Here is a 135,838-nt window from a genome sequence, read left to right as displayed (position 1 = left end):
CACAGCTGGTTCCTGCCCTCCCTCTCACACCCACATGTATGCAGCCCTGTAATGCAGCAGGGCAGGGAACTGGTTTGGTTGAAATATATATGAACTTTCTTCTTGTTGCCTGCAGGCTATTCTCAGTCGCAGTCTGCTTGCCACAGGGCTGTATGGATGTCTGGTGGTATGGTGCTGAGCCCAGCACGGCGAGGAGGAAGCTGGAAGTGTTCTAGGTGGGATGTTGTTGCAGCAGAGTCCCCTTTCAGGGATCAAACTGCCACCAAAGCCTTTTGCTGAGGGATGCTTTTCCAGTCCTTAAATTAAAATAAAAGCAAAAGGCTGCTGTGTTTGCCCAGTGGGTAACACAACCAGCCTTGTCTGCAGTGCTACATAAAGAGTAACAAAACAGTTATCAATAATAATGAAGCAATTAAGTTTTCTCAAGTGTACGAGAGTGAAAAATGCCTTCCTTGCCTGACAAGAAAATGGTTTTGCTTCCTTGCCTTTGAAGAGCCACAGCTGCTCACTCTGAGGGCAGAAATATAGGAAGAGCAAACACATACCGCAAATGTACACCCTGTAACTCTTGAAGGGATTGGCTGATAGGGAGAGGGAACATGCACAAACTTTTTGAGATAAATATTTCTGCCAGGATCAACCCAACTGAGGCAAAGATGAATTAACTTACAGAAACTCGGTTAAATTAAAGCATATATGAGCTGGAGCTATTGGTGTGAAAACGCAGAAGGACCTTTATTTCTACACATGCACACACACTTATTTCAGCCAAAACACTCTGGGATAGCAAAAAAAAAATTATTTAATGAGCCAGGAAAAGCTATTTTGATGGGACCAGGTGAAGCTGCACTTAGAGTACTAGGATGGGAGAGCTGAAGCAGTGGCAGCCTTTAGCAGAGGGCAGCGAGCAATGAACTGTCTTGCACAGCTGTGGCTGATAGGGAGCATGGATGAAACTAATTGATTTAATTGATTAGAGTCTTGTCTTGACAAGTTAAACTCTTCCCTTAGAAGGAACTAAAGGGAATTTCTTTGGCCCAGATGAGGGAAGTGTAAGAATACCTTCTAAATTATAACCATTTCTTATATTTTTGTGGCCCGTTTAATGAAGCTGTAAATGTTTAATGCTTTGTATGACTCAACTCTACCATTTCACAGTTTTAATATAGGAAATGCTTTCTAGATGAGTTCATGATATAGCATGCTTTGTATATTAAAAAACACATTCAATTTCTTGAAGGCTATTACATGAAAAGAAAGGTATTAGAATCATAGAGGCTCTTTACTTTTCTATAAACAAGATCATTAAAATGTTACTTACAAGTTAATTATAAACTGGGGCTGACACACAATATAAAGTTAAAGGCATAGCTGAGCTCCAAACCATTTCATTATCAGAGATGATATTCAGATAATCAAACTCAGCTAGCCTGTTGCAAATACTAACTTTCTACCTAGAAATTGAGTTTCTAAGGATTAAAATGTCAATAGAGCTTTTAGAAGGTCACTCAGATTTCCCAAGGATTACTTTGGAACTGCACCAGTTTGTCTTAGCTCAGGGTTTGACCTGGGGATCAGTGCAGACTGTTTATGTAGATGCCAGAGTCAACAGTTCATCATTAAGTGGCAGATAAGCTACTGAGGAAGATACCTATGGGGGTCCCAGGGTGGCTCTCCAGTGTAACTCTGAAATCAGAATGAGGTTTGGTTGCAAGTAGGATGCTGTAGTGGAGGGAGCCCATTTTAGTAATGCTCAGTGATGAAAATGAGAAGTAGAGCTTGGGGACACACACCAATTATCTCTCTTCTTTAGCCAAACTGGGAATACTGAATGTAGGAATTGAACAGTAAAGAAAAGCAGGCAAGGAATAATCCAATAACTGATTTTTTTAAATTTCCTGAGACGATATACCTAAAGGTCCTTGTGGAGAAATGACTTCTTGCAAGACCATTGACAATTCTTCTAAATCTAGGTCCCAGAAGGCTGGGAGGCAGAACTGCAGCCAGCTACCCGACTGTTACTGCGGCTGAAGTGGATGCCTGCTGCACCTGTAAGAGAAACACACTAAAACTTCAGTGTTAGTTTGTTTTCAGCCCAGACAGAAGAGGCCAGAAGTACGAGGCCTCGGACCTGGCTTGTTAGGCTAGTTACCAGCTTGTTATGAGAACTGCCTGTGTGAAGTGGAGCTTGGGACCAGACACTGTTACAATTCCCAGTTTAAGTGTGACGTAGCAGCAAAGGCTTTGAAAATACAGTCATGGGTTGAAAGCAGAGAGAGAGAGAACTATAAAAAACTTATTCATGACTGATTATTGAAAAAAATGTAGCCTTGAGAGCTGGGAAAAGACTGCTTTTGCCTTAAGGAAGGAAGAAGCTGCTTAGCAACTGGGAGGGGGGCACAAACCCAGGCAGGAATGTGATAAAAGCATGTGCCCAAGCCTGGGAAAGTAATGTCCCTTCCCTGGGAGCGCTCTGTCCAGAGGCAGAGAACAAGCGCTGGCCACTCATGAGAAATTCCAACAGGTTTAGAGGGGTAAGATCTCCGGTTTGGGCTGGGGAAGACAGAGGGTGCCTATTTCAGTTTCAACTGTTCTTGTTGACAGGCTCTGGGACCTGAAAACATCTATGACTTTGACCATCACAGGCCATAGTTGCCAGCATTGGCTGTACAGTGTCAGCTCCATGGTACTGAATGTTTGCAGCTAATTTAGGATAAAGCACTAGCTGCTTTGAATATATGGTGATCATGTGGATCATCACTGGGTCTTGGACTAGATCATCTTCAAAGGTTCCTTCCAACCCGTTCTATGTTTAAGAACTAATATGTAGTAATAATGTTCAATAGGGTGAGAATTATTGGCATGAAGTGTTTGTAATGAATGCTAGTATAGTAAAATTATTTTAAAGCTTTAAACTGGTATGATTTATCACTCTAAGCACCCCTGTCACAGTGATCTCTAATTCCCTAATGGATATGTGTATATTCAGTTGCAACCACATCTGCACTTGCTCATTAGCATGCGCTTGACTCCAAAACACACTGTGTCCTGCCCAGTGGGAGGATGAAACAAGAGATAAAGGAGTTATGAAGGAATTAGGGACAATAATTACAGTGACAAAGGAAGCAAGGCTTCATTACTTCAGCTACCCAAGGCATACTTGGTTTGTATCAGAGCTTTGGGGTATTTTTTAATTTTTATTTTATCACCTAGAGAATACCAAATTTCTAGGAGAAAGTGCTAAAAGCAGTTCTGGGCCTATATTCTGTCTGCTAGGTGTCTGTATGGAGGCAGCTGCCTCCATATTTCTTCCAAATACTGCCTTTGAGAGGTGCCACCTGAGATTTAAGTGTGCATATATTCTTCCACTGTTTGGTTTAGCAATTTAATTTAGTTTTCGCTATGCCTGCATATATCTAAATTTGCAAAAATCAGATTGATTTCTTTGAATGCTGTGTGACCTCCAGCTCCTTGATTACCCTGGGACTTGGTCACTAGCAGTGTGTTTACACATAGTCGCTATAAAGTGTGACTCCAACTAGTAAGTATATCTGAAACCACTTTCAAACTACCAGGCTCAGAAATCCCTAACAATGTAGCCCTGCAGAACAGAATTTGGCAATGTATATTTGCTTATTTGAGCATGTACATTTAGGTACCTGTCTGTCTTGACATGCAGCCTGCAAAACTGACATGAGGGGGTTTTGCCTAAATTGCACCAGTTCCTGGCCATCTGAACTGTGTTCAGTTGTACTTAGGTGAGTTACTAAGGGCTTGATGCCAGAAGAGGAGGATTTATTGGCTAAAGTTTTACAGGAGCCTGTCCAGGGTCCAAGGGCATTCAGTGTTTTCATTCAGAGTCCATATAATGGTGTAAAAGGTGTATGTATACCTTACTACATTTGCAGAGTATGTTTGTTAAACTGTTGTGAATTTGGAAGGGATGGTGAGCACTGGAGTTAAAAGTTATCTTGAGAAATAGTTTCAGGGAATGCATTAAGGAGTGGTACGAAGGATTGCAGTGCGTTAAAGCAGTGAGCGGCAGGACTGTCAGATGGAGAGCGACTGTTCAGCAACAGCTCTGCCAGAAATGATCTGCAGGTTGTAGCAAATCACAGCTGTATGGGGGGGTGGGAATCCTAGGTGTGCGAGCGGGAGTTTTTCCTGCAGGTATAGGGATAGATGCTTCTGCTGTACACTGGGCTGCTGTGGCAATGCTGTGTGCAGGTTTGTACTTGTCCTTCAGAAAAGCTGTGAATCACTCGAGGGAATTCAGAGGAAAGCAATTAGTGGTGCACTATAGCAATACCTGATCTTTCTTAGGTGGAAATTGTTGTAGCCAGCCCTGTGTGCTGCCCAATTTTGTGCATTTCTAGCAGTGATTTGGCTTTAGATCCAAGAAAAAGCGTATGACTCATCCCAGCTATCTGTGATATGGTCCAGTGTGGGGGAGCTTGCTGGAGTGCTAGAATGGGAGGGTGTAGAAAAACATACAAGACTGTAGGAAGCTGAGATGTATGCTGCACTTCCTGCCCTATGCCTGTAAAAAATATTAATGTAACATGATTTAATGTGAAACTTTATGAAAAGGGATGTTTACTTTAAAGGAAACTTATTCACTCATATTGTCACACATTTCACAACCACATACATGTGGACTCCCAAGGCACGTGTCACAGCTCACGAGGATCCTTTGTGTAACACAAAGGATGAGGTGCTGGCTGCCAAATCCTTGCTCCATCTTCTGCGTTCCTCTTGATCATACCAGGTCTAGTTTTTGAGTTGGTTTGAACCAATTTTTTTGAAGGTCTTTTACTCCTTTAAGAAGTCAAAAAGTTATTGCAGTGAATTTTTTTGCCCTAAGAATCTTTCTTCTTCCTCCATCAGTCTTAGACAAGGTGGCTGCCCATTGTCTTTGTCTCATTGTGGGTAGCCATATGGCCAGTTTGCCTTCCCGTTAGGTCAGCAGAAAGCAGTGGCATATACAAGGTGACACAACCTTGTCACTATCCTCCTGTTATTGGAGCACAGGTCTCCTGATGAGTTGTTTCTGCTATGGCCTTATCAGAGCACAGGCTTCACGATGTAAACAACTAATTTGTCAATGTTTTAGTCTGATTGCTGTTGATCATGGTTTTGGTTGTTGATACAAGCCTCTCTTCTAGCCCTTGCTTAATTAATAGCTTTTGCTGGTGCTTTCCTTCATATCAACCTTAGTATTTCTGCTAAGAGTATCTGTATTTCTATCTGAACGCTGGCCTTTGCGGAACAGGTAGGTGTGTGTGGTGTATAGTGGTCTGTAGCATTTTGTAGGTGTGCAATGACTTTTAGAACTGGTCCCTTCACAGGCTGTCCACACCGCTTGCTGCCACCCTGGTATTGGTCGTAAAACTGAGACTCCAGATTAGCACTTACAGCTTGCATTTATGTTCAGCGGATGTTGGCTTTTGCCAGTTGGCTAAATGTCTCAAACTAATCGCTCTGCTAGAGTCATTATGCCTGTCTTCTGCAGGCCAGCTGGTATCTCAGGCATATTTGTGATATTGGTGACAAATTAGAAACCCAAGCCAAACACCTTTCATGTTATCAAGCACAGATCTGAACACCCAGCTGGTTAACTTACTGGCCTAACCTCTTTTTCTATTAACATCTAACTCTCTTCTGCTTTTTCAAAGCCTGTTCCTCTTTCACCAAGCCAGGATGATGTAATCTACTAGGCTTTTTCCTCACTGAAGTGACAACTGGGTGGTCCCCAGCTTCTAGGCGAAATAGCTGATCCTGCAGACTTAGCTGGTTGCTAAAGAAAAAGTCCTTTAACAAAGATTTGCTAGTTCTTGCCACCTTTGATATATCGGCTTTCCGTTTGTTCACTCACATATGTGGAACTTAGATTAAGAATAGTAGTAAGGCAGTGTTGAGGGGTTTTACTGACTGACCACATGTCTTGGTTTTGAAATATAACAGAGTATTCATTCACTTTAACTACACATCAAATGTTCTGTCTCTGCTTGCTTGTGATGGGGTCTGTGATTCTTCTCCTGTCCCAGAAGGCATTTCCAAAGTAATTATTTTTCAGGCTGAGCAGCCCCTGACTTCATTAGATCTCTGATTGCAAAAGAAAGATAACATCTGAGGCTGATATAGGGATTCCCTCAATATTCCAAAGATATTTTAAGAGTTTGGTCACAGCATACATGTATGTGGGAGGAGAGACGTCTGGCAACTTTGATTAGCTGACTGAAACTTACCAACTCAAATTTCTGTTGCATGTTATGCTGAATTCAATGTGTTCATGTCGTGGAGAAGAAGCCAGAGAAACATCAATAAACTGCCAAAGAAAAACCTTTTTCATTGACTTCTAGCAGTGGATTGCCCCTTATTGCTATATTTTGTTTGACCTTTGTGTCAAGAGCGATTAACCTTTGCAGAAACAATCAGCGATAAACAGGACGTTTACTGAGAATATAGCACTCCTCCAAGAGACAGCCCTCCTGGAAAGGGATCTGCAAGGACAGGAACTGGCTTTGGCAAACGTTAACATGATAGATGACGTCTGCTGAAGAAGCCATGGGTGAAGGCCATTTCCATTTTTACTTTCATTTGCTTAAGCTGTAAACCAAGTTATTTCTAGTGCTCGTGATGAGGGAATTTTGTGTGTGTGGATACATGGCTCTTGCCTATGAAGTTTATGTATTGAGAGTCCTGGCACTGATAACTTCAAAAGGCTTAAATAATTAAAAGATAAGGTATAGCAGAAGCACAATAGGTGAAACTGAAACTTAACTGACCTAGACTGATTTGAAATTTTCCATGAAAATGATAGTGGGAATGGATACACTTGACAGGAGAATGATCAGTGTGTGATAAAGGTGTGAGCAAACTATTTAGTAATTAGTAAGTGTATATACAAGTAGTAGAATTATTATGTTACACAAAGCCAGGACAGACGATATTTTCTATACAATGTGCCCCTTGACACGTCAGTGCAATACTGCCAGCTTTTTGTCCAGCCAGAAAAAGGGAACTAGTGTATTAGTTGAGTTCCTGGCTAGAGATGCCGATCCCCTGGATGAAGCAGGCTCTGAAAGAAAAGCAAATAGATCACAATCTTTAGATACGAAAACTCCCCACTGATGAAACTATTATTGCAGTTGAAATCGGTACCATAAATATTCTCTCCAGATGTTCACCTAAACAAAAGTGCAGTCTTCTACTCTGAGCTGCATGTCAGGATATCAGTGTCTGCAGCATACCTGGAGTGTTTGTGTCCAAAACCCCCTTCTAAGCTTAACAGACTCTATAGGCACATCTAGGTGCACATGGGTGGAGAAATAGTTACCAGAAAACAGGAAACTGAAGAGAGGAAAAACACATGCTGAGAGGAAGTGTGCAAAAGTGTCCCAGGAATGGATAAGCTCCAGAGCCAAAGGGTCTTGCTGAATCTGCAGGAACGGATGATCCCAGGACATAGTCAGATGAGCCTACACAAGGCCACCAGTGCACATGCCATCAACAACAGGTTTATAACTCAGGCCATATCCAAGAAGGGGGTGGTGGCCGTACACTGACAAAGGTTACAGGATTACATACGCATCTGCAGAGACAGATGGGACTTCCTGAGCATTGACCCTGAAGCCACTGGCACATCAGTGTGAGCCTCTGTACCTGAGAAAACCACTGTCAACAGCTTCCCCTTCCCCACCAGGTAACAATGAGTGATTTCATGTGTGTGAATCATGAAAGAAAATTTAATTTACTGTCTGGATAGTTATTGGTTATTAATAAGTCTACTATAACAGCTTAATAAAAGGTATGCTAACAAATATTTGTTGAGCTGTTTCTCCCCAGACCTGATCCTGTATCAGGGAAAAAGCAATTTACAACACTTAAACTCCAAGGGGAGAAGACTTAGGACAATACCTGTCTTTGGCCTTACATGTCACTCCCCACAGTTCCTTAGAGAAATCTCCCTTTTGCAGCCTCACTGCTTGTGTTTGCTTCTGTTCTTGAAGTTAATGTTCTAGGAGAGTTTCACGGTCCTCTACCACTTCAGAAAACTGTCTTCTCTTTTCACTCCGAGTCCTCTGAGGTAGCACAAGGTCGGTGATTTTTTGAATGACTTACCCTTTGCTGTGCCTTTGGTGAAGTCAGGCATGTTAAAACAAGGTGGGAATGAACAGAGTCATTAATGAAACACGAGGACCCTAGACTTTCAAATAATGTGGTTAGGATATGTATTTCCAATTGTCACCGAAAACTGGGAATAAAGCTCCTTAACACTGGCTGTATTAAAGAGCAGGCATTACTTTATTCGGCACCAGGTGTATGGGGGATCTCTCTGCCTAGCATGCACACCTACTATAATTCCTTTTTGACATTTATACATGAAAGTTAACACACCATGCCTATCTAATACAAAATCATTTACCTGACTGAGTATCCTCTTCTTCCATTGGTTCTGTATCTTTTCCACTTAATTTTAAAGCTACAGTGTGACTTTAATTCACTGCACATGCTCAGGAGGAGTAGGGAGGGTAGTCCTTTTGTCCCTCAATTGAGTCGGTGGTCGCAATCTCCCCCTGCTGGAATTACCTTCCCCCCAGTTACTGGGCCTCAGCAATTGTCCAGTTTTTCAGCGCCTTCTGGGGCAAGATGTTCCCTTTTATCACTGCTGACTGATTTGTGACCTTCCCGTGTCTTTGTACATCTTCTTTGTAGCAGGATGTTTCCACTGTCAGTCCTTGAAGTTCTACTAATATGTATTCTTTTAGGAGGTTCTTGTTAATAAGGCGTTCATTGCAAATACCCTCCTATCTGGCCTAAGCATTATTTACTACCTTGAATATTCTAATATTCCTAGATGTTAGTTTCCACTCCTGTGATCCTTTCTTAACTATTAATAACTCTTGTGCTATTTCCATTTCACCCAAGAATATATAGCAACATGGAGCTTTGAAACAGTCATGTTATACAGTGAATGCACGTTCATAGCTTAAGCTGCAATAAAGAATACCTGCTTAATAGTAATTCAGATTATTGAGTCCTGATTTTGGCTTTTCACAGCATCAATACACTATGTGACTTTGCAACCTGCAGCACCTCCACCTTTGTTTAGGTCAGGGCTTGCAAATCACCCCCTGGAAAACTGTGTTCTTCTCACAAATTGTTTGAAGAGGACGTCCATATATCTAAATGTACTTCCCCACAAGTGATCTCCTGGCTCTGTGTGCATTGGCCATCTGTGGCCACTTGGGTGGTTGCTCCTTTGCAACAAAGAAGAGCCTAACACAGGTGGTGGTTGCAGTTGTTGGGAGGGCTGGAAGCTGGAGTGTGTCCAAGAAAGTCTCTTCTGCCAGAGGAGCAGGTATCTCCACAGAACTCCTTAGGTGAGGTATCTACAAGGGGAAGGAACAACTTTGTTCCCTTTCTACAAATAAATTTCAGGTATTAGCTATCTCTGTGGCTTCTGAAATTGAAAGCAAACTAAAACTGTTCAGGAAACTGATTTGTTGGGGGTTTTTTGTTTGGTTTTTTTTGTGTGTTGTTTTTTTTTTTAACAGTATGATTTCAGCTACCATTCTAAGACTTCTAAAATACCTAGTTTCTAAAGTAAGGTAATTCCGTGGTGATGGGTGGTTTTCTAGAAGAGAGGCTGAAAGTACTGACATATTTAAATGGCAATTGAACGATCCTGAAGCCCAGCTAGGTTTTCAAAAGCCTAAGGGCAATTTCTTCACAGAGTAGAAATGGTGCTTTGATTTCACCTCCTTTGTTCCTCTGACAAAAGCATGTGTTCCCTCTCAGATTCAGGGCTTTTAACTCTATTTAGAATATTTATATTAAAAAATTATAATAAAGATCACGTGGTTGTGACTGACAGGTTTCAGATGATAACGGGCTGAGGCCAAATCACAGTTCTTTATCGTGATATAGTTGTGTTGTGGCCAACCCATTTCTGTGTGGATATTGCTTCAAACCTCTGCACCCTGGGATACTTCCTGCTTTTGCTTGAAAATAAAAGCATGAGTCATTCTGTAAGGCAATTAAGGAAGAGCTTAAATAAATAGAAGACTGACTCACATAATACCCCCAGTATAGTTCCAGATCTACTTGTAAAACTTTCTCAAGTTTCCCAGATTTGTACTTTTTCGAAGTTTCTGGTTGTTTGTGGAAGTTCAGACTGCTTGATGGGAGGGACTAATACAAATGAAAATCAGTAACATGGGATTGGGCAGGAGGCAAATTATTTTCCAATTTCTTTGAAGCAAAGCATGAGGTAAGTGTCTTCTAGCTTTTGCTTAATTTGGAGGAAGGGAATTGTAAGCAGTGAAGGGCTCCCAAATTGTCAGGGAAAGTAAGATTCCTTCTTTCTTGAGAATAATTATTATCTATAGTGATAAGAGTTATTCTAATTAAAGTAAGTATAAAAAGTAGTTAGAGTATTATGATTACTTACTGATAGCATTACTTGTGTGCCTAATGAGTGTTGTTACTATTTATTTATTTGAAAATAAGGCCTACTGTAGTGTAACCAGGGTGATTAAGTTAACCAAACATGGATGCTGCTATACCATCCAACTGAACGTTCAGTCTGGGAACAATCAATGTATTCGTTAATCTGTATTTTAGTCATTAGTTAATCCTTAATGTAAGAGATAATGTGTTTCTGTCAGAACCCCTCTCCTTTCAGACTCAAAGCCTAATTTCAAGGGTCCGAACCTCTGTTTTAAGGATTAAATTAAAGCCTCACTTTTAGGTAGTAACGATTCAGGGTATAAACAGTTGGGAGTTACTAATACAATCTAGTGTAGCTCAACCAAGGCTAGGATCCGGAGTCAAAACTTAGCCAAGATAAGGAGGTAGCCAAAACAAGAACAGCCTGCACAATGACTAATCCTTGTTGCTTTAGGGAGTCAAAGAGGCCTCGAGATTCGAAGTACCTAAACAAAGTCACAATGACATTTAGCCTTAAGAAAAGCAGACATACAGAGCCATAAAGATAAGGAACTTCAGAGCAGACACTAAACCAGAACAGAGCACTCCTCAAGGGCAGTACATAGGTAATCTCAGAACTGAGTTTGTGCAAACACAAGGGTTAACTAGTGGACACAGGGAGGAAGAGCATGTCCTTCGCCCAGAGTCCCCTGACAACCACCCGGAGACACCAATAGGCATGCGCAAATAACGCCTGAATATGTATATCTTTTATCAGAAAGTTAATGAATATGTGTATGAAGCATGTGCTTAACTGGCACAATGAGACCTGACGGGGTGTGCACATTAGGAGGAGCGATCCCCTGTGCATCCGGCGCCGCAAATAAAGAATGCCTGCCTTTTAACAGTACATTGGTGTTACGAGGTTCATTCCCGATTTCGGTGACAGTAAGGCATGTATTAGTTCAAACAGCATGTGTGCATGTACAGCTCTCTTGCTTGGGGGTGGGGGACCAACCAAACAAGCCGATACCATTACAGCTGTTCCACCTTTTTCTTACTTCCCCCACTGTCCTCAATGCCACAATACCCCACCTTCTGCAGTTTCTGTATTTCAGGCACTTGCCATAAGCAGGTTATTATAAGCCATGTTATTACTTAGGTAATTACTGTTTTTTGTGTCCTTGAAGTCTCCTCCTTATGAGAAACAGCTTCTCCTTGCCATCACCAATGCTCGAATCAGACTTTCTGTAAAAGCTGTTTGGTGTCTCCACATTTCCTACAAACTTACCAATGCATTCCCTATCTGACCCTTCTGTTGTGTTTTGTAACTGTCTACATCTCCAGGTCATATAACTGCAAAAATGCCCCAAGGGCTATTGCCATTTTGCAGGGTTAAAGTACTAAACTGAAAGTTAAATTAAATGTTTATATTACTTCAATTTCATCTGCTCCTTCAATGCGACATAAAAATATTTCTGGAATTCCTGGCTAACACTGGGCATGAAACTTTGCTTTAACTCTTTATTAGACAGTAATTCAAGTGCACATTATCGTCTTTTCAAGCAAATCTATATGACTGCAAGCCTACCTGTTCTTCATTTGTTGCCCAAGAGAGTTACACCAAGCATAAATGTGGACTGGTTGTACTGTTGTGTGTGATGGGTCTTGAAGTGCGTTGGCAAACAATGTGATCCCCTCCTGGTAGGTTTCTTACAAACATAATAGTCAGAGATGGTCCCTGGGGCAGAGAGCTCACAGCTGAAGACAGTGTGTGTAGGATGGGTTACAGCAAGAAAGGAGGAAGCTACATGATGTGATGGCAGCCTATGTTCTTCTCTTTTGAGGTTGGATTTGAGACATCATAAATTACATGGGTGAAAGCTTTTGAAAAGCAGGCTGAGGGATGGGGCAGGATGAAAGGGGGTGGGTTGGAGTGCATAGGACATGACAGACTAGGACACTTTAGGTGCTTGAAAAAGTTTCCTATTTTGACTTGTGCTTTCAGTTTTGCGTTGCTGTTATTTCTACTTTGCCGACTTTCCCTAGGCCAGCTGACCTCTGGTAGGGTGTGGAAAGAGGCATTAGGTGGGTCACTCCTTTCCATTGGAGTGAATTGTCTCCTGGTGTTTCTGGATCTAAGAAAACATTACGAAAAGTGTGGCCTTGTTCATCTCCATGCTTAAGCACTCTTAGGCTAAACAAAACCTCAAACAAAAACCCCACCAAACCCCAACAAAACGGATTTCAGCATAAACTGTCCTAGATGACCTTCCAGGCACAGCTATCTCTTATTTCTGCAGACCAAGGGCAGGGATTAGCTTGTGTCCGTGCAATGCCTGCTTTGAAGTGTTAGAGCTACTAGTATGGAGACGTTTTGATACCGCTAATTGTTAGAGGCTAATTATGCAAATTTGCACCGCACATTAGAGATAGCAGTACTGGCTTTCTCTTAAGCTTGCAAAACTGCTTCTTCAGGTTGTCTAGTTCAGGTTTTTAACCCCGGGCCAAAGTGTTTGAAATGTGGTAGTGCAGCACACAGGGCAATCACACAAAAGATGCATTTTAAGTGGTGGGGTGTAAAGTTAGGTATAGAGTGAAGCTTGGACAGCAGGCTGCGAGGGGGAAGGCACAAGGCTACATGCTGTTTTGGTGGCAGTGAGGGCACTTTCAGAAAAATTAGTCCCATCACAACTTTTTAGTCTCCCAACAGCTGCAAGTTTGTCAGGCGGCGATGGAGGTGGATATGCAATCTGGGTTTTCTCACACAGGCAGCATAAGCCCCATGGCCTGCAATTCACGGGCTCTCCTTGGCCACTTTCCTCACGGAGTAGAATTGCCCTAAGCATGTCCCAGGCGGAGGGCGGCCTCCCTGAGGGGACGACTGGTGTTGCAGGCCTCCGGCAGAGGAGGTATAGGGGTGTGTGGGAAGGCGGATGGCGGCGAGAGGCGCCCCGAAGGGACGGGGACGGGCAAGCCCCGCGCGGACCAATCAGAGAGCGGGAACGGGAAGGCGGTGAGCGGCGCGAGACCAAGGCGCCAAACAGCCCTTCCTCCTTTCGGCCGGGGAAAGGACTCTCCCACCTCCCCGCTCTCCTCGCAGCCAGTCCGCGACGGCGCTCCCCTACCCGTCCCGCCCCTGGCGGCAAAGAACCAACGGGAGGCGCTACTCTTTCAGCCGCTCAGCCAATCAGCGACCGAGCCTTAACAAAAAAAAAAAACACAAAAGCCGCACGGCCCCGGGTGCCCGCAGACCGCGGAGCTGAGGGTCGCTCGGGCTGGTCGCCTTTCTTACGGTTGCGGGAGCGGTCGGTCCTCCCGGTCGTCCCCCTCTGCTGCGCGGGGTCAGCCGAGCAAACCTGCGCCATGACCCGGCCGCTCGGTGTGGGCGTGCCATCACCGGGCCCGCCTGTCACCAGATCCCGACGCCATTTTACGCCGGCGGCCAGAGAGATGGCCCAAGACTTCAGGTATTGGTGAGGAGCGGCGTGGGGGACGGGGGTGGCGGCCGCCGTGAGGCACCGGGCCCGCCCAGCGGGGCGCCGCTCGGCTCCCGGTGTGCAGCGCGCCTCCGGGAGGGGGCGCCCCCGACGGGCGGCTCCCGGCGTGCACCGCGGCGGGGCGGGCGCCGGGGCCGGGGCCGGGGCCGGGGCCGGGGCCAGGGCCAGGGCCAGCACCGGCACTTTGAGGCTCCCTCGGCTACTGGCGGGGAGGCTCGGCCTTTCCGTCCCGGCCAAGCTTGGCAGGTGGTGGGGTGAGACTGTCCGGGAGCATGGCCCTAAGGGGCGGCCGGTGCCCTCCCCGCCGGTAGCCGCACCACCGGGAGTTCCAGCCCTCGTGTGCTGGCCCTGGTTTTCACGCCGTGCTGACAGTTTGTTGATCAAGGTGAGGGGTGTCTGGTGGCCAGGCGACCGCACAGCATGTAAACCAGCTGGGGAACATGTCTGGCCGAGTACTGGCTAGCACCTTCAGCACAACACTCAACATACCTGAGCCTCCCCCCCCCCCACGTATGCCCATATGCCCTCCCAGCTTATTCTCGGTGTTTGTTAGCAAGTCTGCCTATAGAGCTGGGCAGGCTTCAGCAGCGAGCTTCAGTTGTTGATTCAGCTCTCCAGCCTGTTCTGTCTCTGAACTGTACTGCTAACGGTGCTGGGGGACAAGGTCTCCCGTGAAGACAGAGGCGGTCAATGACAGTTTTTAGACATGATAAACCTCTCTACCAACTAGAAATACAAACTCTGCCAAAGACTTTGAGTCTTTTTCAGAGGCAGCCGAGTTTTTTGCTTCTTGCGGTATCAGGCATCATAATTCTCTTATGCCATTAGCAGTGCCTTATTTTGTTCATTTCTGCTGATCCGCTTGATAGCCCTGACCTTTGAAGAAAAGGGAGAAAGTAAAAGTTCAGTTGTTCTTCTGTGTTGCTTTTTGCGCAAGAAAGCGAAACTACTCTATGTTTTGGTTTTGCTGCAAGTCATCGAAAAGACCGTTATGAGGTTTTAAGTGCAACTTTCTTTTCTGGTTTTGTTGTTGTTATTTCTACACTGCTTTTCAAGATGCTCCATTTTGTCAAAGATGTATTTACATTTTGTAGTTTATTTCTTTGTTATGTGGCTTTGCTTTCTCTGAGCTATTACTAGTATTTCCAGCACAGATTTTTAAAAGTATGATTTTTATCCAATCAGAGAGAACCACTGATATGGCTGTAAACACTAGTTACTTCTAAAGAATACACAGGGATTTTTTTTTTTTTAAACAAATGCAAGAATTTCTTCCCTCCCTTTTTCATGGAGGTTGTGCCTTTAATTTTGAAAGACCTGAAAGGTCTGTTAGGTGCAACTCCTGGCTGCGTAGCTTTTTTCTTTGTTAAGCAAGTTCATGTATTTATGTGTTTTGCCTTTTCTTATCTGTGTTTTTTACTGGTCTCCTTGGTGTTACAGTTAAGGTGAGATTTCACAAAAAATGGTGGAATAATTTTTAGTGGGGATAAATATGTTTTGTTGAATTCATATATTTTGCTGAAAAGCATTAACCAGAGCTATGCAGTTGTTGACAAAGATACATTAAACAACTGTGACTTTCATGTCAGGTAAAAAAGAGCAAAAACTGGTAATTATTGTTGCTTCATCAGTTCTTCAGTCTTTTAGGCCTGACTATTTGACCTCTTATTAAAACAACAGTGGAAATCCTCCCGTGAACAGTTATGGGCCTGTTCACGTAGAAACTCACTTGTTATTTTTGTACTTTCCTATGTATGAAAAGCGGTTTGAAAAGCCCAGTACTTTCTTGTGTTCCTCCTTCCACTGTATCACATGCTTTCCTTTTTCACCACTGTTTTTTTTTTAAAGTTTCTAGTATACTTCCTTGTCTGAGATGCAATACAGCACTCAATAAATTATTATTGTTTTAGTTGGACAGTTCCTATCCCTTGTTCTTCCAAAAAGCAGTAGAATGCAAAGTAGAAAATGTCACTAGATAAGGACTTTAAATCAAATAGTCTAAGACAAATCACTCTTCATTCAAGTTTAAATTTTAGGCCTTTTTTTTAGCAGCAATGTCTCTATTCTCTCAGCTATTTTATACAAGGCTTTGTATAATTATGAAACCAATATGAATTTTGTTATAAAGCTCTTGTGTTTAGAATAAAACACAATGAAAAGATACAAAGATGAGACAGTGGATGTGGGAGGGAGAAAAGCGGTTGTTTGAAATCAGGGGGTGTGGAAAGCCGGAAGAAGATACTAGAATGCTTTGGTTTTGGTTTTGGTTTGTCTTCGAGAGTTGAGTGCGGAGAGGAATCTGAGAGGTGACTGAAGATGAAATTTGGACTGCCGACAGTGGTTGGTATTGCAGATGGGACTTTAACTTGGAAGGAAGAAGTGCAGTTGCTTAGTTTGGAAAACAGAAGAATTTTGGAAAGATATGCAGTGCAGGAAGCTGTGGGCATGGGATGACTTTGCAGCTGCGAGAGCGGTCGGAAGCAAGTGTTGGGAGTGTCCTGAGCAATGCAAGGCAGAGACTGCCTTGCTTGTTAGAGGGTGAGGTCAGGGTGTCAGAGTTGGAGGTGGGCTAGGGCAGAAAGACAAATAAGTCAGTAACAGCAGTAACAGTGAATAAACCTGCAATTTAGTCTTTTGATTCTTATGTTGAACTGAAACTTGGGGACCCTGTTGCTTCAGCTTATGGGAAGAATGGACATGTTTTGGCCTACATCAAATTAAGCTGGGTCACACTGGGGGCGACTAGTCTTTGACAAATACTTTTTCTGCTCTCTTTGGTAAGCCAAAAAGAGAAGTTTTTATGCACTTGCATGTTCTGATTACAGGTGGCTTTTTGTTCAGTTACGGTATACTCAGACATCACTGCTTGTCAGTAGGCCGATTAAAGGCGGATCAATGCATTGCAAACAGCATTTTGTATTTGTGCAGGTGCCAAAAATGTAGAAGCCATGTAGAAAATGCAAAAGTGAAAGTAACAAGCTTATGGAAGGATTAAAAATTAAATCCAAATTTAGTTTGAACAAGTGAGCCGTGAGTTGTTCTGGCCTGAATTTTAAAAATGATTATTGAGTCTGTGAAAACACAGTCACATATGGATGCTTGAATACATTAGCTTAGAATCTGGAATAAGTAAGTTTTGCTTTTGTAATCACTGTTACACAGAGAGTAATAATATAGCAGTGTTTTGGAAGGCACAGAAAGATCACAGAAGATGGAAGAAGGTCTTAAATGTATTATTCTTGCTTTCTCACACCAATATCATGTTGGAACTGGAAGAGAAACTTCCAAAACAGGCCTCAGTACAGCCTTCAGTCGATAGTAAGCTTCCTTGCTACACGGGAGATGAAGATAGCAAGTTCATAATTCTTAGTGTTTTAATGTTCAAATTGTACTTTACTCAGACAATCTGCTTGTTTTTCAGAAGTGACATTCTTTCACAGAGGAATGCCTTGGTGTTCTCACATCCTACTTATTCTTGCCAGGGAAAATACCTCTGATTAAAAGCTATTGATAATCTTGTTGTGTATATGTAAAAATGAGATGGTCATAGGCTGCTGTGTCTGTTAGAAGCCAGAAGATGCCTGTAATGTGTGGTGGGAGGGATGGCACTGACGTGTATTTTGTTAAGGGGTAGTGCTGGTACGAGTTCCTGCTGAGGATTCTGGTAACAGCACAGATAGGAATTTGCATCCCAGCCTGGCACCAGATGTGGGGAAAAAAGCAACAAACTGCTGTTTTGGAACTGTTTTTGAAACAGTTCCAAACCGTGGAGGGGTTTGGACAACAGGAAGAAAGTTCAACTAAACCTGTAACTTTACAACTTTCAGATAGAACTTTGTGGTTAGGCTTGATTGTAACTAATATTGCATCAGAGAGGGTTTGGTCACTGATGGTATTGGTAAGGCCAGCTAATTACCACTCTAACACCTTAAAAAAAATTATAGTAGGAGTTACCAGCTCAGAGTGTTGATGGTGGAGATGGGGAGGTTGTTAACACCATCGCAGAAGGTACTGGTGAGGTCAGTCCCCTTTAAAAAGCTTAGTTTAAGCTGGAAAGGTGGTTAAGACTTACTAGGATGATAAAGAGAACAGTTTGAGGAAGGAAACTGGTAGGCTGGTTTCAATAGCGAAGTGGAGTGAAGGCTAGAAGGTGAGGAGGGTGAGGATGCTTTCTCTGATCTGTCAGAGCTATCAGAAATAAGAGCTGCTGGCATTAAAAAAACTGTAGAAATAACAGCATTTTAATTTTATCACTATTTACTGTATTGGCATTTGGGTATTGTTTTTTTAAAAACATAAAGTTATGTTTTCTCTTCAGAAACCAGACCATTACGGAGTTTTTCAAGCCAGTTTTAAACCAAGGTAAATATATATTGTTTTAATTGATTATATTTATATGAGTTTTCATTATATAAACATGCAGAAATGTAGTCCAATCTCACTCCAAATTGGAGCAACAGTATAAGGAGTAGAGCTTACCAAATATGTCAAAATGAGCACGTTTAAAATTTTTTCTAATAATGTAACTGAAAATGTTAATTAAAATGAATTTCTTTTGAATAGTGATGTAATTATTTCAAGTTATTGTCTCATGCTTAAGCTAGATTGTGTATAACAGCTGAAGCTGTGACAGAGATCATGCGGTTCTTTTATATGAAACTGCGTGGCAGTAGCAAAACTAAATTAAGTAAATTCATTTTGGATTGCATGTGAGATATAAAATAGCAAGTAATACAGTCCAATAAGACTTTTTTCCCCCAATATTGTGACTGTAAATTATTTGTCTTTTCTTTTTTCTCTTAAACCTTGGCCATAAAGACAGAACTGTGTTGTGCTCAGCAGACAGAGGAAACATAAAAGATGCAGGAATTGGACTGTCAGTTTTACGTGCTGAACGTTTTGAAAAGAAAGTATCTTCTCCGAAGAAGGTCAGAAGAAAAAAGATGCCAGACCAAACACCAAGCACAAGTCCTGTGTTAGATGCTTTTCGGAGGGGAATTAAGGAGAAAAAGGACAGTGTAAACATTTTGGAGAATGGCAAAGTGTGCAAGGCACTGGATTCATTGTACCCAAAAGTTGTGATGCAAAAACTCCTTATTACTGCAGGGTCTCACAGCTGTTTCTTGGCCAGAAAGGATAAAACTGTCAAGTCAGAACAGGGAAGAAATGAGAAGTGTCTGGGTGTAACAAGAGCACCGTTGTCTTGTGGAAACAGTTGGGAACAGAAAACTGACTGTATGGATCTAGAAGGCACTAGTTCAGACTCTGACAAATGGGTTTCATCATCAGAAGCTGATACTCGAAAAGCCTGTGCTAGAAATAATGGCACTGTGAACACCACACCTCTGTGCCAAAACCCAGGGCTTCCCATGAAACTGTCCTGCGCTCCAACCGGCTCTGAACTGAGGTTGTCACTGGAAGCTCTCCGCAGAGAAAGGAAGCGGAAGAAGCATAGAACAAAACCATCTAAGGCACATCCTGGAAAGCCATTCTCAGGAACAAGTCTGTCATGTCAGGTGTGTTTTAAAAGGGTTGTTAAAGGTGGAAATCAGTGGCCCATTGTGCATGTGGGGTTTTTTGTTGGGGTATTTTGGGTTTGGGTTTTTTGTTTGCTTTTGTACGTTTTTTGTTTGGGTGTGTTTTTAAACCTTTTTCAGTATACGATGAGGTTCTTGGTGGTGCCTTTTTCAGATGTAACAAAAGTTTATGCTCTTTTGCTCTTGCTTTGGAGATCTTAGGTCATGCTTGGGTAAGCTTGTTCTCAACTATTTTAGAATAAATGAGAAATCCTGGTTTAAAAGCAGGGGAGATATTCTGGGTTAGATGCAAGCATGAAAATGCAGTGGAAGCTGTAACTGTAAATTGTAATCTGTAGAGAAAATGTCTTTATCTTAAATGTCTTATAACCTTGTGTTTTCTTACAGTGTAGTGTAGGGAACAGCCTGGCAAATTTCTGCTAGTTAGAAGTTGCAGTTAATAGCAGTTCAGATTAATGCACGTAAGCCACAGTATTTAGGTAGAGGTGGGAATGGTCCTATGAAGGATGTAGCATTTCATTACAGGTCGAATTATTATGTTCACTCTTTTACCAACCAAGAAAACCGTTTAAAAGGTTGCCGGTTACTTGTAATGATCATCATTATGTGTGCTTCCATAATGTGCTCTGAATGTAACAAAAAAGATTGTTTAGCTTGTGTTGCCTTTTCTCTATATATTTCCCTCTATATTTGCTTGTCTGTGCTTTCTGTTATTTTGTTATTTAAGCTCCTAATGACTTGTCTGAGGAAAGCCAGCTGCACTATGTTGCTGTATAGCCCAGGAACGCAAGTGGCTAATGGCCCTAAAAGTGGAGAGATTTAGAACCGGAGGCCAGTCTGAAGAAAGGATATAAAATTTGGGTGGTGGAAAGTCCTTTTATTGATCTTTGCAGCTGTGTTTTAAATTTTTCTTGAAATGAAGTGTATTACCATATTTCTGGAGGTGTGTGGGACTAAATCTGCGCTGGATTCAACACTTGGCTCAAGACGTCAACATCCTAGTTTTAGAAACTATGTGATTAACTTTATTTTCTCTGTCTTTATTTTTAGGGAAATGAATCTCCTTTAAGAAAAATACATTCTTGTTCAAGGGAGACTGCCTCAGGTAGAAGCAGTGCTGATAATATGGAATTAATTAAACAGTGACACTTCTTAATGGCTTTTTTTCTTGAAGTAATGTTTTTCTGTTTTCTCTCAAAAAAAATTGCTGCCTAGCCAAGATTATTTCTAATATATGGCAAGCTTGAAGAGGTTTAAAAGTAATTTGGGATTTTAGTGAAAAACAGATTGATTGTAACTTAATTAGAAGTCATTGTATTTCTTTGTCTTAAGCACTTAATCCCTGACTATTTTTGTAGTTTCTCTTACAGTTTAGAAAATCCACATTCACTGTGGTGGTTAACAAATTTTGCCTTTCGGCTTGATACGAAAAGAACATTCTTGTTTAACCAAACACTAAAGTTTAGCTGGTATCCTTGTTGCTTTTTGTCCTTTTTAAGCACATACTTTGTTCTACAGTAGGTAGAATTGAATATAAAAAGCTCATGTGGATGGAAGCTTGAGCTAGGTCAGTAGGATGATTAAAAAAAAAAAAGGGGGGGGGTGGACCCAAAACAAGGAGAGTATTCCCATTTTGTGGGTCTGTGGCTGTGCAAACCTGTCACTCTGCTGCTATGCTTTGCTTTCCACTTGTGCTAGCACTGGACTTGGCCAGTGCTGTGAGGAGCTGATCTGGCTGAAAATTGAGTTGGGAAGTTCTCAGCCACACCAGCTTCATGAAGAAGCTTGCCATGAAATGTCCGGGTGCTGGTGCCAGCTTAAGGCAGGAAGCAGAAAAGCATGGTGGGGAAGGTGGGCTCTGCTGCCATAGAACCATAGCCTGAAAACAGATTTCTTCACATTCTGGACGCTTTTTCGTGAGCATGGTTAAAATTATTGCAATATTTCCAAAATAATTTTCATAATGTTCATTATTTATAACTGCTATATGTAATCACAGGAAGTTTCTTCCATTCCCATACCTCACCTGGGCTATTGTTTATTTCCAAATTGATTCTAGTGTATAGAAGAAGTTTTCTATCGTGGCTACTGAGCTGCTTTAAAATAAAAGAATTTAATTTAATTTCCAAGTTAGTTGCAGTAATAAAATAACAGTACAGTATCAGCTAGATCTTAGTTGTGGTCCACTGTGTTCAAGCAGAATGGAAGTATTTTAGTTTCTGATAAAAAACTTCAGTCATAGTTGTCTTAAAAACAAAAGTTGTTTTTTTTTAAAGGGTAAGCTATTATAGGTTGGTTGTTTTTTGGGTTTTGGTTGGGTTTTTTAAATTATTTTTTAGTCATGACAACAGTGATTTACTTTTTTCTTAAACACTTCCTAGATGACCCATCTCAACCACAGCCAAAGCAGGTGTCAAAAGAAGAGGCATCTTCTCCAAATGCACTGCGAACATCATCTGAGATGGCCGCTGGTATGCGGGGGAGCCAGTGTGAACCTTCGCACTGCCTTAGATTGGAGATGTCTTCTGGGCAGTCCAAACAAATAGATTTGCCTGGGAAAAGAAAACGCGCTGCCATGAGTGTGGATGCAGACAGTTCAAATCAATCTGAATTACCACGTTTGAATGACGCTGCTTTTAGTAGGCAATCTGCACCATGCAAAGATACAAACTCTGACTTTGTAGAAAATATCCTTTTAAAGCCTACTCGTGGTGATGTTCTGCAACTAACGGAGGCTGCTGCTCTGCCTAGACACGATTCTGCTCTTCCAGAGGAACACCTCAACTCAAGCAATGAAAATGAGAAAAATAATTGCTCCTCTGTAGGTTTGTCATCTTCATATTCTGCACACAGTCCTGGTAAAAATAACCACATTTCTGTTGTGGATACCAAAGAGAATCAACTGCAGGTGGTTAACTCATGCTTTTTCTTGGGAAAGTCCTTTACTTTTTCTCAGGAAAAAAGTACTGTGTTGCTTTCTCTCTGTCACTTAACTAAAACTAAAGGTGTGGAATCTCATCTCCAGAATACTGGCTTATCTCAGGTATTGGATGCTAAGAAGCAGCAAGATGGGAAGAGACCAGAAAGACCTGCACACAATAAATCTTACAGTATTCAATTCAGCAACAGTTTTTCAAAAACAAAAGACAAGACTTCAGAAAGTCCTTCTGATTCTTGTTCAGTGGAAGGTTCTGGGAAACCTGCATTCTCAGAAAAGACTGGTGAAAGTGTTCCCTGTTCATTGCCTTTTAAAGAAGGGTGCGTGGACAGCTGCCATATGTCTTCACAACTCTCAGACAAGTTAAAAGTTGAAAGCACCTGTATAGACCAGTCCAAGTTGAACAGAAAAGCAAAAAGCAGCTTTGATAGTGAAGATGATGGTTTGGAATGCAGTCTAAATACTGCTGCTGATGACGATGAAGAAGTATTCTTGCCACTGCAAGAAATTCTGTCTTCAAGTCCCAAGCCACAGGCAGGAGCCCTGGAGGAACCTTGCCTTGACAGTTTTTCTCAGGACACCATGACTCCATTACTGAAGCTTCATGTAAGTGACTGAAAAACAAAAAGCATTGCATCAGCTTTGTTATATTGTACTTTTTGGTATGATTTTTTCCTTTATTCATAATGCAAGAAAACTCAGAGTTATTTGCCTGCAAAACTCAGCTTAGCTAAGGGTCCTATGCTGTACATTGCAGTGTAGTTGGAGAAAGGGTGCTTTTTACTATGCTTGCCCTTGGAATGGCTGAAAGATGGTTTGTGCAACCACATTGCATTAGCTGTATGCCTTTTGGTGGTTTCTAGGAGCTCTGTGTTTGCTTTTTCCACCTGAAGAAAAAGGCAGGAGGTTACGTTTAGGTGTGTGGGATCTAATGTTTTTGTTTTCCTGATCAGGTAAGATTTTTATGAGTTGATAGTAGCTAAAGGAAATTGATCTACCCATTGAGAGAGAGATGTGTGCTAGACCCAAGTCATATATCCTTGTCACAGTCTGATCGTCAGAAATCTGTGTACGAGTTCTTGCTCTGTAAGTGTGGTGTTTTCTCTGAGGCTGAGTTTCATGGAAATTAGAAGTATTTCAGAAAGGATTTCAAAAAGATGAATGACTTCTCACAAGGGAGAAGTGATGAAGTAGTGCTTGAATACCAGTTTACAGGATATTATGGTGAATAGATCTGTGTGGTTTTTTAAAGTTAGCCTATTTGTTCAATAACAGCTTGTCAAATAAGTTTTTATTTTGAGGTTTTGTTGTGATTTTAAGGTTTTGTTGTAAAATAATCATTTAATGAGGAAGATCCTGGATTAGTATTTAGTGTAGCCTGGATAGCTGACTCTGGGTGACCAAAGGGATATATTCCATCCCACATAGTGTAGTGCTCAGCAATCAAAACCAAGCGGGGGGAGCTGGTCTGGCATGTAGCCATTCCTTGTAGTCTAGCTGGACATCCTTCTGCTTGTGGGAGGTACTGAGTCATTGCCTTTGCATCACTTTTTCTTTTCCCCCTCACCGCCCCTTCCTTCACTTACTGAACTGTCTTTATCTCGACCCATGAGTTTTCTTGCTTTTGCTCTTCTTATTCACTCCCTTGCACCACTGGGCAGGGAAATGAACAAGCTGTGTAGTGCTTAGCTGCTGGCTGGGGTTGGCCCACAGCTATTTCATACAGTAGAAAACAAACCTGCTGTTAGCAGAACACCTGTATAAATACTCTTGTATGTATCTCCTCCTGTTTTTAAATCTCTGAAACGGTTTATTTGTTCATTGAGTTTCTCTTGAGTATCTCTGTATGGAGTTACTGAACCGCCATAATTATTTTATCTCTCCTTATCCATTAATTACGCAAGCACATTATAGATCAGACTTTTGTGGTTACATATGTATTCTGCAATCTTAACCATCATGTCTACATAATTAATGGTTAAGATTGATAAACAGATGCAGTCCAGTCAAATGTTTGTGGAACACGAATGTGACCACATCATCTGGCCTATTCTGTTTCTGCATAATTAATGGCCAAGTAGGACAAAACAGTTAAACTATCCCAAAATTTCCATGACCACGTTTTTTGCATATAGTAGCATTCTTCCCTTGTCTTGTAAGAAGGGGCATATGTGCACATTGGAATAAAGTCTTGATTCCACAGTTCAAAAGTCATTTTAGGCTTATTAACCATATAGAAAATAAGGGAAGAGGTCTTCAGCTTTCCACAAGGTTTCCCACATAGACATACTGCGTGTTATGTCTGAAAGATATCTCTGAATACCAAAAATTAATGCTGTATTAACTGGCTTTTTATTAGCAGGTGAACACTAACTTTAACTTCTTCGTCCTTTGGGTAATAGAAAATCCCCAGTGAGAGGGTAAGCCCTCACTGAATTCTGTTCTCCTAAAATGAAGGAGCTCATAGGAAGAAGCTTTGTCACTAGTAAGAGGTTTTCAGTTTAAGAAGATGGTGTCAGAAGGGCGTTGCTTGTCCAAAGAATTGAGTCGTGGCCATAAAAGATTACAAGTCTGTGTTGTCTGCTATTAGCTGAACAAAACACTGGCTGTTGAAAAACAAATTTTGCTAGTGGTTAAGGCTTTGTGTATTGTTTTGGTTTTTAATTCTATTTATTAGCTCCTTAATTTGGGTTTGTATTAGTATTTTGATTGGAAGCTTTCTTTTGTCTGATGATTTTTGGAGGTGATTTAGCAATCACTGGTGCATTGCGCTTGAGGGACTCCTGAAAGTAACAAAGAGGTACTGAATCATTTTTGGAGTTTCTTGTCTCATGCATGAGAGTGGGGATTCCCAGGGTCTTGGTGGATGATGGTAATAATAAAGCTGTGAGGTAAAAAACTTCTGATGCTAATGCTCTTTGAGAGTTAGCTTGAAGTCAGCCCCAGGGAGAGACTCAGGGACTTGCTTTGCTGTTCAGATCCGTTGTGAAGAACAGTTATTTCTGAAGTAGTCACTGGGAGAGATTTGACTAATATATAAAATTGTCAAGGGACTGAGAAACCTAAACTGTTAACCATCCTGCTTTTCAGGGTCTCCTTTGAGTTTTTATCTTCAGGTAAAATATTAAAATTGGAAGAGGTTTCTATTTTGATTGTTTATTGTCTAACTGAATGAACTGATAGCTTGTGGTATTATTTTAAAATTTCTTACCATTTAATTTACAGCTTTCTAAGCCTCCTGTTGTTAGCCAGGTGTCATATGTGAACAGCTTAGAACACCTCTTGAAGGAGAAAGAAGAATCTAAAAGGTTTGTTTCTGAAAGCAACTTTGAAAAATTTGGGATGGAGTTGTTGAATCTTAGATTTACCTTGTTTCCCTGAAACTGATGGAGTTTGGGTAGCAGCAAGCTAAGCTCTATCTGCTGGTGCCACCAACATCCATCTGACAGGACCTACAAGTGCGGCTTAACTGTAAAAGCTGAATGACAGGCTCCTTCCAAGCAATAATGAATGATTTGTGGTACATCTATACTCCTCAAGAGCCGGACTGAACTTACCAATGCCTTTGTAGGTCACTGAGCTGGCTACCAGCTGCTGGTCAGGCATGAAATAGAAGTATTTATGTAGACTGACTGTACTAGTTTCTTCAAAGGCATTTGTAGCTCAGTTTTGGTTTCTAAAGTTTTGCAGACTGTCAGTATCTGAGCAGTTACACGGTTCAGTGAACAGAGCTAATGAGTGTTCTTGCAAGGGGTCTTTTGGGTAGAAAGAGTAATGTGGTGTATGTACTGATGGCAAGTGGTGGCAATGGGTATGTACGTGTGATTAACTGTATTAAAGAATCTGACCTTAGTAACTGTGGGCTGACTGACTATGGGGTAGTGAATACGCCTATAACTAATACTATTTAACATATAAAATACTAGGATGATGTTTTAAAAAAAAATCATCCAGAAGATTGAACGTTTTGTGCAATTACAAAAAATTCTGTCAGAAGTTGGTTGAGTGTGTTTGTCTCTGACAAACTAGTGATTGATTGTGCCATTGGAAATTCATTAGGCTTTGGGAAGCATCCACTTTGTATCTTGGAATAACAAGACGCTTGGTTTTTTGCATAGATGCAATGTTTCATGTGCTTTGCCCATGCATAATTGGCTACTGACTCCTGGGTTCACATTCAGAGCTTAAATTTTGTTGTCTTCTGTTGTAAATACTAAATAGTGATGATATCTTCTGCTGCTACTGTTATTTCAGGGTAGATGAACTAGAAAAGCTGTTACAGGAAGACATACAAGGAAGGGAAATGGATTCTTCAGATGGAGATGATGAGGAGAATGCTGGGGGAGATGAAGATCTCTCAGAAGAGCACAGGTCCTTTCAAAACCAATTAAATCTAGTTCTTCACTTTTCTAGCCTTTTTTTTTCTAATCTTCCTTTCTCTTTCCACTAGTTGCTGTTAATATGTTTCATGTGAACTGTTTTTACCATCTTTCAGGGTTGGGTGGGTTTTCTTGGATGTTACTGTATTTTAACAATTCAGCTTTCACGTAAGGCTGATGCATTCATCTGAAAATAACTGTCTCAACCAGAAAATAGCCTCTCTGTGTTTAAATTCATAAAGGCTATTTTGAATTTTACAGGGCATTTATAAAGAGATTTTCAGTAATAGCTCATGCCATACCTGACTACCACCCTGGAGAAGATATATTTGATTTATCAACCTCTGGGATGATCTTCAATATACATAACCTTGACTTGAGGAATTTTCATTTCACCCCTCAAAATCCTATAGAAAAGCTCCTTCTTAGGTAAGAATATCCTCCTCACTCTGTTCTGTTTACTTGTATGATTTTCTTCAGTGTTAGCAGCTTTTAAGATAAAATAGTATCTTTGCATGCAAATGAGCTCTGTCTTACAAGGTAGGCAAGACTGACTCCCTTCCCCTGGAATTCTCCTTTCCAGGTCAGCTTTACAGAACAGTGAATTGTTATTTGATGCTTTTTTTTCTTTCCTCCACTGGAATTCTTGAAAAAACATCTTAAATGAGATGTAAGAAAAAAGTGTTCTAGCCTCTTCCATATTTATGCTGTGTTGAGCTATCACTGATAATCTGACCTATTTGTGGAAGATAAATGCAGAAATGAAATGTTACGATGAACAAAAGCTTAACTATCCCAAAACAGAAAGAGGACCTTTGTGGTGAACTGATTTGTGACCTACTAATGTTGTATTATGTCTGCAGAAAGACTTTTGTGTGTTTTTGTCCTGAATGGGCCTGGGACTTAGGGCTCCACTTAATGAGGATTGCAGAAAGTCACGATTTTGGACATCTGTTAGATTCAGTTACTGAGCTAGCAGCGTTCTGTATGTACACAACCGTTCTGTAACTCCTAGGGATTTGTACTCTGTATTTATGAGGCTGTCAGACTACAAATAGCTGGACAAATTCTTGCCTAATACCACAGTTGCAAATCCTGAAAAATTGTGGTTATGTCAGTTAGCATTTTATTCCAAACTTGCATCAGTGAAACTAAGAATCATAGAATCATTAAGGTTGGAAAAGACCTCTAGGATCATCAATCCAAAAGTCAACCCAACACTACCATGTCTCCTAAACCATGCCCTAAAGTGCCATGTCTACACATCTTTTAAATACCTTCAGGGGTGGTGACTCAACCACCTCTCTGGGCAGCCTGTTTCAATTCCTGACCACTCTTTCAGTGAAGAAATTTTTCCTAATATCCAATCTAAACCTCCCCTGATGCAGCTTGAAGCCATTTCCTCTCGTTGTACTGCAAGTAACTTGGGAGAAGAGACCAACACCCACCCCACTACAACCTCCTTTCGGGTAGCTTTAGAGAGCAATGTGATCTCCCCTCGGCCTCCTCTTCTCCAGACTAAACAATGCCAGTTCCCTCAACCTCTACTCCTAAGACCATTCTTCAGACCCTTCACCAGCTTCATTGCCTTCTTTGGACACGCTCCAGCACCTCAATGCCCTTCTTGTACTGAGGGGCCCAAAACTGGACACAGTATTTGAGGTGTGGCCTCACCAGTGGTGAGTACAGGGGCACTATCACCTCCCTACTCCTGCTGGCCACACTATTCCTGATACAAGCCAGGATGCTGTTGGCCTGCTTGGCCACCTGGGCACACTGCTGGCTCATGTTCAGCTGGCTGTCAACCAGCACCCCAGGTTCTTCTCTGCCATGCAGCTTTCCAGCCACTCCTCCCCAAGGAGGACCCAGCACTTGGCCTTGTTAAACTTCATACAATTGACCTCAGCCCATTGATCCAGCCTGTCCAGATCCTTCTGCAAACCCTTCCTGCCCTCAAGTAGATCAACACTCCCGCCCAGCTTGGTGTCATCTGCAAACTTGCTGAGTGTGCACTCAATCCCCTCGTCCGGATCATTGATAAAGATATTAAACAAGTCTGGCCCCAACACTGAGCCCTGGGGAACCTGGCTCATGAATTTAATCTTAAAGGATTTTGTATACATGTGTATATGCTATTGTGGGTGTGAAGAGGAGGAGGGTGGCTTCTCCTTGTCTCTTGAGGAAGTGATGTTTGTGATACACTCCTTTTGGATTCAGGCCTCTTACTATGTTTTGAAGACGACAAGGATGTAAGCTTCAAAAGTATCTTGTAAGTCAGTGACTGGAGGAATGAGAATTAAACGAATCATCACTTGCAGAAGGCAATTATGATTTAATTGCTTTTGCATTCTGCCCAGTTGTCACAGCTGGACGTGCTGTTGTCCAGTTGATGCATGGATGTTGTCTTAGCCACTTGCTCAGTCAGACAGGTAAAGGGTATATGAAATTAGGACACAGATCTCTCGACAGAGCTACCTGTTTTAATAGACACTGGGACTAGAGGAGACTAAAGGAAATGTATGTAGGAAACTGGATATCATTAATTCAGCTGCTTATGACATAATTGACTTTCTAAAGAAGATTAAAGCTAAAATAATTCAGTAATAAAAATGATGTATTTTCTTCTTCCAGCAGGTACTTTTTGCACCTCACAAATTTGCCCAGTGAGGTTAGACTGATTCTAATTACTTTAGTTTGCTTCCAGTCTCTTTATTTAAAAAATTATTTTAAAAATTTCAAGCAAACTTTTTTCTCTTCTGAAAGTGTTGGTAAAGGTCGTTGGACAGTAAAAAAAATCATATTCACAGGCCTTGTTGAGCATAGCAGCACATCTTTGTAGACAGGCATAATGGTTCATAGTACAATAGTGTAAATTAATGTTTGTTTGAAGCTATTATTCTCTAATAATACAAATGTTTCCAAATTTTAGTGTGGCATTCTGGAGAAAAAGGTAGTTGTTCTAAATAACGAAGTTTAATTACCATAGTGTTTCATGTAGTTAAGAGCTTAAGAATAACATCTGTTTTGGATGTTAAGATCTTTGTTTGCTGTTGATGATCATCTGAGGGGTGAGGAAGTTCTTAAGCTTTAGTGAAAGTGCTGATTTGATCACTAATTGATCTTTCTCTTCTTTCCCTACCCCCATTTTTGTCTTACAGTTCTGGTGTAACACAGCAGCTTTCTTTAACTATTAACGGTTTTCTGAGTTCTGCTTATAGTTGTATCTTGTGTCCCATACCAATTCTAAAGTGGCTTTTCCAGGTAAGACTATAGCACTCATACTCTGTTCAGGTATAATATTCTTCCTGGAAGCCAGTTGTAGCAGGAATAATTAGAACAAGTTTATGAATCTGTTGTATTACGTTAACAAGTTTTAAATCAAAAAAATCTTTCTTTCTGGGTTCTGATTTATTCCCCAGTCTGAAATACTTTGATTGTCACTTGGGGTAAAACACTAGGGATAACTTTTCTCTACACTTTGAGAGACTGCAAAGCTGCAGATCCCTGCCCATCTTCATACATGTTACTGCATTGGTACATACGAGGTGAGAAGAGATTTCAGGATATAATAGTGTGGGCCAAATCACAACCAAATGTTAGTCTTAGTTCCTTCCACCCTTAAACAACAACAACAAAACCCAAATATGCTGCAGTATGCAAAAGTACAATTTCTACATATATCACCTTGTAAATAATCAGAGATGCCTACGTTATCGGATCATTTTAATTTGGAAAAGGTTGGCATGCACTGTGGCTCAGGAAAAGGTCTGGAGCCATTCTCAAAGGAAGCATGGTGGCTGTCTGCTTTCTAGATGTCTGTGTCCATGTCCAAATCCCCAGGAATTTACATTGTTCTGTTATTCACAAAAATGTTCCTCTCCAATCCCTATCCTGTTGTTATTTACCCCATTCTAACTGTGCCTGAAACAAAAAAGAAAGCCAGACCACCTGTGAAGCTGCAGCCTGGGTCTGTTGACTGGCTTTCTGCTTTTGCCAAAAGGGAAACATTTTGCTCCTCATCTTTCCCTCCAGCCATTAAAAAATTGCCTTCCACCCCTTATGTGAGCCCTGGTGTTCCTCTAGTGAGGAGGAATTGTGAGCCAGTTCAACTCACTTACGGAGCAGGAAACTGTCCAGCACTTGGGGGAGGAAAAGGAGTTTTTGCTGGGCTTGTGAAGTGCTCCAGGAAACCTGAACTGTACTTCATAATCATGTTTTTGTAGTTAACAGTTCTATGAAAAACTTAATTCATTGTTTCAGTTTAATATTGCATATGTTCCACTTTCCTGTGACTGGAAAAGGTTATGGTTAGCACTGTTGTCCCTCCTCCTGGTCAAGGGGTTCTTTTTGATCACAGATGCAAATGGGTTCCAAAGGGTTACATGATACTCTCCGTTCTCTTAACCCCCAGTACCTTCTTACGAACCACCAGATTCAACATGGGTTTACAGCATTCTGATATTGTAAATAATTAATTTTAAAGTATTCATAACATCTGCACACTGCTTGACATAATCAGTATTCACAATATTCTCTTCTTGGTGTATCTTGCTTTAGAGGCTTTGGGGTTCTTTTTTTTTCCCTTTGCTTCTTTATTTTGCCAAACAGTTGGTTTATTTCTTTAATTAAAAGAAAACTGATGCCATCATACAACTTAGTGTTCAACATGTAGCTTCTTTTCTCTCCACAGATGATGTCTGTTCATCCTGACTATTGTGTTTCCACACAGATTTTGGACAGATTGATGGAGATAACACTAAAAAATGGTAAGTATTTGAAGGATGGAAAACTGACCACCTGAATGAAGGCATTTCCCTTCTGTTAAGTATAGAAAGGTTTGAGAGAGGAAATAAAAGGCACTGGCTCGGTTCTGTGATTCTGGCATGAATTTAGGCTCTTCTGTTACTTACATAATGCACAAATGCTAGGAGTTGGTCTTCATTGAGTGTGTGCAAGCTGTACCACAGGATGTGGTCCTGGCATGTATTTGCAAAGTAGTGTGTCTGGTACAGAGCCTTTTAAACTCACTTCTGTTATTTCACAAATAGAATTGACCTGAAGAGGAGCCCAGTCTGCCGAAAAGTTTTCTTTCCATCTTTTACTTTGGAAGATGCAGGCGTTCATTTCGTAGCTTAAGGACTACAAGATGCTTTTCACATAGTCATACCCAGTATGTAGCACCGCATAGTTTACTTTCGAGATAAATGGCAAAAGTGAAAAGACTCATACACCTGCACAAAAACACTTTCAAGGATCTGCTTCAGCCTACAATGCTGCTCGTGTCTTGTGTGTTTTGCCTTCCTTCACCTGTACCCTCAAGTACTTCTCCAGTAGGAGTTCCTTTGTATGTTCTCCATGTCTTCATTTTATTCAGATCCATCAAAAGGCACCAATTTATTTAAGCCTGCTAGTTAACATCATTAAAATAATGTGGTTCTCTTGAAGTACATTCTCAGGTCTGTCCAGATTGTACCCCAAATTTTGAGTTTTGTTTGAAATCAGACTGTGAGTTGATATGAGAGGGAATGTAGCCTCCTTTATTTTGTGCTTTGCTGGCATTAAGCTTGGTTCTGAGTGAACAGTTCAAGCTGATGAATGAGCATTCAAAGAATTAAGGCTGGGAGAGATCCCAGCAGATCTCTGACCTCAGAGCAGGATCTAGCTACAGTTGCTCCTGGAATGTTGCCTCGCTACTTTAAAATTGCCAACTGTGGAGTCTTTAAACCATTCTGAGACATTCTGTTCCAGTGCTTAACTAAGAATGCATCTTTGTTTTTGGCTTTTTACTGACTTGAACATTGAGATCTGAACCTGCAATGTCTTGAGTGTTATGTTCCATTATATCTGTTTTTTTTCTTACAAACTTAACTCTTGGACACAAAATTGACCCAATTCAGAATTCTAATGACTTCTGTCATTGTTTGGAAAACACTGCGTCGAGTTTGATGTTACCTTGCTAGTTTAGTGTCCTATAGAGAACCCTCTGTACAGTTTGCAGACTTTCAGATACAAGTCATCATACAAATCAGCCCTTTTTGCAAAAAGCATTGTTTCTTATTTCTATCAAATAAGTGAATTCCATCTGCTTAGCACATTTGTTCTAGAAACCTTGCCTGTGTTCAAATATTATTTAGCTCCACTTCCAGTTCCACTATGATAGCAGCCTCTTACCTGTACCTACACAGAATGGTAATTTATGTATTCTCTTAAAAGTAAATATTGCTTCCTTGCTTATTCTGCTGTTTGTGATGAGAGCGAGCTGTGAGGGAAGAAATGGATGGAACGTTAGAGTAATTCACCTGTTAAGTAGGCAGGATATTTCCCTAGTCTAAAATACTGTGTTAGACTACTCTCGTCCGCCCCTGCCATTCTTCTGAAAATAAGCATATTGTTCAATGTAACAACTCTTCTGAGAGTACAGCTGGTAGAATTGATGCAGACTGCTGAGCTTATTTGTTTCCCTTAAAAGGAACTAATGCAAAGAACTAAATTTAAAACTAATCCATTCCGTGTCTTTTACTTGTAGCTTCCATCAGTGATGAACAGTCTAAACCATGGATTCCTTCACTAGCTGATGTGTCAGCTGTTTTTGTCAATATGGGTGTTGCGTTTAGATCTCTCTTTCCATTGCAGCATCTTCAGCCCAACTTTAACGAGTGTGACATTTTGTAAGTGTTTTCCTTTTGATATTTATTGCTTAGATCCTGTGAAAGCAAGCCTTGTGCTTAGAATGTAGAATCGGAAGGTTCCCCTTTATTTCCCCTCCCTTCCATCACACCATACTCATCTTTAAATTCTCAGCTCAGGTCTTAATAAGAGTAAATAAGCCAGAACTTCAAACAATGCCTGCCAGATAAGGATTTGACAAACCAGAGTATTGTGCTTTGTCCTGCACCTTTCTAATGGAGGTTTACAAGAATTGTTGTGTCAATAGCTTGCCAGAATTGTAAGTAATTGGTTATAAGTTGGGATAGATGTGTGCGCTCTGTAACTGGGGATTGTTCTGATTTGAAGACATCTTGAAATTGCAGGGGTTTTTTTTTTCCAGTTTATGTAAATAAGCCTTTGCGGCCTTTTAAATTGTTGATTTATTGCTCAGATTAGTGTCTCTCTTATTAGAAGTCAGCGACAAGAAACAGTGAGTAAACAACAGCCAAGAGGAGACAGCACCTCTACCAGTCCAGCCTTCTCCAGTCTACCAGAAAACAATTTAATTAACGTGATTAAGGTAAGAAAAGTCCAGTTACTGTGGGGGGAATTTTTGTGGGTTATTTTTCTGGGGAAGGAAAGGAGGAGGGGATGCTGGTTTTGGGTTTTTCTGGGTTTTGGGATGTTTGGGTTTTTCTGGGGGCGTTTTTTTGTTTTTGTTGTGTTGTTTGTTTTTGTGGGGTTTTTTTTGTTGTTGGGTTTGGTGTTTTTGTTTGTGTGTGGGTTTGGTGGTTTGGTGTTCTTTTGGGTTTTTTTTGTTTTTTTAAGCAAAAAACCCCCTGGTGTCCTAATCTAGTCCTCGGCATGTTTCGTGAGTAGATGCTGTCCTGGGGTTTCGGCTTCCCATTCAGCAGAGATTATGGCAGGCATGTTGCACAGTTTAGTTTCCTGACTTCCATTGGCTTCACTCACAACTGCACAGTTCTGCTGCCTCCCTTTTCTAGCTGTGCCACTTCATCAAATGTCTTTGCTCCCTTGTGTAGAAGAAACTCTCCACTTCTGTGTTCCAGTGGAAAAGGGACAGGGAGTTGATGTTGGGTGGTATGTTCGATGCTGCCTCAGTGTGTTAGTGCAGCTCTGAGGTATGCGATCGTTGCCTGTGAAGCACATGGTGAATGAGGTGGGCAGATGGAGCTGTGACTGAGTTCCTGTGGAAGTGAGCTGTTAGATCCATGCACTGTGTCCCATGAGACCATAGGCCAAATGAGTGCTAGTCACACTTCCCAGGCTAGTTCTCTGTGATTGAAGGTTGTAATGGGAAAATACTGACTTTATAACTGATTTCAGAGTCCTTTGTAGAAGTATCTGAATCCTCCTAATATAATTTCTTTAGAGATTTTAAACTGTAAAATCACTTGCTCTGAGTGCTTCCTCTTGAACTATCTCCACTAGAGACAGAATGCAAGTATCTTGATTAATTTGTGTTCTCATTTACACACACGTCCCATTTTGTAAATAACCCATGTGATAATACTTGGGTGGGGGAAAATCTCTTGATTTATGTTTTTGGTATTACTTGTGTATTTAGAAAGTCTGTCAGTCTTTCATTCAGTTAGATGAGGATTATCTGTGCAGTGGAGAAAGATATTTCCTAATCCTGTAATTTCCAGGGAGTATTGCCATTGTTCAGAAGATGAGCCTCCAGCAGGTATTTAAAAAAAAAGTGCAGTTACTGGGAGTTGGGGAGATGTTAGTACACAAGTGTTGCAGAACAATATATCATCTGAGGTGCATTTTAATGTGAGGATGGGAAACTTAACTTCTCATTGTACTTTAAATCAATTTCAGATTTTAATGCTTGCTTATTCTGAAGTTTCTAGGTTTCTGTACAACAGTAATTCAAGGTGGATATACTGATCAAGAAATATTGCTGCTGCTTCTATTGCTATTTAAAATAAGCTTGGAGAAACTGTTAAAGCAAATACCTCTGGTAGATTTTCAGTGCCTTTTCGTAAAGCTTCTGATAAGTATAGAAGACTGGGATACAAAGGTAACTTCATAAATCATTTTCTTGTACTAGATTTATGAAACTGCAACTTAATTTTCAAGAAACTTCTGTTTTGAAGTTTTCGTTTTCTTGACATATCAGAAAAATACTGCTTGAAAAATGTAACATGAACAAACCAGTTGGATTTGTGAGAGATTTAGGAGGTGTGTGGGTATATTGAGAGAGTTTTTGTCACATGACATTATGCTTGCCTGCCCTCTTCTCAAGGGGACAGTTGTATTGAACTAAATGTTATATTTACTAAAATAGCTGCCTATTTAAAATGGCCCTCAGAAAGAATGAAGAAATTATTGCAGTAAGTTGATAAAATGTCACTAAAAGCAATCTGATCTCAACTACCCTAGTGTAAAACAGTATTAAGCAGACTTAACTACAGGTGCAGTGCAGAAATATCTTTATGCCCATCATATCTTATTAGATCAATTCCTTTTAACATTTATGCTATGTATGTTTCTAGGGAGTAGATGTGTACTCCTTTGCAAATAAAACAAATGCCCACCATATCCATTCTTCAGTGTCGGGATTTTTGTTGTTGATCTTTTAAAGATGCCTGAGCTCTGCCTGGCAGTGAGCGAACTCTCCAGTCACCACCATAATCTCCTGTGGCTAGTTCAGCTGGTGCCTAGCTGGATAATACGTGGACGGTAATGATGCTGTAACATCAGAAATGTGTAGTATCATTAGCTGTTAATGGTGCAAATAAATTAGCTGTTGATTTATTTGTGTAAGCTCAAAGTCTGGTAAATGCAATAGGTTTTACATGGTGCTTTAAAAAAAAGTGTTTGGGTTTTCTCATATATTACAGATATATATGCAATTCTTACTTGTGTGTATTTTGCTTCTTGATCACATCTGCTGTGAAAAAGGATTATTTTCATTTTAGGTGTAGTTTTCTGAGCTGTGGACTTCCTGGTACCCTGGAAACATAGAGGTCTTTTCCAGCCTTAATGATTCTAAGATCATCAAGTCCAACTGTCAACCCAAACCCAACACCACCATGCCTCCCTATAGTAAAGACTTAACAACTTCAGATTCTGACATCTGTCACCTACTCTAATTCTTGTCTGAATGACAAAAAAATTTAAATTTTCTTTGGGTGATGCCTTTAAGTGGCAATCTGTTATGAGTTCTGTGTCTTTGAAATGAGTAAATTATAATGTATCTGAGCGAGGAGAATGAATTGAGTCCTCAATTTCAGGCTTGGAGGCAAGCATCTAGCAGCGTTTACTTGTGCAAAAGAAAGGCTGCAGTAAGATAAGGGCGCTTATATTAACCTCTTTCCTAGTTTAGTAGCACCTATATTCAGAAATTCCTATTTAATAGTTATAGGCAAGTTTATGTCTAGATAAGCCGTGTATAGCTTCATATATTTTGTGGGAAAATTGTGGATTTAAGAAATTCTCTGGGAAATAAATTTTTTAATTGTTTTTCAGGGAAGTAAGAAGACGTCTTAGCCTAGTGATAATTTCAAAACTTCTGAATAAAAAGCATATAGAAATACCTGATGAGAGTGACAAGCAGGTACTGCATATGTGTGTTGTGTGTGTATAATTTGAAAGTTTAGAAAACATGTATATTATTGTTTTTGCTGTACATTTTAATACTGTAAGCCTATTTTCAAGAACCTTGCAAAATGACCAATTAGTAATTTTTAGGTTGGGTTAGTATTAGAAGTACATTCGCACATGTGTGTAACCTGCATATTCTGCAGCTTGTAAGTGCAGAAAGATTTGTGTCAAAACATTCATTCTGGATGTTGGAAAGAGGCCTATGCTTCTTTCAGTCTTCTTTTGTGTTCATATAGAGTCACTCTTGTTTTCCTAAGATGGATCTTTTATTTAGGCAACATACAAACATTTCAGTTTGTGACTAGTCAAAAATTACCTAAAGCATGAAAGCTTCTATTTTAATTAAAAATCCCTTTTATGTTGTTGTCTTAGTGGACAAATAGTACTGTAGTGGCACTCAGTTTCCAGATTTTCTGTTGCCAGTAAACCAGTCCAATCTGTTAATGGTTTTGTCTGCAGATGTCTCTTCTGCATCAGTTTCTGGTGTACATGAAACCTGCTAATCTACTGAAGGAGATGAGAAAAGGACTGGAGCAGCAGAATGCCGACGGAGACCACATTCATACAGAAGTGGAACAGGAGGTATGTAGCCGATAGCGCTTCTCTGCATTGATCTTTTTATGCATCTTCTACGTTTTTGAGAGTGTTTCTTTTAATTTCTGTTAACTGAGGACAGTTCTACATATATGCTATTTTGTTGCTGTTCATCTGTATCATTAAAATATTACTCAAGTTCCATTTTGTTTATAGACATGAAGGAAAGGAATTAGCAGCATGTGACAGAGGAAGCTCTATTAGGCTGTTTTACAAACCGGGAAATCGTCAGATTTTCTGAATAGCTAAGTCACATGAATGTCTCGAATCCTATCTTCTGTAATCAGAGGACCATCCTCCCTTCTGATGTAATCAGTGGAAACTCTTTGATGCTGAGCCAGACCTTCACCTGCAGGCTTCAAAAAGAGATTTATGAATCTTCCATGAATCTTTTCTCATAAACAAATATTAGGCAGATTTAGTGTTTCCATCCATCCAAAAATTGAATATTAGTTTGGTTATTTGAGTCTATCATGGAATCTCTTAGCAAGTATTTTGATCTGGATGTAGATGATGGGAAAATAAAGCCGACTGCTGAATTTAGTTTTCAGTAATTAAAACTATAGAAAGTTTTTTTGTTTGTTTTTTTTAGGTTACTTAAGTAACTTAAAACAGTATAATACCATTTTTAAATGTTTGTACTATGCGAATATATGGTTTCAAATTAGTTACTTGGGCAAATATGTACTCATACTTGTCCATTGATTTGGCTGTTGGAGGAATCATTCTGGAAAGCAAAGATAGTGCTGTATCTAGATGTGAAGAGTTATGATTGTGCTTTGACTGCTAAAGCTCTTTTGATTTCTCTCCAGGCATACTACCTGATCTACATCCTCCTTCATCTAGTCAGTGAAGCAAGTTTCTTTGATGTTGTAAATTCTAATCAAAGGGTATGTAACTTCAGTGACAAAATATTTAGATTTTAAAAGTCTATTTATCGTGTATACTCTGTCTATTTTGGTAAGAGCTATCATGTGATAGAAGGTCACCAGTGGATAATAGCACTGGGGGAAAGCTTTGTTCTGGGGCGAAGTAAACGTAGAAGATATTTATCTGCACTTACTGCAGAGAAAGAAACCTCTTCTGCATTTCTACAAATGGAACTACTTCAAAACATAGAGCTGTGGATCAGCATTTACTTTGTTAATCTTTCATGGGAAATAACTGGAGGTTAACTCAACACAGAAATTCTAAGAATTCCAATGATCCTATGAACTTTTGAAGTAGGGTTGGAATTTTTCAGTCTAGAAGAAAACCACTTTGAAACTATCCAGTAAAATATGTTGAAAATCATGGGGTTTTATGTGGAGTGCAGCTGTACAGCAAGTGAATGCCAGGACTGTATATCTTCTATTTTCTGTGGTGATAGTTCTTTTGTGCCGTGTGATGTGAACATCTGCTAAGTAATACCTTCTGCTTAGCCTTTCAGTAATCCTATTCAGATTTCTATGATCATTTGCTGTGAGTTGCATGCTGCAAGGTGCTTATGTACACCTTCTGCCCCATGGAATCACTCCTGGCTTTTAAGAAATTTGATATATGAACTGTTTGAGAGAGGTAAAGCAGTATGTTTGCTTACGTTTCGGGGCTCAAGTGTCTCAGTTTCCCGCTCAACACAAACAATCACAGAGTATAGTCTGAAACAAAATAATCTTTGGTAAAGAAAACAATTATACTGTGAAGATCTGAAATTTGTTTTTTTCTGTAACTGTCTTCCTGAAGACAGTTTGTGGAGAACTTGATCTTTATTAATTTTTTTTAACGTCTCTATTTCTTAATGAAGAAAGAGTCATCTATTCACTGACCTGTTAGCCATGGAGTGGCAAGGGGGGTGTGGCTGAATATTGTGCAGGCTAGACTTTGTATAAAATCAATATAACTCTTTCATTTCTGGTCCTCTTCCAGTTAGATGGGGTAAACTGTCACGGTCTTGAGACACCAGCAAATGTTTATAAGTAGAATTTCATCATGTCTCACCTGTTCTGCAGAGCGGAGCCTCTTTGCAGCTGTTCAGTGAGGGATTGAAAACAGGAATTTTATTAAGAAATTCACAGAATGGGAAAGATCTTAGGAGCCATTATCAAGAGATTATGAAGTTGCATACCTGCTTTGTTAAAGTAATCAGAAATTTAGAGAGAAATAAAAGATCAGTGCATAAACCTTGGATATGTTTTGTCTATTTAACCAATTCCTATGAAAGAGAATGACCTGAGTCGCAATTACTGAAACAGTAATTTTTGTCTATTATAACTAGAGAACTTCTTTTTGCTGATAAAAGATCTGAATGGCATTGCACTTGCTACTTTGGGGACAGAAAAGATTTCCAAATTAGCTAGTGGGAACTTTAAAATTTGTGATGTAGAGCTCTGTTGTACTTTTGAAACTATTTTTTAAAGCTCTTAGACCTGGTTTAGTGGGTACATACCAGCAGCTGATAGAGGATCTTGTTTTCTTCCTTTCCCCCTTCCTTATTGTATATTTCTGAGAAAAATTCAAACTGAAGCATATAATTTTTAAATTGAAATAATATTTGAAGAAAACTTACTTTTGACATGGAAGATTTAAATAGCTGTACACTTTTGTCTTTATTTAGCAACACTTACTGAAGCTTTGTGGTGCCTTAGATAAGCACATAAAATGTGGTATTCGGGAAGATGCGAGGCTGTTTTATCGAACTAAGGTAAGACACATGAGCTGGGGTTTTTTGTTCGTTTTAGGGTGGTTTTTATTGTTCTTGATGTTTGTAGTTCCCTCGCCCTGGAAATTCTAAGAGTTCCTCATGGGTTGGTTTTTTTTTCTCTGATTTCTGTCTGCATCGTGTCTTTGCATGTACATAAATATGTCATTTTTAATGCACTGAAAAAGCTCTTTTCTGCTAACAACAAGACTCTTAACAACTGTAATATGTGAGCTTGTCTTCCTTTTAGCCAGGCATCTCAACTTTTAGACCCACAGAGTTGCTCTGTTTCTTTTCCTGGTAGTCACTGATAGCTGACTCTACTTTTTAAGAGCAGAGGCTACATGCAGGGCAGGATACAGAGGACTGAAAAACTAGCCTATCTTGCATGTGTGTCTCTCTTATTTTCAAATTAATGAGTTTAAAATGTTGTGGATTTAAGCCAACAGTGTACGTGATGTAGCATCAAGCTTGGATAATTGCCTTTTGTTTGCTTTGTGGTGTGAGGCTTACTAATGATAGACCTAATTCTGTGACTTTAATGCTTTTGCATGCTGTCATAGCAAGCCAAATCAGACCAGTGATAAAGTGACTGATCTCAGCTTTGAAAAGCCTTGACTTCTTCAGCTTTAAATCAGACATTTGTAGTTGTGTGTATCCTTACCTCTCAAGATTTTTCTTTTTTATTTAGCTAGATTAATAGATTTTAGATTGTTTTAACAAACTAATTACTCTTGCCTTGGATTTTTGTATCTCAGGTCACTTTTGGTTTTGTTTCTATTGCCTTTGCAATGAGAGGGGAAAATCTTACTCTGTTTTTCCCCATTACTTCATTTGTGTAACAGTACAGTAACTTCCAGAGGACACCACTGTGCTGGGTTTTAACACAGCATATGAAGCAAATTGCATGTCTGAATAGCTTGGATTAAACACTTGCTTGTGATTGGTTATGAAAAAGCACAGTTTTTAATGTCTAAGGTATCCATTTCAGAAGCAGACAGTGCTGTATAGTTGGCTGTTGTGATTGCAGTTGCAGGCACCTTTTCTAGGTGCAGACTTGTGTAACAAACCTAACTCACCTGAAGGATGAGGTGGGTGTTCGGAGACCAGAGGTTTGCATGCCGATTCCAGACACTTAATGTGGGGAGTAATGTGCCTGTAATGTGTTTGTGTGGAGTACCTGACTTTGAATTCAGAGTCCCAAATTACAGGGATCTGTTTGCAGTTGAGGTGGTGACACTTTGTGCCATCTGTAAAATTGTTCCTTCCCAGTAAACCTTGGGTGTTGGGTTATCTGGGGTTTCAGGGGTTTGGGGTGGCGGGGGAGACTAGGGGTATGATTTTGGCTTTTTTAACATAAATGGTTAAACTAATCAATCTGAATTTGCAGGTAAAAGACTTAGTTGCTAGGATATATGGCAAATGGCAGGATATGATACAAACCACTCGGCCTACTCAGGTACTGTAATGAAACCTTTTTCTCTCTTTCATACTGCATGGTGCATTAGCATTTGAAAATAGCATGTTCTTTTAAAGATATTTTTTTCTTCATAAATGGCATGGCTGTGGAATACACTTAAATGTATTAGAAGAGATTTTTAACTAAAATTCTTACTTTGCTGGCTTCAGTAAAACCAAGATTTCACCTTTATCCTGAAAAGTACTGCTTTTGTAAATGGCTTGTGTAATACACTAAAATGCTAGTACTGAGTCAGGTCACAGGGCCTGTCTCTGATTATAGTCATTAGCAGATGCTTCGAAAAGGACATTGGGGCAGGAATACAGCAATGCATTTACCTGCTGTGGTCTGGCAGCCTGTGACTTTGAGACTACTTGAGTCCAAGGCTCTAACCATATATGTTTAACGGCTCTTGACAACTCCTCCCCCTCCAAATGTGTCAATTTTCATGCAATAGTTAGGAAAAGCCTTTCATGCTCTGTAAAAGTATGCAGTAGTAAATAATGTCATGATTAGTCTGTCATTAATATTTCCTTCATGATACCTAGCTCGCCTTGGTAGAATAGGTGGATAATTTATTCTGATATCCAGAGTTCAGACCTGTTTCTTCCAGTCTAGGGTTGTGAGGTTTCTTTTGTAATGTGATCAGCCCAACTGTTAAGTCCTGTCCCGGAATATAAAGCTACCTGTCTTGGAAAAGCTTACCTTTCCAGTAATGTATCACTTACATAAAATTTAAATTATACATAGATGCCTAGTATTGATTTCAGTTAAAAATTGGGTAGTCAACCATTTGTCTGTAAAGACTATTAATCGCTCCCAGCAATGTGCAAAAAAGACAAACTTTGTAGTGTGTCTGTGACATTTCTTCTTATAGAGGGGGAGGGGAATTAGACAGTAACACATGGCTGCAGAAGCTACTTAGCAACTGCTGAAAGCTGAACGCTGCTCTTTCAGAGATATTTGGATTTTATTTATGTGGGGAAATTGGCAAGCATTTCAGAATAAAATTCCAGGGACTTGTGGTGATCTTAAGCTAAACACTTGTCTACTCTACTATTACTTCTATCATTGGTTTTCTGACTTGTTTACTATTTTGTTTTTACTCTGTAGGGAAAACTGCATGACTTCTGGGAGCCAGATTAATGAAATCATGCCTAGTTCAGGGAAAATAACAGGAAAAACTCGGAAACCAAGGAAAATGTAGAATGAATGGAGCTTCACCTTGGTTGGAACAGAAGAAATCAGTCACCTGAGTTAGAACTTGAGCTTGATTCAGGCAAATACTAGTAACACAAGGATCTAATTTTATTAACATTGTTTTTACTACAAATACACTACTTCTGAAAACCTGAAGTAGGCAAACTGGAAAAACCCAGCTATTTAGATAATCCTCCCTGAATTGGCTAGAAATATTTTATCATACTGAAAGCCTAAGGGAGGCTTTCTCATTTCCATTGTTAATCACAAGACACGTGAAAACTGTATGTATCAGATTTTTTTGCCAGCACATACCTGCAAGCATTTTTTTTTAGGATGGCTGGGAAGGAACTGCCCTGTGATGTGGAACAAGAGTTCAGAAACAGTATTAGACCCACCCTTGATGTGGGCAGGTGAGGAAGTGGTTCAGAACCGGGCTGAATAACAGAATTGCCTGCACATGTTAATCTGCAAATCAGAACTGGTTTGACCTTCCAATGTCTCTTAAAAAATACAAAATAGAGGAGTTGCATGTGGACAAGTGACTGCCCTCGTGTTCACCTGAGGGTGGAGACAGAGATGAAGAGTGGCAGTGGCCAAACAGATTAAGTGGATGCTTCTTTGCTCCATGATTGTGTTTTTATCAAACAGCAAAATAGAATTTGTTATTACTGTAATGCATTTGTTTTAACTTCCTCATCTTTAGACATAAATTTATTTATGCAGTGAATGTGACTACACAGGAAGTGATTTTATAGACCAAGGTATAAATGAGATCTTATTACACCAGTGGTATATCAGCTCAGTGGAGACTTGAAGAGGTGAGCATTTGGCCACGTGGATAAAAACTGTGAAAGCCGGATGAGGTCTGAATTTCTTCGTGTGAAGCCTTGCCAGAGACACAGTATGTGTACAAAGCTCCAAGAGCTATTTGTGAAATAATCAAAGGAAGATGTGATCTCCTCTTGTGCTTTCTGTACATATGCCATCATTTAAATCTTACACTGGGGTTTGTCTGTAGGATGTGTGTATATATGAAGAGAAAGTTAAGGTATTGTATAGAAGCACCAGCTGGGACTCCCTTAACAAGTGGGATTTTTAATAATATGTGCATTTTATAATACTGTTTCTTTTTAATTTTTGTAGATTACCCTATCTTGTCCTGTATGATAAATTCCCTCCAACTTTCCAACCCCAAACCCTTCAAATTTATGTATATTATATATAAAGGAAGTGCTGTAGAATGGACGTGTCTTATAAGGAAGGTATTTTATTTGCAAATTCCTATTAAATGTTTTGTCTGTCATTTCAAGTGTTAGAGAGTTAGCCTAAGACTGCAACATCTCTGTGCCCTTCACAGGATAATCAGCTTATCTTTGTTCAAACAAAAGTTATGCTCGTGGCATTGGCAAGGGGGGTGGGGGTGGAGAAAATATCTTTTTTTTTTTTTTTAAATCTCAACATGTTATTTAAGAGTTGGAAGAATCTACCTCAAAGGGTGTCTTTGGCAGTAGAATTGCTTTAGCCTATAAAAAAGTCCATGGCAGTGACATCCTTTGCTCTGTCTGTCTTTGATAGTGTATTGACTTTCCCTCTGGCAGCAGTAGCTTACTATGTTGAATATATTGTATGTAATTTTATTATCATTTATATTTTTTCTCACTAATGTCGTATAAAGTTTTAAAAATTGCAGAATATGTTTACTGTAACTAATGTGTATATATTTTCTTACTGGGTTGAATTGAAGTTGCTGCCCTGTATATTTTGGAAAAGGAAGGAGGTTTAGATGAACAGTTTTTGTACTGCAATTCAAAGCACATTGAAACTGCTGTCTTTTTTTTTTTCCCCCCAGATTAAATAACCACTTTGATATTTACTTTCATTTAATGTAACAATGAAAAAATAAAACCAGACAGGCTTTTCTAATTAAATGTCCCTACACAGAATGGGCATCCTTCAGCTCTGTTTGATCAAAAAATGGCTTAGAGTCCCATTTTGGTCATACGGCACACGCTGTATTTCTTGGGTTCACAGCTGATTAACTTACTATAAATGGAGAAGGTCCTAAAGTAATTCTTAGCTCAGCCAGTCCTTGTTTTCATGCTTAATGCCTGTGTACACATTCTGGCATTTTCCCTCTCTCTCCCCCTCCCGCTTTGTCTGGACTTTTCTTCCGTCTGTTTTGAAGCCGAGTAGTAATTCCCCAGTTGCTTAAGTCTAGACGCGGGTTGAATTGGAGCTTGTTGGTGTCCTTACAGAGACGATCCCAAAGCATTGTTGCAGGGTCTTTACAGGGGGCTGCTGAGCGGAGCACTGCTTCAGGACTCCTGGAAATGAAATGGCAAACCTGCTGCTGTTGTGTTTTGCTGACTCATTTACTGGCCCCCAGCCAGAAGTTACATATGCAGGAAAAGGCTGTTTGCACAGTAAATGTCTTAACTGCTTTGGTTGTCTTCAGATAAGCATTTTGCACTGAGATTTATCTGTTGATTTTACGTTGGCTATATTAAGAGCCATGTTATCTCATTTCATGTGAAATTAGGTGCACTTTATTGCAGTAATCCCAGACAATAAATTAAAGGCTGACTATAAAATATACATTTGCGGCTCTTTGCCTATTATTACTATTATTATTATTAATTATTTTTCTTTTCTGACAAGCCTCTGTATGGCTTTAATTAAAAAAAATTATACAAAACAAACCAAAACACCCAAAAAACCAACTGGCTTTAAGGTGAAGAAACCTGCCAGCAAAACTATTTGTAAATCTCATGTTCTCACTGTTCCTGTTGTGGAACTCGGTAACACATGGGGATTTCAGAAGCGATTAATGACTTGCAGGTAGGCCTGGCTGAAGGTCAGTGGGACACATGCTTCATTGATGCGGTGGCTGCAGGAGCTCTCTAAAGTCCACAACACTGATAGTTGAGCTGAGCACATCTTTAGGATAAAGCAGATGACTGGAACAAACGGGTAAAGTACGCCATTAGTGGCACAGCAGCTGGTGAGATTGCTACATGATAGGATTCGAGAGGTAGCATTTCAGTGTGGAAAAATACCTTTTTAATAATAAGGGATGGATACTGCAGTGGTAATTTTGTGAGTGCAGACCAGCCAGGTCTGTCTTCATCAAAGGTGCCTGTATTTAACATCGTTCAGCAGCCGGCTCTGGGTCTTTAGAGGTGGCCTAACCTTGGGTGGGCACTGGGCACATTGGGCAGTGAGAGGGGCTGCGCTGTCTCTTGGAGATTCCAGCAAGTGCTTCTAGGCTGTTAGGTTACGGAGAGGATTCTTCTGCTGACCCTGTCACTAGCAGGAATTCTTCAAGCCGCAGTATTCACGCTGGTCTGGTGTGTTTGTTTTTCTTCTTTCCCAGGAGAGGTGTACATACAGCACAGTATGGCTTGGGGTTGTGTTTTGTTGGTTTGTTTTGTGTCTTTGTTCCCCTGGCCCCTGCCCCCCACTGGCTTTTAGTGTTTGTGTGATTTTCTTTTCTGCTGGAAGGGGCAAATCAGAAAGGGTGCTGCTAGAGATGACCCACCTATTTCTTCTGGGGACTCAGTCCTTGAGCTTAGGAGCTCTTGAGAAACTACTTCTTGCCCAGAGTTCCCCAGTGGGAAACACCCCACTGGGCCAGAGGGGCAGCTTTCACACTGGTGCATCAGGGCTTGTCTCAGTGTCCCAAAAAAGAGCAAAGGCTCCTGGGCCTGGCTGAGCTCTGTGTGGGAGTCAGCCTGGAGAGCAGAGAAGAGGCTTGATGAGCTTGTAGGAGCCTAGGCAGCTGCTGTGGGATCTGCCCTTGGAGCTGCAAAGGAGCTACGCAGGGAAGTCAGACAGTCCTTAGTGGATTTAGGTCATTCCTTGTGATTTAAGTTATCAGACTGCTCTTAATGATGTTCAAATTCCTTTTTTCCCATCTTCCCCTGGGACTGTGAAATGCCTTGATGTTTTGCCTTGAGGATGTTCTGCCAGCTTTACTGCTGGGGCCCCTTTTTATCTAGTGTTGAAAAGGGCTTTCAGTGCTGGGGAGCGGCGTGGGTTGCTGATGGGGAGGATCAGCAGGAGAAAGTAAATTCCTTGAAGGGCTTCTCCTTGTGGAGGTGCTTTTAGTTTTGCCTGAGCGCTGGGTTTGGTTTTTTTCCAGCCAGCGCTTCTTCGCCTTTGCAGTAAGGAATTTGAAAGGGAATATTTTATCTGGTTTCAAATGTAGGGCTGGGTGGTGAGAGAGGAAAAACATTCACATCTTCCCTTCATGATAGTTTGGTCTGGGTGCTGAAAGCTGGTCCCCATACTTCCAGGCTCCTGGTTAAGATATATTTTCAGGTGACTTATGACACATCTAAATGCTGCTTACTCTTGAATGCCTCCCCTGTCTCTGCGTGGTGAGGTGCTGCTCTTGTTTCATCTCCAGCTTCCCTGCCATCTCCTGGTTCCCTGTAGGGAGGTCATGGGGAACGGGATGGAAACTGGAATTGTTCCCTTCATTGTCATCAGGGCGTCTTTGCCATCAGCCTGAGGGGAGACCTAAAGCTTTTCAAGGCAGGTTTGGCCCGTATGGTGTGTAGGGGAGGGCTCCTGGCCACAGGTTATAGGGCCATTTTCACACACCCTTCTTCCAGTGCTTCCTTTTGGGTTTGCATTCACTGCTGTAGCTGCCTGAAGCCAGGTGAGCGATGCTCCTTCCCTCTTGCAGAGTAAAGCAGAAAAGGGTAAATGGATTTTCACTGCTTTTGTACTTATAGGGTGAGTGTCCTTCACCTGCGCAGCAAGTGCTGTGAGCTGGGGCTCATCATGCAGGCTCCATGGCTTTGCCTCTGGGTCTTGGGCTTTCTTTTCTCAAAGCCTGCTTGGAGATGAAAGTTCTGGCTCTTGAAGTGCAGGCAGGAGCAGGGGGTCCCTTTGCTCTCCGGGCCTGACCACCAGACTGCGGTTGGAATAATAATAATAGCTTAAAGCTGCCAGGCTTGGCAGTGGGGAGAAGATGGCTAGGCATTAAGTTTCATGCTTTATTCACACTGCAGGCTTTTATAAAGGCAGTGTAAATCATGCGGGGCAGCCATGGGCTCTGCAGACAGCATCATTCAGGCTCTTAGACACATGGATCTGCATGCTGGAAACTGAACCTGTCCCCTTTGCCATAACCCAGGCTGTGGGGAGAGGCCTGGCAGATGAGAATGCTCAGATGCTGTGCTGCGTGTCAGCTCTCCTCCACGTTTATGGAGCGCTGCCTGCCCTCCCCTGTGTACTAACCTATTTTTTTCAGTATTTTGGGCTCCAGCATTGTTATGGTAAGGCTTGCACAGCACAATGTGTTTTTTCCTCCAGTTGATTTTCTCTTATTAGCCCATTTTTCCTCTTGCCCTTGTTCTGTTTTTCCCCACAGTACGCAAATGCCGTTTGCTGAGAAACTGTGTCAGCCTTCCTCGTAATTTAAGAGTCTGGCAGGAACTAGTGCGACAGTCATTTTGGAGATGACGCTTCCAGTTTGGAGCTGACAGTAAACTGGGGTGCTGCAGCAGGGGCTCGGTGCTGGGGATGAGGAGGGGATGTTCTCCGGCTGAGCGGGGCAGGGTGACCCGTGAGGAGCCCGGCGCAGGAGGAGTGAGTACCCTGGGTACATCTCAGCTGGGGAATTTAAACTGTCTGTGTTCTCTTGAAAAGCAGCTCCAGGAATGGTTAAAGTTGGAATTATATCACAGGTTTAGCCCTTTGGGAGGAAATCTGCATGTGTGTGTATAGGACAGGAACAAATCGCAGTGGCCCTAAGTTGGCTGAGTCTCTTCAGCTCAGAAATAGTTGTAATGTTGGAAAGTACAATGGAAAGCTCAACAATCAAATGGCCTAAAAAAAGGGTAAATAGAAGGTATTCAATGGCGCTCTGTAATTTGACTTCAGACTCTGTAGTTCTTTTATTACCAGAAAGGCTCAAAGCAAACAGAAGGAGACAGGAGCTGGGGATCTGCTTGCCTCAGGATGTTGTGGATGCTAAAAGCTTAGAGGTTCAAAGAGCATTTCGAGACAGAAAAATCCATCAGGGTCTATGAAATCAAAGCGGCCATCCCTGGCTGAGAAAGCTTCAGGTTGCTGACCCCTGGAGCGTGAGAGTGAGTGTGCCGGGGAGGTACCCCAGGTGTCCATCCTGCTTCTGTACCCCATGCTAGGATTTTGGCCCAGCATGGGTGGCTGCCTATATGCTTTACATGAATGGCTGAGGGATTTCATGTCATGTCTTCTCACAGTTTTCAAACTGTTGTGTCCACGATTGTGTCTCTCCTTCTGCTCCTAAGACAGAAGTTGCTGTTGAGGTGCTGTCAGCCCTTGCTCAGGAGGAGCCTGATGAGGTGTATGGGATCACATGTCTTGTGTGGCTGAAGAAAACCCAGTGACTTTTTTTGATCTTTCTAATGACACCACAGGGAGACCAGGAAAACAAGTTGTGTGGTTCAGGAGCTCCAGCAGCACACACTAACATCCAGTCAACCACATGCCAAAGCTGACCTCCTTGCCCTCCTCTCCCACCCCATCTATAGATGTTTTCCGCTAGTGGCAAAGTAAAAATAAGGGCATATAAGAAGACTTTTATATTTTTTTAAATCCTTCCTATGTGGTATCTTCAGAACAGAATTCAGCATTTTCCCTCTCTAGGCGCTGTGTCAGGTTTGCCTCTTGGGGGCAACCTCACCCCGCTCCAGCTGGGAGCGTGGCTTCTGCCACTGCAAAGACAAAAGGGAGTTCAACGTGCTTGGGAGATGATGACTCACTGCACATCTCTCGCTGCCTTTGTGTTATCAGATCATTTTTGGCAGTCGAGGTCATTATTTGCTGAAAGGATTTAAGGAAAGCCGTCAAGGTTGATTGTTTGTGGCTTTTCAGAAATGATGCGATTGGTTCTTGAAGGTCCCTTTCCAGGCTTGGAGTCCCTCAAGAGTTTTTCCTGCCCTGCTGTCCTTCGCAGAGAGGAGGGTGGCATGGAAAGACACGTGTTTTGCGGTTCTAGTTTAATGGATAGCACATAAATCTGTGCAAGGAAGACTTACGATGATCTCCCTGCGCTGCTTTTGCCTGGGATCCCTTGGACTATCACTAAGCCTATCATCAGCTCTGCGGTTGCTCTGACTGGTATATAAGAGAGATAACAAACTTATTGCTCCAGCTCTGTTTTAGCCCTGTGTTCCTGATCAGACATCTCATACAAACCCCTTCCATAAATAACCATTTGCATTTATTTAAAGGGCGTTGAGGTATACGGCAGAATAAAGGGACTATTATTCATGCTTCGTGCTGTGGTTCCTAATGGTACTTTACACGCTGATATGACCTACAAAGCTTGCTGGTTTTTTGCCGGCAGTGCTCTGATGTTCTTACCCTGAGGGTCAGAAATGACAAGAATAAACAATCATGACGGGTGTCTTGCAAAACCCTGCTCCCTCGCCTTGGAAGTGTCCTTGCAAGGGAGCAGCTCGGTGACTTTGCTGGCACAGGTGGAAGGAGAGGCAGCATGCTTGTCTGCCTGTGGGAGGTGAACGGGGTGGCCTTCATGTGAGATGGGAGGGCAGATCCATTTATCCAATTCCTGTTTTACCTTCTCCCCAAAGTGCAGGGATGCAGCTGGGGCTGGGTAGAGGGATTGGCCTGAGCCCAGGACGTGCAGGAGCCCCACCAGGAAAACACCGGTGGAGGAGACTGAAGCAAGCAGGGTTAACCACGGACCCTGGAGTTTTAAGGGGTAGCAGAAAGAGGGGTGCAGGACTCTGCAGCCTGTTTCTGCCTGATGAAGGACTGAGTCAGCCCTGCTGGGAGAGCAGCTCCTGGCTCCAGCCAGCCTGGGTGCTTGGACAGCAGTGACCGCACAGCTTATTAACCCAGCCTTTCAGCACTCACCCTGCTGGCTATGACACTGTCCTTCTTAATAGCTCCCTCTTCTTGTTGTCTTTTGTCTTTTTTTCTTTTTTTTTTTTTTAATAAAGGTAAATTAGCTATATGGATATGCAGGAACACGGATCAAAGGAATTCAGCTGACTCTCAAACGTACCATTTGTACAGAGATGTGCTAAAGCACCAGGATGTGATGGATGCAGCCTGCTCAGAAAAACCTGAGAAAAACTGCTTGTAAGGCATCTCGCTGCAGCTTCCCAAAATCTGATCGCCTGGTGGGGGGCAGAAGTCAAGCTTTGGATTAATTCAGTTGAATGGTACAGGAAGAAGGTACCCGCAAGAAGCAAATCAATTCCCAAAGACTGCAGAGAAATTTCACTACTTGGAGTGGAGCTTCAGAGAAAGGTTGCTACACTTAAGAGTTACGTTTCACTTGAAATATTTAACACTGGGCATTTGAAATGCTCTGTGTATCTAAAGAACCCACTAAAAATCTAACAAGGAGATTTGAGAGGAACCTTGGGCTCATGCAATGTTTTCAATGGGTTAACCCATAAGTTTTTTTTAAAAAAAAGGCATGGGAAGGGTAAGACTCTGGCCTCCATCACAGGGAAGCAAAAATTACCATGTAATGAATGCCAGGCTGCTTTTGGGACATGTGCTGATAGATCTGTTGTTAGGAGGGGGACGTTTCCATGGCAAAACCATCATCCTAAATGGCACTGTAACTCAGCAGAGATGCGGCGGTGGCCCCAGGGACCATCTTCCGGGTCCATTCCAAGCATCTTTCTGGAGGAGGTGGGAATGCAATGGCCAGGGGTGTCAGGGCAGTTCATGGTTATGCTCCCCATGTCGTGCCACTGCCAGAGCACCCCGGTTATGCTGGGGAGGTTGTCAGCTCAGCATTTTTCAGTCCTTTCTGACTTTAAAAGGCAAGCTTGAAATAGCTCATTCTATCTCAGCAGACAAATAAGTTGCTTTGAGCATCATTGTCACTCAGGCTAAATTACTTTTAGATGTTTTTAATGACTGAGTAACATTTTTCAGCTGCTCATTCTGCGGCACCCTGCTGGGGGAGAGTCCATCTGTAAAGACCAAGGACTTTGATATCGTGGTAGTTCTTCCTGATGTTCGTTTGGCTTTATTATTTGATATGTGATTCCCCGCGGTAGAGATGTTTTCAGCTAAATTTACAATTTACAGCTACAAGCTCTTTTCATAAGGGGATCTGTTTCCAAATGCAGCTGGGAGACTGGCTATGCGTGGAGCAGCAGGAGGTCAGGGATATAGAGGAGAAACTCTGGGAGACTGAAGGTGACAGTCCAAATCCTGTCTGTGCTAAGGTTGATGTTACCATAGGGCTGGAGGGATTTCAACCCATCATTTGTTACCCCTACCTTTCATTTCACTTGCAATGCACAGCACGGAGAGCTGTGACTTGCAAGATGATCCCAACAGGGACACCATTTGCGACATCAGCCATGCTGGTCTCCCAAATCCTTTCTGAGGCAGGCACAGCTTTCGCATTCATTCCTGAAGGCAGCTTGTAAGCCACTCGCCATTGCCATCTCTGGGTTTTGCAGTGCTTCCAGGAGATGTATTTTTAAATCCGAGCTCATAAATTTTAGAAGCTCCTCTCTTTCCCCCACCCCCTCGCCCCTATCAAAGTGTCAGAGACAAAAAAAAAAACCACCCGTGAGAGTGATGGATGCGCCTGGCTCTGCTTGCCAGTGCTCTGCCTGTGCGTGGGGGGTTATTTACTGCACTGCTTCGGCTGTTCCTTCTTCGGTGGCAGTGATGGCAGCATTGGGGTTTGGTGCCTGGGAAGAAGAGGCAGGCTGCCCACAGGTCAGCAGTCCCCAGCAGGACTGGGGAGGGGTTGCCTGGGCACAGGGGCGCTCAGATGGCCAAAAGGTGAAGCTGTAGGGATGTGGATCCTGGCTGGTGGCTTGGCACAGAGGGTGGGTGCTGGGGGCCATTACACCCTCCTGGCTTTAGCTCTGGGAGGTGTGGGTTAGCTCACCCAAAAGGGCTGCTCTTAAAAGCCACCAGTGTTGCCCCAGGCCCTGTGCAGCCCCAGGGCTGTGTGTTGCTGCTGTTGGCACTGTGCGCCAGGGACCCACCATGCAGGGGGCTGCTGAGACACAGGGAGAGCCTGCTCCCTGGCCAGGCTGGAGCCTGCCTGCTTTTACTGGTAGCAGCTGCAAGGGGCAGAGGTGTTGCCAATGTTCAGCCAAGCCAGCTGCTTCCCAGGGCTGGAGCTACACATCACCTCCTGGGGCTGGAGCTGTGGCTCTGCCCCTTCCCTGCCTGCAGCCACCGTGGTCCTGCTCCTGCCTCAGAGCTGGGATGAGAGCCCATGTCAGGTCCCACAACACCACCCTCACCTCTCCCACGGGATTGCCAGTGGCTGCTGGTGTTTGCCTCCTGTGCTGCAGGAGCATCCCGAAGCAGCCCTGCCCAGTGGAAAGGCGGGTCAGGAGCCTGCCCTCCCACAGTCTCGCCAGCCCTTCCCCGCAGGTGCGCTGCTGACAGATCCCAAGCCAGGGAGATGCTTTCCGCTGGCTTGGAGAGGTTTGCTGATGAGCAAACCAAACCCTGCCGGCTCCCTGTGCGAGTGCCTGTCCTCCGTGAACTCCCGCCTGTCTCTCGCAGTTGGGCTTGTGGAAACAGATCGGAGGCTGCTGTGACTCAGCTGCTTCTCCCCTGAGAAAATCTGCACTGGCACGGCGGCTGAGGCTGCCGGCACCTGGCAGCCTTCATTAACAAATGGCCTTGGGCAAAACATCCCAATTTCCACTGCCAAACACTTCCAGGGGAGAAATCCAGCATCTGATCTTGACGGAAGTCTGGGCAGCAACGCCACTGCTGTACTGAGCTGGGGGGAAAGGTCCCGTTCCTACCTGAAACTGAGCCCTGGGTTGGAGAAGCTGCAGCACAGGCTCACTGTTTGGCTGCCTTCTGGCCTGCCCGTCTTTTTCTAACTCATTATAATTTTCTCAGACAAATTCTTCTGCAGTTGTAATTTTCCTTGCTGGCTTTCAGCCTGAAGAAACAGTGGTTTGGAAAGTTTGCTCAATGACTCGGAGGAAAGAAGCTCCCGAGCCTTTCATGCTCTGTGCCCGCTGGAATATTTTTCCTCCCCCCCAGGCTAATCTGCGGAGCATCATGCTTGGCTTGATGAGTCCATGACGCTGTCAAGAAACAAAGCCAAGACTGGCAAGCATGTGCTTAGCTGCTGGGAAGCCCCAAGTGCCACTGCCGGGCTCCAGGCAATGCTGGCAGCTCTTTCTGCTCCTCTGCTTCACACAGCGCTGCCAGCGCAGAGGCTGGGCAGGCTGGTCCTGGGGCGGGCAGGGGGGACTGCTGAGATGACAGATGCTGGAGCAGTGAGACCAACCCCGTGGTGTGGGGCTGGTGTACTCCCCACTGGGCTTTCCTTCCACAGAGGCAGGCAAAGTGGCAATGCCAGTCTCACTGTGCGGTTAAGGGATGGAGGGCCCTGGAGAAAGGCTGGTTTGCTCATTGTCTCTTTCTCATGTCAGAAGGGAAAAGTACCCATTTTTCCGGTCATGGTTTTGATGTTATAACATGCCTGTCTTGGCATGGTGCAGGCTGGCAAGGCTTTAGCATGAGTTTCACAACTCTTTTGCATGTTTCATAAATCCCCAGCTCCTGGAGTGCTGTGATTTTGTAACTCCCAGCTGGCTTTCAAACCTATCTGGAAAGCAGCTTGAAACAGTCAGCTGCCTGCTGCCCCTCGGACCGCAGAGGCTGGCAAACCAAATCCCAGATGCTGGGGTTTTATCTCGCCTATCTTGCTCAGGGTGAGGGAAAGGCAGGCTGCAGGTACTGCTGGGGAGGAGCCAGACCAGCTCCAGGAAGCACTTTGGTAAGAAAGTCCGCAGATTCTGGTCAGCCCCATGGGCTTCATAGGCACTGACATCTCATCAGGGCTGCAACTGCAGAACTGGGGGCGTTGGGCCACGCTGCTGCTGTGGTGTGCACCCCTGCCAGTGTATTTCCAATTTAATGCTGGCTGTTATTTGATCCTGCTAAGCTGCTTGTATTTACGCTGCTGTGATCCATAATGAGACTCTCTTCCTGGCCAAACCTGGTTCCTAGCAGTGGGGACCTGCAGCGGTGGGGAGGGCAGGGGCCTCCTGCCAGCCACCTGTGACACCCCTATGCGTGAGGTATCCCCTATCGTTCTGGCTATGTGGGATGAACTTGAGGGGGCAAGAGGAACGGAGGGGATAGAGCCTGGGGGCTGGCATGTTTTGGGGCTGCAGGCAGGGTGGCGGTCCCTTGGGGCCCAGGGTGGCAGTGGGTGCTGAGCTACAACCAAACGAGACAATGCTTCACCCCCAGCAGAGCCTGAGGCACTGAGGTGTCACGCCTTCAGCAATTTGATGTTGTCTTCTGCTGCAACAGTGTCCCCCACATTCACCCCCAGGAAGGCTACAGGCTGGTGGCAGCTGGAGGGACATCTCTTTCTGCAGGCTGGGTAGGGAGCACCTGGCAGCGCTGTCGCCCTGGGTGCTGAGCTGCAACCTGAGCACACTTGGGTCACCAGCTCCCTGGCTCGGGGGGAGTGCAGCACGCATGCTGGGAGAGCTGATCCGCACTAATCCCATCAATATTTCACAGTGCTGTGGCCCTGTTATAATTCCTTGTGTCATCTGGGATGCTGGCCGGGACGGGGGTGCAGTGCCAAGTGAAATACAAGAGTTGCTGTGGCTTCACCCTGGCTCCTTGGGCATCAGAGGGGTGAAAGGGGCCGGGCATGGCATTTCTGCCCGCTGCCGTGGTTTTGGGGTTATCTGACAGAGATGGACAGACCCAAACGTGCGGCTGAGCGTGAGCACTGTGGGCATCTGCCTTGCTTGGCCATGTGCCGGAGCGGTAGGGCTGTGCCGTGATGGGCAGCTGCCAGTGCAGACAAAGGGTAGCTAACCCTGGTGTGGATGGGGCTGTCCCACGGGATGAACCCGCTCTGCCTGGTCCTCTCTCTGTGGAACACAGTGTCTAAGTGACAAGAAGAAATCAAACAGTAATCAGACTCCGGCCTGGTGATCAGGGCACTAAAGCATTTACTTTTCCTAAAGGCTGTTTGGATTAACGGGGAGAAGAGTGTATTAGGGGTAAAATCTCCTTGCATGGCCGGGGGGAGGGCAGTTTCCCAAGGTGCCACGGCATGACCTGAAGGGCCCCCTGCTCCAGGCCATCCCTGGGGCTGCAGGACTGCTCCGACAGGAAATTCCCCTTCCAGTGCCTTGCTGGCTCTGGGCTGAGGTTGGAGCACAAGCAAGACCTCCCCGCTCAGCAGCTCCACTCTGCAGGTCAGAGGGACGCAGGTGCAGGAGGGGCTAGGGTCTGGTTCGGCTCCTGCATGCTGCTGCCTGCATCCCGCTCTGGCTCTTGGGAAAGCCGTGCAAATAAGAGCAAGGCCCTGGCCTTCAACCTCGTGGGGCCCTAAATTCCTTCAGATAATCTCATGGGGGCAGCAGAGCAGGCGAAGGCTCTGAAAATAGATCTGTTTCCAGCTGCTGATGACTCGTGTTAATTAATTAAAGCCTTGCAAGCTCAGGCCTGTAAATACACAGTGCTGAACGTGCCAGGCTCTGCTTGCTCTTTGCTCATGCACTAATTACCCCACTGCGAGGCCAGGAGCTAATGCAGCTCCGATTTGTGCTGGGTTCGGCTTGCAGCCACGTGGGAGGGCATCTGCCTGCGCTGCCCACGTGGGCAGGGAGTATTGCTGCTGGGTGGAATGTGCACAGCACCCTGGGGAGGGAGGGAGCCTTGGGCAGCCCTCTCCCAGCCCTGGCACCCGCTTCCCCAGTGCTCATGGACCTGTTCTCCCCATAACTGGCTCCGCAGACTCCAGCTGCACCTCTGCTAAGGCAGGTGATGGGGTTCAGAGCCGGCTGTGGGGGACCAGCCACCTCACAGCACCCAAGCCCCTCATCTCTAGGTAAGACAGGCTAGCCAAAAGCATCCCTGCCTTGCAGGCAGCGCCTGCTGCTTCACCCTGCCATCCTGCTGCCCGCGCAGTGTTCTGGGTCTGGCTGGGCAGGACTGAGGGTGAGACTGGCTCCTGGTGCGTGGGCATTTCCGCAGGGTGGGCGGAGAGGCGAGGCACGGCGAGGCGTGGAGGAGACGCTGGGGTTTTGCCCAAGGACGGGAGGAAATGGTAATTAGCCGCTGGAACATACAGGAGGTGAGGGAGGGAGGACTGGAGGACAGGGAGCTCTGGAGGAGGTGGGTAGCATCTCTGATTTGCTCCCCTGGGGTCCCTGAGAGTGGGGACAGTGAAGAGGTCCCGGCATCTCTTGCTGCGCGAGGGGGTGGTGGCTGCTTGGTGAGCATACATGAGGGTGATGGGAGCCACCCCCTCCACAGGAGCACCCAGGTTGGTCCCTCTTTGGCTGAGTCCTATCAGTGCATGGGGACTGGGAGGATTCAAGCCTCTGCTGCTCTCCCTCCCACCCACAGTGTTTTTAGGAGGCAGGACCCTGGCGCTTAGAGGCCCTGAAAGTGGTATGTCAGCTGGGCTCCCCACAGCAGCACCCTGCCCCTACTGCCCTTCCCAGGTTAAAGGTGTAGGTGGTGGGGAGGGCTCAGCCAGGGCTTACCCTCATCCCTGGATGATGCTCAGCAACTTCAACACATACCACTCAGCACTAAGCCCTGCCATGCATCCAGCTCTGGGTCTGCAGGGTGCAGGGCCAGGGGGTCCCTTGTCCCCTTCCCAGAGATGGGACCTCACCCCTTGTGGGGGTTTGGTGTGGAGTGGAGGGGCTGAGCCAGCGCCCGGGGGCATGGGTGCTGGCACTAGGGACTGCATGGCTTTGTAACTATGGGCTGGCAGCACCTGGCCACCCTGCCAGCTTCAGGAGCTGTAATCCGGCGTGCGCAGGTACAGCATCTCCCCACCTCCTGCTCCAGCTGATTTCCAGTTGCCCTAGATCCAACCTGCTGATTACATACAGCACTCGGGGGTTTTGCTTTCGGGAGGCCTGCCACCTCCTGCGCCGGGTGAGGAGGGAGGGCTGGCCAGGCGCTGAAAGCTTGCGAAAGGAAAGCAAACACAGGCCTGAACCTGGCAGCTCCTGCCTGTGGGGAGGAGCCGCAGAAGCCACCCAGGACAAAAAGGCTCCACACAGGGCCCTAGAGAAACAATTGCCTGCCCATGTTTCGAAACAAGCTTCTACCATGGGTAAATGCAGACTAAACGAGGCGGCATGTGTTATCGGAGGGTGAAGATGGGGCACAGTGCCCCGGTCAGGTGTGTGATGTGGGATGCGAGGAGCGGAGGTGGGTTTGGGGAGCGAGGAGCCTCAGCGGGGCACCGGCAGGGTGGCTGTGGTGCGGTGACACCACCTGTGCTCTGCTGGCAGAGTGGGATGATGCTTATCTGCATTCGGTAACGCTTTTTTATAATCACAAGCCCAAGTTACCAGCCCTTTACCTCCCTGGCCTTGCAAAGGGCTGCCAGGGGCCTTTTTTGGGGGCTGTGTAACCCAAACTGCCCGTGCTGTGATACCCCCTCCCCTCCCAGCCCGCCCCACGTGCCGGGCAGTGACCGTCCCTGGGCCTGGGGGGCTGCACGGCAGCACCTCTACCCGCCGGGGCTCTGCCCGGGGCAGCGCTACCACCTGCCTCCCAGCATTTGCTGGGGAGACGCAACGCAGGCAGGGGGAGCCAGCCCCGGCTCCCCTCCCTGCCGCCCCTGCCATCCTCCTCCTCCTCCTCCTCCTCCTCCGCCTGGCTGCGGGCCGGAGTCGGGCACCGCGGCCTCCCGGAGCCTCCGCGCACCGGGGCCGAGGCCGGCAGGGGGCGGGGCGGGGCGGTGCGGGCGGCTCGGCTCGGCACGGCTCGGTACGGCACGGCACGGCACGGCGGGGCCGCGCACAGCCGGGCTGCGCCGGGCCGGGCCGGGACGTGCCGGGCCGCCGAACCGAGCAGCGACGGAGCCCACCAGGCAAGTGCCGGGGAGACGCGAGTGGGGACAGCCGCCGGCCAGGTGCAGGGTCGGGGTGCTGGGTCCGGGTCCGCGGGCAGGGCCGGGGGGGGGGGCTGGGGCCGGGCGTCGCGTCTCCAGGCAGGATCCGGAAAGCTGGGTCTGGTTGCTGGGTCCGGGTGCTGCAGGCGCAGGCAGGGTCGGAGGTGCTGAGCTGGAGCGCTGAATCTGCAGGCGGGGTTGGGGGTGGTGGGTTTGGGCTGCTGGGTCTCGGTCCGGGTCCACAGGCCGAATTGGGGGTGCTGGGTCCAGGTGCTGAGTCCACAGGCAGGATCTGGGGTGCTGGTTCTGGGTGTTGAGTTCCTTGGTAGGGCCTGGGGTGCTGGGTCTGGGTCCAGGTGTAGGTCTGCAGGCAGGGTTTGGGGCGCCGGATCTGGGTGCTGAGTCCACAGGCAGGGTCTGGGGCGCTGGGTGCAGGTGCTGCAGGCACAGGCAGGGCCTGGAGTACTGGGCGCACAAGCAGGGTCCGGAGGAGGAGGAGGAGCAGGGGTCTGACCTGCTGGTGTCAAAGACCAGGGGATGATGCCTTAGGGAAACGGGGGCAGAGCCTTGGGATCAGGATGGAGAGGGGTTCAGGGGAGGTCTGGTGTAGGTGAGGATTTGGGGGTGACAAGCTGGAGGGGAGGTGGGGACTTGCAGGATCTGGTGGTGGTGCAGGTAGCTTGCTTTGGGGACGGGTTTGGGGTGTGGGGTGAGGCGGGGCTGGGGGACCTGAGGGGAGTGACAGGGGGACATGCCAAGGGGGTGAGGGAAGGCGATGGTAGGAATTGCAGCCAGACTGGGCGCCAGCTCCTGGGGGGAGGGCTAGATACAGCCCCTCCCCCACCCTTCCCAGTAGACTGGGGGGGAATCAGGGGTCTGCAGGGTCGGGGACTGCTGGTGGTATTTGAGGAGGCTGCGTGTTACCTGGAGGTAGCTGGTGTTTCAGCCAGCTGGGACAGATACTAAACTGATGGAGGTGGTCCAGTGCAATCCCTGCCTGCCCCCCTTCCCCTCGGGAGGCCGGGGGCCGTGGGACAGGGCTTGTCTGAGCCCTGCCTCCTTGGGATTGATCCCTTGGGATGCATTGCTGGGGGGGGCTGTGGATGCTCCCAGGTGGGGCGGACTGGCTTGTGCTAGGGGCTTGTCTGCACTGAGGTTGAGCTTTGTATCTGCTGATCCGATAGTAGAAGGGACCTGCTCTCCAGCCAGGCAGCTCTGGGATTTGGGGCTCGCTTTGCCCTCCCCACCAGGATGCAGGGGCAGTGACTTGTGCCTGGCCTTTAAAACTGAGAGCATGAAGTGGGAGGAGGAGCCATGAAAGGGCTCTTCAGGTGCTAAGAAAATCAGTCTCCAAAGGCTAAGAGACTGCCCAAAATGGATGGGAAGTGGAGATTCCCCCACAGGCAGGGAAATTATTAATAACAATGGCATTTTTTGTGCTAGTTGGCCTACCACCGCAGGAGGCTGCTTTGCCTCCTCTGTGGCAGGCACGGGCTGGGAGCCCCCGCCTGAACCCCGAAGCCCGGTGGTATGGCTGCAGTGATGCTGCGCGCATATCCTGCGGGACACATCTCTGCTTTGTCTCGGTTTGGCCGGGGTCGCTCTGCCCAGAGGGATGAGGGGCAGGGAGCTGCCCCCCCCCCCAGGATGCCGCAATCTTAACTTTATTTTTGTGTTGCAACCGGAGGGGAGAAAAAATCCCCAACCCCACCAATCCTTTCGGTTTCTGCAGATGAGGGCTTTGTGTCATAGACTTGTTCTCCCCCTAGCCGCCACCTTCTCCAACATCTGTTTGAACCTTTCACCACTTTCCCTGCCAGGAATTCAGTGGGTTTGCTGAAGCCTGAAGGTTTATTCAGCAAATCTGGCGGGTCACGTGCTGGGAAAAAGCATCCAGGTGTGCTCGGAAGGGCTGGCAAGGGGGAGCTCTGCCAGCACCACGTGCAGGAGGGCAGTGGAGGGTGCAGTGGAGACTCAGTGCCAGCCTTGCCTCGCTGCGTGCGGGGAATTTCCCTCCCTCCTCTTGCCCGCTGGCTCTGCTTGGCATCGTGACGGGACTTGTTGGGAAGCAGATCGTGTGATGGGTGGTTTGGTGGGGGGACCCACTGCCTCTTGGGGATCGGGGGGGGGGAGACAATGCCCCCAGAGTTTATGTTCCCCTGCTGTGAAAGCCCCCCCCAGGCAGTGGCTGGCTGCTGCAGTGGGTGTCGTGTGGCCGCCTGTTCCTGTTCAAAGGTGAGAGCTCCCTGCCCCCCTGGCGCTTCAGGAGGAAATACTGCCACTGCTGTCCGTCCCAACCTGGCTGTGCCACCGCTCCTGGTGATTTACAAGCACAAGGGCTTTGCTGTAGCAAGGTCATCACCAAACCCACCCCTCCATTCCTCCTGGGCTCGAGCTCTGCTGTCCAGAGCCAAAGGAAGGCAAGGGTTTCAGGCACCATGTTACCGACCAGTGCGGGGACACAGCTTGGTGATTCAGGGTGTGCTCCAGCTTCTGCTCGTCTTGTTGCTTAAAAGCTCCCCCAACGTACAACCCCACCTCCCGTTAGCTGATAGAAGGCTCTCTCATTTGCCTGTTGTAAAGCCCAGCCTGTGCAAATAAGGTGGGGAGCTGATTTTGGGGCAGCAAAGCTGGCGGTATGCAAATGGCTGTGGGAAAGACCAGGTTCTCCTGCATTGCGCCGTGCTGTTTTGAACACAAAGTTAAATATCAAATTGAGTCTGACCCCAAATTTGAAGCTTTGTTGGAGGTAAAGCAAAGAAAACAAGAAGAGGTTATTAAAGTTGGAAGCCATAAAACCTCTCCTGTCATCTGGTTTTGTTGGACTTTTGAAAGGAAAACAGTTTATCTTTGGAATAAATAAAAGGGAGAGGGACAGGCTTGTGGCAGAAGGCGAGGCGAGCTAGGTTGTGCTCCAGCTCCTGCCCCCGCTTCTGAGGGGACCCCAGGTCATGCAGGATTTCTGAGCCTCGGTTTGCCCTCGGGGAAGCCCTGCGCCATGCTGACGGTGGGAACCCTGGGCATTGCCAAGAAACGTCTTTGAAACTCAGACCTGGCTTTGGAAAAAAACTGGAAGACAAACCGGCTCTAAACAAACACCCAAGTTAATTCCTTGTCTTGCATTGTATGAGCCCAGTGAAATGAGACACAGCACAGCCACGGGAACGAGCAAATGGATTTAAATATGTCAAAAAGCCCCGAAATCTGCTGTCTCTGAAATGTCCGTTTACATTTAGGATTGGGATTTTTTCTCATTTTCTTTCTAATTGTTCCTGGGAATTTAATTCTACAATTATTTTCCTGCTTCTGCCATGGAGACAATGTGCTTCAGCCACAATGCCTTTGAAGGCTGAATTGCAGATTGCATCCAGCGCTGAGCCACTTGGATGCAAATGCCCCCTTGCTGGGAAACTTTGCTGTGATGTGGAGGGCTGTCCGTCCATCTGTCCTGCTGTCTGTCCATCCGGGCCGCTGAGGGCTGCTGGCAAGCGGCGAAGCCTGGCCTGCTGCAGCAGAGGCAGGAAAGGACGGAAAATGTTGGGGTTTGGGGGTGACACCACTAGTGCTGAGCATCTCTCTTCCCTGTGATGGAGGAGGTGGGAGCCCCGGGGGTCTCTACCGCACTGTCCTGTGTGCCACAGGTCTGCACCCTGCATCCCGGTGCTCAGCAGCCGCACTCTGCTTCACCTGTGGCCCGGACATGGGGGCGGGCTGGCGGTGGGGTGAAGTCGGAGTCAGGCCACCACATCTTTGGCATCCTCTGGTTTCACTTCCTGGTTCCTGCACGGCTCCTGGCTGGGCTCTCAGGTGCTGGATCCTGCGGGGTCAGCCCAGAGCTGCTTCTGTGGGGTTTCTGCGGGTGGAGACGTGCTGGATGGGAGAGAAAAGCCATGGGGACTGTGTCCTCACTGCTGGCTTGCAAGAGCCAAAGAGCCTCCAGCACGCAGGGAGTTGCTCTTGCAAGGGGAGTTTTGCTACCCTGCCCAGGGGTACTGGGTCCGGGCTGGCTGGGGCATCCCTTAATGCTCCTGATTCTGCTGCCAAGCTGCAAGGGTTTGCCCTTCAGCCTCCCCTCCTTCCACCCTTCCCTCCTGGGCCAGCTCTGAGCAAGGCTTTTGGGGCAATGGAGCCAGGCAAGGAGCTCTTTTGACTGATGGCCAGCATTGGTGGTTTTTCCATATGGATGGGGAGTGGAGGAGCACTGTCATGCCATCCTGGGCACTGTGCTCTTGCCGTCTGCTTGCGGTGCCCCGGGAGCTGCTGGAGAGGAGCCATCCCCTCGCCTGGCAGGCAGCTGCGGGCAGGTGGTTCCTGGCCATGGCACAGGCCGGAGTGGCTTTCCTTATTTTCTCAGTTGGGTTTTTTTTTGGTGGGTTTGGATGGGAATGGCAGGAGAGCTGTCACAGGGACTTGGCAGTGAGCTCTGTTGCTGCCTGGCAGTGCCTTTGAACCTCCTGTCCCGTGTCGTTCCTGACCTGGTGGAGGAGAGGAACAAGTTCTTGTAAGAGCAGTGAAAAAGGGGAACTGAGGAGCAGCTAAAACTCCACAATCCCTGCAGCCGTGCAGGGGGACACCATGGCTGGTCCCTGTCCCTCCCTGAGCAGGCAGCGTCCCCCGGAGGGATGCTGCAGGGGGATGGAGATAAAGGCATGGTGCTGGGGGGCCAGCACGGCAAATTAGGCGGCTGTTAGTTTTATTGCCGAGGGATCAGCTTGTCTGATGTTTAGAGGGATGTTTAGCTGTCTGGCTCCCACCAGCACTAGTGCCCCTTAAACAGGCCCACGTCTCCGGCCGGCCCCGCTCACTCTCCCATCCATCACTTTGCTCTTTCATGGGCCTCTTCCCTGCCGTGACGTTGGCAGGATCAGAGCTGGGTGCTCTCCTCTGCCGGATGCGCTGGGCTCTGCCGGCAGCGGGTGGGGGCTGTGCCGTGCTGGGGGAATTCAGAGCTCGTTCCCACGGCCCGCCAGTGCCCGTAGCCCACACCCCTGGCTCCCCTGTGGCTGTGCCACACGTGGGGGCTTTGTGGCAGGACTGGGGCAGGATGCTCCTTGAGAGGATCCAGTGTCGCCGCTCTCCCTCCCCTTTGCTGTGCCCTAATCCCAAATTTGGGTAAAGGAGGGATATGTTTGCTTCCTGAATCACTAAATCCCTTGTGCGTGTCCACTGAAGCACCTCAGGGTCGAGCGTGGTTTTGTTTAAAGAAAGCAACTAAAACAAACTCAGCAAGGGGCTCCCGGGAGGTCACTGTGCTCCTTCCCACCCTGTCCCCAGCCCCCAAACCCAGCATGGATCCCCTCTTCCTGGAGGGCTTTCAGCAAGTTAGCATTTTTTTCTTGCTGTTGTTGACAAAAATCCCGGCTGGTTGAGAAATATCCGTGCGGTAGCGCCAGCCCAGTCCCGTGGGTCAAATCCTGCTCCTGCAGATCTCTGCCACGAAGGGCAGCTCATCCTGGGCTGGCCCTCAGGGGTGCTCCCAGGGGGGCTCCCATCGCCTTGCAGGGCACCCTGGGCACAAGGCCATAAGCAAGCCCCTGCGATGGACAGACGGATGGCCACCATGGGCTCAAGGCGGATCTGATGTTTTATCATTTGCTGGTTGGGCTCCACAGCAGAAGCAAAGTGCTGGAAGTTCGTCAAGGGCTGAATTAAAGTTGCCTGGCAACCTCCATCCCGGCTCCTATTCCCGCATCTCGCAGGATTTCCCACCCAAGGTTTGCCGGCTCTGGGAAAGGGGGGCCCAAAATGTGCCACATGCACTCGCAGCCAGGCAGGGGCCAGGCTCGCCTCTCGCTGGATGGCTCTCCTCCCGTAATTCCTTGGCTCATTCCCACGCCTGGGAGCTGGGAGCTCTCCCCGCCTCATTCCCGGGGGCAGGCACCTCTCCCCCCAGCCCCGCCACGCCAGGAATAGGTCAGGCTGTTTCAGCTGAACCTGAAGGCAACTTGCTCAGGACCCTGGGGGTTAAAATGGTGCTGGGCCAGTGGGAACATGCTGGGGAAGAGAGTGGCAGGGGAGCCAAGGGATCTGGGGGGGGTCACATGCTGTGCTTGGCCCCGATGAGTAAAGCTGAATTGGCCGTGCGGGGTTTGGAGGACTTGGGCTGGGCTGCTGTAAAAAAGCAAGGCATAAACAGTGGCTCCTGGTGCAGTCCCTGCTGGGAGTTTTAAGGCTATTTTGCGAGCCTGTAACCTGGAAGAGACCTACTGGAAGTCCTGGCCCCCACTGAGAAGCCAGCAGCGCTTGCTTGTAGGAGTGCATGATGCCAAGGGGCAGCCCACAAGGAGGGGAGAAGGGTCTGGCAGCCATTTCAGGAGCCTGCCTGGGCTTTACTAGAGCTCAGTGGAGCAACCACAAGCTGTCCATGGAGCAGCAGGATGGGGAAGCGTCTGATCCTGCTCTGCAAATCTCTGTCCCGCTGTCCAGGATGGATGCTGGGGGTGAGCCAGAGAAGGGCTGCTCCCACCCGGCATTTCCATCCTTTCTTCTGGGTGCCCTTTAAATTAAAAAGCTGGCATTGGTTTCTGGCTGTGCCATCGAGCAAACAGTCAGGGGGGACCCATAAGATCCCAGCTGAGATCCTTCTGTATTTGCCAGCCCCACTGTCAGCACAGCTTCCCCTCACTGTGGCTTGCAGCTGGCTCTTGCTCCCAGGTGTTGCTGCCTCGTGGCTTTCATGACCACAGGTCAGTGGGAAGGAGCCGCTGTGGCCGGCAGAAGCGCCTGGCACAGTGGCCATCAAGGGGTGCGGCGGCTTCATGGCATGGCTGGTTTCTTTGGCTGGATCCAGGGTGGTGAGATCTGCTGCTGGGAAATTCACTCATCAAATGCTTTTTGCACCTCCAGAGACGCTGGTCGTGGGAATTTTAAGGAGATGCTGACTGGGCTGGCTCGTTTGGGTGTGCTGTGCTGGCCGGCTGACGGTGGGAGGCTGAGGCTGGCACAGTCACACTTGCACAGCTTCCGTTGTGACCCAGTAAACCCAGTCAGACCTGACCGGGGCTCGCTCGCTCACTCCCCTGTGGGCTCACACATGCCTGCACGGCTCTGCCGCCCTGCTGCTTTCCTGGCATTCCCCAGGGACCAGCAAACCTGTCCCACTGGCAGGAGCTGGTGCCTGGGTCTGGCTCGCCTGGCTCTGTGCTGGGAGCTGTGGGTGCATCCCACAGGAGCCCCAGTAGCCGGCAGTAGGAGAGTGGGCTTTGGCCCCTGTGGATGTTGCACATTGCAATTAGAGCAGATGATTCCTGGCTTCGCCCCGCTCTTGGGGAGGCTGTCAGCCCTGCAGCCAGATCCTGCCTCCACCACCCTGCTCCTTCAGTGTCACCAGCCGGGGTGGGAGCTGCGGCCGTATTTTGGGTCTTATGTCAGCCCCCTCCTACACTAGGAAGTAGATGAAGTGCTGAGGGGCTTGGGAGCTTACTCCTGGAGATGGGATGGAGATGATGGGTTTCAGGGGGTTTGGTGTGGTTGCAGCATGGGGTGACAGTTTGAGTGAGGCCAAGGATGGTTTCAGTTCCTTCTTGCTCTCTCCTCAACCCTAGGTATGAAAAATAAAAATAAAAAGAGAAGCTCAGAGTAGCCTTTCCCTTCAAGTAAAATATTAACTGGCTTTTACAGCTAACTTATTAAATGTCCTTTAGGACAAAGTTGCATCTGATCATGGGTGAAGGAACCTTTGGAAATGAACGTAGCTGCTCCCCTGGAAAAATCAGAGGAGCCCGGCCGTGGCGGCAGGGGAGGCTGTTCCCCACTGCCCCAGCCTGGCTGGGAACCCTGCACAGCTCCACGGCTTAATTTATTATTTTTGTCGTCCCGTCCCGTCCCCCCGCTGGCTCAGTGCTCATACTGGTTAAATGTTAGCTGGGGCTGGCACACAGCACTGGGCTTGCCCTGCGATAAACAGCATCCCTGCCTCTGCCCAGCCACACTCCTGCTGGAGCTGGCAGCAGGCAAAGTTCAGGGCTTGCTTGTTTGTTCGGGTGAGATAAGGTGAGGACACCTGGCAGCATGCAGGCAGCTCACAGGGCTGTTACTCGTTTATTAGAGAGTGTTGTTTTCATTGTTGTGAAAAGGTTTCTCTTCCCCTCTGCTTTTCCAGCCCAGGTGCCCAGCAGCTCTTGTTGCTTGTGTGCAGTTCTGGGCTCATGTCCCTGTGCAGACGTCCGGGAAATGGTCCCTGCAGCTGCTGTGGCGGTCCCAGTTCTGCTGGTGGGATGGAGTGGTGTCAGCATGAGGCTGGCCTGAGTGCTTTCAGGTGCTTTGGTGCTCCAGATGTGACCCTGCTGCTTGCATTGCCTAAAAAGCTTGGCGGGTTTGGCTCATGCCAGACATGGTGCCATCAAACCAACTTGTTTCCTGTTGAATTTCATCTCCACTCACCTGCCTTGCATCGCCCTGCCAGGCCAATTGCTTGCAGGCAGACCCTCAGTCTGGACAGGACTTGTCCTGGGAACAGGAGTTCCTTGGAAGGAGGATGCTCTGGGTCGCCATCCTCTGCCCTCTGGGGAGCTCAACCCTGCAGGCAGCACCCTGCCTGCTCCTGAGGTTGGGTGCTCTATGGGTGCTCTGCATTAGGCCAGCGCCTGGGGGCAGCAAGGCAGGAGGGAGCAGAGGGGGACATCTCCCCGCTACCCCATTCCCGGGATGCTCCAGGACAGTGGCCAGAGCAGGAGCAAGGTCTGGGTGTGAACCCCTCTCAAAGGAAACTGCAGTTTAATGCAAGCTCCAGGACTATGGCTGGATCCCACATCCAGCCCCTCGCTTCTCTTTTTCAGCCTCAAAGCCCTTTTCACTTTCGGTTTGCTTTGGTTTTACCTCCCCTCTGCCTGAGACCCCAGTGAGGTATTTGCTTTGGGGAAACTGTCTGCAGCAAGTGTGTTTGAACAGCTTCTCTACAGGGCCAGGTATTTGGTTTATATATATATAAAAAGACCCCCTAAGCAAATGTATAGGTGCTGGTTGCTTATGGGGAGCTGTCATGCTCAGAGATACCCAGTCGTCTCCTTCCTCCTTAGCACCTGCAAAATGAACCAGTGGCTTTTCTCAACACAGCTGGGAGAGGCAGGGGTTTATTTGGGAATGATTGGATGCATGAAAGTGAGAGCCAAGGTAGATGCTGAGCTTCAAGGTAGCTTGGGTTGAAAGAGAAATTGAAATCTCATGGAAAAAAACTCCAGGGAAAAGCTGTTCTTGCTTGAAAAGACTTGATGAAGATGCCAAGTGGCTCCTGTATGAGTTTTCCTTCACCCTGTATTGCTGCATGCCTGAAGCATCCTTCCCCACACCTCTGTCCTCAGGAGTCCTGTCATTTCAGGAGGGGCAAAACTTCAGGGACATGTATCTTGCATGGCAGGAGATGGCCAGCCGTGCCCTTGGGCTCCCCAAGAGCCACCCCACTGCCCATCCTGCCGCAGCTGCTCTGGGGAGCCGGGCTTGGGGTACCCCAATGTGCCAAGAGACCTGCGGAGGGGCTTGGCCCCAAACCCCGCTCTCTGCTTTTGGGGGTAAATAGGCCTGCTTTTCGGGTGTGAAAATGCAGTAGGGGATCAGGTGGCTCTGCTGAAGCATATCCTTCAGTCAGGGGGAGCTGCAGGAGGAGATGGCTGGGACCAAAGGAGGGAGGAGCCTGGAGCAGACCTGGAGGAAAATGGGCCTCCGAGCAACCAAACCAAGCACTCAGCAGTAGCTGTTGCTACTGCAATGGAGCGAACGCTGAGTCGGGGGGATGCTGCAGGGGGTAACTCTGCTCACACTCCCCTCCCTGCCCTGTGCTGGCTGCAGGCTCGACACCTTGTGCCATGCCTCAGTTTCCCCTTTGGCCAATGAAGGTTTGCTTTTCCCTGAAGCCATCCCCAGGCTGAGGCCATGCCCGGTCAGGTGTCCATGCATAAGCGCAGCCAGCTCCCTCCCAAGCCTGCTTGCTTGTGAGGTGCTGAGGGTAGTGGGAGCGTCTGATCCGGTGCTCTGTGTTTCAGGAGGGTTTGGTGGCCGTCCCCTTCCCGGGGATCTGGGGACCTCATCCTGACGAACAGCTGTGCTGGCCCGGCAGCAGTGGGCTGGGTGGCTGCCCTCAGTGAGGGAGTGGGAAGATGAGCAGAGGCACAGCCCATCTCCTGACGGCTCTCTTCGTGGCGGCAACGGTGGCGGTGGGCTATTCATCACAGCGGTCTGCCACCGACCTGGATGCCACCCCCAGGACAACAGTCACCTTTGATGGTAAGGGGGTGCAGGTCTTGGTGGTGGCGGTGAGGTTTGGGATCTTGCCAACACTGGGTTTGGTGCATTGTTACTGTGTCCAGCCTTCAACAGCCACCCAGAGTGGGGGACTCAGCATGGGGGGTGGCTACAGGGGGGCCTCCGGTCCCCTAGGCTCCAGAAATTGGAGCCCACATGGCTGTCTGGCATTGGGCACAGTTGATGTGCTCTGAGGGATGGAACAGGGCAAAGGCATCTCCCCAAAAGCCAGGGGGAACAAGGATGTGCAGAGAGCCTTGGAGGGTGTGCTGAGCTGGGCATCACGCTCAGGCTGGGCTTTTATGGCCCAAATAGTCATCAGAGAGCTTTCTTCCATGATTTTCTCTAATTGCCGCTGGGCTCTTGGCCTCCAGCCTCTGTGGTGTCAGCCAGCACCACAGTGTCATCGTGCCATGGGCATCCACATGACTTCGTTGACCTCGTTAGTGAAGCTCAGCTCAGCAGTCGGTGGCAGGAGAGGGTTTCATTTGCACCTGGGGTGCCCTTTTCTCCCCAAGCAATGCCTCCTTTCAGTGGTGTAATTTCCTCCCCAGCTGCCTCCAGGGTCCCAAGCCCCACAGGACTTTTCTCCTCCTGTGGTGGGAGGGTCCAAGGCTGGCTTGAGACCCCTCTGGCCAGGGCTGAGTCCCACCTCTCAGCAATGGTTTCTCCAGCTTGGTGAGCAGGGAGCACCCAGCCTCGTAGCAGAAACCCTCCCCTTGCATGGCAGTTTTGGTTCAGTTTGGATCCTTCCTTTTGGGCTGGCTGGGTTCAGTTCAGAGCCAGGGTTGCTGCCAGCATGTTTTTGCTTCCTCCAGTGGTTCCTCAAACAGCATGGCAGGTCCGTGCTGGGCACGGATGTTGCAGCTCCCATCCCTGAGCTGCCATTTTAATTAGCGGAGAGAAATTTCCCCTGTGAGCCTGAGCACAATTAGTGCCTTTTGCCTCCTACCAAACCTCCCCTCTTCCTTTTCTCCTGCTGTAACTGCTGGCACCCAGTACCGTCTACCTGACAACCTCGGTGGGTGCCTTTGTGCCTGCTTCTGGCTCCATCCTCTGTCTCTTCCCCAGTACCTCACGCCAGGCCTGCCCCAGAGTCCTCCCTTAGCCCCCTGTTCCCTTTGCAGAGCTGTGGGGCGTCCGGCGCTTCAGCATGCACACCCTCAACTACAGCACCCTGCTGCTGGAGGACAACCGGGGCATCCTCTACGTGGGCGCCAGGGGAGCCATCTTCGCCCTCAACTCCAGTGACGTGGCCGACGGCTCCCACCGCACGGTGAGCCTGGCCTCTGCCCACTGCCGGCTGCTTGTCCTCTCCTGTCCTGCGCTGCCTGGTCCCCGCCCAAATCGTGGCCAGCCTATCCCTGCTTATCCTCCCGCTCGCCATCTCAGGTCTTGCCTGGTGGTGCTGACCCCAGGTCTGTCCCCAGGTCCCCTGTGGATGCCTGGTCCTTCTCCCCAGCCAGGCAGAGTGGGGACAGCGGTGGGAGACATCCACAGGCTTAAAGCTGCCTGCTTCAGGGACACCCTGGTAGGATGAGGGGCAGAGGAAGCACACCCCTCTGCTCCCCCTGAGAAAGACACCCCAAAATCCTCCAGGCTCCTGCAGGTGCTCTGGGGTTTCTGCCCTCAGGTCGGACTGTGGGACCGCTCTCGCCCCAGGCTGGGAGGACTCAGGCAGGCTGCCATCTCATGCTCTGAGTAGCCATCCTCTCTCTAAGTAAAAGAGAGGATTTCAGCATCTCTGACAGCTCTGGCAGAGGCTGGAGCCTGCAGTGACGGGGGGACCACGCAGTGATGGGCAGTCATGCAGTGGCAGTCCCTCTTCCCCTTGCAGATCCACTGGGAAGCCTCCCCAGAGAAGCAGATGGACTGCCTGCAGAAGGGCAAAAACAACAAGGTAGAGCCAGTGGGTGGGTGCCATGTGCCGGGAGGGCCGCCTCCACTTTCCCTAGCTTGAAACGCCTGTCCTCCCTCTCTGCAGACTGAGTGCTTCAACCACGTGAGGTTTCTGCAGAGGCTGAACAGCACCCACCTCTACGCCTGCGGGACCTACGCCTTCCACCCGCTCTGTGCCACCATTGTGAGTTACGCTCGGCCCCTCAGCTGTCACCAGTCCCCTGCCACCATGTCACCCCGGGGTGGCGCAGCCCCTGTCCTCTCCACCATGTCCACCCGCAGCCCCACTCCCTTTCTGCCCCTGTCCCAGCTCCTCCCCAGCTCAGGGGGAGGTGAGTGACCCCCAGGCTGGGGTGGGTCATTCTGGGGACGCAGCCACCATGACTCAGACACCCAAAGTCCCCACCCTGACACCGGGGATAGACTCTGACCCCATAGCGAGATGGCTGGGGTGGGTCGGTGCCACGTGGGGGACACGTGGGCTTAGCAGGGACGGCAGGGTGGGACGTGCCAACACTGGAGCTGGTCCCCAGCCCCTGCTGGTGCAGGGTCCCTTCTCAAAGCAGGGGCTGCAGACTGGCTGGTGGCAAGTGTGCCCATGGAGGGTGCTGGTGACAGGGCTGACTCAGCAGCTCCTCCCCAGGGATTTCCTGGGCCAGGACGTGGTCCCTGCATGGCTGTGACTCATGGCAGAGTGGCTGGGGGCAGCCGTGTCCCCTGACAGCGGGACTTTCACCGCCACGCGGTGGCTCCTTGGTGACTCAGCTGCCCTTTGCCCACCTCATTCCCTGAGCTGGGGGCAAAGGGGCCTGGGGCTGTGTCCCCAGCATGGCCAGGGAGCCCTGGAGGGGCTGTGCCCATTCCCACAGCTGTGCCGCTGGTCCGGTTTGGCCATTGCACGCCCTGGGAGTCAGGCAGAGGAGCCGCTGAGCTGGAAGGGGCCCCATCATTATTTGACGCACTTTGAACTACAAACCTCAAAGAAAATAACTCCTGCCATGATGAGGATGTCACCTGGGGGGACCAAGCCTGGCTGTGCAGCATCTGCTGGCCAGGCACAGCCCAGGAACATAAGCTGTGCTGGCCAGGTCCTGCCCGGTGCCCACACGATGACAAAGTGGGGTGCCAGGACTTCCTTTCCCCCCTGAGCTCCTTGCTCTTGGCTGGGGGTTCTGGCTGTCCATATGGTTTCTGACCAGCTGGAGGATGCTGGGAGGTTTGTCTTGCTCAGAGAAGGGCATATCCATGGGCATTGCTTCATCCCCTCTAGCAGCCTCCACAAAGAGCCTGGGGCTGGCAGGCTTTTAGACATGTCCCCTCCTGTCTAAGCCAGTCCTCTGTCCCCCTCAAGGATGCCAACAGGTTCACATTACCATCCCACTTTGAGGAAGGCAAAGAGAAGTGCCCATATGACCCCGCCCGTGGCTACACCGGCCTCATCGTGGGTAAGCAGCACCTTTCCCAGGGCTGGTGGGGACGTGTGGGATGCCATCAACCCTGGCCCCATCCCCAGTGCCACCACTGTGGGTCCCCAGCTGGGTGGGCTCTGCATCCAGGGGCCTTAGCTAGCCAGGACTTGGTCCTCCTCCTCCTCTGCCTGGGGCACGGGGATGCTGGTGGCTTTTGGGGCTGTCCCCGGAGTCCAGGGCCATGCTGACGGGTGCCTGCCCTGCCCAGACGGTGGCTTGTACACGGCCACGCGCTATGAGTTTCGGAGCCTCCCCGACATCCGGAGGAACCTGCATCAGCGGCTGCTGAAGACGGAGGAGTCCCCACTGCACTGGCTGAATGGTGAGATGTCCCTGTTCCCCCTGGGGCTGGAGTCACGGGCCGTGGGATGCCATGCATAGGCTCGGGGAGTGTGGAGCAGGGGTGGGGGGTGGCCCTGGGGTCCCGCATGGTTTGCCAAGAGAGGAAACCAAGGCAGGGAGGGATCCGCCATCCTGTGGTGGGTCCCCAATTTCTACCTCTCATTCCACATCCCCCAGATGCCGAGTTTGTGGCCTCCGTGCTGGTCCGGGAGAGCAAGGACAGCCATGTAGGTGATGATGACAAAATCTACTACTTCTTCATGGAGCGGGCAGCTGAGGAGACCACATCCTTTGACAAGAGCCAGGTGGCCCGAGTGGCCCGGGTGGCCCGTGTCTGCAAGGTAGGCATGTCCCCAGCCACAGGGAGCAAACGCTGCTCCTCCCAGCCCCAGGGCTGCATGCTGCATCTTGGGGGAAACTGAGGCACGGGCAGAGGGGGACACACACCCCCACCAGAAATGCTCCCTGCACCCTCCTAGAGCGATGTGGGGGGGAAGAAGATCCTGCAGCGTAAGTGGACGTCCTTCATGAAGGCGCGCCTGGTCTGCTACATCCCCTACTACGAGGTGCTGCGCAGTGTCTGCAGCCTGGATGGGGGCGGCTGGACCAGCACTGTCTTCTACGCCGCCTTCACCCTCTCAGTGCAGTGGTGAGTGGGATAGCAGCCAAAATGGCTGGGGCTAAAAGTCTGTGGTGCTGGGGGGACCAGAGATGCTTGAGGGGATGTGCAGGCGGGTGCTGAGCACCTGGGGGTGTGTTGGTAGGGAGCACCTGTGTCTCTGCCTGGGCTCAGGTAGGGCTTTGCCCCCCAGGAGGACCATGGAGGCCTCAGCTGTGTGCCGCTACAACATCACAGAGGTGCAGAGTGCCTTTGAGGGTTCCTACATGGAATACCAGGATTCAGCTCGCAAGTGGTCCCTCTACAACGGTGCGGTGCCCGAGCCCCGGCCCGGCTCCGTGAGTGTGCAAGGGCATGGGTCAGGGGGGTCGCAGGGCAGCCACATTCCCCCCCTGACCCCTGACTCTCCTGGGCAGTGCATCACGGACGACTCCCGCAAGAAGGGCTACAACTCCTCCCAGGACCTGCCCAACAGTGTCCTGGACTTCATCAAGCTGCACCCGCTCATGTTCGAGGAGGTGAATCCGGTTGACGAGAAGCCGCTGCTGGTGAAGAAAAGCGTGGCGTACAGCCGGCTGGCTGTGGACAGGGTGCTGGCCCTGGACGGCCGCTCCTATGATGTACTCTTCATGGGGACGGGTGAGCATGGGATGAGGCGTTTTCCAGGTCTCTGCTGAGCAGGGGGGACACCCTGTACTCCCTCCTGACACCCTGCTCTGCTCTCCAGGGGACGGCTGGATCCACAAGGCTGTGGTGGTGGGCTCCAGCATACACATCGTGGAGGAGGTGCAGGTGTTCAGGGACCCACAGCCTGTGGAGAGCCTGGTGATATCCCATGTCCAGGTGAGGGGTGGAAGAAGTGGGGGGACAGCATACATGGGGCACGTTTGTGCTGTGAAGCTGCCATTGGGCTCTTTGGGCGACGGGGGACACACACGATTCCTGGCTCACCGCAGCTCAGGATACATGCCAGAGCCCAGCAGGGGAAAGGGACCAGCCTGGCCCCCGCCTCCTTGCCAGGCGCTATCGGCAGCTGTCAGCACTGACCAGAGCTGGGGCCCTTCCCCATGCACCCCATCGTGAGAGAGCTGTGCTGTGGGGCTGGCTGGGATCTCTGGGCACCATGGGGCACCCCACAGCCAGCTGCACTGTGCCAAGGACAGTGCTAAGCCAGCCCTTTCCCCCCAGAGGAGCCTGTATGTGGGGGCAGCCAGCGGGATCCTGCAGGTGCCCTTGGCCTCCTGCACCAGATACACCTCCTGCTACGACTGCATCCTCGCCCGGGACCCCTACTGTGCCTGGGACGGCAGGGCCTGCCGCGTCACTGCCACAGCAAACAGGTAGGGATGGGCTCCCCATGAGCCTTCCACCTGCCCAGCCCCTGCTGGTGCACATCGCCCCGTGGAATAGTCACCCCAGTGCCACCTCCAAGGATCTGGCACCCAGTGGCGGGTCTGCTGATGGCTGTGACCCTGTAATGGTGGGTCAGCTGGGGCTGTACAGCTGAAGTCCCCCCCGCATCTTGCAGCACAGGGCTGGTGCAGGACATTCAGAACGGCAACAAGGGATGCCGGAGCAGCTCCGGGCGGGGTGAGTCTGTGCTGCCCCTCAAGACCACAGGGGATGCCGGTGTCTGGCATCCCTTAGGGTGGCTGGGAGGGGTGCAAGGCAGTGCGTGTCCCCGCAGGATCCCTGCTGTGGAAGAACCGGACGGTGCTGCAGGGGGACGACGTGCTGCTGCCCTGCGACCAGCGCTCCAACCTGGCACGAGCTGTCTGGCTGCTGAATGGCAGCGAGGTGCTGGGCACGGGGCAGGACCGGCTGCGCATGGGGGTGGATGGGCTGCTGGTGACGGACACGCTGCCCCAGCACAGCGGCGAGTACCGCTGCTATGGGGAGGAGCGGGGTCTCCGGACGCTGCTGGCCGCCTACACCCTCACTGTGCTGCCCGAGCTGCCCCGCGGCCCCACAGCTGCCCCACGGCCCTACGCTGCCAGCCAGGTGTCTGGTGACATGAAGGTGGCTTACATCTCTGCCATTGTCACCTTGGTGGTGCTGTGCGCAGTGCTCAGCGCCATCCTCCTCTACATGTCCTGCCTGGAGAAGCGCAAGGGCAAGTATGTCCTGGGGGAGCCGCCGTCAAGTAGCGTGGAGCTGCAGACTGTCTCAGCCAACTGCCTGCGCAAGAGCCACCAGGAGGAGGAGGAGGAGGAGGAGGAGGAGGAAGAGCTTGCCTACCCCGATGGCTGCCTGCGGATCATCCCCGGTGAGGCACCCACGGCTGCCACCTCCCCGGTCAAGGAGCTGCCAGCTGCTGTGCCCCCACCACCGCCGCCGCTGCCGGCCGAGCTCACCAATGGCATGGGGGCTCTACCCAACGTCCTCCGCAAGATGAATGGCAACAGCTACATGCTGCTGCAGCAGCAGGAGGAGCCACTGGCATCGCCGCTCTACACTGCGTCCTTCACCGAGGAGCTCAGCAAGATCCTGGAGAAGCGGAAACACACACAGCTGGTGGAGAAGCTGGACGAGAGCTCTGTGTAGGGGCCAGGGTGGGGGGTCCTGCCAGTGGGACCCTCCTCCCCTCCGGCCCCTTCTCCCACCCCCTGGCAGCAGTGTTACAAGATTGAGGCAAAACTACCTCCTGGACAAGCAGAGCTGGGCCAGGCCCGGGCTCGGCCATTCCTTTGGCTTTTCACACACTTTTGAGACATATTGTACAGAAAAAAGGAAAAGAATCTATTTAAATTTGGAAGCTCTATTTATGTACAAAAACCCACTGACGGCAGCCATGAGCCGGAGGCAGGAGCTGGCACCTGGCTGAAGGTGGACACTGGGGGGAGGGAGAGTTTCTGTCCATCCAGGTGTGAGAGATGCTGTTGTGGATGCACGGAGTCAGCCTGCCCTGCTGGGCATCCCTCGGCGCATGGGAGCTGGATGGCTGCTAAGAGGTGGGTGAGGAGCAGGGAGTGGGGCTGCCACACGGTGCATGCACCTCTCGCAGGGTGTGGGGGTCCCTTCCCGGCACGGGGCCAGGGTGGGGGGTTTCCCCAGCTGCCTGCTCGCAGGCAGGAGAGGGGCTGTGGACACATCTTGCGTTGTCAGGGGATGGCCTCAGTGGCTGCCAGCCCCAGCCTGCCCTCCCACGTCTGTGTCCTCCAGGGTTTCCTCTCTGGGAGAGGACGATTCAGTGAGGGATGGAGCTTGGGCAAGGAGCCCACGTCCCCGAATGCCCCGGAGCAGCTGCTGGAGCGGCACATGCCCTCTGCGAGGACGCCCCAAGGTGAAATGCAGGGCTGGGCGCCCTGGGGAGGTGGCACCCTCGGGGCCTCTGACCCCCCTGACAGGGCTCTGTCCCCTCTCCCCAGGGTGCTGCAGGGGAAGAGCAGGAGGCAGCAGCAGGCAGGAGGATGCACCAGCAGCAGGACCAGCAGCCACCACCATGCCCTGCAGCATGGCAAGGGACCAGTGCAGCACCTGCATCCCCCCAATGCCCACAGCAGCCCCCAGGCACTGCATTTCTGCCCTCCTGTGTGGTGCTGTTGGAGAACTGGAGTTTGGGCACAGCCCCGTCCCTGTGAGACACGTGGGAGGGGGAAGGTCCTTGCACAGCAAGGAGGAACAACTGCAGGCCAGGGCCTGCCTCCCGCTGGGGCCTCCCACTCCTCAGAGCACTTTCCAGGGGCAGCCACTGTCCCTAAATCCCCCCAACTACCTCTGCTCCTGCCGCCTCCTGGGGGGACATGAGGGACTGGGGTGACAAAGAGACACCCCGGGGACAGGGAGGTGACACCAGAGAAGCCAGGGAGGGACAGAATTGCTGGAAGGGTGTTCCATGCTCCCCTCTGTGTTCCTCGCCAGCACCTCCAGGATCAGGACACTGCCCAGAGCTCAGCCCTGCAGGGGGGTCAGGAGGGTAGGGGCAGCCCCAGGGGTCCATAACGGTCCAAAGCCCAGGCCCTCCTGCCCCAGAACAGCGAGGCTTAGTGGGAAAAGGCAAGAGCCAGATGCCTGGGCTGTCCCCTCCTGCATCTACCCGTTTTTGCTGCAAGGCAGGGGATGAGCCACCCCCAAGCACACCTTTCCCCCAAGAAGGGGCATCACCGCCCCTGCCCATGTCTGGCACCCCTTGTGCACAGCTCACATGCCTCCTGGCAATAAACACGGCTCTGTCTGGACGTGGTGTGGCGGTGTCTCTCTACAGGTTCGGGATGGCGGGAGGACAGGTGGACACAGAGGCACGGGGTGGAGGCTTTATTGGGGCTGCAGGCATGGGCCCCGGACGTTGAGGACAGAGGGTTTGTTGGTGAGGGGGTGCCACTGGCCCTGGACGCTGGGGTTGTCAGTGTGGAAGGGCTTGCGGATGCGGATGATGTCCAGGCCAGACTGGCCGGCCAGCTTGGTGGCCAACTGCATGATCTCCTCACTCGTCTTGCTGGCGATGAGCTCCTCCCGCACCGTCCCGTTCACTGTGGCAGAGCCGGAGGGCGGGGGGCAGGGTTAGGCCAGGCTCTGCCCCCAATCCCCCCAAACCCACAGCACCCCACAGGGGGCAGCCACTGTTCCCCATCCTGCCCAGGGCTGGCCCAAACCCCACCAAGACCCTGCACTCACAGTACTCAGCCAACAGCCGTGGAGCCAGGCCAGTGCAGGGGCTGACGTAGAGGACGACATCGGGGTGTCTCCGGGCGAAGTCCAGCGCCTCCTCCTCCACGAACTGCCTGGGGGAGAGAGGTCAGCCCCACCGGGGTCAGAGGGTGGAGGTCACCATAGACCACCCCGTCCCCAGGGCAAAGGTCACGGGTGGGGTCACACCCCAGTGCCACGCCCACGGGAGTGGGGGTCACAGTGCAGAGGTCGGGGGTGTGCCGCCTGCAGGTCAGAGGTCATCACCAAGCCTGCGGCGGGGGGGTTGGAGGTCAGGGGTCAGTAGTGCCTTCACCTAAGTCCCTCCCCCACCGCATACGAGCTCGCGGGTCACAGCCCCTCCTCCTCCCCCACCAGGTTCAGGGGTCACCAGGCCCCGCCCCCCCAGGCGGCAGCGGGCCGGGTACCTCCGGCGGTACCTGGCGCCGCGGGCATCCGCCGCGGTAGGGCTGAAGAGGAGCTGGAGGCGCTGGAGCTGCCGCACGTATCGGCCCACGCCGTTGTGCAGGACGGCTGCCAGGAACCGGCTGGGTGACCCGCGGCCCGTCATGGTGCCGCCCTCACGTGCAACCGGAACCGGAACCGGAACCGAGCGCGGGGAGGGAAAGAACATCCGTTTCCGACCCCGGCCGGAAGTGCGGGAGCGGTGGCGGGGTCAGGTAATGGCGGCCTCCGTGGGGCTCCACGTGAGGAGGGTGACCGGGGTGGTCTGAATGGCGCCGGGCCGCGGGGCCGCCGTTGATGCCGGGCGGGTGCCGGGGCGGCCCGGGCGGAGGCGGGCGCGGGCAGGATGGCGGCGGTAGTGCCCCTGCGGCCCTGCAGGGCTGCTGGCCGCCTCCTGCCGCTGCTGTGCGGCGGGGCGAGGAGCAAGGGAGCCTCCCTGAGCCCCGGGCCGCCGGGCCGCCTCACCCAGCGGCGCTACAAGAAGGACGTGTTGCCCTCCCCCGAGGGGCCCGTGCCTTCCGTCTCCATCACTGAGATCCGGCAGTACCTGCGGGCCCAGGGCATCCCTTTCCACGACGGCTACAGCTGCTTGCACACTCCCAGCCTCTTCACTAACGGCCGAGAGAGCCAGCCGTCGCCGCCCGCCACCAGTGCCCCTTACACGCTTTTCATTGACAAGATGACAGGCAGCTTCCTATGCACAGCCACCCTGGCGGAGGGCACCTGGCAGGACTTCCAGGCCAACGTGGAGCTGCAGCACCGTGGCGTACATCCTCCCAGCTCAGAGGAGCCAGAGGACGATATACGACGGGCTCGTGAGGATGCCCGCTGCATTTGGGACCGGGCTCTGCCGCTCTGGGAGCTGCTGGACGAGGATGAGATCAACAAGACCAAGGACATGTTTGGCATCTCCCTGGTGACAGACGCCACCCTGAAACGCTTTGGTGTGCGTTATCTGAGAACTACCAAGTCCCTCGTCTTCCCCTGGTTCAGTCCTCGCGATGCAACCCTGAAAGGCCTCAAGCTCGTGAGGGTGGAGAAGAAGGGGGATGCAACAGCTTACGTGGAAGAGACTCTACCCCGCTTCGATTCCTATCGCAATCTCTTTGGGCTGCCCCTGATCAGTCGCCGAGACACAGAGCTGGTCTTAACTGGGTGGGAGTTGGATGCCCTGGCCCTGCACCAAGCTACAGGGGTGGCCAGCTTGGCCCTGCCGCGGGGGGCCACCTGCCTGCCTCCTGCCCTCCTTCCCTACCTGGAGCAGTTCAAGCGCATCACGCTGTGGCTGGGTGAGGACCTGCGCTCCTGGGAAGCTGCCAAGCTCTTTGCTCGCAAGCTGAGCCTCAAGCGCTGCTCCTTGGTGCGCCCCGGCGACCTGCAGCCCCGGCCCTTGGAGGCTTTGAACCAGGGCCTGAACCTCACCAAGATCCTGCGTGCCGCCCTGCCAGCCAGCCACAAATCCATCGTTTCCTTCCGGCAGCTGCGTGAGGAGGTGTTTGGGGAGCTGGTCAACACTGAGCAGGTGGCTGGCATCAAGTGGGCGCGCTTCCCCGAGCTCAACAAGCTTCTCAAAGGACACCGCAGAGGGGAACTCACTATCTTCACAGGTGATGGGCAAATGGCTGGTGGACAGGGGGAGCAGAGGGCTCTTTGGTGGCTTCACCATCCTGGGGATGATGCCTCACAAGTCTTCCTGGTCCCTTTCTGCTCATGACTTCAGCTGAGCCTGTCGTGGTGTGTGAGGCCTGGATGCAATGAGGATGGGCTCCATGCCTGGGGTGGCACAGGAGCTCGTGTGGTGTCCCTTCCCCCCCCCTCGCTCCCATCTGCTTCCTGCTGTCTGAGCCCGCTCTGTGTCCCCCTGCCAGCTGCCCAGCCCTTCCCCGCACCCTGCAGTGACCTGCTGGCTGCTGGAGGTGACACGCATGTGCCCGCACACACAGCCTGGCATGAGACACTGCTTGTTTATGGTGATAGAGCTGTGAATGGGCCACTCTTAGTCTAGTCCCTGACACTTCCACCTCTAAACAACCCCCTGGCGCATTCAGGGAAGGTCAGATTTTCTTCCCCAGCTTATTCCTTCCATTGTTGTCCTTGTGCCAGGCCCGACAGGCAGCGGGAAGACAACCTTTATTAGCGAGTATGCACTGGACCTGTGCATGCAGGGGGTGTGCACGCTGTGGGGCAGCTTCGAGATCAATAATGTCCGCCTGGCCAAGATCATGCTGACACAGTTTGCCGCCCAACGCTTGGAGGACCAGCTGGAGCTGTACGATGAGTGGGCTGACCGCTTCGAGGACCTCCCACTCTACTTCATGACCTTCCACGGCCAGCAGAACATCAAGTATGGTCCCACACCTTTGTCCCTGGTGGAATTTACCCTTCACAGCATGTGCTGTGGGGCCCTGGGGAACCAGCGCTCTTCTCCCATGTGGGTTGTGGATTTGGGGCTGGAAGGAGGCACGCTGGGCCTGGTCAAGTCCCAGGTTTGGCACGTGGCTCAACCAGCACATCCCTACTGTTGTGGGGACTGACAGATTCTTTCTGGCATGGGGGTGAAGGGAGGGAACCTGTCCCTGGGCTAGGTGGCTGCTCTAAAACCAGCCTCTGCCCCTGGCAGGATGTGTCCCCCCATGCCCTGCTCACCTGGCAGCGTTGCTGTTTGCTGAGGAGGGAGGATGGCCACCTCCAGCTCCTTTTGTTCACCAGGCCTTGTGGCATCTGCATGCATCCCCATGTACCCCAACTGTCCCCACATACTGGGGCGATCATGGGATGGTGGGCAGGGGCTGTGTGGGTGGCAGCTGGGTCCTCCTGATCCAGCCACCCTTAACCTGTGGGGATGGGGCTGTCCCCATCCTGCAATGGAGGAGATGTGGAGATGGGACGTGCCCAGGACCCAGCGGGAACCAGCCTGGTACCTCCCAGCTCTGCCTTTCCCTGTCTCTGCATCCCCATCCCCACCTCAGCTGATCCCAGCTGGTCCCGGTCTCCCCCCACGCAGGACGGTGATTGACACCATGCAGCATGCTGTCTACATGTACGACATCACCCACGTGGTTGTTGACAACCTTCAGTTCATGATGGGACACGAGCACCTTTCTGTGGACAGGTAGCCCTTCTCCAAGCCACCCCCTCCTTTCTCTGCCACCCTCATCGCTCTAGTTGGCCCTGCCGGGTGTCTTGGCAAGGGCTGGCGACCCACACAGGGTGTTCCCCTTAGTCTTGTCTGGCAGCCCTGTTTCACTGAAGGGCGATCACTGCCCTGGGGAGGAAGAGGAGGGAAAGGGTGAACCAGTTACCTGCAACCCCTGTTGTGCCCCATCCCTTTGCCTGCATGGGCCCGGCTGCCTCACGGAAAGCAAGCCCAGACCCCTGGGTGCTTCCTGCTGTGGGGCTGAGCCTGGCAGCACCTTGCTGCCCCCCCACACTGAGCAAGTGCCCCTGACCCTGTTCTCGCTGCCGTGGCAGGCTCGCTGCCCAGGACTACATTGTTGGTGCCTTCCGCAAGTTTGCCACAGACAACACCTGCCACATCACACTGGTCATCCATCCCCGCAAGGAGGATGACGAGAAGGAGCTGCAGACGGCCTCCATCTTCGGTTCCGCCAAGGTGAGCTGGGCTGGAGTGGCCCTTCCTGTCCCTCAGGCACAGCGTGTTCCCAGGAAAGGGCTGGGATGTGTTGGGCAGCCGTCCCCAGCTCCCGTGGGCACCTTGAGTCATTGCTGGGGACCTGAAAGGTGCTGTGAAGGGCAGGATATCCCCAGGACTCCTGTCACCCGCTGAAGTTGTGTGGAGTCCCAATTTGTCCGGGCCTTGGTGGGGACATGCAGACAGGGAGCAAACCCTTTGTCAGCTAAAGCTCTGTTGTGGCTTTTGGTGCAGTTAATTAATGCTCATTGACTGTGAGTAGGATGTAGTATGAGGTAATTAAAGGAGCCAGGGAGGGTGGAGGGATGAACTCTTGAGTGCTCGTGTCTTTGCTGTGATGCTGAACGACACTACAGTGGTGGGCAAGAGGTGCTCCTGTGCTCCCTTGTTTCCCCAAGGCATGGTGTGGCTTCAGCTCAAGCCTGCCTGCCTGGTGGGTCGCTGGGATGTCCCGGGGGAAGACAAGGGGCTGGTGTTGCAGAGGTGCTGGAGTTGCTATGGCCTGGGATGCCTGAAACAGGGCTTGAAGGAGCTGGACAGGCAGCCGTGAGCACCTCTGAGCCCTGGGACTCCGGCTGCATCCCCAGTACCCTCCTGGAGACATTTTCCTTTCCCCCCAGGCCAGCCAGGAAGCCGACAACGTCCTCATCCTGCAGGACCGTAAGCTGGTGACAGGGCCAGGGAAGCGCTACCTGCAGGTGTCCAAGAACCGCTTCGATGGGGATGTGGGCGTCTTTCCCCTGGAATTTAGCAAGGCCTCACTCACCTTCTCATCCTCTGGCAAAAGCAAGGTCAGGCTGAAGAAGATGAAGGAGGAGAAAGCGCTTTTAGCCAAGAAAGCTCCAGAGGGAGGCTCAGGAGCCTCCAAGAAGCTGTGAACCCAGCAGATCTCTTCTTTGGTCATCAGGAGGGATGGGGACTGGTGCTGGGAGCGTGGGGCTGGGGTACACCAGCCTCTCTCCCCCAGGAGCAGCAGCCACACATCGCTGTGGCCCTTCTGCATGCAAGCCTCTTGGCCGCCAGCACGGTATCTCTGAGACATGGGGCCACTGTGAGAGGAGGAGTGGGCTTGTCCCAGAGGAAAGCGGCATGGGGAGGGTGCTTTGGCAACCACTGGCTGCTCCATACTGGTGCTGAGTGCTGGGAGCACAGGGTGGAGGAGCAGAGTCAGCATGGGCTGGGTGACAGGGGTCAGGGACCTGCAGCCCCAGGACTTGGGGATCTCTGGTCCTGGGGCAGGTTGTTGTGTCTAAAATGGAACCGAAATCCTGGGCTGCCACTGGTGGGAGGGACCGTGTGAGGGGACTGTGCAGAGGGACACATGGTGGGAACCCACCCCTGTCACAGGTGGGGTCTCTGGGTTTGATCCTGGCTGGGATGGAGACAGTGAGGGGAAGGTGGTGGAAGGAATTCTGGGAGATTGTGGATGACTCCTGCCCCAGAGCTGTGCTGTTTTCCATGGGACGTGGTGGGAGGGAAGGATCTGGACCTCCACAGCATCCCCAACCCAGCCCCCTTTGCTCAGGGTCTCCCTGGCCCCTTTCTCTGGGAACCATCACCAGCAGTAATACCTCTGGGGGAGCAGCCCTGCCTTGCTCTGCTGGGCTGGGGGGGTGGCCACCCTTGTGCCCTCTGGGCTGCAGGCAACAAATACTGTGACCTGGCCAATCCTTGCTGTGGAAGGATGAGTCCATGGCTGGTTCTTGGTCTAATCCCTTTGGTTTTGTTTTTTTTTTTTTTTAATCTTTTCCCCTTCCTAGTTTTATTAAAGCAGAACTGTGATTGCCATTCCTGTGCTGCTGTCCTGGTGACTGAGGGACCCCTGGGGCTGCGGGGGGACCCCCAGGTCTTGGGGGGTGTGATGCCAGAGGACATTCCTGCTGTGCAGAGCATCCCAGCCCTGGCCCACAGGTTATTGCCAGCCTCCGTGCTGGGCATAGTTTTAACCTGAGCCATAATGAGGGGCTGGGGCAGGCACACGGTACACACCCAGGGTTTCCAGGGTACGCCAGCTCTCCATGGCCAGGAGAGCACCCTTGGGTGCTGTGGGTGCAGGTGTGAGGTCCCCCACTCACCCACCGAGGGCAGGCTTGGGGTGATGGCAGAGGGTCTGGGGGAAGCGGAGGTAAGGTGGAGGGCACCTAGCGCAGCTGGGTCAGGGTTTGTGTGCAGGCATGGGTGGGGTCTATGAGTGTCCCCCTCAGCTCCAGGGCCCCCTGGCATCCTGGCCCCTGTTTCCCTCAGTCTATCCTGAGGTGGGTGCTTTCATGGGGCTGTGGGGAACCCCCCCCCTATCTCCCACCCATCCCTCCTTGGGATAGAGCTGAGCCCGGGGAGGGGGGGGGTCTGGGGGGGAGGCGGACTTGGGGCAGTCCCAGCCCCCCGTGGGGCAGGTGGGGTCCCATGGCTCCCTGGGCTGTGGGTGGGTTGATGTGGGGTTTTTCCTCTCTGTTTTCCCCCAATTTGGGGCTCTTGGGGGTCACAAGGGCTGCAAGGACCCATGGTGGGAGTGGGGCAGCAGACAGGGCAGAGCTTCCTCCCCCAGCCCCCTTGCTGGGGTGCTGGACTCACCAAACAACTTGGGGGGGGGGTCAAATCCTAGGGAGTGGCCTTCATCCCCTGGGTGTGGGGCTGCTGGTGGGGGAATGGAGACCCTGGGGCTGGGCTTGGCCGGTGGAAGGGAGGGGATGAGCCCCCTCCCCCGCCTCCTCAGCCCAGGGGTCCCCCGCGATGGCCGTGAGTGGGGCTGTCCTGGGCGTGGGTGCCCTACGCACTCCACGGCCCCCCAAATCCCCATCAGAGGGGCGTGGCCTAGGGGGCGGAGTCTGACGGGGAGGTGGGGCCTTTCGGGGAGGGGCGTGGCTGGCGGCGGGGGCGTGGCGCGGGGCGTGGCGGGGCGAGGCGCGGCGCGGGAGGGCGGCAGCGGGACCGCGGTGAGTGCGGGGGCCGGGGCCGGGGGGTCCCGCGGGGCCGGGGGGGCCTGGGGGCGAGCCGGGGGGCCGTCGAGACGCGAGGGACCCCGGGGGGCGGTGGGGGGCGCTTCGGGGGCTCTGCCGGCGTTTGGGGTGGTGGGGGGGGACGGGCCCCCGGGGGCCGATTTGGGCGGGGGGGGGGCGTGTGTGTCCGGAAGACTGTGGGGCAGCGGTGGCCCTGGGGCGTCCTGGGCGCTTTTTGGGGGGTGTTTCACGGGCCCTTTGGGGGTGTCTTGAGGATGTGGAGGCCCACGGACTTTTTGGGGCACTTTGGGGGGTCGCGGGGCGCTTTGGGGGCACTCTGGGGGACCTGTGAATCAGTACCGGCCCAGGGGCCCCGTGGGGCGCTTTGGGGGTGTTTTGGAGTACTTTGGGGGTGCTTTAGGGGCACTTTAGGGGAGCTGTAGGGCAGACAGAGGCCCAGGGGCTCTATGAGACACTTTGGGGGTGTTTTAGGGGCGCTTCGGGGGAGCTGGGGGGCAGCAGAAGCCCCGGAGCTCAGTGAGGCACTTTGGGGGTGTTGTGTGCAGTACAGGCCCTGGGGCTCCATGGGGCACTTTGGGGGTGCAAAGGGGAACTTTGGGAGTGTTTTAGGGCACTTTGGGGGAGCTGGGCGGCAGCAGGGGGCCGGGGGTGCTATGGAGCACTTTGGGGGGCCATATGTTCTGGCAAGGTGGAAGCACCATGGGGTGGGCTGGGCGCTGCGGGTCTCAGTGGGGCAGCGTGAGGTGGGTGGGAGGGCGGGGGGGCGTGGAGGGGACGAGGGAGGTGGCATCACCCAGAGAGCCTTGGGGTGTGAGGGGGACTAGAGGGGGGTATAGCTAGGCATGGGGGGCTGTCCACCCCACGCATGCCGGCTGTGTGGGGAGGGATGAGGGGCTTCTTCCCCCTGCCCTGGGGGGGCCCTGAGGTGCCACCGAGGTGTGGGTGTCCGCGGGGGCCCAAAACACACAGCAGATCAGGTGGGGGTCCAGCCGAGCAGGGGCTGAGCCTTCCCTTGCCGTTTTGGGGTCGGAACGGTGGGATCTGGCTTTGCTGCACTCCGGCCGGAGCGGCTGGCGGTGACGCCGCCCCAGTTGCTGACTGGTTTTACTGGGTGGCTGTAGGGAGGTTTTGCATGGCGCTGGCAGCTGGCTGGGTGGCTGCCCCCCCACGCCGGGCACTTGCCCCCCTCGAGTGGCGGTGGGACCCTCTCGGCGGGCTGTGGGGGCTTGTGGGAGGGAGAAGATGGAGTCCCTTCCCACCACCTCCCAGCCCGGCCACCAAGCGTAGGGCCCCGGCAGTGGCAGTGGCTCTTCCCTGGCTGTGTGGGGACCCGGCTGTCCCCAGGGGCATCCCCCTGACCTGCACGTCCCGGGGGGTTTGTGCTGGGGTGGGGTGCTGCGCCTTGCCTGGCTGCAGCGGGAAGGGACCGAGATGTCCCTTTAGGACAGGGGCCTCCATGTCCCTGCCTCGTCCCTGATCCCTGCTCCTGCCCATCTGGCAGCGTTGGGTCCCCACGGGGTGCTGTTGCCCCCACCACCCCTCCCGGCGTGGCCGCAGCCCTCCCTGGATGCTGGGAGCAGTGCACCCACTGCACGACTCCCCTGCTGCCCCCTGTGCCACACTGGCACCACCTGCCCCGGCCCTGCCGGCTGGGGGGACTGTGGGGGGCACAGGGACCCCCGCTGCCATTTGGCACCTTGACACCCTTCCCCTTCTCCTTCCCGCTTCAGGAGCCGGTGGTGCCGTGTTTGCTGTGCGGGGGCCCAAGCGGACCGGACGGATGGGCAGCAGCTGGCGAGGTGAGTACAGAGGGGGGCCCACCTTCCCACCCGGGGGTGTCACGGGCATGGTGTGAGGTCACGGTGCCTGGGGGCGGCACATGCCAGTGGGGGTGATAGTGGTGGGGGCGCTGGCTTGCTGGCATCTCTCCCTTACTTCGCCCCCCCGCCCCGGCGCACTGGCAGGGAGATTGATTTCAGGTGACAGCTCGGCGGGCGAGACCATGCGGGCAATGGCCCCCCCCATCCGCACCCTGTGCCAGCTGCAGCCATGTGCGAGATGCAGTGAGGCAGCAGGGGATGGATCCAGCCCGTCGGCTGCCTCACATCACACAGGCGTATGGCGTGGGTTGGGGCAGGGGTGGCTGCAGCAGGGCACTGGCAGAGCCCCCCTGGCTGGTGGGGGATGTGCGGGGCAGGAACAAGGGCACCCATGTGTTGGGGCTGGGAAAGAGCCTGGTGCTTACATCCTGGGCCACCCCCCTGCCCGGCAGCTGCCCTCTCAGTGGAGGGGGTGTCCAGTGAGGGTTGAGCAGGGGTGCCTAGGGCAGAGCCCCCTGTCCTTTGCTGCTCCATGTGGGCTCCAACCACCTGTAGCAGAGGGGGCTGTGTGGTGTGGCCCCCCCCCATCCCGGTGGTGGGTCAGAGTAGAGACCCTCTGAACAGCCCCCGCAGGTGGTGTGGGTTTGGCAAGCAGATGGGCAGGGGCTGACGGCTCTCTGGGGGACCCTGTGCCCCACTGTGGATGGCTGGGGGTGGGGGGCACCATCTGTGGGTCACTGCAGAGAGATGGGGGCTGTGGGGCAGGGGAATTGGCTGTCCCCAGTGTGGGGGGCTGCCCCACACTCTCTGTGGGGACTGCACTGGTGGGTGCTGTAGGGCAGGCAGGTGGGCAGGCTGCCTGGGAGCCAGCGCTCGCCAGGCCTCTCGGGATTCACCTCCAGCCCTGGCATGCTTCCCACCGCAGGGCCATGCCGGGGCACAGTGGGGGGCAGGACCACATTGCTGCTGCCCCTCAGTGCCACCAGCACACCGCAGCCCCTGGCACCTCCAAGGTGCTGAGCCAGGCTTGGGTGGTGCTGATGCCACCCCCCAGCTAATTGCGGTTTTGTTCTTGTTCATTTGGCATCTCCTTCTGCCTGCTTCCCCTCAGGCCAGCCCACACCCATGAGATTGAGGGTGGCAGATGGGCTTTAGGGGTGCCCCCGTGCCCCACCTGGGGATTCTGGCAGCTGGCCAGGGCATGATGGGTGGTGGCCGCTGCTCTGACACGCTGTCTCCCTTTCCTGCAGGCTGCCCGCGCGCTCCTGCCCGCCGGGGGTCCCCCTGCCATGGCCATCGTGCAGACACTGCCAGTGCCCCTTGAGGCTGCCGCTGAGGGGGCCGCGCAGCTCCGTGCTGCCGCCCGCTCACCTGCTGCCGCCATGGGCAGCGTCGGCAGTCTGCTGCCCAGCCGGCCCCGCCACGACCGAGCCAGTCAACCCTGTGATGGGGGGCCCCCCGCTGCCTCCTTCCGCAAGCAGGAGGGCCTGCTCCAGGCCACCCACCGGGACCCCCCATCCCCTGAGGAGCCCCATGCAGCTGTGTCCAGTGTCACCCATGCCTATGCTAATGGCGGCTTCTGCAGCGACTGGCTTGATGCCCCCTCTCCCACCAGCCCCTGCAGCGACTCGGATGAGCCCCATGATGACCGAGCCCCAAACGGCCACCTCCGGGGGCCACCCCCCAAGCTCATCCCTGTCTCTGGCAAGCTGGAGGAGGTGAGGGGGGGTTGCAGTGGGGTGGATGGGTGCTAGGGCCTCGGCTTTGCTCCCTGTGCCACACCGGGGCTGTCAGCTGGGCCAATGTTTTTGGTGTCCCTGGGGATGGGGTGGTCTCCATGCCCTTGATGTCCCCTCTTTTGTGCTATGGGTGCATGTGGGAGCCCCCTTGGGCACCCCATGGAGGGGGGATGGAGCATGCAGCGACCAGCCCTTGTCTCCTTTTAGGTGCAAAGGTACTGGGGCTGGGGGCACACTCCTATCACTGCCCCAGGCAGTCCCTCAGGAGGGTGGTGGGTACCCCCAGTCCTCCCCAGCCCTCCCAACTCTCCCCTCTTCACCTGGCAGAATGTGGAGAAGACACTGATCCGCCCCATGGCCTTCAAGCCAGTGGTGCCCAAGCTCCGGAGCACCCAGCCAGGCACTCGCCCGGGGCTCTCGGAGAGCCAGGTGAGCCTCACCCACTTGCTGGGTGCTGAGAAGCCCGGCTCCCTGAGCTGCCGTGCCAGCACCCTCTCGGACTCGGGGCGCAACTCCCTCTCCAGCCTGCCCACCTACAGCACGGGCTGCAGCCAGCCCCCCGAGGTGGGTGCCCTGCCAGCCACCCCCCATGGTCCCCCCGACCCCCTGGGGGGCTGCCGCCCCTCCAACTCGGACAGCGGGCGCTCATCCTCCAGCAAGAGCACGGGCTCGTTGAGCGGCCGGGGCCGGCCCTCCTCGGAGAGCGGCTCCTGCGGGCGCTCTCCCCTGCCCAGCGAGGAGGCCATGCTGGTGCGCGAGCTGGAGGACAAGCTGCGGGAGAGGGAGGCCGAGCTGCGGCTCCTGCGTGACAGCCTGGATGAGAATGAGGTGGCCGTCTGCCAGGTACCCGCATCCCTGTCCTGTCCCTGTCCCCCTCCCTCGGGCAGCTTGTGTGGCTGTCCCCCTGTGTTGGGGGGGAAGCCCTTTTGGGGACCCTTGTATGGGGATACTTTGTGGGTCTGGGAATGGGGATTTTCCCCACTTGTGGGTGGTCCTATATAGTCCCTGGGGACCTCTCTGTTGTCTGCGGGGCGGGCAGTTATACAGACTGGGATGCCTCATCTTGGGGTGCCCTCTCTTGGATGCACCTGGAGCTTCTCCCTGCTGGAGGTGGGGCTGGGGGAGTTCTGCAGGCTCTGGGGGTGCTGATATGGGGAGACCAATGTGCTGAGGCATGGGGAGCATGGGGAGGGGGGCACCACTACGTCGCAGCCCTTCTGGACCCTTCCTCTGCTTGGGGGGGACATGCTGCCACCCTCCCTGTAGGCAGGGGGTGCCCACCTCAGCTAGGGCAGCAGAAGTGGGGCAGAAGCAGAAGAATAGTGCCACCCCTCCAGCATGCCCACCCACCCCAGGTGTACGAGGAGAAGCAGCGGCGCTGTGAGCAGGAACTGGAGGGGCTGCGGCACCGCTGTGCGGCCCAGCCACGGCATGCGGCCCAGGCAGCACAGCGCGGGCAGCAGGTCCTGCAGCTCCAGGTGCTGCAGCTGCAGCAGGAGAAGAAGCAGCTGCAGGAGGACTTAGCCCAGCTGCTGCAGGAGCGGGAGCTGCTGGAGCGTCGCTGTGCCTCCTTCCAGCGTGAGCGCACCGAGCTGGCACCCCGGCTGGAGGAGACCAAGTGGGAGGTGAGTTGTCCGACGCTGCTGGGTGAGTCAGGGGGGAGACAGGCTCCAGCTGGTGGGGTCCTGGCCAGTGCCTGAGCCCCATCATCCCTGCAGGTGTGCCAGAAGTCAGGGGAGATCTCGCTGCTGAAGCAGCAGCTGAAGGAGGCGCAGGCGGAGCTGGCGCAGCGGGGTGCTGAGCTGCTTGGGCTGCGGGCTCAGCTGCGGGAGGCACGGGCCCAGATGCAGGTGGGCGAGCGGCGGGCACAGGGGCTGCAGGAGGCCGCCCGTCTGAAGGCGCTGGAGCTGGAGGTCTGTGCCAATGAACTGCAGCGCCGCAAAAGCGAGGCTGATCTCTTCCGCGCCAAAGCCGGCCGGCTCGAGCAGGAGGTGGCTGGGCTGCGGGAAGCTGCCCGTGGGCGGTGCCCCCCGCCCAGCGACGGGTGCCCCCCACCCGGCGAGGGATGCCCCCAACCCAGCGAGGAGCCCCGGGGTGTTGCGGGGCTGCGGCGGCAGCTGGAGCAGCTGCGGGTGGAGGTGGCCGTGGAGCGGCGGCGTGGACAGGAGCAGCGGGATGCCTTCGAGCAGGAACGTGGCACGTGGCAGGGCGAGAAGGAGCGGGTCATCCGCTACCAGAAGCAGCTGCAGTACAGCTACATCCAGATGTACCGTCGCAACCGGCGGCTTGAGCAGCGGCTCCAGCATCTCCGGCTCCAAGGCGAGGACCCCCTGCCTGAGCCTTGCGACCCCCCTGGCCCTGACCCACCCTTCGAGGAGATCACGGCCACCGAGATCTGAGACGCTGCCTGCCTTCGCCCTGTGCTCAGAGGGTTGGGGGGGCCTCCAGCCCCTGGGATTTTGGGAGCTGCGGGGATCCCCACTCTCCCCCTGGCTCTGCAGAGACTGTTGGTACTGGGAGGGGGCAGAGGGGACCACAGGTGCTGCCCCCTCCCCAGCATGGACACGTTGGGACAAGAGTGTGTCGGCACCCACTGCAGCAGAGGGGGTGCCTGTGAGTTGTGGAGTCAGGTGGGTGCTGATTCGGGGCCACCCGGAGCTGGTTCCTGCTGATCCTCTTAGCGCCCCAGGGGATTAGCAGCGCTGGCTTCAGCCAGGGTCACCTTGGGCAGGGGGAGGGCTGGCTTGTCCCCTCCCTGTCATCTCTGCTGGCACTATCACCCAGCCACTTCCAGAGGGGATGGCATATGCCCTGTCCCTGCCTGTGCCAGCCTCTGCCCCGCGCCCCTTGTGTTTGTCAGGGGATTAGTTTCTGTGCCATTTTAAATAACTCTATTTTTATAGGACCTACCAAAACATATCACCCTCTCCCAGCTCACACCCTGACTGTCTGTGCCACTCCTCACCCCTGCCATGGGGCAGCTTGCCCTCAGTGCCTTTCCCATGCCCCTTGCCTCTGGCATCCCTCTGTTCCCCCCTCCCCCCAAAAAGCCTGGCCTATGCCCCTGTGATGCCCAGCCTGCCACGGGAGAGGGGCACGGTGCTGGGGTGCCAGCTGGGGACACCCTGGGGACACCCAGGGCAGGCAGAGGCGGGGGGTCCAGCTGGGCACCCAGGGGGGTCAAACCAAAGGAAAAGCCTGGCTGTGCCCAGCTCTGGCTTGGTCGCCCCTGGCTCCAGGGGGGGATTTTTGTACTTTATTTCCGTTGTGTCCTGTTCCCAGAGCCCGGCTTGCCCGTGTACCACCCAGAAACACCCATTAAAAACAAGCCCCTGGCTGTGTTTTTTTCAGGGCTGTGTCCATCTGTCCAGAGCAGGGTTTGGGGCTGCCTGTCCCCCTCCCATCTTGCCAGCCTTGCCCCCTGCCTCGGGTCCTGCTGCGGGCAGCTCCTCTGTACCTGTGGGGCGGCTCTGGTTGTCATGCCCTCTGCCTGTGTTGAGACTGGCCACAGCTCGATGCTGGAATGAGCTATTCAGCTCCTCTAGAGCATGGGACAGATCCTCGAAGCAGGGGTGCAGCATCACTCTGGGGGGACTCCAGCCACCCGTACCACCAGCTCCATGGGCTCCTTGGCTTTGTTGCGGTAGGCCTGGCGGATGATGTCCACAGCCCGCTGGTGGGTGATGTTCTGCAGGCTCTCCCCATCCACTGACACCAGCTCCTGCCCGGCCTAGTACCCCCGAGAGAAGGCAACAGGGTGAAGTGCAGCTGCTTTTGGGGTGCCAGGGGCCTGCCAGCACCCAGCAGCACCGCAGGGTGGGGATGTCTAGATGCCTGCCCACCAACCAGGTGTGCAGGGTCCCCCGAGGTTCCCCCTTACCTTGAGGACACCACTGAGGAAGGCAGCTCCCCCAGGGAAGATCTTCTCAATCTTCACCACTGGCTGTGCCTTTGACTCGATGCCGCCGGAGATGCTGATCCCTGCAAGGGAGCCACGAGACCCTCACACCCAGGTAGGCTGGGGCCCCCACCCACTCCCAGGCACAGCACTCCCCCGGGCAGCCATGCCTCTGTCCTGCCCTGTTTTGGTAGGTCCTACAGGGACAAGGGCACTGGACAGTGGCAGATCCTCTTCTCCTCATCTAGTTTTGGAGGAGCAGGTAGGGGCAGGGCTTGGGATTTTGCCCCAGTCCCCTAAATAGGGTGCCCATTGTAAAGGGGGTCCCACCCATCCCAGCAACACTGGTGCCAGGAGGAGGGTCCCCACCCCATCTCCACCCCGTCCCTGGGGTCCCACCTGCGTGCCACCCACCCAGCGAGTGCTTCAGCTTGGAGAGGGTGACAGTGAGTAACCGGTACTCCTCTTCCTCCTCTTCTCTGCCAGCATCCCCAGGGCCATTGGTGGCCACCCCAGCTCCTGCCTCACCCCCTGGCCTCCCAAAGAGGGGTGCAAGGCGGGGTGGTGCCTGCCAGGGCTTCCCCAGCATGTCAGCCCCTCGATCAGGCACCAACCCGGGGGGCTCCTTGCGCCGGGTGGGTTGGGGGCTGTGTGAGTGCCCGCGCCCCTCGCCCAGGAGGGGCTCAGCTAGCAGCCAGTTGGGGGGCTGGCGGCTGGCAGCAGGTGGGGGGCGGCTGGTGCAGGCATAAGCATCCACTGGCACGTCAGGGAGCGGGGTGTAGGTGCGTGGGTGAAGCCAGCGGGGGCTGGGGGAGGCTTGTGTCCGGGCTGGGCTTGCTTGCAGCCCCCCAGCTTCCTCCGGTTCTGGGGCCCCTGCCGGCTTCAGCAGGAATCCACCCCGATAGTCTGCAATGAGAGGGACTCAGGGATCCCCCTGGAACCCCAGAGCCCTGCTCCCTGGGACCCCCACCACCCAGGGAACCACTGGGGTCCTACAGCCCTGCTCCCTAGGACCCCCACCACCCAGGGAACCCCTTGGCACCAAGGGCCCCAGATCTTCCTCCTCCAGGGCCACCCAGGCACCCTGGCTCCCTTCCCTAGGATCTCTGACACCCAGGGACCCCCAGGCACCCCAGCTCTCTCCAGGGACTCCAGATCCTCCTCCCCAAGACACCCTGGCCCACAGATCCTGCTACTCTAGGACCTCCCAGCAACCAGGGACACCAGACCCCTTCTCCCCTGGGACACCCTGCACCCAGGTAACCCAGGTCCTCTTCTCGTCCCCCAAATTGCCCCCATACCCCCTCCACCCAGCACCCTCCCCTTCCTGGTGCCCTCTACAACGGAGCAGCCTAGTGGCCAGGCAGACCCTGTGGGGTGGCACTCACCAGGCACAGGTGTGATGAGGTGTCTTTTGGGAGGGATGTCATGGTGGGCTGGGCGGAGGGCAGGCGAGCGCACTGTGGGCAGGGAGAGCCACCGATCACCCCCCAGGCTGTGCCCACCCCTGCCTGCTGCCCCCACCCCTCAGCCAAGGTCCGTGGAGGGGTCCAGGCTCTACCTGAGCGGCTCTTCAGGGCATCAAAGGCTTCCAGCTCCAGCGGCATCACCATGCTGTCGAACCGGCCCAGGTCAGTGGGGGCCACCACACTCCTGCCGGGGCAAAGGGGGAGTCAGGCTGTGGCCGCCTCTGGGATGGAACGTGACTGGGGCCAAAGAGCGCGTGTGAGGCTCCGGGTCTGTCCCACCTGGCTGGGTGGTATTGGGGTACCCCTGGCACCACCCACCTCACATCCCGCAGCAGCAGGACCTTCTCAGGCCGGTCTAGAATGGCCAGCAGTGGCTGCACCAAATCCTCCACGCTGCCCTCGTGCAAGTACTGTGGGTACAGGAGGGGTGTCAGTGGCTGGATGCCCCAATCCCTGTGCCTCAGTTTACCTCCCAGAGCTTAATGTGGGCACATAGCTCTGGTCAGAGTGTCCTCTAGGATGCAGAGGCTGCTGGTGCTGCCCTGCCCGCACCCTGCCTGCGGCACCATACCCGGGAGCAGTGGCGGAGCACAGCCGTCACCTCGTCGGGGCTGAGGAGGCGTGCAGCAGTGTCCTGGATATGTGGGAGCCGGGCCTCGGGGTTGCTGTTGGGCTGCAGGGCAGCGATGCCCACTGGGCCTAGGATGCTGGCACGCTGGCTTTTCTCTGCGAGAGCACAGCAACAAGGGGTGGCCAGTACGGCAGGGACTGCCCTGGGCACCCCACAAGCCTCCCCCCCCCCAGCTCTATCCACACCAGAGTCAGACAGACGCACGCAGCGTGGGGCCAGGCGCATGCAGAGCCTGCCCTGCAGCCCCCCCCAGGCACACAGGCACCCCCGTTACCCCGCTTCAGGCTCCGGATGACAAACTTCTGCACAGCGCCTACTGCAAGGGAGATGGAGAGGGGTAAGCACCCGGGGAGGCGGGGGTCCAGCGGCATCACTGCCTACTGCCAAAATTGCATGCCTGGAGACGCCCTCCCCACGCCCCCCTATGCCAGGGATGCCACATGGGGCCACGGTGCCCACAGAAAGTGGGACCGGTCCCAGGTTGGGTCCCTCTCCACACTGTCGCCCAGCCCAGTACCTCTGTCCCCATCAGGGCGCCCTGGGGACTTGGCACGTGCTCGGTGGTCGGAGGTGGGGGGCTCCTGGCTGGGTGGGGCCCAGCTCTGGCTGGTGGCACGGCCACCCTTGAAGAAGAGGTTGACGAGGGTCTTGGAGCGGTGCAGCCCTGGGGGGGCCCCCCGTGTACCTTGTACCTCCGGCTTCTCCTTCTTCCGCTTCTCCTCTGGGGACAGAGGTGGAGGGGTTGGAATGGAGGGGCCAGGTGATGCCACTCCAAATGGTGTTTGTGGGCTGGAAAGAGGCCTGGACTGGGAACCTGGGACATGGAGGGGGCTACTGGGTGGCACTAACTGAGAGACCTGCTGCAGAGTGCAGGGGGCCTCCAGGGGCTGTGGGGCTGGGCTTTGGGGTGTCCTGCAAGCCCAGGACAGGACTAGGGGCTATGCAGTGCTATAGGATGCATAGGGTTGGTGGCCAAGTGTCCATATGGGGTGGGGGCTACAGAGTGCCGAGGTAGGGGCCGGGGACTCAGCTATAGGATGCCCAGGAGTGGGGGCCAGGTATCTGTATGGGGCAGGGGCTATAGGATGCCTGAGCCAGGGACAGGCTCCATATGGGGCAGAGGCTGAGCTATGGGATGCCCAGGGCTGGGGTGCAGCATTGGAGGGGGACCCCAGCTAGGGGTGAATCCCACATGTGGGGCTGTGCCCCGGTGCTTACCGGCGACGGTGAGGTCACTCTGGGAGCGTGTGATGGGCTGCCGGGGGCGGCTCAGCGCCAGCAGCAGTGCCGTCTTGGGCGAGTGGGCGAAGGTGCGGCGTGGGTGAGTGCCAGGGGGCTCACGGGTGCTCTGGCCCCGGATGGCCGTGTCCCGCAGCAGCTCGGGGGGCCGCACCATGCGCCGTGTCTCCGGCAGCCCCTCGGCGGCTGGCTCGGTCTGCATGGCCCGCTCGGCACGCTCCCGCGCCCAGCCTCGCCGTGGCCCGTCCTCTGTGGAGATGGCCACATCCACGGTGCGGGTGGGGAGGCCTGTGGTGGCCATCCCCAGCCCATTCACTGCCCCTGGCGCTGGCCCCGAGGAGTAGGAGGAGATGGAGGAGCTGGTCTCTGAGGCCTGAGACAGCTGCTGCAGCTGCCCGTTGGTCACTGCAAAGGCACAGTGGGAACATGGGTTGACAAACCATGGGGCCTCAGGGAGCTCTGTTTGCACCCCAAGGACAGGGGACATGGGGAGATGCACAAAGTTGGGGGGACCAGGTGGCTGCTGGCCATTACATAGGGCTCTTCATGTCCCCTACAAGGTTGGGGACACGTGGGACACTGTGGGACCATGGGGTTGTTGGCCACAGCACGGGGCTCCCCATGTCCCCTAGAAGAACAGGGGACAGGTGGGACCCTGCATGGCCATGGGGACCATGGGGATGCTGACTGGGCACAGCGAGATTCATGCCTCCTCCAAGGCCATGGGACCCCATGGAACAAGGACCTTCTCCCTCCCCACCAGCGATGATGCCCCTTGCATGGGGTCCCAGCCCCTCCGCGTCCCAGCCCGGTGGTTCTGCAGGTACCCGTGCAGCACTGCCCTTACATCGACTGAGCCAGCAGTACTCGGCCACCATCTCCTTGTAGGCAGGGAACCGGCCAGTCTCCTAGGCACAAGGGGAGGGGACGTGGGGGTCAGTGTGCCAGCTGCCCTGGGTGAACCCGATCAGTACCAGCCATGAATAATGCATCCCCCCACCTCCCACCCACCTGAAACCCAACCAGCTGGTGGCCGCACCAGCCCCACGGGCACCGGGCCGAGCTGGGGCAGTGCCAGTGCGGGGACACACCGACCCACCCCCACCTCACCCAGGGGTCCTGCCGGGCTGGGTGCAGGTACCTTGATAGTTAGCATGATGTGGGTCTGCCCCTTCAGCACCTCCACTGCCTTGCTATGGCTTATGTCTTCAAACTTGACTCCATTGGCTGCAAGGACTTGGTCTCCCACCCGAATTCCGTTCTGCTCTGCCAGCCCCCCGGGGTCCACCCTAGGGCAGCAAGGAGGGGGGGCAGGATGGGGCTAAGCCCTTGTAGGAGCCCTGCTCCTGCCCCACACCTCCGCCTGGGCAGCCCTGCACCCCAGCACCCACGGTGGTGATGCCCACAGTCTTATGAGGGTGGGGGGTTCAGCCAGGGAGAGGGTGCCGACCCCCAGAAAGGGCACAGTGGGGATTAGGGTGCCGTGATGCAGCCATACTTGGAGACATAGATGCCGAGGCCGAACTCCCTGCCACCGCGGATGTTGAAACCCAGGCAGTAGTCGTCAGAGGTGGTATAGAGGTGGACGATGCGCCGCAGCCCGTCCTCGGAGCCGCTCTCTGATGGCGTCGAGCCACTTTTCTCCACCACCAGCCGCCTGTTCACCACATCCACCCTGGAGCATGGGCACAGTGTTGGAGGGGGCTCGGGGTTCTGGCTCTGGTCTTCCAGCAGGATGGCACCATTGGTGTCACCCAGCAGAGGAAAAGCGATGGGGATGGGGGATGTTGAGGATGGGGCTTGCACCCACCCTGCCTGCTCCAGACCTTCCTATCCCATCCTGTGCTCCACCTTGGGCTCTCCCCACCTTTGTCAGAGACCCCGCAGCTCTGAGACCCTCCCTTCCCCCCAGCACCCCTCACCAAGCCTTCCCACTGTGCCCTCCGTGAGGCTGGGCTTTGGGGTGCTGGCACAAGGGACACCCTGCTCACCATGCCGTCTTCTCCTTGGAGAACTTGATGCCTGGCACACGGCCCATCCGCCGGACCACCATGCGGAGGCGGTTGTTGCCAGTGAGGACCTTGACAGCGCTGCTCATGGTGATGTTCTCCAGGCTCACGCTGTTCACCTCCGTGATCTTGTCACCAACACACAGCCCGGCCTGCTCTGCAAGGGGTACATGGCTCTGCTGGGCACCTGACCCACCACCAATGTCCTTGTTTGGTGTCCACAACATGAGCCAAACCCCATGGGAACATAGACGGGGGATGCCTGACAATCGCACCGAGGCCATAGCAGGCAGGGGAGGGCTTGTCACCTCACTGTGGCCTGGGGATGGAGCTCAGAGCCATCGGCATGGGGCCATCCACTCCCATCCCCAGCCCTTCTCCATGGGCAGCCTGAAAACCCTACGGCTGGAGGCGTCAGGGAGGAAATGGTGGCTTGCCACCATGCAGGGTGGCATCACTGCTGTGGCACCATGACACTGGGAACTTCCCAAGAGGGTCTTGCTGGCATGTGCCTGTCCCCAGCAGCATCCCTCATCCTGTCCCACTTACCAGCAGTGCTGCCCTCCTCCACCTTGCTGACAAAGATGCCCAGCCCATGCTCAGAGCCGCCACGGACGCTGAAGCCCAGCTTGCCATCCACGCTCTTCTCTACTGTGATGGCATTGATGACGTTGCTCTCGTTGCTGCTGGCTGTGAGGATGGGATGTGTCACCCAGGCTGGGTGCTAACAACGGTGGGGGGCGTCTCTCTTGCTGGGGATGTCCCCAGTCCCAGGACAACCCTCCCTACCCCCAGACCCAGGGAACCCAGGTGTCCGGACCACCCTGGCCACGTGGGTGGGCAGAGGGCTGGGAGGACATCCCACTCACCTTCGATGGGGGTGTTGATGAGGATGACGCGGCCCATGGGGGAGGTGGCACGGCTGCCCTGGATGGCTCCATTGAGCAGGCGGCTCTGCTTGCTCAGGAGGCAGCAGGGAGCCAGGCTGGCCTCGCTGCTGGAGCTCCGCGACCGGCTGCCTGCAGTCATCCCCGACAGCGCCGTGTCCCAGCCCTGGGCCATGGCAGTGCTGGGCACCCCGGCGTCCTGATGTCTGGCTCAGGGCTGGCTGCGTCCTCACAGGGCTGGGGCTGCCCGCTGGCCAGGGGGTGACATGGCATAATCCAGCAGCACATGCCCAGGCTTGGGTACTGCTCCCTCTTAGCAGCGCGATGCCAGGGCCGGCTGGCGTGGGTGCTCAGCGCTGGCAGGATGAGTCCCAAGCACAGCAGCACAGCCTGGGGGGACAAGGAGCTTTGTGACCCCCTCTCCAGCCCTATCCCCTCCTGACCCTTAGTATCCTGGGGGCCAAACTGCTGCAGGGCTCCTGGGTACTACTATGGGGGCCACGGGCACAGGCCGTCCTGCCCTGGGGTAAAGATGCTGGGGTGCAAAGGGGCTTTGTCTGGCAGCGTAAATCCGGAAAAGCTCTGGAGAGGGGACATGGGGACCTCAGCTTTATGCCGGAGGGCAGGACCTGACCCCCCTGGCCCCTCCCTGGGAAGGCTTTGCAGACCCCCTCCCCATCCTCCCCGGAGCCCCTCTGATTTACAGCACCGGGAGCTGCCGTGGGGCGGGGGATGGGCCCGCTACCCTCCCGGGCAGTTACCACGGGGATTTTCCAGGCATGGGTGAAACGCCACCACAGGGCCCCCCCGCTTCGACCCCGCTCGCCCCAACCTGACCTCAATAAATAAGTGATGGCCCCGGAGAGGGGGACACACCGGTGTCCCCGCCGCTGCCCCCCCCCCGCACCCGCCGGCAGTGCCCCCTTCCCGAAGAGGCACTGGGGACCCCCCCACGCCGTCCCTCCCTCCCGTGCCCTCCTCACCTGTCCCCATGGTGCCACCTGCGAAAGAGACACCCGGCAGCGCGGGGGGGATGGAGAGGCCGGGGGGGGGCAGCATCTCCTCCCGCCCCCCCGCCTGCGGGGATTGGCTGCCCCCGCGGGACCGGCGCGGCCATCGGGCGCGGGAGCTGTCAATCAAGAGTGGCCAGGGCTGGCCCTGCAGCTGGGGACGGGGACACACACGGGGCTCCCCCACCCCAAAGGGGGACGGCGTGGGGGGGCTCGGGGGGGGGGGCGCGTCCCCCCGCGGACCTGCGTGGGGCGAGTGGGCGCCCCCCCCCGAGCCCCTCCCTTAGCGCGGAGCACCGCGGGGGCACACAGGGGAAACTGAGGCAAGGCCAGAGGACGGGGGGTGTCGTTGTGCCCCACTCACTCCGGTGCTGTGAGCCGGTGTCCCCCCGTGTTCCCCTCCCCGGGGGGCATCGCGTCCGCGCCGGGCCGCCCGTGACCCCCCCCGCGGGGGCCGGCGCCGCCAGCGCGAACCCGACACCGCGGCGGTTTCAGGTGATGCGCGGGGGCTGCGGGGGGGCTGCGGGGGGGCGGCGGGGGCGGAGGGCGGGTCCCCACTCCCACGGGGGGCGGGTCCGCGCAACAGCCCCCCCGGGGCACCCCGACAGCGAGCGGCGGGGGAGGGCCTGGGTGAGGGGCTGGGGGGGCGCGGGCGGTGCGGGGACAGGGACACGCACCCACACACACATACACCCCATGCACCCGCACGACCACGGCATGCGTGTTTATACACGCGTGCCAGCCCAGCCGTGCCGCCTGCGCGCACACCCACACTCGCCCACGGAGAGCCGACGCGCGGCGGTGCACACGCGTGCACAGCCCTGTTCACACACACAGGTGCAGCCGCGCACCCGCGTGTGCCCGCGCGCGCCACCCCTGTGCACAAGCAGGCGCCCGCTTCTGCAGAGGCGCTGCTCTGCACGCGCTCGCGGGCGGCTGCCGTGCCACGCGTGACCACCAACGCGACCCGCGTGAGCACAACGTTACAAGCACACACGCGCGCGCGCGTGGCCCAGTCGCCAAAACCCGCGTGAGCCCGCGGATACAAACGGCCGAAACAGGGACACCCGTGTGTGCGCTGCCACGCGCCGAAACGCGCACGTGAACACCCACGTGAAAACACACGCGAGCACCCGCGCGAGCGGAAGCCGACGTGAACGCACACGCCCGGACAGACGCGCACGTGAGCGCACACGCGCACACCCACGCGAGCACACACGAACACGCCCGCGCGAGAACGCGCGCCCACGCGCGAGTACCCCCGCGCGCCCGCACCCCCGCGCGTACCCCCGCGCGCAATCGGGGGGGGGGGGGGGGAGCGGGTGGGGGATGCAGACGCCGCGTGCGGTTTGGCACGTACCGCCCCCCCCGCAGCCGGCCCGGTCCCGCGTGGCCCCCGCCGCCCCTCGCGCGGCGCCGCCCCCCCGTGACGAAGCCGAACGTCAGCGCGCCGGGCGGGAGCGGGGCGGCGGCGGCGGCGGCGGCAGCGGCGGGGCGGGCACGGCGGGCACCGCCCGGGAAGCGTGAGTGTGGGGGTCGCCCCTGGCCCGGGTCGTTATGGCGGGGGGGTGTCACACGTGCGGAAGGGCGGGCGTGGAAATGAGGCCGTGCCGTGTGTGTCGGTGCCTTCCCTCGTCCCCCCGCTCCCCCGTGACTGGCAGGAGCGCTACCCCCGGGGCGGCGGGTCCCCATCCCCCCACCCGTGGCCGGGCGCCCTGCTGGGGTGGGGACTCCCTAACTGTTCTGGTGGCTGGTGTAAGCCTGGCTGGGGAGGGTCCCCACTGGCGGGCTGCAGGGTGAGGGGGGTGCAGTGGTGGTGCCACCCCACCTGGGAGCTGCCCTGTCTGCAGGGTGGGCTCGGGGGTCCCCAGGCAGCTACATTGCAAAGGGGCTCCCTATCCCCCACCTGTGTCTCCCCAGAGCTGCCCCAGCAGGGGTGGGGGGTGGGTTGGGGGGGATACACCCATGGGTACTGCATCCCTCTTAACCGTGTGCCCCCCAGAAGATGCCACCGTCCCTCCCTGCCACCATCAACATCCGGGAGCCCCGCTGGGACCAGAGCACCTTCCAGGGCCGGGCCAAGCACTTCTTCATGGTGACCGACCCCCGAAACTTGCTGCTCTCAGGGGCCACGCTGGAGGAGGCCCGCCGGGTGGTGGAGGACTACAGGTACCCAGAGGGGGGTGACCATCCCCAGCACTGCTCCGGGGCAGGATATGGCCTTGGGGCTGTCACCAGGGGTGGGAATGGGAGTGGTGCTGGCCCCCCCTGGCCAAAGCCAGCCCCCAGATTGCCTGGTCAGAGCCTAAGGTACCTCCTAGCTGCCCCACGTGGGGTGGGGGACCAGGTAGGGCACAGGTGCTGGCAGATGGTCTCCCAATGGGTAATACCCTTACCTGGCAGGGCGGGCACGGTACCCCCAGGGCTGACAGAGGACCAGCTTTGGCGGGCAAAGTACATCTACGACTCGGCTTTCCACCCTGACACGGGTGAGAAGATGCTCCTCGTGGGACGCATGTCTGCCCAGGTCCCCATGAACATGACCATCACTGGCTGCATGTTGACCTTCTACAGGTACCTGTCCCCTCCTCACCCCAGGGCCAGGAGGGTACCTGGGGTGGGGGGAACCCCTCCATAGGCACCCTCCTGGCCCAGGGGTGAGAAGGGGACTCATCCCATACCCCACAGTGCACTGGTGCCATACAAGCACAGGTGGCATCCCCCAGTGACACCAGCGCCCTCCTCTCTCTGGTAGGACCACGCCGGCCGTGCTGTTCTGGCAGTGGGTCAACCAGTCCTTCAACGCCATTGTCAACTACACCAACCGCAGCGGGGATGCACCCATCACCCCCAGGTGAGCATCCCTCTGACCAGGTCCTCAGGGCACCCCAAAATTCCAGGGGGTGCCTTCAGTAGCTTCCTGGATAGTGGGGGGCTGTGAGATGGGATGATGGGGACCTGGCACAGCCAGAGATGGACACCAGTGCCATGGGTTAGTGGTAGAGCTGGGAGAGGTCCCCTGATGCTACTGAAGGATATGCTGTGCCCTCCTTTGGTGGGGGATGGGATGGGAGGACCCCAGCTTATCGGTGTCACCTCCTGCTCTTGCAGCCAGCTGGGGACAGCCTATGTGAGCGCGACCACGGGGGCAGTTGTCACAGCGCTGGGGCTCAAATCTCTCACCAAGGTAATGTGGCCCTTGGCTGTCACTGGTGGAGGCACCTGGACCCTCCCTGTGGGGTGTCCCTGAGCTCTGAGCTGAGCAGGGGATTCACCTCATTACCTGGGGCAGGGGAGAAAATGGAGGAAAGGGATTTTCTGAGAGCAGCCCCCCTCCTCAGGGGTAGCTCCGGAGGTGGCCTACAGCCCGAGGTCCCTACAGCCCCACTCTATCCCCAGCTGGATCTCTCCAGGCTTCTTTAAACCCTCAGCCTCCCTCCAGGGCTGGGAGGGGATGTGGGACCCCCCCGGACCCCCTGGGCTGTGCAGCTTTTACCGGCTGGGAGTTGCAGGGAAGGAGGGAATAGTTTTCCCCAGTGGGACTGGACTCATCAGGATCTTGCAGGGGGATGGTGGCAGACTGGGGGACAGCCAGCTCTGCCCCCAGACCCTTTGCGTGATGTGCTCCCTGCTTGCCCCCCCAGCACTTGCCAGCCATCATCGGCCGGTACGTGCCTTTTGCGGCAGTGGCTGCTGCCAACTGCATCAACATCCCGCTGATGAGGCAGAGGTGAGCCCCAGGGCTGGGATGGGGTGCTCGGGCTTGCTTTGGGGTTCACCAGGCACTGGTGGGGATGGTGGGGAGAGTGCCATGGACTTGCAGGAGACTTCCTTCCTGACCCTGCTGGCATCCCTTAACCTGGGGGGTTGGTTTGGGGGTACAAGCACCCAGCTGCATCTCAAGGGGTTATTGGTTAAGCTGGCTGTGAACTCCCCATCCCCATCCAGCCCTGTCGAGGACCCCCCAAGTGTGAATGTGGGTCCAGCTGAGAACCCCCCAACTTACTACGCAGGCAGTGGATGGGGAATAAAGGAGGATGCCAACCTCCCTTGGAGAGGTGGCTCTGTGCTGTGTTCCTGCCCTGCCCCTTGATCTCCCCACCCGTGTGCTCTCCTCACCCCCCGTCCCGGTAGAGAGCTCAAGCTGGGGATCCCGGTCACGGATGAAAATGGGAATCGCCTGGGCGAGTCCACAGCCGCAGCCCAGAAGGCCATTTTCCAGGTGGTGGTGTCCCGCATTGGCATGGCAGCCCCGGCCATGGGTGAGTGTCCCCTCCTCCACCCGTGTCTGGGGGCTGCAGCTGGCCCCTGGCAGTGTGGGATGTGGGATGAGCACTGGGAGCTCATCTCCTTCCCCTCTGCCCCAGCCATCCCCCCAGTGATTATGAACATGCTGGAGAAGAGAGCTTTCCTGAAGGTATTGGTGCTCCTGGGGTGGGAGGGTGGGCAGGGGGACACCCCTCTCCCTTGTCACAGTGCTGGCACCCCTTGGGCCTTGCACCCCATCAGGGAACAGACACCTTCCCGCCCTGTCCGCCCCCCTGACACGCAGCCTCTCCCTGTCTCCGGCAGCGGTACCCGTACCTGAACGCTCCCCTGCAGGTCGGCCTGGTGGGACTCTGGTAAGTCACCTTCCACTGATGGGCATTGCTGCCTCAGGCACAGACCGAGCCTGCCTATGGGGGACAGTGCTGCTGGGGGGCCTACCTGGCTGGGGAGGTGAGAGCCGCCCCAGAGCTCCTCCGGGGGATGCTGGAACTCAGCCAGGCTGTGCCCACCCAGGCAGATGGGATGGGAGATTAGGTCCCGGAGCTAGGAGGTGTTTTGGTCCATCTTGATGTCTCTCCAGCCTGCCATGGGCTCCTGCTCAGCATTGCTGTTCCCACACTGATGGGGATAGGCTTTGCCCCACTTCAAGAGCTGAATGCAGGGTCTGGAGCTTGGAGAAGGAATCTCCTTATCCCTTTTCTGACTGAGCTCCCAGCATGGCTCTGGGCTGCCTCCTTGCTGCTCTGGAGTCAGGTCGTGGGTGGGAGCAGGTGTTTTATGCAGCCCAGCTTCTCCTCTCCATGTCTTTCCCTTGCAGCTTGGTGTTCGCCACCCCACTGTGCTGCGCGCTCTTCCCGCAGAAAAGGTAAGGATGGACACCTTGCCTGTGCATGTGGCTCCCGTGGGGCAGGACATGGGGTGCAGGCAGAGGGTGCATGGATTCCTTGTGCTCTCTGACTCCCAAGAGATGCTTTTGCTCCTTCAGGTGGTCAGAGGCTTGAAACTGTGTGCACACACATGTCCCTGCGCACACGCAGTGGTGCAGACACAAAGGTCTGTGCTGGGCCACGGAACAATGTCCCCATGGGGTGCAGGTGGGGAAGGGGTGGCAGTAGGTGGTTTCCCAACCCAGGGTTGGGTATCCCCACTCCATCCTCTATATCTGTGTCCCCTCGGCAGCTCAATGCCTGTGGGCTGTCTGGAGCCTGAAGTCCAAGCTCGGATCCAGGAGAAAGACCCACAGCTGGAGACTGTCTACTTCAACAAAGGGCTCTGAATGGGGTTCCTGGGGGGCCTGGGGTGGCCAAGATGCGTGCCGCAGAGCTGCCAGGCCAGCGCATTGCTGAGCTTTGCCCCTCGGATCCCTTCAGGGCCACTGCCACTTTCCCTTGGCTGTCGTGTGTTCGTAGGTCCCAGGCGATCCCAGTCCTGCTTCTCAGGATGCCCGCAGCCATGCAGCACCACACGGTGCCAAATCCTGTCCCCGTGTCTGGGCTCAGCCCCACTCTGGGGACCTCCTGGCTGGCACCCCTGTGCGTCTCCCATGCTCACCCTGTGTGTAGCTGTGTGCGGTGCACGGGGGACCACAGGCAGCTGCACCAGGGGCCTTGCAAGCAGGGGTGTGGGGTGCGGAAGCAAATGGTGCTCCCCAGCCTTAGGAGGCAGTGGACAATCACAGCAACTGAGGGTTGAACCCCTCTGTGCTGAGCCCCCACTCTCATTGCCCATGGTGCCGGGCACCCATGTTACCCAGCGGTTTGGTGGCTGGCCCCTGGGGACGGCAGAGTGGCTCCTGGAGAAGAAACCCCACCCCCACCCACCCCCAAAAAAAACCCCAGAGGTGAGTGATTTCAAGTGCACACAGTGCCTGGAGGGGGCTCTCAGCCCAGGCGTGCGCTCTCAGCTCGCCCTCTGCTCTCCTCTGGGCTTCCTGGGGGATTTAATCTGGCTTTCTGCTCCTTCCATCCCCAAAGCAAATGGCACATTTTAATCCCAGCAGAGAGTTCCCCTTTTTATTCTCATTTTAATGCCACCTCTGTTCAGGGCTGGGCTCCCCCCCAAGGGGTCACTCTACCCCATCCTGAAGTGCTTGCTTCAGGTGGACCTTCTCAAATAGCTTTAAGTGCACCATGGTTTCCTCTAGTTATTTTTGATATACATATAATGTACCTATATATACCAAAAAAATAAAGGCAAGTTGTTTATACAAAACCAAAAGCAAAGAAAAGCATGTTGCTTGCCAATTTGTATATGGTAGAAAGGGACTGCCATCAGGGTGAGGATGGGAGCAGGAGGGTGGGCAGGTGGGCTGCCGGCATGCCCCCTGTACCCCCTGGAACTAGGCACTGCTCCCTGTTTTCCAGCTTGCTGCCTTTGCAGCGGCGCTGGCTGGCTCAGTGTGTGGTTAAGCTCATCCAGCTGTCAGGAGGTCTTTTTTTAGCACCAAGGGCTTTGCACCTCGCCACCGCACAGAGGGCTCTGCTAAACTGCTGCCCTGGATGCTGCTGGTTTGGAGAGACTGGAGCGTCCCCCGGCTCTGCCCATGCTCCCACCCCCTCTTGCAGCCCACTCACAGGACACTCTGCCTCAATCCCAGCCCCAGGCCTGCGCCTGCCTCTCCAGCAAGGATATTTTTATCCCTCTTTCTATGCACAGTTATTGGAGAGCACGTCGCTGCTGTCATGGGACTCTGGCAAGCCTGCAGACAGCGGCTGTGTCACCCACAGACCAGGGCAGTCAGAAGGAGCAATGGATGTTTGTGCCAGGAGAGGAGGGATGGAGGCAATCAGGCTCTGCAGGGACCCTGTGCTGAGCTGGGGCAGGGTCGCTGCAAAGCCAAAGATGGGCAGATGCAGCAGCCGGCAAGATAAGGACCAGGCAGCCCAGAGCCACCCTGTGTCATAACTTCCCTGAAGGGCAGGGCTGGCAGAGGCCTTGCAGGGGATGCTCCCCCCTGGGGGCAGCCAGGAGGACACCTGCACCCAGCACCCACCCAGGGTGGTGGAGTGGACTGGGACAGGTGCGTCAGGGATCTGTCCCTCTCCTTCTGCCAGCCCCAGCATATTGCAAATATCTCCCCTGAGCCAGCCATTGGCGGCTTATAAATAATGCAGCCCCTCGCCACGCAATAAGGGCTTGTCAGTAGCTATTCTGCTCTCATAAATTAAAGATGAAAAGGTACAAGGCTCTTGCCAGAAAAATGAAGACAAATTTTTAATAGCTTGCCAAGACACAGGGAGATGGAGCGCTCAGGAAAAATGAATTACATTTTTATTATGTGTTTTATTGTGGTGTAATTGAACGGGATTAGCTGAGAATACAATATATTTCCAGGGCAGTGCAAAGAAAACAAAAACAATGATGACACCAGCCCCACCCCCAGCCTGTGCGGGGACACCCTCCGTGCATACACCAGCTGGGAGCTGGCCCTGAGCTGCCAGTGGCCACAAGAGGCAGAGATGGGGATGGGAGGGACACCAGAGGGGAAAGGAGGCTGGAGACACAGGGGCTCAGGGTGGCTGGGTCTGGCCAGATGGCCAGGCAGAGTCCGAGCTCACCCCAAGAGCCCCCAGAGCTGTAGGGCCAGGGTGCAAGGCAGGGTGGCAGAGCAGTGCACTGCTGCAGTCTCTGGGTGGCTTTCGTGGGTCCCTGCATCCCCAGCTGCTTTCATCCCACCCCTGAGATGCTCTTTGGCCTGCCCCACACCCATACAAGCTGGCACTGCTAGGCTGAGACCTGAAAAACTCAGCTCTGGTGGGGAGCAGGTCTGAGGTGCTGCCCTGCAAACCAACCATGCTGGTTGTTCGCTCCTGGGGCTGGCATCACTGCTGAGAAACCATGGACTCGGTGACTTCACTAGGCTAGGAGAGACCTGCTCCGTGAGTCCCTTGGTTGTGGGGAATAGAATGATCACCTCTGGGCCGGTGAGTTTTGGGGGGTTGACAAGCCCAAAGGCAACGCTGCTGCCTCTGCAGGACAGCCCAGGATGCAGCAGTGGATGCCAGGGAGCAAGAATGCTTGGTCCCTTCCTGAACCAGCTCATCCCAGAGGTCACAGGCCAGTCCCCAAAAGGCAGCAGCTGGGTGTCCCTGGGGTGCTGGGTGGTGCTGGACCAGGGACATCGATTGGTCCTTGGCATTTTTAATGAGCTGCCCAACCGCAAGCTTTAACCTTGCCCATAATGAGGGCAAGCGGCAGCAATTCCTACCGCCACAGCCGGCTCCCCCAGCCTTAATGAGCTAATCAATACTTGTTCTCAGCTTAATTTCCAGCTAATTGCTCTTTAATGACGCCTGGAAATGGGCAGCCTCTTGCAGGGGGGGTGGGCAGGCTTCCCCTCCCCAGTGGCAGGGGGTGCCGGGACGCTGCCAGTGGGTCACCTTCCCTGGCTGCGTCCCGGTACTGCTGGAGGCTGGGGAAAGGGAGGGTGGCAAAGGGGGCAGCAGGCACAGGGCACTGTGCCACTGAGCTGGCAGCACCCTCTGGAGTGCCCATCCCAGCTGGGGGGCTGTGCAGCCCCATGCACCCAGGACAGGCTAGGCAGAGGTTCCCAGCACCCCAGGAGGGTCCTAAAGCCCCTCAAGACACTACGTTGCGGCAGGGGTCCCCTACGGTGGGTTCATGGAGGGGGAGGCTTGTTTTGGGGTGCAGGGAGATGGGGACACTGAGGTGGCCGTGCATTGCTCCAGGATCTGCAGGCCCCAGGTACACGGACAGAGTATCACGGCAAGGGGACGGGGACAAGGCCAGCTGTGCCCTGGAGGTGGCAGCAGAGACCCCCCAGCCTCCTGCCTGCACCGCCTGCCTGCACCTCTCTGTCGCTCTTTGCCGGGCCAGCCCCTCAGGCGGTGCGGGGGGGCGCTGAGGGGGTGCTTCTGTCTGCTGCGGAGTCAGGGGTGCGGGGGGAGTCCGGCATGTCTCGGGGCGGTGGGAACCCCGCTAAGCCGACCCCGAGGTGTCAAAGTTGGCAGGGCTGTGTCAGCCCGGGGGGTGGCGGGCAGAGGGGGCGCACCCCCGGGAAGGCAGTCCTCATCGCCCATTTGGTTCCTGGCCCCGGGTTATATGACCTGCTTTTGGATGGAGCTGGTGGAAAAACCGTGGCGAAAGCGGGGGGATTCCTGCGGGGAAGGAGCCGAGCGGCATCCGGCCCCGCCGAGCCGCGGCTCCTGCCTCTGCGGGAGAAGGGGCCCAGCATTCTCCGGCCGGGGACAGCCTGGGGACCCCAGCATCCCTTGCCACCCGGCCACTGCGCCTCGAGGTCGGCCTGAGAGCCCCCTGTCCCTCCTGCTCACAGCTGCAACCGTTTCCCCAAGAATTTGCTGACGAGTTTGTTCTTGGGAGGAATTTGCTCTGGAGAAACCTGAGCCTGGCCGCTTCCCAGCGCGGGTCCTGCCTGGCACACAGGCAGGAGGGACCTGCCTGCTGCCTGTCCCTTGTCCCCACAGTGGACCCTTGGGACATGGCTGGGACCCCTGAGAGCTGCGTGGCCTTGGGCTGAGCTGGAGGGGTCCTGGCTGTGTCAGGCTGCTCAGAAGAGCAGGAAATGGAGACGAGCAGTGGGTTTGAGCTGAAACGAGGGAGATTTTGTTTATTACAAGAATGAGAGACCCAGCAGTGTGCTGGCAGCACCCCCTGCCCCAGCATCTCCCAGTGACATTTGCTTCTGCTGTGACATAACCCATATTCCAATCCCTGTTAAGCCTCCCTGATATGATGTGTGTTGAATCTCTTGGCTCAGAGTTTTTTTTTCCAGGCTGGGTTTTCCTCCTTGGCCTCGACTGCTGGAAGCCCCAGATCCCTGTGGGGTGGACCAGGAGATCAGCCTGGTGCTGGGTGGGGGGGTGGTCAGTAAGGCACCCTGGACCAGCTGTGACAGCTCGGCCATCAGGGGCACATCCTGATGCCAGAGCTCTGGAGGGGTGCTATGGCTGTGGGTCTGCTGGGAGCACCCACAGGCTCCTGGCTCCAAGGGGACCATCACAGGGGGGGAAATGGTGATGGAGAGCAACGTACCAGGGTGGGAGGAGGGGGTTGTGGTGCTTGAGGTTTGCTGCACCTTCAAAGCCCAATTTCAGGAGCTTCACTGGTCTTGGGGCAAGTGAGGAGAAAGGCGGGGTAACTGGCCAGCTCGGGTGGGGAGCCAGAAATATGATTTACCCCAGTGCCAGACCACGCAGGGCTGCAATCACCCTTTTCCCCCCCCAGATCTGCTCCCAGCAACGAGAGCCACAAGCCCTGGTTGCAGCTGGGGGCCACACTGACTGAATTGATGTGTGATTGAGCACAACTCCTTCTTAAGCACACGTTAGATCTTCCACCCTTCATTCATGGCTGCTACTATTTATTAGCACATTCAGTAGTCTCATTAAGCAGGAGCTTTAATTACCTGCCAGGTTTGAGCTCCATCTTGTTTAGCTGTGCTGCACTGCACTGCCCATGGCTTCCAGGCGTTGGGTTGTGTTGCACCACTGCTGAAGCTTTCCCTGCTCGCATCTGTGGCTGGATTTCACCCCTGGCCAGGGGATCTCTGTCTGGAGATGTGGGCTCTCCCTGCCTCACCAGTGGCAGATGCTGCAGCAATGCTTGGGTGAATCGAGCCACCCAGAGGCCATGGTAACCCCATGGGGACAAGGACATGCCAGGCATCAGGACCATGGCACATGGGTGAAGGAGCCAGGACTGGGCTCCTCATGTGTGAGGAAGGACAGCAATACTGGGGCCTGTCCCTCGTCCCCCTGCCAAGGGCAAGAGAAAAAAACAATGAGGAACCATGACTGACCCCACTTTCCAGAAGTGCCTGGGATTTAAGTGCTGGCTCTGTTTCTGTGCCGGCCCAGAGCTGTGTGGGCTGAAGGTGGCATCTGGGGCCAGACTTGCCCCACTGCTTTGCTCCCTGTGTGGGGTAGGAGCAGGCAAGAGTGCGCTTGGCACAGGGATGCCCAAGGGCACAGGTGATGCCTCATCCCAAGGCGGGGAAGTGGGGCATGGCGGGGACAGCCTAGGAGGCTCAGCACCCCTGGCTGGGTCACCTACAGCTTGTCCCCTCTTTGCTCAGACTGTGAACCAGCTCTGGGGGTGCATGTAGGAAAACCTCTCACACACACCCCCCAGCTGCGACTTTTTCCCTGCTCCCAAAGCAGCTGCAGCCCCAGCTGCTGGGGGACTCATGGATGCATGGCCCAAAAACTTGCTGCATGCTGGGAGTGCACTCAATGGGCTGGGCAAGGGAAACCGGGAAGGGAGGCAGCCCTGAGCCAAGGGGCTGGGGGCCGCGGAGGGGGAGCAGGAGGCGAGCCTCCTGCAGGCAGAGCTGGCAGGAAACCCCCCTCTACGGTGCAGGGCTGGAGGGGGGGGGTCTGGCTGGCAAAGGTGGATTTAGGGGGGGCTGAATCCTGGCGCATTTTCCATTGTTAGCCATGGCTGGATTCTCAACGTGACCAAGCAAAAGCCCTGGAGCCCGGAACGAATTTACAGAAGGGTGTTGGAAAGCAAAAGCAGATTTTTGCAGTGTGGTGAAGGAAACCAGATCCTCCAAGGGGTCCTGCGATGGATTTGCTTTGCCTGAGCTTCACCGGGGAAGCAAATCCCACAAATTCCTTGCCTGGAGGAGGGGAACGGGCTGTGGGATGCCCTAGCACAGTGGTGGGAGCAAGATGCAAATACATGGTGTGTTTGTGCTGCAAAGGCATGCCAAGTGCCCTGTTTTTCATGGCCAGGGAAACTGAGGCAGGAAGCAGCAAGGCAGCTTGCGAAGGGGCTCTGGAACCCCAGTCCTGTGCAGGTTTTGCCCTGCTGTGGCATGGAGCAGCCCCACCACTGCTCCCAACAGCTCCACTCCAGCCAAGGTAATGGCATTGCTTGCACCCCAATACCTGCTTTGTACCTGGCTCCTGGGGTGGGGTAAGTGCAGATGTCCCCCAGGAATTAGCTCTCTGTTTAATTACAAGAGCTGCTCAGTGGTTCAGCCTATTTCCCACCCAAATTACAGGTTGAGAGATGCTTTTGCCCACTTCCCCGGCCATGCCTGCCCCAGGCTTTTTCCCTCCCATTCACTTGTCCCCACGGGCCTCTGCAGAGCTGGTCTCTGCCCCGCACCCTCATCTCCATCTGCCCCATGGATGGAGCTGAGCATCAGCCCAGGTCCCCACACACGGCTTAGGGTGACCCCAGTGTCGGGGTCCGCGGGGAGGTGCCGGTGTCGGCGGGTCGGAGCGGCAGAGCCCGGGGTGCAGTGGGTGGCGGGACCCCGGCAGGGAAGGGGTGCCGGCCAGGCCGGGTCCCAGTCCAGGGGTGGGCAGCGGGCCCGGAGAGGGGCGGGGGGACTCACGTTTCGCTGACATCACGGCGGGTGCCGGAGCAGCCGGGGGCCAGCAGCCTCACGGCCACTGCGCACCGGCGCCCGCCCGCCCGCGGCCCCCCGAAACTGCTCCCCGGCACCTCCGGTAAGTGGCGGCATATGGCGGGGTGGCTTTCGGGGGACCCCGTGCCCCTTCCCAGGACTCAGCCAGGACCCCGCACTTGAGGAGCCAGAAACCAACTTTGTAGTTATCCCCCCCCCCCCCTTCCATGGCCCCCCACATCCATTGGGGGCTGGAGCCTTGCTCCGTACAGCCCGGGGTAGGGAGGGCTGGAGGGGGGGCTCTGGCACAGGGACCTCCTGCCTCTTTCCACCCCGGGGGGGCTCGATGATCTTCGGTAAACGGGTCAAAGCTTTGCAGTTTGTTATCCTGGGGTTGCATGTGTGTAACGCACTGACCTGGCCAGCCCCACCACCCCACTCCAGCTCTGGGCTGCGTGAGCTCCAGAGGGTGGGGGGATCAGCCCGGAGGGCTGCAGCCTGCCCTTCGGTGCTGTTCCCAGCAGGAGGGGAGGGGGCAGCCCCACCGCCTGGGTCCCCTCCCCAGCCCCGCTCACTCGTGCTGGGTGGCCCTAGTACAGGGGGCCATAATTTCACTCCATCTCAGGGGAGGCAGCCAGGGTGTAACCAGGGGCCCAGGGAGGTGTTCGCAAAGCGGTTTAGTTCATTGTCACCCCCTCTGGGGACAGGTTCCAAGACCCCATGTGTTCCCCCAGCAAAGACGGGAAGCCCAGTGCAGATCAGCCTCCCTGTTTACCCAGGCTGGGGGCTAATAGAGGCTTGGGGTCTGGGGACAGGGACCCTGCTGTGTCAGTACAGGCTGACGACACTGGGCCTGCTGCCAGTCTACTGATTGCTGACGTGTGTGCTGAGTTCCCCCGTGCTCAGCCTCAGTTGCCTGTGTGATAATTGAGGGGATCACAAAGGTTTCTTGGGGAGTGTTTTTTCCCCTGCTCAGGCAGGTGGTGCCTAAAAAAAGGGGTTACGGCACAGGGAGGGGAGGAGGACAAAAGCCAGGTGTGACCGGGAGCATCCTTCTGGCTCGGCTCCTCTCCGCCGGCTGCCTCCAGCATGGAAAATGCCCCTTGTCTTCAGGATCAGCCACTCCACTGTGCTTGTCTGGATGGTGCGGGAAGAAAAGGCGCTTGTGAGTCTTGCAAAGGGATGGGGAAAGGAAAGGGGCATCTGGCTTGGGAGCAGCTTCCTGAGAGGAGGTGAGGAGCAGGAGGGTACAAACCAGCTGAGTCATGACAGTGTGGAGCAGCCTGTCCAGGCCCCCCACCAGCCCTGTGGCTCCCCATGCCACAGTGGGGTCTGAACAGGCTGGACTACGCCTGCCGGGCTGCCAGGGAAGAAGGATAAAACCTGGTGGGCTTGGGGTCAGCAGCCCCATCCCACTAGAGGATGGTCAGCATCTCAGGGCAGGAGCTGGTTGGGGAGCCCCAGGGTGGGAAGGATGTGGCTGCAGGGCTGGCCAGGGGGGCTGGGACCAACCCTCCCCTTCACATCATGCAGCACTGCCTCTCAGGGCAAACCAGCTGGGACCCAGAGGGGTGGGAGATGCTCTCTGCACTGGTAACACACGTCCTCCCTCCTCGCAGGCCAGGATGGCTCCTTGGTTCTAGCCAGGGAGGCCAGAGCAGTGCTGGAGATCCCTGTCCAAGTGATGGTGGGACCAGGATAGAGGAGCTGCCATAAGGATGTCTGAAGCCAAGACCCTAAGCTCCTCCTGCCTCATGCTTTCCTTGCTCTCCTTGCACTGGGCTTCGCTCCAGCTGGGCCAGGCTTTTCCCAGCACCTCTGACTACCTCCAGCGGGGCTGGCAGCGGCTGCTGGAGGAAGGGGAGGGCTGTGCTGAGTGCCAGCCAGAGGAGTGCCCGGCACCACGTGGGTGCCTGGCTGGCACGGTGCGGGATGCCTGCGACTGCTGCTGGGAGTGTGCCAACCTGGAGGGACAGATCTGTGACCTGGACAACACCAATCACTTCTACGGCAAGTGCGGGGAGCACCTGGAGTGCCGGCTGGATGCCGGGGACCTGCGGCATGGAGAGGTGCCCGAGCCCCAGTGCACCTGCCTCTCCCACCTGGCCCTCTGCGGCTCCGACGGCAAAACCTATGCCCAGATCTGCAGGTTCCTGGAGGTCGCCCATGCCCACCCCGACTCCAACCTCACCGTGGCCCATGAGGGTCCCTGCGAGTCAGGTAGTGCCCCAGGAATGGCTGTGCAGGCAGCGGGATGGAGGCTTTTACCTCTTGGGAAGGGATAGCAAGGGAGTCTGGTTTAAACATTTCACTTGGCAGCAAACACGCAGCATCTGCAGTAACATGGCAGCACCAGGGGCTGGGTGCAGAGTACCCGCCCTCTGGGGTCCCTCTCCTTGAGGTCCCCCGGCTCTGCTGCTCTGGGGCAGCCCCTGTGGATCTGGCACCTGGAGAGGTCGGGGAATGGTTTTGCCAAGTGGGAGTGGGGTTTATGGGAAACAGCAAGTCCTGCTGGAGCAGATGAGGAAGTTCCAGGGAATTGTTAGTGAAATCTTGGCGGCAGTACTGGGTTCACACTGGCCTGGCGCTCCTGAGAAATGTGGCTGCCTCCTGCAAATGGAAACCTGGGTCAGCTTGACTTGGCTGCATGATTTCCATCTTCCATTTAAAACCCAGTGGAGGTCTGGGGGAGCAGGCAGTGGTGGGGAGAGCATGTCCCAGCCCGTCCAGTCCACACAGGTTGCCCAGTGCTGTCACCACAGCCTGAGGGGCCTCAAGGTTGACTTTATTTTCTGTAGATCATCATGTCCTTGAGTTTTTTCCCCCAGGTATATTTGGAGGTGGAGGCCTTCCCTTAACCTCTGGCTCATGCAACGGGCCAGATCCTGGAGCAAGTGTGGGTAGGAAGGCTGGTCCTCACTCCATCCTTCTAGGGACCTGCTGGCTCCCTTAATCGCTGGCAGAGGCCTTGTTCGGCTGGAAGTTCATCCCCACCAGCCTTGGGCTGGATGAGTGCCCCTCAGCCTTTCCCCTGCAGGAGGAATGTGCCCCAGTTGTGCAGGAGAGCTTTGCTTTGTAGTGTTGCTGTTATTGAACTGTTCCCACTGCCTGTGTGTCCCTGAGCATCACTGTGCAGGTAGGAAAAGCAAGACCAGGAGGGATGGCAACCCCTCATGGTCCAGGGAGGCTGGGGAGGAAGCCCCCAGTCCTGGCTGCAAGGAGGGACCATGTTCTGGGGCAAGGTGAGGGTCTGTCATGGGTGGAAGAGGAGAAGAGCATGGGAAAGGGCCCAGCATCTTTACATGAGCCAAATGCTCCCACCCCAGAGGAGACCAGCTCAGACCAGCCCAGGAGAGCCCACGGGGCTTGCAAGGGTAGGACCTCTTCTAAGGCCATCCTGCTCTCCTGTCGCTTCTCCCCAGAGCCCCAGATCACCTCTCCTCCCTATGACACATGGAACATCACTGGGCAGGATGTCATCTTTGGCTGTGAGGTCTTCGCCTACCCCATGGCATCCATTGAGTGGAGGAAGGATGGCACAGAGATGCTGCTGCCTGGAGATGACCCCCACATCTCTGTCCAGGTGAGTGGTATGCCTATGGCATTGGACGTGGCCCTGGGGTGACCCAGAGATTGTGGGCAACCAGACCTGAGGATGGTCATCCTCTGGGGGTGGCTAAGCCTGGATGCCTGGGGATGAGAAGGAGTGACTAGACCCTGCACACCATGAAGACTGGCTGAGCCAGGGCTGGTGTCTTGGTGGTAGGAGCTATCAGCGTAGCTCTCCTCTGCAATTTTCTCTAGTAGTTTTTGAGCTTATGAATATTTTTTAGGACCTGAAGAGTCCTGCACCAGGCAGTTCCCCACCTCCCTGCCTTTAGTTTGCTCTGCCTGCTGTCTTCACTTGCAGCCCCACCAGCAGGGCCAGAGGAGACCTCCTGAGGCCCCTTCCAGCCTGGGTTATCCTCTGCTCCCACCAGCAGATGCAGGCTGCCCCTGTCCTTTTCTGCCCGCTGCTCGGAGCAGAGCCCCCCTCCCAGGGCTGGCACACCCAGCGTTCAGCATCCTGCCTGTGGCCGGCCACAAATACAGTGCCCAGCTGGGTGTACCCAGCTATTAGAGGGTGTGGGCAGAGGCACAGGGACTGTGCACCAGTCAGGCATCGGTGGGGAGCATGGGATGCATAGGGAGATCCAGGGGAGCACTTGGGACACAGCACCGTTGCAAGGTGAAGTGCTGGTCCCCCTCCATATTTCTGACCTTCATATCACCCCACACCCTGATGCAGGGTGCAGCCAAGGATCTTCACCCCAAGCAGGGCTACCCTGCCTGGCTGGAGGAGACTTGGCTGTCCTCCACCCCCTGTCACCACACCATAATAGCAGCCTGCAAACACAGCTGCAGCCCAGCTGGGTCAGAAAGATGTTATTTCTTGCTGGGGACAAACAGAAAATAGCATGGTTGGTGCCAGACCAGTCCTGGGACCTTGCTGCCTGCTGAAATGGAGGACTCAGGGCTTCTCTGAGCTGTTCTGGGCTGTCTGTGCCCTTTGTGAAGGCCCTGGCAGAGTTTGCAGGGTCCCGGTCCTCCCGTGCTGCCAGTCTGCCTGTGCAGCTCAGCTGCTTCCCCTGCCCTGCCTTGTCCCATCCCTGGCTGTGCTGCTCCCAGCATGACCCCGAGCCCCCAGACCATCCCAGCAGTGTGCCAGCAGCACAGATGTCCCCTTGTTTCAGCCACGCTGCAGAGCACTGACCCTGGCATCCTCCCACCATTCAGGGATGCCGGTGGCACTGGGGGCACACCTGGGAGTCCGGGGCACATCTGTGGGGTCCTCCTCAAAACAGGCCTCTCCGGCCCTCCCAGGGGAAAAAAGATGCCCATTCCCCCCACCTCCCCTGGGTAGTGGGAAGGGGGAAGACCTGCATGCAGGGGGTCTGCGACTGCCCCCAGCGTGGTACTTAGGTGGGGGGACAGGTTCCCTAGGGTTACATCCCCCTTCCCATCCATTCCAGCCCCACACTGGGCTTTCCTCACCCCAGTGCTAACCAAAATCCACCCCTTCTTGCAGTTCAGAGGTGGCCCCCAGAAATACGAAGTAACGGGCTGGCTCCAGATCCAGGGTGTGCGGGTGACGGATGAAGGCACCTACCGCTGCTTCGCCAGGAACAGGGTCGGGGAGGTGGTTGCATTAGCCAGCCTGACTGTCTTCACACCGGGTGAGCACCACGTTCTTGTCCCCATGATCTCATGGGGACGAGGGAGGGGATGTTTGGGCAGGGTGCACTGGTACGGTGGGAGCTGCCCATGCATAGGGCTGTGCTGGGGATGCCCCAGCAAGCTGCCATGCACGGTTTGGCTTTGGTCATGGTGGGGAAAGGCAACGTCACATGGTCCCTGCTCTGCTGTTTCAGACCAGCTCAACCTAACAGACTTTTCCCTGCCGAAGCCCCGCACGATGCCTGAGGACTACGGGGGGAGTGAGGAGGACTATTACTAGCCAGGAGACTGGATGTCCAGCTGGAGAGATCACCTTACCCACGGTGACCATTCCTGGGGGTTGGGGACATCTCCAGAGCAAGCACACCCCAGCCTAAACCTCTTTCTCTGGACAGTCCTGGCACAGCAGCCTCTTTTTTTGGGGGTGGGGGACAGGGTGACACATCCCTTTGGGGTGCTTGGGGAAGGGATGCTGGCTGGTTGGTGGCACATATTTGGGACCAGGGGCAGCTCTGCCTGGGGCAGGGTAGGTCTGTCCTCTGGCACTGTGCAGGGACATGGTGGCAGGTGGGATGCTATGGTGACAGCCATGCTGTGTGTGACAAGGACTTGGTGCCGGGGGTAGAGGCAGCCCCCAGGGAGAGGGAGGCCAGGGCAGGGGCATCTCATTCCTGTGCAAAACATTTTAGGGAAGCCAGAGTGGAGGGCTGGGACCTGGTTGGGACACCCACTGTGTCACCCCCAGGGCCAAACTGTGTCCCTCAAGGCAGGGACAGCTGGGCTTCTCCCCAGGACCTGGGGAACTTGCTGCTGAAACATCCTTCCTTCCCGGTTTGTTTTTAACCAGAAAAGTAGTGATTTGAGGAAACCAGACACTTGCGGTTTTCAGTGCTGTCTTTGTTCCCCTGGACAGCATTGGCCCAGCCACCCATGTGATCAGAAACACTTTGGCCTTTTTTAACTGACTTCATGTTTTCCCTTCCAAGTAGCTCTTTACTTTGCCATTTCAATTAATGTTAGTCAAAATATACACGTAGGTCAAAGCCGACACAGACCAGGTGACTGTCCTGTATCCACAAGGATTATTCTGGGGGTGAAGGAGGGTGCAAACATTGTGGATGCTACCTTGTCTGTTGTGAGGGTGCTTGGGTTGAGGAGCCCTCCTGCCCATCCTGGTGCTCACAGCTGGTCCTGGCATGGGTCCTGCCCCTCTCACCCCGCATGGCGACAGGGGTCCCCAGCAGACCATCCCCTGTGCAGTGGGGAAGCATCAGGCTGGCTCTTCGCACCCATCAGTTCAGGTCCCATCCTGCCTCTGCCTGTCTTCATCCCAGGGTCCTGTGCCCCATGACACCCGGTGACAATAGACCTGCCAGCACGGCGGGGGCACAGCAGCTCTGTGCCTGGCTGGGGAAGGACAGAGAGGCTCCTGTTTTCACTGGAAATGCTCCATTTTTAAAGAAAACCTGCCTGCCTCCCAGACCTGTTGCTTTAGAGCAAATCATCCTTTTTGGGGAGGGTGGGAAGGAAGCACAGAGTTTTGCTCAGTGTCTGGAGAGGGCTGGCAGGAACCCTTCCTACAGGCATCCCAGGGCTGAGCTCCCACTCAGGGGGTGCTTTGCCCCCGAACCCAGCAGTATTTAAAGGACTTTTGAGACTCAAAGCCTCCCTGTGGGCCAAATGGCTCCCAGCTACCCAGTCCCAGATCCAGGAAGGTCCAGAGCTATGCCGGGAAACCAGATCCCAGGAGGAAGGAATTGGCCAGTCCCCAGGCAGAAGCAGGCAGGATACGATGAGGCTGGCAGCTCAGGTGTTGTGCTGCTCTCCTTCCCTTGTTTTTTCTTTGCTCCCCCTTTCTTTTGAAAGCTGGCTCAGACAATGCACTTACAGCATCGAAACCTGCACAAGCAAATAAAAGGGATTTGTCTGGAGTTGGCAGTAGAGCAAAATTCCTGCAGCCGGTGAGAGTGGGCCAGCCCTGGCCCCTGCACTGCAGCCTGACAGGGCACAGCTGGCAGTGCTGCCACCCTGCCTGCCTGCCTGCCTGCTGGGCTGCCTGTCCTCCCTGGCAGCAAAGCCCTTCTCAGCTGGGGAAATGCAAAAGCCACTTGTACCTTAGTTTCTCCTCCAATCTAACAGCATAATACCATCCTCCTGGGGCTGCTACATCAGTGTAGGAGGGTGTTTGGGAGAGACCAGCGACAGAAATGTGCTGTTGGGTTTTATTTTACCTTTTTTGGGGTGCAAAACCTGCTTTTGGGGAAGCTGGGGTATTTTCACCCATCCCAATCCCCTCCTCATTTCACACACAAATCAGCTGGTGGAACTGGGCCATGCTTAGGCTGAGGCTGCCACAGGGAAACCCGAGTGTCCTGGCACTTCATCAGTCGAGAGCCACTCCTGGGCTCCCCACCAGTGCCTGGGACTGGCCCTGGGCCAGGGCTGCCATGCCAACCCTCCCCAGCACCAGGCTCCCCTTGCCTGCCCTGCCTGTGCTGGCACAAATCCAGGTCCTGCTGGATGTGGGTACAGCACTAGGCTAGCTGGTGGGGGTCAGATGGGTCAGACCCCTGTCCCTGGCTCTCTGCACACTCTGCAGGGTGATGTTCTCCCTGGACACAGACGGGCATCTGCATTTTGGTCTCAGTCCTTGCCCCTGTCAGCTCTGCACCTGGTCCCTGTGGTACCCCCAGGTACCTGGCAGGGGATGCTGTCAGCTCCCACTGCTGACCTACAGGGAGGGCATCAGGGACATGGTGGTTGAGAGAGGGGGGAGCTTGAGCAAGAGCCCTTGGCCAAAATTAACCAAACTGGGGGCTGCATCTCCCAGTTTCCCCAGATCTCAGTGTGGCAGCTCAGCCAGTATTGGGGCTCCACTCCATCCAAGAGGAGGGGCAGTAGTGCAGCCCCAGGGGCATGGTGGGGGCTGGTGTCCCCCCGCCCTGGCTCCCAGCCCGGCCATTTCCAGCCATTTAAAAATTAAAGGAGCCAATATCGCTGCACGGCTGGAATCGGTCACTGCCACAGAGCTTAATTGAGGTTATTTGTTGGCTCTAAAAATGTTTGGTCAGCTCTGTTGCTGGCTGCTTGGATGCTTTCCACAGCCCCTGCCCCGAGGAGGGAGTCCCCTCCTCAAGCAGATGCTCTGCTCAGCTCTGGGCACCTGGAGGGTCCTGGGGACCCAGCCAAACCTTGCATGGTGTCAGGGTGATCCTGCCACAACAGTGTGCTGCACTGAATCTCTCTGCCAACCAAGTTTTGGGGTGGTTGCTTCCTGGGGGTGGTGGGGGCCAAGTGCCTCCTGCCAGCCCAGCTGCCTGCGCTCATAGCAGCAGCTTGGCCCAGATGTTGAGCTGACGTCAGGGATGGGGTCAGCTGGACTGGGAAGTGCTAACGTGGCCTCCAGCCCTGGGCACGCCCCGGCACCTCCCGGCCACCCGGGGTGATTGCGGTGAGGGTGCCTCCCTGGGCACCAGAGGTCACCGCAAGGCAGGGGACAAAGAAAGCAGGGGGCTCATCCTTCTGGCACCCAACAGATGCTGAAGACACACGTTGATGGAGCCAAAACAGTGGTTAAAATCCCACGGGACCCCAGCCCCTGTGGGGACATGCACAGGGCTGGCACTGCCCTGCCGCCATCAAGTGTTTCAGCCACCCTCATTGTGTACTTGCAGCTCTGGGTGCTAGGGGGGAAATCCTGGTGCAACAGCCCCCCTTCCTCCAGCCTCCAAAGCAGCTGCTTTCTGCCCCAAACCTGCATTTGGACTGCACCCAGCCCCTGCTGCAGGCTGGTGGAAGGGCCCTGGCTCTTCCCAGTGCTCCAGCAGCTGGTGCATGTCCCCAGACCTCTCCAGGGACCGCTGGGAGCCAGGAGGCCAACAGGATGGTCAGCGCCTGACACAGTAGCGACACGAGGGTGTCCTGCTCCCCGAACAGCTGACCTGACACCTCCGGTGCCTCCCCCACCCTTGCAACCCCTCCCTCGCCCCGTGCTGCCCAGAGCTCACCTGGCAGCAGGCACCCCAAGCAGCCGCCAGACCACGGGGTTTTGTGATCTGCAGAGAAACCCCGCCAGGTTTGGAAGATAGAGATGAACCACCAACAAAGATACTGTCCCTGTCCTTCCCTGCCCTCGGGGGTGCCAGGACCTGCCCCCCGGGCCCAGGCAGGAGGTACATCTGCGCCTTCCTCCCCAAGTCCAGACTTGGGCCACCAGCGTGATTAGCCGCTAAACAGTGCCATCTCCTGGCAAAGCCACCGGCCACGCCGAGCCCTGTCACCGAGCTGGGCGGCCGGCGAAGGTACATGGGGCTTGGGCACGCCTGGACCACCCCCGCCCCCCAAATCCAGCCCTGCCTGCTTCATGCCCTCCCCCTGCCCCTGGCAGCAGCCCTGCCTTCCTGGGAGGGGCGATGCCATCCCAAGGGACGTGGGTGCTAAACTGTCCCTCGGGATGCTCAAGGAGCCAGAGCAGCCTCTTACACCGGCTTTGGGTGGCTGCAGCAGGCACAGATGGGATGGGGCAGAGCTTGGGGATCTTCAGCTGCTAGCCTGGCACGTGTGCTTGAAACTGGGGCTGCAAAAGGGTCAAAACCCCTCGTGGCCACCCTACCAGTTCCCCTGAATGCTGGTCAATCCTGGATGGAAACTTGCAGCGCTGTAACCTCACCCTGCTAATGGGTAAACTGAGACACAGAGCAGCCAGGTGTGGGGAACTCAACCAGAGCCAGAGAGAGAAGCAGGGCAGAGCACCACCTGCACCCAGGGCTTCTGTCCACATCCCTGGGGGGGTGGCATTTTCCCTTGTGCCCTCTGCACAGCACCTCTTTGCCCTGCTGTGCTGGTGCAGGGAGAAAATAAAAAGAGCACGAACGCTTCCTTGCCTCCACCCAGCACTTATGCCATCTGATAAACAAAATGGAAATAAATCCTCCTGCGTTTGCAGCAAATAGGTCTCCACGGGGGTTTGCTTTCAATAATTCAAATGCCGTTGCAGAGTAGAGCCCACGCCAATGGGTTTTAATAAACACAGCCATAATGTGACATGCAATTTATTATTAAGCTTAAAACAGGAAGCAAAGAGTTTAATAAAAACACCAGGATCCCCGTATCAGTCATGGCAAGCAGAGAGATGCTGGCTGCGGGGGGAGGCTGGCTGAGCTGGCTGCAGGGGCATGCAGAGCCAGGTTCACTTTGCCACATGCCCCCTGAGCTGGGACTGCAGGGACCCCAGGCAGGGCATGGAGATGTGAGCCAGACCGGGGGGAAATGGGTATTATTGCATGGGCAGGGATAAGTCGTGAAATCCTGCCTGCTCGAGGCTGCTGCCTGTACCCTACCTGCTACACCCCTCACAGCTGCCCAGCCACCCACAGCACCTTGGCAAAGCTCTGCCCTGGCATCACAGTGTGCTTGTGAAGGCAGATTAAAGCCCTGGGTTTAGCCCTCTCTCCTAAGAATTTCTCACCCACATCTCTTCCTAACTCAGCTCCACCTGGGCAGCCCTGCCCTGCTCCACTCTTGCCACCCCTAGGGCTGCCTTTAAAAGCAGGCAGAGGGGGCAACTGAGCTCCCAGGGACTGTGTGTCTGTGCAAGGTGAGGTGCTGTAAGGCGTGGGCGACAAGAGCTGGTGCTGCAGCAAGTGTCTGTGCTGCATGGATGTCCTTTCAGGCCCTGGGTCTGCTCAAGGGCTGGTGACAAGCATTTGCTCTGTGGGGAGGTGGCATCAGCTGAGGAATGGAGCTGGAGGCACCTCTGTGCACAGATGAGGGGTGAAGCAGGTGGCAGAATCTGATATTTATCACTTAGCAGGAACCTGGCACTGCTTTCTCACTGTCCCTGCTGTGGGCTTCTCTGGGTGCTTGAATGTTCATGCTTCCTCCAGGGATGTGTTTTTTTTTGCCTCCTCACCTTCATCTTGCATGCTAGCAGTACCCTTTCTGTTTGGGAAGGGTCCTGGCAAACCCCAGTACCTGATCTTGCAGAGACCAGCACAGCAGCTGGAAGAGGGGTGAGAGGTGGTGTGGGGACTGCCTATGCTGGTCCCCTATGGAAATGGGGTTTGTATGATGTGCTTGGGCTTGGGGGAACAGCTTCAAGAAGAGGCAGTTCCCTGAATGCAAGCTTTTTTCCTGCTATATTAGACAACTGAGTGTCTCTTCCTCACTAAGGCAGTGGGAGATGGGGGGGCTTTGCCCCCGTCCAGCCAAGCAACAGCCTGAGGCTGAGCCAGGGCTTCCAGGGCACCTGCAGTTCCTTCCAGGGAAGCAAGCAGCCTCCTATCTTAAGGAGGGCTTTCCAGCCAGATAAAGCCACACAAGCAGCCTGCTTCCTCTAGCTTGGCTGAAGTGCTGGCAGGGCTATGCGTGGGGTAGCTTTCACGGGCTCTTTAGCTGGTGTTGACAGCAGAGGGTTCATACTGGGATTGATGCTAGGTAACACCCTCTGGCTTCTGCCAGCATTGGTGCCTGGTGGAGCCCGTAAAAGGCTTTAACTTGATACTGCTTTTTTCTCAGCTATGTTTGCTGAAAGTTCTGCTACCTCTGGCTTTAAAAGCCCAAGGGCTGCTGATGTGACTCTATGCATGTCCACTACCGAGGCTGTGAGTGGGATGTTGAACCTGGATCCAGTGAAGGGACGTAGTGTCTTTCTTGTGCCCCTGAGGTCACTATCCCTGGGCGGGGCCATCAGGAGTGGCACCAGCCCAAGGTGGGCTGGAGGGCCCCCCCCCGAGTTTTGGCCTTCACCCCTGTTCAGCTCGGGGAAGGACCTGCCCTTGGTGGTATGTCGAGATGGTCCTGGTTATATCTCAGCTTGTGTGCTTGTCTAATGCCCTGGGTTGGCTCCCTGTGCCCAGCACCATTCCCCTTGATCTGGGCTTTCCTCTCTGTGTGGGGCTGGAGTGTGGGACCAGGATTTGACCCCATGAAGAGAGGGGAAATAACCTGTGCCTGGGCATAACCACAGGTACCCTTTGGAGAGCGCCTGGGGCGGGTTATCTTGGAAGCAAGGAGGTGCTCAGCAGGGACCTGCCTTATCAGAGTGCTGGTTGCTGTCTCTCCTCGCAGCCCTTTCTGCCCTAGGGCTGCTCTCTGTCACTTCTCTGCTCCGTAACAGCCGGAGGCAGGCGGAAATGGGAGCCCCTGTGCCTGGTTCCTGCTGGAGCATACTGTTTCGGAAGTGGGGAGGTATCTGGCTTGCAATTACTGTGCCTTTGGCTTGGCAGGCCTGAAAGTGTGAGTGATGGAGTCTCTGCAGAGCAGCTACTGAGCCCTGTTGGGTTGGGGGTTACTTGGACCCATCAGCAGCCTCCCCAGCTGCCTGGGCCCAGCTTGTTTGGGAATGAGGGAGGGGAGCATGGACAGCAACTGGGGTGACTAGTGAACACCCCAAAAATTCACTTGGCTGAATGCCTACATCCAAAGCACAGCCTGAGCCCTCTCTTTTCATGACCTCCCTCTCCCAGACATGGCTGGGAGGAGAGGCAGAAGTAGCATCTCCCATTCCCACATGCCCTTCTTGCTTTGCAGCTGCATGTTGCTGTATGTGATGGAGGGTTGGGGTGGCTGTTCAGCATCTCTGCAGGGCATCTGCTGGAGCTAGTCCTTTCCTGCCAGGAGAGCTCAGGTAAGGAGGAAAAAAAAAATGGGGGTGGGGAGTGGGTGGAATCTGTTATTGCATCTTGTCTGGGGTCAGTGGGACCCTCTTGGGTCTTGGGAGCCCTGGTCTGGGGTGTCCTGTGAATATAGCTGCAGGCAGTGGATTGAAGCCCCCACGCCTGTAGCTAACAAACTATCAGCCACTGGGCTGCAGCCGTTGCAGGATGGGAACAGTAGTTCCCTTGCAGTCATTTTGGGAGGGATGCTGCTGCTTGTCCTGCCCAAGGATGGAGGAGCCAGAAATGAGTGTTGCTGATTTCCAGCTCAACAGGGCTCCCTTTAAACACAAGGAGAGAGCCAAAAGCACCAGTCACATTAGAATGGTGGCCTCAGAAGTTGTTCCAAACTCCAGCTCTCTCCCACCTCCAGCTTGCCCTGGTCTTGGGTAAGGAAGGGTTAAGCTGCAGGTCTCAGCAAAGCAAGTGTTCTCTGAAAAAGCCAGCCAAGTTACCCAAATGCTGGCCTCCCGTCTGCCCCTGCCCTTATCCATCTCTCTTATCTGCCCTGGGCAAGAGCAGGGCATTTCCCCTCCTTGGGCTGACAAGGACCAGAGCTGGCGACAGGCGAAAGCCGGTGCTGTCTGTGTGCAGGGCTCAGGGAGGCCGTGGCCGTGGCATCCCAGCTGTGGGGTGGCCTCTGTAGCTGCAGGTCAGACATATGGAGGGGTGGTATGGTCCACTATGTGGCTGGACCCACTGAAGGGGTCCCTTGTCCCTGGCTGTTTCATACCCCAGAGACCTCCAGAGGAACCTCGTTCTTGTAGTATGCCTGTAATGAGCTGCTGGATCTCAGTTCCTCTGGAGAGCAGGGCTCACGTTGCAGGGGATGACAGCTCTGCAAGGTCTAAGAACCCTCTGGGCACTGATATCTGAGGGCATGGCAGCCTGGTTCAGGGTGGCATTGTGCAGCCCAGGCAAGCTGGGGCTTGGCTCTGCCTGTGCTGGGGGTGCAGGTGGGAGGGATCCAAACAGGCCAGGTATGGGTGTTTCACCCAGTGAGGGCTGTGGTGTGAGCGAGGTGCCAGGGCATCTCCAGCAGCATGAGTGAGCTCTGCCGACACGAGGCAGGCTTGGATGGGCTGTTTAATTAAATGTGAAGGGCTCTCACACTTCACAAGCTGCAGCCCTTGCCACAGCCTGAGCGACTTCAGGAAAGAGGCCTTTTATTAAAAGAGAGAGACTCTGGCTCTGCCAGGCAGCCATCAAATGGCACATTTAATTGTCTCAGCTTGTTTAGCTGTTGTGCAGGGAGGGATGTGCTCTGAGCCCTTCAGCCTTCCCTGTACATCTTCCCTAGCAGGCACACATGCTCGCCTGCATCCTGGGTGCTCCTGCTGCCCTCTGGCAGCAGCAGGCTGGCGAGAAGGAGGTGGGAGATGAGCCTCCATCCAAGGACAGGGGCTGGGCAGAGGCCTGGCTTGCTTGGTGTACTGACGACCCAGCCTGCCTGGGGCTGAGCACTGGGGTTAGAAAAGGCTTGGGAAAGCAGCTAGGGAGATGGGAGCCTTGTGGGGTCGTGGGAGCTGTCTGGAAGGCAGGGGGTAACTAAATGACAACTTAAAAGTGCCTTATCATTTCTTCCCATGGTATAAATGGGGTAGAATGTTTCTGGCTCTGAAGAGGCCATCCTACCCTGGTTGCAATGTGGCAACCTCAGTGTATTAGCCGTGGGACAGGCTGGCAGTGGGTTAGAATAATTGTGCCAGTCCTCTCCTCTAGCAACTTAAGTTCTTGGAAATATCTTCTGGGCTCTGCACCTTCCCCGCATTGGGAGCTGGCCTGTTCAGGGTGCACATGAAGGGAGGAAGAACCTCTGGGTGGCTTTGCTTTAAATCTGCTGGGTGATATGGAGGGATTGAACTTGGGCTCAGTTGCTACTAAGCCCATCATCCTGGAGGAGAGGCTGTCTGAGTTGAGTGAGGGGAGATGTCCCTGCGGGGGAGTCACAGCCTTTCCCTTGGCTGGGCAGGAGCAGCCAGGCCAAAGCTCACCATTTGGAGAGGGGGAAGCCAAAAGATCAAGAGTGGGAGGAAATACAGGCTTTTATCAAAACCTCCTACTTCAAAGTTGTCCAGCTGAAGTGCTCCCCTTTGGTTTAATTTGAAGTGATGTTTCCTTCAGCAGCTGCAGCTAAATGGCATCAAAAGAGGCTGAAACAGCTGGAAAGCCTGGAAAGGAAAGGCACCGTTTGGGAACGGCTTGAGGCAGACCTTCCTATTGGGGTCATCCATGAAAGCCTTTCCATTAGGATGAAAACTGCCAATGCTGGCATCTCTCATCCCTCAGCATGGGATAAAATCCAAACCCTTTTGGGAGTGGGAATGGGGGTAATTTCCCATCCTGGGTGCCTGGGGGTGGCTTTATCCCTCTGAACCAGCTGCAGCCACTGCTTATGAACAAGGGGAAGGCAGGAGATGGAGACCTGGTTGCTGCTCTGTCCCGAGGAGCCAGTGCCTCTCCCAGGCTTGTGGTTCCCAGCTTGCAGCCTCCCTGAAGCCAAGCACTGCTTTGGCAGCACAGGCGAGAGCTAAACCAGATTGTGGGGAGTGCCAGAGGAAGGGGCGCAAATCCACCTTCTTGACCAAACCATCCTGGAGCCAAAAAGGCCAGCTCCTGCTGCCTGGGGGATTCTTGTGTGGGGGCAGTGGGGAAAACCAGCAACAGCAGGACATGTGCTCCCCTGTCAGAGCATCCCTTAAACACCAAAAAAAACCCAAAACCACTGCCTGGGAGGCAAAGCAGCTGGCCTTTCCTGGGAGAGCCTGGCATGTTCCTGTCTGCTACATAGAAACTGATTTTCCCCATCTGGCTGGAAAATGGAGAGAAGTCACTCTAAAGGCAGCTGTGTCCTGTCCCTGCTGGGGACAGTGGAGCTGGGTGCCTCCTAGGCAGCGGGTCTGGTCACTGGGAGGACCAAGGTGGTCAAAACAGGCCAGCAAATCTAAGAGTTTCTCTGGAGAGAGGGACATGTCCTGTGAAACAGAAAGGTCATGGTCATCCCTTCCGCTTCCAGCAGTCAAAGCAAGCCTTAAATGGCAATAATTACGTGCTAAAGCCACTGGCCAGGGAGGAAAGCAAAGGGCAAGTCATCTGGCACTGCACATGGAGGAGGGATACTCAGCTGCCTGTCTGCTAGAGATGGCTTGTAACAGCACCTCCAAACCTTCTTCCACCCAGAAGACTTGAGTGTTGCTCCAGCCAGAGGCTGCCTTATAGAATGGGACTTCAGAGGCCTGCGATTGTGGCAGAGCTGGGACCCTGATCCCAGGTTTTCTTGCATTAAATCTCAAGGGGGAGATGCTCAAATACATGTATGTGCTTGCAGTGATGGGAGCTCAATGGAGAAGGCATCTGACCGTGTGTTCTTTCCCATGCTCGGCCTAAACCCTCAACATTTGGGGAAAGGGCTCTGCCAATCATATGTGAAGTCTTGAAGCTGCATGAAGCAATGAGGGGGGGGAAAATATCCCTCTCCCATAAAAGTGGGGTGAAAGGAGGTGTAATTTCTCTTCTCCCAGTCCAGCAACCCCACATAACCCACAGCAGATCCATTCCAGCATTGGTAGGGTTGCTGCTTTCTCAACTCTCCCCCTCCTCTGCCTCCCCCGGCTCTGCTCCACGGGCTCCCAGCTGCTCTAGGATGATACAGGCGGGCGCAGAGTTCATGGGAGCCATACCTGTGCTTTGTCTTCATCTGTCATCCCTCCTGACAGTCAGATCCATCTTAAACTGGGAGCGAGAGGGGAACAGAGGGAAGCAATAATTAACCTCTGCACAGGACGCTCCTGAAATGCTGCAGTCTGGTGATGCACGAGGAGATGTCCCTGACACTTTTATTGCTACTCCAGCACCGTGTTGCGTCTGTAGGAGGTGATTTGGCCAGGCTGGGATACCTGAGACTTTCATTATGGTTGAAGAGTTGCTGGCACCCGCAGCTGTTTCCTGCTGGGAGTGTTAGCGAGGGCTCCCCACCACGCTTGCTCGCGGGCTGGGGGGCAAAGCTTTTTTCAGGTGTTTGCAGGCAGGCTGGGTCAGGATTTTCATTGCACAGTCTTTGGAGGGCGGTGGGGGGGAGTACATTTAGGGGTTTAAGTTGTGTCTGGTGTGGGTGGAATACAGATGTGCAGGAGCAGAGCTGGTGGGGAGGTCTGGGATGGGTAGTCGCAGCTCCAGGGTGGGCTGCTGGAGAAGAAAGTGCTGGGGCCAGGATGTGCCTGAGGTCTAGGGCAGAACCCCAGGTGTTACGGAGCCTGAGCTCACATTACCTGCAATGGAGCTTTGGTGGCAACCTTGTCTGGACTGGAAAATTGTCTCCATGGAGACATGAAGCAGAGAGAAGGGCTGGGGTCTTTCGACCTCCCTTGTGATGCTGTGCTGGGCTGTAATGCCGCCTTGGCAAGGGATGGTGCTGAACATCCCCCTGGGTCCCTGCAGCTCTTTGTTCCAGGTGCCTGTGGGTCTCTGTGTGAGCACCCCTGGGGTGGGATGGCCTGACAGCCACCTCCCAGTGACGCTGGGACAGCAGTGACACTGCACAGCTGACAAAGCTGCCTGCTCAGGACATGGTAGCAAAGGAGCCTAGCAATTAAAGCAGCCTTAGTGGCCAAGTTCCATGAGATGCAAAGACAACAGTTGTTCTTCTGAACCCAATGGAGCCCAGGGACAAATGCAGCCTGATTCTGCACAGGAACCAGGAAAAGCTGTGCAGGGGTTGGTGTCTGGTTTGGTTGTCTGCTCCTCAGTTCTGCAGGATTGCTGAGCTGTCAATCAGAGCAGTGACTATGTTTCATTACATACCAATGTTTGCTCACCAGGTGTTGCAGCCTCATCTTGTACGAGCATGAGAGCAAATCAATGCCAAAAGCACTTGGCAGCCAAACCCTGGGCAGTGCTGATCCAAAGCAGCTCATGGTGATATATCAAACCCCTGGTCCTTCGTGCGGGTGTATGGAGGCTGGGGAAGGATGGGGCGGCTCTGGGCAGAGCTGGCACCTGGGTGTAGGGTCAGATCCTCATGTGGGATGTGCTGTTGTGCAGTGTCCTGCAGTGCCCTGGACATGGAAGGTCCTGTGTCTTGGGAGGAGAGCAGGAAGGGCTCCTTGGGATTGTCTTTGGGATAGCACCAGTGTATTATGTTTGCCCATGAGATGGGGTTGCAGAGGCTGTTCCTCCCCAAAAATGGTCCCAAGCAACCAGGAGATTGAGCATACAAGACCCTGGTCTGCAGCAAGGGGTGGCCATCCAAAGGCCGTGAGCTTCCCAGGATGGAGGGTCGGTGGGTCAGTGCCATCTCCTGGGTGGGAGGATGGAGGTGCCACTGGAGCTGGCACAGAGAAGAGCCATGGTGAGATTTCAGGCCCAGAGGAAATGCCTTGTAGGGTCTAGTGGATTGAGCTTATCAAAATGAGTGCGAGGGCCCCTGGTCACTTTGTGAGGAGGAATTGCCAAGTGCTGAAGGACCGGCTCATGAAACTATGAAAGGGAAAATATTAATCTGGACCTGAGTTCAAATCAAGAAAAATACACTTAAAAATAAGGTCAATTTTGTTTTCCGGTTGTTTTAGCAGTGAGGAGCACTGAAATGAACCCAGCCACTGAGATCAGAGGTGGCTTAGCCTGCTCTTGTCGCCTGCAGAGCAAAATGGGGTCCTTTTTCCTGTTTTTTTTTGTCATAGAGATGCTTTGGGAAAACCCAAGTTACAGCTGTTGGTGTTTAGAGGCAGGCTGGCATGACCCAGCCTGGGTGATTTCAGAGGCAAATGCAGAGGATACTGGCATCTCTTCTAGCCTTGAATTCTCTAGTTGCAGCCTTGGTCCTGGCAGGTTTCCTACTCCATGTCCTGTTACCCATGGCTTATGAACTGTCAGCCGCATTAGTGTCCCTAGGCTGTTTCTATGGGTTCTATGAAAAACCACTAAGAAAGGCAGAGATGGCTTCTGCACAGACCAGAATTTGAGGCAAATTCCTAGTGGGAGGCAGTCTCTGCTTTAAAGAAAGCACAGTCTCTGCATGTAAGAAGCTGTTGCTCATATCAATTGGAAATGCAGAAACTGAGGCACAGAGGATGAGACTGACTTTTCCCAGCTGAGGCAGGGACCTGGTAGCAAGCCCAGAGATGACTCAAAGTCTTGTACAGCTTCCCTCTTCTAGCTGCAAAAGCATCCATTGGGAACAGGTCAGCAGACTGAAGAAAACCAGCCCCAAACTTTCCAGCTCAGCCTTCAAGGGGTAGTTTACTGGGGTAGAGGGGGAAAATGCTCCTGAACACCTGAAATGTCCGAACAGGCTGCAAATGAGACCATGCACAAGTGCTGCCAGCTCCCTGGCTTTTGAGTGGCAGCAAGACTTGGCCTTCCCAGGCACAGATGGGGGTTTAATCAGGCACAGTTTAAGCACATGGGTGTTCAGCACTAATCCAATTTCCCTCCATTCATTAGGGTGGTTATTCATCACTCGGGAATGATGAAAGGCTGCGAGTCTGCATGGAAGCTGGAGAGCGGCAGCACTGCTCAATGCCGGCGTGTGGCCGTAAGCACTTCCCTCGCTGCTGAGCCTGACTGCTGGTGGGGATGGCAAGTGAGTTGCTGGACAATCCCAATCCCTTCACAACACCAAATTGCAAGCTAGGCTTGCTATACCAAGCTTTGGAGATCAAGTAATCTTAGGCTTGTCCAGCAATTAGATGGGAAACTGGCTGAAGCACCAGGTAACACACCAAGAGAGCTGCTAGGCTGGGAGAGAGCCAGAAGGGATGGAGACCTGTGGCCCCACTCTACTCCATCAGACCCGTGCATTGCTCCTGAGCGTTAATCGTACGGTAAGCTTGCAGGGCAAGGCCAAATTCCCACTGCTCTCCGAGCCCACAATCCACTCTGTTCAACAAGCTGGTCCCAACCCTGCCTGTGAGAGCAGAGCTATGGGGTGAAGGGGTGGTCTGTGCCCCAGGCTGTGGCAGAGCTTGGGCATAACATCAGCTGCAACATCCACAGGTGAGGCTGCATGGGGAAGGCTGCTGCTTTGGGTGCACGTTTGCTTCTTCCAAGGGGTTAGCAGATGTACTTCCACCTCTGCCACCCGGTGCCTGAGCAGACGGGTCAGGAGGCTGCCAGAGCAGGTCCTGGATGTGCCCTAGGACCCTGGCATCCAAGAAAAAGACAAGATATGTGTCTCCCCCTGTCCCTTTCCCTCATATGTGAAGCACAACAGACCTTAGCTTTCCACACAAACAGCTAAGTTCACACAAATGTCTAAGATGTTCGTTCCTGTCTCCCAGCTCCTGTCTTCCATGTGAATATTCTGGCCATTAAAGTTAGAGTGACCTTCCATGGTTGGTGTAAATTTTGGTGTGAGGTGAATGAAAGGGTCTACAAACACTATACAGGAGGAATCAAAGTCTTTTGAGCAGATGCAAGTATGAACATTTCTCTGCTGCATTTATTCTCCTGGCCCTAGTAAACGGCCCTTATAGCTTGGCTCACAGGGATGAGAATTACTCATGCCCTGCCCCAGGGAACTAAAGGGTAACTACCTATTAGCAGCTGGAGGGTTATTGGATAATTCTGATTATCCTGAGGTGTCTAGGGACCTCTGGGTCATCTCCACGGGGCACCTGGGCTGTGAGCAGGTATTTAACCATGTTCTGGAGTGAACCAAAGTGACTTTCACATCATGGCAAAGGCCTGGTCCTGCAGATCCCACTTGAAGGTCCCAGTGCAGATCCCAGGAAGGGCAGGGTGTGAGAGGTGCTTACCACCCATGGAGCTGAGCTCCCAAGCTCCTGGCCAGCCTGTCCATTCATCCTGTGCCCTCCTTTGCTGCAAGCTGGGTACTAATGCATCTGAGACGCTGTCCCTCTGGACCTAGAAGCTGAACACACCCCTGGGGCCCTGAAATAGCATCCAGGCTGCCTGCTGATATGAGGTCTCCTTTGCCTCCTCACTTTCCCCCTTTTCTTTCCTCTCCTCTGCAGGATTTCTTCTCCAAAGAACTGACCCCTCAGCCCACCATCTCAACCCCCCATTCATGCAGTCTCGAGCTCATGGCATCTTCCAAAAACCCCCTGACATTCTCACAGTCCCCTGCCTACCCTGAACCCATCTTCCCTCCCTCCCCAGCACCCCATTTCCCAAACCCCAGCTGAATGGTGAGGCACTAACACCGGCACCCCTCCACCTTCCAAGAGGGGCTGGTAGTTTTGTTTGATGGGAGCAATCCATCTCCATCATTGTAATGACCGTTCCCATTAATCGGCCATAAACTAATAAAGTAAGCACTTTCCCCTCCATTCCCCCCTGGCCCCCCCCCAACTTCATTAAGTCTTTAGTACATTAATATGTCTTACTTAGTGTCTGCTTTGGCCTCTGTTTGGTTTTTTTAGGTTTTTTCTTTTATTCTTGGGTTTTTTTCTTTTCCTGTGGGTAGCATGGGTTTACCTGGTGATGTTATTCCCTGCAGCCCTGAGGAAGCTTTGACAGCCCAGGTCATCCCTGTGGCAGCAGGAGCATCATGCATCCTGGTGAGCCGAGAAGAAAGGGACAGGGATGGGGGGTGTGGAGGGAGGGAGGAATAAAAGATCCCGTACACTTCCAAATTAAATTTGTGATGCCTGGCATCAGATGGGCCCGCAGCCAGAGATTAATTCAACTGATCAAGTTATAAAGAGCGCTGAGGCGGGTAATCAATCTTGGAGCTGTCAGGCGAATAGGCAGCAGTATTAACCTGGCAGGACTTGCACACACATACACACGCACATACGCAGAAGCCTTTTTAATTCCTTTCACGTTGACGATTATTTCCCAGCCCTGTTTATTTTGGAAGGGCTGGGGAAAGGTGGTGGGCAGTGGCGTTCTGCTGTCTTCCACTGTCCCTGGCAGAGATAGCCCCATCTATGCGGGGCCTCGTTCTCCCCCTCATGTGTCCTCTACCTCCATCCTTGGCCATGAAGTTAGAAGCCTTTAGGGCCAGTTTTCCAAGGGACAACACTGGATTTTCTGCTTGCTACTGAGAAGACTTGCACTGGGTTTCCTCTTTTCCCCAGACCATGGTGGTGGCATTACTCTTCCCTATCAGTCCCTGGGCTGGGATTGGCCCCAGCCTTGTGATGCTCAGACCAGGACACCTTCCAGGCAGGCACAGTCTCCACGTGTCTCTGGAGGGTCACAGAGCCACTGAGTTGCTCCAGGTCAGCTGCAAACTGGAGCTTCTTGGAGCTGAGTCTGCAGAGCCCATAGCAGGTGAAGGCCAGGAGCTCTCTTTGGAGGTCTTCCTCAGGAATGGGATGCAAATTAAGCAGACTAGAAGTGGTAAGAGCTGGGCAGCTCCCTCTTTTCTCTGAGCCTGGGGAGTGACAACACTGCAGGCAGCGGAGGAGGGCTCTACCTGTATGGGCGGGAGAACCTCGTGCTGGCGAGGTGCTGCTGTGCAGAGATTTTGTCTGGTCCAGCCTCAGAGGTGGATGTGGCAGGTCCTACGGGCTCAGGGTTGGGAGTCTAAAGAGTCTTGGATTGGCTCTACAGAGAGAAGGAGGCTCGCAGATGAGAGCATGGGCAAGTCCAACCAGGAACCCAGGAACGGGCTGTTTCAGGAGGGAGCTAAACTTGGGCCAGTTTAAAAGACAACAGAAAGCAGGAATTTGGGGTGCTCAGCCAGCACTGCAGTGTGTCTGGGGGACCCCCAGTTCCCCATGGGATCATTGGCTATAACTGTGCACCCAGTTGCTGGCTGTTCATAACTAACTGCCTGTGACATCAGGAGGCAGTGGGACCTCCTTATATGAGGAGAACAGGATACCGTCCCTGCTAACTCCTCTCTGGCTGGGGACATCTTCTCAGGGGATGTAGTCAAGGAGCAATGTCTCCATGCAGAAGTCACTGTGAACAGCCTCTAAAAGCTGTTGGTTTTGGGGTTCTTTTGCCAGGCCAAACACATGGTGCCACATCTGGCATCCCCCAGGAGCTAGGAATGGGGACCTGACCAGGTGAACCAGCTTGTACTGGTCCTAGCTTTGAACCCAAGTGCTGATCATAGCCCATATGCATGGGGACTGGGAGCTAGCTCTGCAGGGTCCTGGCTCTGCGTGGCTGATGGTCATGCGGACCCCATCCGAGTGTGAGTGCTAGTTTAATGAAAAGGGTCTGGCATGAGTCCTCCCTTTAGTGCAGCCCTTCTGGTCATCCCAGCTGGCCAAGGGACTGAGACCCCATGCTGAGCCCCTGGGCTGGTAGCCCTTTGGCTTAGAGGCATGCTGCCCAGTGGTCCAGGCAGGCTGGAGTTTTGCAGTGGCCCTGAGTCCTTTCCAAGTGCCAAAGCTGCAAGTTGTCAGCATGACACAAGCAGGACACGTGGCTTGGGCTGCTGGGAACACTGTGGCCTTTCCAGAATGCTCAAGTGGGTCCTTTCAGGCTGGAACAAACTGTGTGGGCGGCCAAGGGGTCTCTGAGAAAAGCTCTGGGGTGGGAGCCGGCATCCCTACAAGAGGGGTTGCTTTCCAAGCAAGGTCCCCCG

General features: G+C 53.3%; 8 protein-coding genes across 15 annotated transcripts; 6 read left to right on the top strand and 2 right to left on the bottom strand.

The window, feature by feature from the left end:
• The first annotated feature begins 10,089 nt into the window (after positions 1-10,089).
• Positions 10,090-45,600, top strand: SLF2 (SMC5-SMC6 complex localization factor 2). Of its 6 annotated transcripts, none has more exons than XM_064464028.1 (20): positions 10,090-10,276; positions 18,253-18,296; positions 18,753-19,450; positions 20,522-20,576; positions 21,853-23,015; positions 25,635-25,717; positions 26,664-26,780; positions 27,050-27,217; positions 29,947-30,049; positions 31,479-31,554; positions 33,315-33,456; positions 33,908-34,016; positions 35,310-35,486; positions 36,051-36,148; positions 36,938-37,025; positions 37,532-37,654; positions 38,479-38,556; positions 40,260-40,346; positions 41,734-41,802; positions 42,916-45,600. In XM_064464028.1, exons 1-20 carry the CDS (start codon positions 10,272-10,274, stop codon positions 42,946-42,948), a joined length of 3,516 nt encoding a protein of 1,171 aa, XP_064320098.1. In that variant the 5' UTR covers positions 10,090-10,271; the 3' UTR covers positions 42,949-45,600. The 6 variants fall into 6 exon arrangements, with proteins under 6 accessions (XP_064320098.1, XP_064320097.1, XP_064320096.1 ...); XM_064464027.1 differs by lacking the exon at positions 10,090-10,276 and adding an exon at positions 13,636-13,904 and having other exon boundaries at positions 31,518-31,554; XM_064464026.1 differs by lacking the exon at positions 10,090-10,276 and adding an exon at positions 13,636-13,904 and having other exon boundaries at positions 43,729-45,600.
• A 12,409-nt stretch (positions 45,601-58,009) lies between these two features.
• On the top strand, positions 58,010-77,628 carry SEMA4G (semaphorin 4G). The gene is made up of 17 exons (XM_064464022.1): positions 58,010-58,168; positions 68,863-69,103; positions 70,249-70,397; positions 70,959-71,021; positions 71,106-71,204; positions 72,372-72,465; positions 72,698-72,811; positions 73,009-73,172; positions 73,311-73,480; positions 73,644-73,788; positions 73,867-74,089; positions 74,178-74,293; positions 74,639-74,790; positions 74,979-75,040; positions 75,123-76,401; positions 76,613-76,733; positions 76,819-77,628. Exons 2-15 carry the CDS (start codon positions 68,977-68,979, stop codon positions 75,992-75,994), a joined length of 2,550 nt encoding a protein of 849 aa, XP_064320092.1. The 5' UTR covers positions 58,010-58,168; positions 68,863-68,976; the 3' UTR covers positions 75,995-76,401; positions 76,613-76,733; positions 76,819-77,628.
• A 61-nt stretch (positions 77,629-77,689) lies between these two features.
• MRPL43 (mitochondrial ribosomal protein L43) lies at positions 77,690-78,693 on the bottom strand. Its single transcript, XM_064464024.1, has 3 exons — positions 78,517-78,693; positions 78,065-78,171; positions 77,690-77,919 (listed from the first exon to the last, which is right to left on the bottom strand). Exons 1-3 carry the CDS (start codon positions 78,645-78,647, stop codon positions 77,705-77,707), a joined length of 453 nt encoding a protein of 150 aa, XP_064320094.1. The 5' UTR covers positions 78,648-78,693; the 3' UTR covers positions 77,690-77,704.
• On the top strand, positions 78,677-83,981 carry TWNK (twinkle mtDNA helicase). The gene is made up of 5 exons (XM_009508036.2): positions 78,677-80,148; positions 80,645-80,885; positions 81,546-81,653; positions 82,013-82,154; positions 82,814-83,981. The coding sequence occupies exons 1-5, from the start codon at positions 78,888-78,890 to the stop codon at positions 83,069-83,071; spliced, it is 2,010 nt and encodes a 669-aa protein (XP_009506331.2). The 5' UTR covers positions 78,677-78,887; the 3' UTR covers positions 83,072-83,981.
• A 1,105-nt stretch (positions 83,982-85,086) lies between these two features.
• LZTS2 (leucine zipper tumor suppressor 2) lies at positions 85,087-92,059 on the top strand. Its single transcript, XM_064464019.1, has 6 exons — positions 85,087-85,126; positions 86,881-86,949; positions 88,221-88,688; positions 89,037-89,552; positions 90,065-90,334; positions 90,428-92,059. Exons 3-6 carry the CDS (start codon positions 88,260-88,262, stop codon positions 91,106-91,108), a joined length of 1,896 nt encoding a protein of 631 aa, XP_064320089.1. The 5' UTR covers positions 85,087-85,126; positions 86,881-86,949; positions 88,221-88,259; the 3' UTR covers positions 91,109-92,059.
• Positions 92,034-101,268, bottom strand: PDZD7 (PDZ domain containing 7). 2 transcript variants are annotated; one of them, XM_064464017.1, is made up of 17 exons: positions 99,826-101,268; positions 98,825-99,232; positions 98,505-98,645; positions 97,938-98,112; positions 97,445-97,621; positions 97,088-97,235; positions 96,794-96,854; positions 95,926-96,351; positions 95,225-95,428; positions 94,982-95,023; positions 94,648-94,802; positions 94,395-94,486; positions 94,169-94,260; positions 93,996-94,067; positions 93,022-93,513; positions 92,590-92,690; positions 92,034-92,439 (listed from the first exon to the last, which is right to left on the bottom strand). In XM_064464017.1, exons 2-17 carry the CDS (start codon positions 99,015-99,017, stop codon positions 92,290-92,292), a joined length of 2,721 nt encoding a protein of 906 aa, XP_064320087.1. In that variant the 5' UTR covers positions 99,018-99,232; positions 99,826-101,268; the 3' UTR covers positions 92,034-92,289. The 2 variants fall into 2 exon arrangements, with proteins under 2 accessions (XP_064320087.1, XP_064320088.1); XM_064464018.1 differs by lacking the exon at positions 94,982-95,023.
• On the top strand, positions 101,263-105,975 carry SFXN3 (sideroflexin 3). Of its 2 annotated transcripts, none has more exons than XM_064464020.1 (11): positions 101,263-101,375; positions 101,855-102,021; positions 102,256-102,426; positions 102,608-102,706; positions 102,964-103,039; positions 103,497-103,582; positions 103,987-104,114; positions 104,220-104,269; positions 104,425-104,474; positions 104,939-104,986; positions 105,301-105,975. In XM_064464020.1, the coding sequence occupies exons 2-11, from the start codon at positions 101,858-101,860 to the stop codon at positions 105,395-105,397; spliced, it is 969 nt and encodes a 322-aa protein (XP_064320090.1). In that variant the 5' UTR covers positions 101,263-101,375; positions 101,855-101,857; the 3' UTR covers positions 105,398-105,975. The 2 variants fall into 2 exon arrangements, with proteins under 2 accessions (XP_064320090.1, XP_064320091.1); XM_064464021.1 differs by having other exon boundaries at positions 101,281-101,375; positions 101,858-102,021.
• A 6,497-nt stretch (positions 105,976-112,472) lies between these two features.
• Positions 112,473-119,607, top strand: KAZALD1 (Kazal type serine peptidase inhibitor domain 1). The gene is made up of 5 exons (XM_064464016.1): positions 112,473-112,562; positions 114,079-114,679; positions 115,882-116,042; positions 117,528-117,675; positions 117,871-119,607. Exons 2-5 carry the CDS (start codon positions 114,178-114,180, stop codon positions 117,954-117,956), a joined length of 897 nt encoding a protein of 298 aa, XP_064320086.1. The 5' UTR covers positions 112,473-112,562; positions 114,079-114,177; the 3' UTR covers positions 117,957-119,607.
• The last annotated feature ends 16,231 nt before the right edge of the window (positions 119,608-135,838 follow it).

Source organism: Phalacrocorax carbo, chromosome 12 (genome assembly GCF_963921805.1).
Source record: "Phalacrocorax carbo chromosome 12, bPhaCar2.1, whole genome shotgun sequence".
Lineage (NCBI taxonomy): Eukaryota > Metazoa > Chordata > Aves > Suliformes > Phalacrocoracidae > Phalacrocorax > Phalacrocorax carbo.
This window is presented reverse-complemented; position numbering and strand designations above follow the sequence as displayed.

Excerpts from the sequence above, each read along its gene's own strand:
- SLF2 (XM_064464025.1), top strand. The coding sequence starts at position 13,801 with ATGACCCGGCCGCTCGGTGTGGGCGTGCCATCACCGGGCCCGCCTGTC. Across the intron at positions 33,457-33,907 it reads TTTAACGAGTGTGACATTTT|AAGTCAGCGACAAGAAACAG; the intron begins GTAAGTGTTTTC and ends CTCTCTTATTAG. Across the intron at positions 35,487-36,050 it reads TAGAAGACTGGGATACAAAG|ATGCCTGAGCTCTGCCTGGC; the intron begins GTAACTTCATAA and ends GATCTTTTAAAG.
- SEMA4G (XM_064464022.1), top strand. The coding sequence starts at position 68,977 with ATGAGCAGAGGCACAGCCCATCTCCTGACGGCTCTCTTCGTGGCGGCA. Across the intron at positions 69,104-70,248 it reads GACAACAGTCACCTTTGATG|AGCTGTGGGGCGTCCGGCGC; the intron begins GTAAGGGGGTGC and ends TTCCCTTTGCAG. Across the intron at positions 72,466-72,697 it reads CTACACCGGCCTCATCGTGG|ACGGTGGCTTGTACACGGCC; the intron begins GTAAGCAGCACC and ends TGCCCTGCCCAG.
- MRPL43 (XM_064464024.1), bottom strand. The coding sequence starts at position 78,647 with ATGACGGGCCGCGGGTCACCCAGCCGGTTCCTGGCAGCCGTCCTGCAC. Across the intron at positions 78,172-78,516 it reads GCGGATGCCCGCGGCGCCAG|GCAGTTCGTGGAGGAGGAGG; the intron begins GTACCGCCGGAG and ends TCTCTCCCCCAG. Across the intron at positions 77,920-78,064 it reads ACGGCTGTTGGCTGAGTACT|TGAACGGGACGGTGCGGGAG; the intron begins GTGAGTGCAGGG and ends GCTCTGCCACAG.
- TWNK (XM_009508036.2), top strand. The coding sequence starts at position 78,888 with ATGGCGGCGGTAGTGCCCCTGCGGCCCTGCAGGGCTGCTGGCCGCCTC. Across the intron at positions 80,886-81,545 it reads CACGGCCAGCAGAACATCAA|GACGGTGATTGACACCATGC; the intron begins GTATGGTCCCAC and ends CCCCCCACGCAG. Across the intron at positions 81,654-82,012 it reads GAGCACCTTTCTGTGGACAG|GCTCGCTGCCCAGGACTACA; the intron begins GTAGCCCTTCTC and ends CTGCCGTGGCAG.
- LZTS2 (XM_064464019.1), top strand. The coding sequence starts at position 88,260 with ATGGCCATCGTGCAGACACTGCCAGTGCCCCTTGAGGCTGCCGCTGAG. Across the intron at positions 89,553-90,064 it reads ATGAGGTGGCCGTCTGCCAG|GTGTACGAGGAGAAGCAGCG; the intron begins GTACCCGCATCC and ends CACCCACCCCAG. Across the intron at positions 90,335-90,427 it reads TGGAGGAGACCAAGTGGGAG|GTGTGCCAGAAGTCAGGGGA; the intron begins GTGAGTTGTCCG and ends TCATCCCTGCAG.
- PDZD7 (XM_064464017.1), bottom strand. The coding sequence starts at position 99,017 with ATGGCCCAGGGCTGGGACACGGCGCTGTCGGGGATGACTGCAGGCAGC. Across the intron at positions 94,068-94,168 it reads TGCCCTGAAGAGCCGCTCAG|TGCGCTCGCCTGCCCTCCGC; the intron begins GTAGAGCCTGGA and ends CCCTGCCCACAG. Across the intron at positions 92,691-93,021 it reads CAAGCTGAAGCACTCGCTGG|GGATCAGCATCTCCGGCGGC; the intron begins GTGGGTGGCACG and ends GCTCCCTTGCAG.
- SFXN3 (XM_064464020.1), top strand. The coding sequence starts at position 101,858 with ATGCCACCGTCCCTCCCTGCCACCATCAACATCCGGGAGCCCCGCTGG. Across the intron at positions 102,707-102,963 it reads GATGCACCCATCACCCCCAG|CCAGCTGGGGACAGCCTATG; the intron begins GTGAGCATCCCT and ends CTGCTCTTGCAG. Across the intron at positions 104,987-105,300 it reads GCGCTCTTCCCGCAGAAAAG|CTCAATGCCTGTGGGCTGTC; the intron begins GTAAGGATGGAC and ends TCCCCTCGGCAG.
- KAZALD1 (XM_064464016.1), top strand. The coding sequence starts at position 114,178 with ATGTCTGAAGCCAAGACCCTAAGCTCCTCCTGCCTCATGCTTTCCTTG. Across the intron at positions 114,680-115,881 it reads TGAGGGTCCCTGCGAGTCAG|AGCCCCAGATCACCTCTCCT; the intron begins GTAGTGCCCCAG and ends GCTTCTCCCCAG. Across the intron at positions 116,043-117,527 it reads ACCCCCACATCTCTGTCCAG|TTCAGAGGTGGCCCCCAGAA; the intron begins GTGAGTGGTATG and ends CCCTTCTTGCAG.